The 144,179-nt window shown below is 42.5% G+C and overlaps 3 protein-coding genes across 3 annotated transcripts in view; all 3 read right to left on the reverse strand.

The window, feature by feature from the left end:
- Positions 1–11,970: 11,970 nt before the first annotated feature.
- Opn5 (opsin 5) lies at positions 11,971–61,642 on the reverse strand. The gene is made up of 7 exons (XM_041655195.1): positions 61,513–61,642; positions 57,475–57,594; positions 48,972–49,142; positions 45,198–45,532; positions 35,182–35,423; positions 32,053–32,110; positions 11,971–12,048 (listed from the first exon to the last, which is right to left on the reverse strand). Exons 1-7 carry the CDS (start codon positions 61,640–61,642, stop codon positions 11,971–11,973), a joined length of 1,134 nt encoding a protein of 377 aa, XP_041511129.1.
- Positions 61,643–102,586: 40,944 nt separating this feature from the next.
- Positions 102,587–132,176, reverse strand: Adgrf4 (adhesion G protein-coupled receptor F4). Its single transcript, XM_041656592.1, has 10 exons — positions 131,977–132,176; positions 121,837–121,945; positions 120,931–120,985; positions 117,975–118,126; positions 116,006–116,278; positions 113,054–114,430; positions 109,326–109,367; positions 108,568–108,611; positions 107,459–107,515; positions 102,587–103,211 (listed from the first exon to the last, which is right to left on the reverse strand). The coding sequence occupies exons 2-9, from the start codon at positions 121,921–121,923 to the stop codon at positions 107,503–107,505; spliced, it is 2,043 nt and encodes a 680-aa protein (XP_041512526.1). The 5' UTR covers positions 121,924–121,945; positions 131,977–132,176; the 3' UTR covers positions 102,587–103,211; positions 107,459–107,502.
- A 5,194-nt stretch (positions 132,177–137,370) lies between these two features.
- The window catches only part of Adgrf2 (adhesion G protein-coupled receptor F2), a 21,371-nt gene continuing 14,562 nt past the window's right edge, over positions 137,371–144,179 (reverse strand). The window contains exons 6-9 of the mRNA XM_041655096.1: positions 143,630–143,671; positions 140,873–140,932; positions 138,653–138,729; positions 137,371–137,442 (exon numbers count right to left, since the gene is read on the reverse strand). Of these exons, the coding sequence (XP_041511030.1) occupies positions 138,682–138,729; positions 140,873–140,932; positions 143,630–143,671 (150 nt within the window). The 3' untranslated portion in view covers positions 137,371–137,442; positions 138,653–138,681. The remainder of the gene's footprint in view (positions 137,443–138,652; positions 138,730–140,872; positions 140,933–143,629; positions 143,672–144,179) is intronic.

Here is a 144,179-nt window from a genome sequence, read left to right on the forward strand (position 1 = left end):
TGGTTATCAGTTAATATTAGCTTCCAGGTGAGGGTGGGGCTGTGTCCACTTCCTCTCTAGCACTGGGACTCCATATAGCTTAGACCTGTGCAGGCCCTGTGAATGTTGCCACAGTCACTGTGAGTTCGTCTGTGTGTCAGTCCTATTTTTGTCTAGAAGTCCTTGTTTCCTTGGTGGCCTCCATCTCTACTGGCTCTTATAATCTCTCTGCCTCCTGAGCTCCCTGGGCCCTGAGGGAAGGGATTTCATGGAGTCGTTCTGTCTTAATTAGGGTTTCTATTGCTGTGAAGAGACACCATGACCATGGCAACTCTTTAAAGGAAAACATTGAATTAGAGATGGCTTGCAGGTTGGGAGGTTTAGTTCATTATTTTCATGGTGGGAAGCATGGTGGTGCATAGGCAGACATGGTGCTAGAGAAGGAGCCAAGAGTTCCATCTCTGGATGGGCAGGCAGTCAGAAGAGACGTTGAGATGTTTGAGAATTTAAAATCCCAAAACCTACCCCTTAGGGACAAACCTTCTCCAACAAGGACACACCTCCTAATAGAACCACTCCCTAAAAGTCAAATATTCAAACATATGAGCCTTTGGGGAACATTCCTATTCAAGCCACTATATATCCCATTGAGGACTGAGTATTCCGAGGTCTTTTGCTTTCTGCGTGTTGTTATCCAATTGTGTGTCTCTGTATGGAACAAATACACCTCCTGCAGGAGTAGGCTCTCTAATGATGGCCGACTAAGATACTGTTTTGCGAATATGCAGAATGTCTTCAGCAATCATTTTTATTTCTGTATTACTTTAACAGAACAATAGCATTTCCCCTAAGCTTGTGGTCTATCTAGTCTCAGATTCTTGTCTACCGTAGCAGTGTCTGGCATGGATTTCATCTCACAGAATGGGCCTTAATTACAATCAGGTCGTGTTTGGTCACTCCCAGAACTTATGTGCCCCCTTTGCACCAATGTATCTTGCAGGAAGGTTACAATGACAGACCACAGCGTTTGCAGTTGGGATGGTGCTTACCTTTCTCCTCTGGTAGTATGTGGAGTGCCTTCTAGCACCATAAAGACCAGTCAGTGGGAGTGAAGGCTCTAGGTAGGTGCCCGTTCAGCTTGGTTCAATGAGTTATATATGTATTGTCTTCAGTAATAGAGCCTTACCATAAGTTTGTGGAGAGTAATCAATAGCTTTGGCAATAGCCTGGGTTATAGGGGTTTCCATGAAGCCACTTTGGTCAACAACTTGAGTAGATGTAAGCAATCCTTGGCATAGAGGTTTCCTTTGGTGGTGAGAGATGACTAGTTGGGGCGTTTGCCTCCCCAGTTATTTGGCAATTTCCTTTAATTTTCTTACACATATATTTTAATAAGCTTCTACAGTATTAGTTTTCCATATAACCTCTTAAATCAGCCTTTGTTTTAACTGCTCCTCCCCATATTTTCTCCCTTAGTTCTCACTTCACTCCCCATTTTATCCTCCCCTGCCCCTGTCTATTCCTAACTATCTATGCTATTTCCACTTACTAGGAAGATCTGCCCCCACTCTAGTCCCTTATTTATAACTAACCTCTGGGATTATATAGGGATTGTAGCCATCTTGTTCTAAGAATTAATAGCTAATAGCCAAATATAAGCAAATACATACCATGTTTGTCTTTTTAGATGTGAGTTAACTCACTCAGGATGATTTTTTTAATAGTTCCATTCATTTATCTATGAGTTTCATGATTTCAATTTTTAATGACTGAGTGATGATTCATTATGCAAATGTACCACATTTTCTTTATCCATCCACCCACTGATGGGCATCTAGGCTGTTTCCAATTTGGGATACTATTAATAAAGCAACAATAAATACGGTTGAGCAAATGTCTCTGTAGTAGGATGTACAATCCTTTGGGTATATGTCCAAGAGAGGTATAGATTGATCTTGAGGTAGATCTATTTTCAGTTTCTGGAGGAGCTGCCACACTGATTTTCATAGTGGCTGTACAGGTAAGCATTTCTATCAGCAATAAACACACACCAACTCCTGTCCTAAAAGCTTCTAGTATTTCAATAGTTCATCTCACTTACTTATCCTGAATACACAGTGAATAAAGACCCTTCCTTTTCCTGGTTAAAAAACTGAGGTTTATAGAACTTTTCAAACCTAGGAGAGTAGAGAGCCTGGGCTCACACCACACTCTTGAAGCAAGACTTGTTCTGGAAATGTGAGCCTCTCTATGATACCTATCAAATAAATTTCATCTGTCCACATTCTCTTGATTCAACAGACAGTCAAATTACTTTTCTACACTTCCAGTGTGACTAGAATGATTGAAGGTTTAGTTGAGGGTGTCACGTGGTCTTCGGAATGTGGCTTGCCAGGCGTCGCTCAAAGGGCTGCCACCAAGATGAGGACTGGCTTCTCGCGTACATTTCCTAACACACACTGGAGCCAGTTGGAAAGAAACACCGAAAATTACAGAGAGAAGGGAAATGTCTGTCCTACTTGTAAAAGCATGCCTTCACTGCAATTGCTGTTCCCGTGTTAGGCTTATTGTTATATTCTAAAAGAAAAATTTAGTTCTGATGGGCCATGAATCTTCTGGAGCTCCTGTCTGGAAAGCAATTTTGCTTTCTTAAGCATTTTGATAAGTTAGCTTCGCTGTTCTGCCAGAAGGCCTCTGCTGAAAGCGCCCAGTCATTAGTACAAATCTAAGGAGCTATAAGCCTGTCCTATTTTCAATTGAACCTGACCTTGAAAAAATATTAAATATGACTTGTTTAGAGGGGCGAGGAAGAGAATGACTTCATATTCCTGCCACTCTCAGCTCATCTTAATCAGAGGGATTTTACGCCAACAGGAATTCGGGACGTGAAGAATTGCTAATGGACAGAATCTCAGCGGAGGTGCGTTGCCGCTCTACAGTGATGGAAACACACTACTGTGAATAGACTTTCATGAGACAGCCCTGTCACTGCGTCCGCTGAGAGGAAGTAATTTCCCTGTTACTGGATCTTTATATCTTACCTGGGAGAAAGTGAGAAAAAGCTTGATGTCTTTTCAAGGAAAATGCGACATTGTATATCCCCTGCAACTTGATCTTCAAATTACATGAAATCTAATTTTGCTTCTGCTTTACGATTAAACAAAAGACGGTAGCAATTTTGCTTGCTATGGACAATTTTTTAATATTTATTTATTATATTATGTGTATAGCATTCCTTCCATGTGTGCCTGCAAGCCAGAAGGGGGCGCCAGGTCTCATTATAGATGGCTGTGAACCACCGGGTGGTTGCTGGGAATTGAACTCAGGACCTCTGGAAGAGCAGCAGTCAGTGCTCTTAACCACTGAGCCATCTCTCCAGCCCCTGCTATGGACAATTTTAATTTTTAATTTGATAAGTATTTTTTATTTAGGATTTTTCAAAGGCCTTCAAAATCATCTCCCAACAGTTGAATGTTTCTGGTTGTTGTTTCAGATCCCCCTATTTTTGGTTTATCATCCACTCTCAGAATCACGTATATTTGCTCTGCCACCGAGGCCTATGTTGCAGCATCATTGACTCTCCTTTCTCCACTCTCAGACAATCTGCCCTGGTCTCTGGTCCACTCACATTATTTTAAATGTGTCTCACACTGTCTTAGTCCCTTTGTATTATGATAATACAGAATAATACAGACAGGTTAGTCAGTAAGTTGTTTCATTCATTGATTTTATCTTGAGACAGGTTCTCATGTAGCTAGATTGGCCTCAAATTCACTGTGCAACCAAAAATTTTCTCTGATCCTCTTACCCTCATCTCTCTGTGCTAGAATACATGCTAGAAGGCATGTATCATCATGCCTTCTTTGTGTGGTATTGGGAGTCAAGTCTAGGCTTCATGAGTACTAAACAAGAACTCTCCCAACTGAGCTACATTCTTGGCCATGACTGGTCAATTTATGAAGAACAGGAATTTAGCTTGTCATAGATCTGGAAACTAAGGACCCAGCCAATTCAGCTTTCTGGTAAGGGCTGCTCTCAGCGCCATGATGGTGACACACAACTTAAATCCCATCATTTGGGAGACAGAAGCAAATGGATCTCTGTGAGTTCAAGGCCAGCCTGGTTCACAAATTGAGTTCCAGGTCAGAGAAACCCTGTCTTGAAAAACAACAACAAAATAACAGTTGCTCTCTGTTTGCAAGGGAATACCTTCAAGCTGTGTCCTCCAGAGGAGAAGAGGACTATGTCTTCACATGATGACAGACGAAAAATAAGTCAGTATTTTCCCAGTTCTGGGAGAAGCCTTTTCTACAAAGGATCTAATCCTTTTTATAGGGAGAAGCACTCACAGCCTTATCAGCTTTCAATTTCTTGCCTGTTAATACCATCACTTTGAACAAGCGTCAGTAGCACCTGACTCTCATAAAGAGCACATTTAAACCTTGGCACACATGCCTTTTTCACCATTTCTTTTTTTAATCATTTACTTCCTCCCCTCCTCCCACTTCCCTCCCGCCCCCCCCATGCCCTCCCCCCTACAACCAGACTTAGGAAGGTATGCATCCAAACAAAACAGGATCCCAAAAAGCCAGTACGTGCAGTAGAGACAAATCTCAGTGCCATTATCATTGGCTTCTCAGTCTGCCCCAATTGTCAGCCATATTCAGAGGGTCCAGTTTGATCCCATGCTCATTCAGTCCCGGTCCAGCTTTGATGAGCACCCATTAGCTCAGGCACACTGTCTCAGTGGGTGGACCAACCCCTCATGGTCCTGACTTCCTTGCTCATATTCTCCCTCCTTCTGCTCTTCAACTGGACCTTGAGAGCTCAGGCCAGTGCTCCGATGTGGGTCTCTATCTCCATCTGTTGCCGGACAAAGGTTCTATGGTGATAGTCAAGATAGTCATCAGTCTGACTACAGTACAAAGCCAGTTCGGCATCCTCTCCTCCACTGCCCAGGGTCCTAGCTGGGGTCATCCCCGTGGACTCCTGGGAACCCCTCCAGAGCCAAGCCTCTTGCCAACCCCAACCATTCTCCTGGTATTGATCCATGTGACAGCATTTCTAAGCAGGACATCTGACCTCCCTATATATAGTGGTTTCCTATTACCTGTATGTTCACGTAGAATAGTGGAAAGCACAATGCCTAAGAGGATTCCCACAGAACAAAGCAAGAGGCTGTGGAGAGCAAGTGACAAAGATTCTTCCCATCAAAAAACCCGGAACTATCAGATGGAGCTCACTCACCAACAAACTGAGTCCACTAACCCGGAACTATCAGATGGAGCTCACCGGCAAACTGAGCCCACTAACCCAAACTATCAGATGGAGCTCACCAGCAAACTGAGCCCACTCCCGGGACAGGGAAGCTGACATCTTCTACATAATCCATGCTGCAGTGTGGTGTTTCTATCTTGCACTTGTTTGGGAATGAGACTGTATTGAAGTCACCTGGTTCTTAACCCTCACACCTTCTCGGTAAGATAATGGAAGTCCAGGATGTCCTTTCCAAATCTAACCGGGGACTTATGTCATCCACATCTTCGAACATTTTGACCAGATGAGACTTTAGTCTAACCTTCCCTTATGGGAGTGGAGAGGTAAGAGGGCATCTGTGTGATGCTGCAAGCTTAATATTAGTTGTCAGACAGATGTGACAGAAACTATTTGTCCTCCATCTCTGTTCCCTTATTGATTTAACTCTCTATATTAGCTACATAAAAATGCCCTCTAAATAGAAAAAAAGATTTTTCTTAGTCATCAATGTAATTAGATATTATTATATGATCATGTGACTAAGTTCTGGCAAGAAATTGTGGGGATGCTACATCAAACTTCCAAGGTGTGTCCTTAAGAAGAATGTATTCGATGTCCAATCCTTTTAACCCTTCAGCCTCTGTGGATGTGATAGGAGATTGAAAGTGACAGGAGTTGCTAGTCCAACCATTTTGAACATTAAAAATACTTTTATTTTAGCCATTGAGAACGACTGAGCCGCAAGTGGAAGGATCCAGGGTTTCTGCTGAAAGAGAATACATTGTCCAGATAGCATTAGATCTCTTGGAAGAAAAATTAACTTCTAACCTATTTGGGCTACTTTATTTTTATTATCCAACTTAAATGTTGACATGAACATTAAAAAACATTTGATGATCATATCCATAAACCTGTGATGTTGGTTTCTAATTCAAAATTAAGAATAAGAACATAGGGTGCAGAATGATTATGTCTTTAAAATATCATCTAAACTAGATTCATAAAGTTTTTGTCTATTCTTCCTTCTGACACTGTTGCAATAAATACAAATATTAATCATTATTTGAGCTGTGCTCTAAGAAACTGAGAGTGGTGACAGCAGGCCCAGTGTCTAAACAAAAGCAGGCCTGAAATAATAACTCCTGGATTTTATGTCATTGAACACACTTTCAGGTTTTAGTATCAACTTCATTCTGACACAGTCAAGATGACAATATCTATCTCTGTCTTGACCATAATGCTCAAATTACAACTGCCAGCAAAACACCACAGTCAGTAATTAAGGTATTAATTTCAACATCAGCTTGAAGGTCCTACTGAGCTTCTGGAAAAGAATTATCATGACAACTGTGGACCTTGTGTACAGATAATAATAAGACAGTGACCACCTCGTGTTAGAAAATGTGTGGAGAGGGATGGAAACGGTTGATGGCCTTTTCATTCTGGATTCTTTCATCTTTTAAAAGCTAAACCATGGGAATATACTACCTAGCTCCCAAAAAAATATCATGCTTAAATGACAAGGACATCATTCTGGATTTAACAGAGCCGTAACCACGTTTGGTTGGAAATGCCAAGAGAGTAGGAGGTAGGTATTTTGCCACTCCATGTTCATCCTGAGATCATGCACAGATGGGCAGAGCACCTGCTCTGAGTCAAGACAGTCAACCCAAGCAGATATATATATAAGGAAGACGTTGTTGGAGAAACAATATGGTGTGATAAGAGCACAGGCCCTCGCCAAGGTCCCGACTGAATCTCACTTTTATCTTCTGTGGCTGAGGGATAATAAGGAAATCTATCTCATTCATAGAAGGCCATTCAGGAAAGAATTGGATGAGCATTGAAGATTCTAGTGTATAATAAGAACTCAAGCCGGGCGGCGGTGGCGCACGCCTTTAATCCCAGCACTTGGGAGGCAGAGGCAGGCGGATCTCTGTGAGTTCGAGACCAGCCTGGTCTACAAGAGCTAGTTCCAGGACAGGCTCCAAAACCACAGAGAAACCCTGTCTCGAAAAACCAAAAAAAAAAAAACAGAACTCAATGAGAGGCTGCCAAGGTGGCTCAGCAGGTTGAGACATTTGCATGAAGGACTGACAGCCTGGTTTGGGCACAAGATCACACAACAAGGCAGAGAAGAACCAAGTCCTGAGAATTGTCCTTTGACCTCCACGTGCGTGCTTTATATTTTTAAAATACAACTCAATAGTGACTTAATAGATAGTTCACTGCTCTTGCAGAAGACAAAGGTTTGGTTCTGAAAACCTTTATCTGCTCACAACTTCTTAGAACTCCAGTTCCATATGATCCAATACCCTCTTTCCTCTGCGGGCTCCTGTACTCAGGCAAACACATTTACACAACAATGAAAATAAATAAATATTCCCTGAAAAAGGAAGAGAAGAAATAATATACTAATGAATAATAATCATAAAATACATATTGGGGGCTGGGGAGGTGGCCCAGCAGTTAAGAGCCTGTATTGCTCTAGCAGAGGACCAGAATTCAGCTTCCAGCCCCTATCCTAGGAGGCTCACAAATGGCTGTGTTTCCAGCTATAGATCTGATTCCCCCTTCTGGCCTCCTTGGGCACAGCTCTCATGCACAGACCCAAATGCATACATGTAATTTAGAAAAATAAAGAGAAATACATCTTCTAAAAATCAATTAATGAAAAAAGAAGATATGAATTTGAAAAAAAGCAAGAAAGGGTAATGGGGAGATTCAGAGGGAGGAAAGGGGAGGCGAAAGTGATATAATCTCAAAGGTAAAAGAAAGAATGTTTTTAAAATCAAATAAACAATGAAGAGTAATTCATCCCCCCCCCCTTTTTAAATTGATTTTTATTGAGCGCTACATTTTTCTCTGCTCCCCTCCGGGTCTCTCCCCTCCAATCCTCCCCCAAGGTCCCCATGCTCCCAATTTACTCAGGAGATCTTGTCTTTTTTCATTCCCCTTTTACATATTAATAAGAACTTTAAACTCCGCAGAGCTGATGCCCTCACTGTTAACAAATCAGAAAACAAACCACAGGGTCCCATGTTCAACAAAACCTTTGTATTCTTCCTTGGGTTTTCAGGAAGACTCACATTTTCTGTACATTGTCACAGATGGATTGAGCCACAGGACAGTGCTGGCCAATGAACAGTGGTGGGATTACACCATAAAACACGGCATGAGGTAGCATCACACCATTTGAGGTTCTGCCCTCACTGCGCCCTCTACAGCAGGGATGGTAGACTGGAGACAGGGGTTTCACCAAGTATACTCGAGATCACATGGGGCAAAGTCCCTCTGGGGACACATGGAGTTGTGACACAAGCAAGAAATAAGCTTTCATAGCACCAAACAGCAGAGGTTGGAAGGTGAGGGGGAAGTTTTTGTTTAGTGTTACTGCGTCATCGCAGGACCTTCACTTTGAGGAAAGAGTACGCCTTGTCAATAGTAATATTTTAAAAGGTTTAAAAATGCAGCTGTTGCTCGAACATCTGGATTGACTACTGTGTCTATACTGATCTCATTTCCTCCTTCTCCTGCTCTCCTTGCCGTTCCAGGCCCAAGCACAAACACTCCATAGTATACCCTCTTCTGGCTGCTGCTTTGTGAAATTCTCAACATGGTTTGAAATTGTTCCCGTTATATATTCTTTTCTTATATAATGTATCCTAATGATGGTTTCTCCTCCCTCTACTCCTCCCAGTTCCTCCCCACCTGTCCTCCCATCTGGGTCCACCCCCTTTCTGTCTCTTATTAGAAAAGAAACAGGCTTCTGGGGTATAATAATAAAACATAACAAACTAAAATATAAGATAAAACAAAACCTACATGAGAGTTGGACAAGACAAAAAAAAAAAAACAGAAGGAAAAGAGACCAAGAGAAGGCACAAGAAACAGACTTGCTCATTCACAAACTTGAGATGCCCATGAAAACACCAAACTGGAGTTTACAATACATACACAGGAAAGGACCTGGTGAGGCCCGTGCAGGCCCTGTGCATGCTGCCTCAGTCTCTGTGAGCTCATATGGGTTTTAATCCTATTGATTCCTAGGCCTTTGTTAGCTTGGTGTCCCCTATCTCCTCCGGCTCTTACACCCTGCTTCTGCTTCTCAGTATTCCCTGAACCCTGAGGAAAGGGATACCATGGAGACCTCTCATTCAGGATTGAGTGTTCCACAGTCTCTCTCTTTACACAGTAATCCGCCTGTGGGTCTCTATATGTGTTCCCACCTGCTGGAGGAAGATGGCTGAGGGGGTATAAAAAATTTACATTCTTTATCCTGTTCCACAGGGAATGGAAGACACCAAGAAAACAAGGCCCTCTAAATCAACATAGTCTGTGCACATAGGAACTTGCAGAGACTGAGGCAGAGTGCACAGCACCTGCACAGGTCTGCACCCAGGTGGAATCCTGGAGCTGAAAAAGAAGGGGGGGCACACATACCATTCCTAACCCAAGGCTAGCTCAAATTGAGAACCACTTGCAAATGAAAATCTAGTTTTATCCAAGGGAGTCTCATTGGGAAACAAACCACTCTTAAGTGTAGGCTGCATACCCACGGTAGATGGCCAGTTGGAAACTAATTCATTGGCATTTTTGGAGGTCCCTTGTGTCACAAGGCTTTTCATATTTCTTTAACTTTATCTTATTATTTTTTTAATTTTATTTTTTATTTTCCTTCTCTCATTTTGCCCTTCAGGTCTGTGTGTGTGTGTGTGTGTGTGTGTGTGTGTGTGTGTGTGTGTGTGTGTGTGTTATGGCTTCCAATTTACTTATGGGATTTCTGAGTGCGTGAAAGGGTGGTTCTTGGATTCTCGTGCCTTCTTTTGGTCTCTTTCCCTTCTGCTTGTTTGTCAGTCTAATTTCAGTGTTTTGGCTTTTATCTTATTTTATTATTATCCCTTAGAAACCTGTTTGTTTTCTAATGAGAGAGAGAAAGGGAGTGGATCCAGCTGGGAGGAGAAGACTGAAGGAATTGGAAGTAGCAGAGAGAGAGAAAATCACAATCAAAGTTAAATATAACAAAACTTTTTCCTACTATTTTGTAGTGCTGGAAATCATGTTTAGGACTTTGCGTGTGCCGCATGACTATTCCATCACTGCGCTATACTGTCGGCCCAGCCCCATTTTAAGTTTTAAACACAGTATGCGTTGACATTTTTGATTCTTGCGGTAATGAATTTCATACACTAGTGAAACTCTTTCTTCTCTCTGGCCTACTCCTTGTTACCTCCTATTGCAGATTAGAGATGGAGTCCCTTACAAAGGGACTGGTGACAGTTTAGTCCCCAAATAGCGCTGCTGAGAGGTGATTGGATCACCAGGGGCCTCACATCATCAATAGTTCATATGAGAATAAAATGAGCTATTAGGAGGGTGGCCTGGTTAGAGGAAGGAGCTCACCGTATAGTGTACTGAGGTCATCTAGATGGCCAATAGGAACCTAACTCAGCAGCATCAGTGGAGGCCCCTTGAGGGGCTTTTATTTGTTTTTGTTTGTTTGTTTTTGTTATTTCTATTTTTGAATATTATCTTAGTTTCCATTTTTCTTTTATTACTTTTTCTTCCTTTTTACCCTAAAGATCCTTTACATATATATTACAGCTTCCAGTTTAGTGTTCTTTATGGAACTGTGCAAACAAGTAGGTCTCTGCATCCATAACTGTTTTGTGTGCCTTTCTCTGCTCTCATTTCCTTCTGTTTGTTTGTTTATTTGTTTTATCATATTTTGATGTGTTAGATTTTGTTTTACATTACTATATATGAGGGAAAAGCTATTTTCAATAAAATGGAAAAAAGAATAAGCATAAAATAAGCATAAAAGGAAAAGAAATACTCCCGACCACTGAACACTTTTTCCTAGGTTCTATGCTTTTAGAGAAGTTGACACAAATCACCAAGATGGGCAAATGGAGAATTACCAAATCGTGCAATTCGGCTGGTTCCCTCAACGTAAGGTACCTTTATTTTCATCCTGTGAGAACTGCACAATATTGCTGCCTCTTTAGCTGTAAAATAAACAATGCCAACAAAACAACAATGGTTCCGAATATTGGTGCAATATATTTTCTTTATTTAAAAAAAATGTACTCGGACAGCAGCTGTGGCTTCAAAAGAAAATAATCTTCAACGAACAAAGTTGAAAAGTGCTAATCCATCCTTTCCCAGTACAGTCAACAAACTGCTCTCCAGTTCGGCACACAGCTGGGACAAAACCAAGGAGTCAAAGGCTAAAGCATCTTCTGAATGTTCTCATAGAGAGTACTTACAAGTGCTATATACAGGTTGACTTGACAGAGGATTCTTTTAGAAGCTTCCCAGATAAATGGTCCAGATGCTAACCATCTACAAGAATAAGTGGTTGGTGGTTTCGAGGGCATGTTCACAGTAATTAATGCATCCATAAGCTCTATTAATATCACAATGAAGAGGCAGCTTAGGGGACGATGCACCTTCCCATGGCTGAGGACATGCTTTTCATCTTGGACCACTTTAATCATCTATAAAGACTAAAGAGTGGACACTTCACATGCTATGTACTTGTGATTAAACTTCAATATCAACGCTGCAGTCAACACTGACCATATATTTTCTCAAACTTAAGAACAAATGCAAAGAATACACTACAAGGGGTTTTTTTTTTTCAGCATTTCAAAGAGTATATTGAAGCTGGCCACTTATTTCTGAAGCCCTGAAGGACAGGTGCGGGGTTTCTCGGCCTCAGAACTCAGGTGTCTATTTCTCGTCACAGTCCCCATCATTACTGTGACTCTCTCCATCCATAACATGGGCACTAGTAAATCTGGAACTGCTCTGTTTGAGAGAACAACAACATTTTTGAGGTGTGTACGTCTGCTAATGTCAGGCTGTCTTCAACAGCTCCCCAGTACTATTCACAGATGCAGAATGCTGGAGCTCAGTGGTTCTCAATCCTCCTAAAGTCGCAACCCTTTAACCCACTTCCTCGTGTTGTGGTGACCCCAGCCAGAAAATTATTTCACTACTGCTTCATGGCTGTAATTTTGTCACTGTTATGAATTGTGATGTAGACATCTAATGTGCAAAATATCTGGTATGTGACCCCACAGGGTTACGACTCATAGGTTAAGAACCACTGTTGCGAATGGTCCACAACCCCAACCCATACTCCCTGAAGCCAGCCTTGGACTTGTATGGATTTACCCGTATTTGAGCAATGATCCCTGGAACATAAATGTTTAATGCTTACCTTGGGGCACCTCAGGTAGATGCTAAAGATGAAGCCCAATGGGAATGGGAGAGCTTCAAGAATAGAATCTGAACCTAGCTGAACTTAAAACCAGAATGAACTATGGTGTTGTGCCTCTCTGAAAAATGAGTAAAGACATTCTGCTGCTTTTGAGGTAAATTCAAGGACCACAAGAATATAGCCTATGTGCAGAAAACCTCAGCTATAATGCAATTATTACCACATATCGTTACCAAACACTTAGATGGGAGATGGACCTGTTGTACCCAAGGATACACATGAGGATGTAAAGATACATATATACATGCATGTATTTAAATAGATGAAGGGTGATAGGTAGATGGATGAATATAGATAGACAAATAGATTGTTTCCTTCAATTCTCACATATCTTATGTATCTATGACAGCATTAGCTTATCATTTCACACTTTAGACAATGCAGTACATGTCAAGAAAACCTCACCCCTAAAAAGACTGAAATAAAATAACCTTGGAGTAGTGGAATTACGCCTCCAATGTAATCCATGTTGTAGATGCTAAACCAGCCCTTCTCTGTGCCACACTCACCAGACAGAAGCATAAACATCACCAAGCCCAGGTCCAAATGAAATTCATCTGTTCCATTCACCCCTCCCTTAGCCTCCCACAGAGAGAGAACCATAGACAGCAAGCATACAGGGTTCTGGATCCATTCCACAACTTCTCTTGCTGTTTGCCTAACCCCACGTCCTTGACTTTCTATACTCCAATAGTAGGACTTTTCTTTTGACATCTTTACTTTCCTCATAGATACCTGTTAGATACACTCTGCTGATAAGAGCTAACATATGATTGATGGACCATCATACAGCTTTCTTTGTCAAGCTTGATTAAGGAAATGGGAATGTTACGGGAAGAAGTCTAGTTAGCATCTAGGATCCTGCAAATGTGTTTGTTCTAGAAATATCTTGCAAATATGCTTTTCTTAACACCTTCTGGTGACCTCTCTTAAACTCTACCCCTAAACCTTCAATCTGGATTCTCCTATCCTGGTTCAATCCACTTTGGGTTGTCTTTAAGAGTGAAATGTCTGAAGTGTTTTGGGGATTCCCTGATTTTGTCTGATGTTTTGCCTCTTTAAAGTGTTTTGCTTATCCATGAGTTAAGGTATTCCTTAGACAGATGGATACACATCATTCTTTTCATACCAAGATAATAATGAAGAAGAGTGATGGATTATTTTTACATGAGTAGTATTGTTCCATTGTGCCAATAAAATTGTATTATTAAGAAAATGTTTAAAAATTCTCCCTGATAGTTTTAAGTATCTTTAGCCTCTTTAGAGTGAACTAACACATGTCTGTAATTGGTTTCTTTTTGATATTATAACAACCATAATTATAGAAAAAATAGTTTTCCATCAAAAATTCAATTTGTCACTCAAAATATTTGTAATCTTTATATATTTTATTCTGTTGTGGAATACTACTTTAACTAGGAGAAGATGTTTACTTTTGTTTATGCTGCAAAATAATACTTAAACTATGTAGAGATGTGTTACATTTGTTTATGCTGTATTTGTTTAATTATATAAAGATGTATTGTTGTTTCACCTTGCCTGCCTAAGGCTCCTGGTTGGTCTGATAAAAAGCTGAATGGGCAGAGAGAATAAGTAAGAGGAGGAGTTTATTCTCTAGAGACTGAGAGGAGAATATGAGGAATGAAAACAGGGAGACAACCGGGGCCAGTCAAGCAGCCAATAGCCAGTCACACATGGAGTAGGACATACAGAATGAAAGAAAGGTAAATAACCCCAAGGCAAATCATAGATGAAGAGGAACAGATCAATTTAAGTTATAAGAGCTATTAAGACTGGCATAAGGTAAGGCCGAGTATTCATAATTAATAATAAGTCTCCGTGTCATGATTTGGGGGCTAGCAGTTCAAGAAAAAAACCTGCATTACTCTGGAGTAAATTAGTGGTGATGCTGAATTTGAACATTTAGCACTTCTCAAATCACAAATTTATCCAGAATAATACGGTGATAACGCAGGAAACTTATGAGATAGAGAACTACAGAGTTCATCTCCAAATCAGAGAGAACACCTCCCCTCTCCACCTCACGGTTGGCTTCTCCTTTCAATCTCCCCCCAACAAACTGTAACCTGCATCCTTACACATCCTGGTCTCAACTCAGTGGCCCCAATCTTCCAGTCATGCATTTCCCTTTGGATCAGAAAGAGGATATATTCCCTCTTCCTCTTTTTAGAATTTATTTATGGGAGGAGAAGCTATGGGGAGGGGGCTATATGTGTGAGTGTGGTGTATTAGTATAGCGTTTGTGCGAATGGTGTATGGAGGTTGGTTGCGCACCTCACACCTCTGCATTTGCTCTTGAAAACCAGAGAAGGAATCAGAAGTCTTACCGTATCACTCTTTGCCATTTGAGAGCGGCTCCCCCTTGAACCTAGAGCTAAGCTGGTAGCTATCAAGCCCAACTATCCTCCTGAACACCCCCCCCCAGTACTGGGGTTACAGGTGTGCCTGGATTTTTATAGGTGTTTTATAGGTGTTGGGGATTCTAACTCAAACCCTTATACACGGGCTTCAAAAGCCTTACTGACCAACCCAATTCCTCAGCCCTTTGTCTTCTTAACTATGACGCTGTCACTGCCAACTTTTTCTATCTCTTTACTAAATCCATCTGATGCAAAGATCCACAGTCAAGCACCAGTTGAGCTCCAATACTCTGGTCAAAGAGAGGGAGGAAGGATGCTATGAGCAGAAAGGGGTGGGGTAGGCAGTGTCAAGATCATGATGGGGAAAGCCAGAGAAAGCTGACCCGAGCTCATGGGACTCTTGACAGACAGCTAGGGAACCTGCATGTGACAGACCTAGGCCCTCTGCATGTGGGTGACAGTTGTGTAACTTGGTTTATTTGTGAGGCCCTAGCAGTGGGACCAGGATCTGTCCCAGGCCTATTAGCTGGCTTTTTGAAACCCATTCCCTATGGCGGGATGCATTGCTCAACCTGGATGCAAGGCAGGAGGAACTTGGTCCTACCTCAATGATATGCCAGGCTTCTGCCTCCCCATAGGAGGCCTTACACTTCCTGAGAGTGGACTGGGGAGAGAGCCAATAGAAAAGAAGTTGGGGGAGGAAATGGAAAGAGGACGAAGGGGAAATGGTGGTTGGTATGTAAAATAAAAAATTTGAAATAAAAAATGGGAAAAAATCCATCTGAAGTAGCCCTTGGCATATTCCCCACTTATGCTTTACTCTAAGGTTCCCTCAGTAACATTACTGTAGAACAACAGCCATTGGTGGGGGAATATTTTATGAAACATCTGTTAGCTTCCAGGAGTTCTAGAAGGAAAGCCAGGCCTCGTGGTGTCCTCTCCAGCTCTATTGCTGTCTTGCTGTGCTATTCGTAAGTCGAAGGAGACGGTCCATATGTTAAATTATTTGATCAACAAAAAAAATAATTTAAGGGCTATATCCCAGTTTTCAAATAAGCACACTAAGGCTCACAGCATTATTCTCCTAAGAACTCACTATAGAAGCATAAGAAGCAACTCCCTGACACTGGAGAGCTGACAGCAATATCAGTGCTGCCTGCTGAATTTTGGTGGCACTGTCTTTTTAACAGCAGGCTATAAGTTTACACCCCTCGTAATTATGAAAGTAGATATAATAAGTAAGGAGATCAAGATGCTTCACTCTCTAGCTTTCCTTTTTATCTACCTAGAGACAGTCCCTTTTAATCACCTGCAATGAATGATTGCTTATTACATAATTTTATGGCCCAGATACATGCAACACTAAAGCTAACTGAATTATCCTTGGTAATTATAGCATGTGAAAAAAAAATCACATTTGCTTCCCTTGACCTACTTGAATGAACTGATAGTGCTCATTCTTAGCAGTCGTCTAGCCAAATGTTCCTTATCTCCATGCAAGTGTAGAGCAGCCAGAATAAAAGTCCTGTTTGTGCAAAAGCTCTGCTAAATGTTGGTGCTTAAGTCTCTGTGACCATTATACAACTAACTGTCCTGCTTCCCTTGATGCATTGAACAGAACTGTATAGTATAAGCGTTTGCATAAGTTTGTACTCATTAGATAAAATAACTAACATGTTATCTAGGAGGCAACACTTTGACCTTGAAGAGAGAATGATATGGGTGAGATGTCTCTTCCATGATTCTATTCTGGGCTCTTCATAAACATTATGGGTAAGTTTACTAATGAACCACTGGCAAATTCTGCAGAGGCTATGCCATGATGAGACAAGGACCAGAGTTTACAGAGCACGGCAGGGGTAGGCATCCCAGTGAGCATCAGCGGGTCTCCATAGCCCGGATGAGTAAACAGATGCTATGACCATTCCTACCTCAGCCCCAGGTTTCCTTAAATGCTAATGAAAGCTTGAACTCCTGCCTCTAAAAGATTCTGAGGAAAGCATTCCCAGGAGAACATTTACATCTGTCCAGTGGATCTGGGTAAAGGTGACATCCCCATGTTCTATCCCTCAGCCTTCCCAGTTATATCAACTAGAACAATACAGGTCTGGGGATGCATTCTATTTGTGAAAGCAATATTTACCATGCATCAAAAGAAACTTGTTCTGGACATTAAAGTTTCTAATTCCAGTCCCAAGATGTGCTTGTGACCTTGTGTGAGACCTGCACATTCTCTGCCTTAGTTGCTGACCAGAAAAAAGTCCATCCTTCCTCCCCCTTTCACAAGGCATCGGAAAGTTTAGTTAAGACAGGGAGCTCTAACAAGAGCACACGGTACAATGGAAACTGAAAACATTACTGTTAAACAAAATCCTAGTGGCCCTTACCTGGTGTTTCTTATTGTACCTTGTCACTACAAGGAACCCAAATTATGTCAGAACCACCAAAAGCCCTTCAGGTCACCAGCTGCTGTTATTTGTCCTGTCGCGGGCATTGTGGTGCTTGAAAACTCAGGTTCAGGGAGTGTCACACAGCCCCAGAAAACCCTGCACAATTTCATGTACTATGGAAGCATTTTCTGAGTTTCCATTTCCTCTTCTGAAATGGCATGATATGATGATATGTTCATAGTAAACCCCAATGAACTTGACTACCTAAGTGAGGATTGAATGAAGCAATTAACCCATATAAGAGGATTTAATATTGAATTTAACACACAGTGAGTGTCTTATCAGTGTTAGAAACATTATCTCTTTAAATGTCTTCCCTATGACAAGAGTAGAACCCTCAAGTGAGAAGGATTTCCAGAATCAATTACATTCAGAAGCGGATAAATTCCTATGAGGAGACCATGAATAGGCCCACTCTTCAAAAATGGAGGCCATCTTATCTACGCTTTGCATGACGTGTTTGAAGATTAGAATGCTTTCCTTCTGTGGGAACTGCAGGACTCAGCTGCAGGGGGTTATGTTTTGAGAAATATTGTTCTCAAAAATTGGATCTTCATTATGCTATGTTGTTAAGCTCCTCAAAATCTGAGAAAGAGAGCCAACCTTTGCCAGATTCAGCAGGTGAAGGCACTGGGCTGACAATCTGAGTCCCATCCCAGAGACCTGCTTACAGGAAGGAGAGAACAAACTCTGACCTCCACATGCATGCCATGGCAATGCGCTTCCCTACCTTGAAACACACAAATAAATCAATCTAGTTTAGAAATTATTTTTAAATTTGAGGAGATGAGGAAGGAAAAAATGGATGAATGCATCTAGTGTCTGTTTCTCAAAGTTCATGGCGCTTTGGTTTGTTTCTTCCCTGGGAAATTCCCGTGTCTATTTGTCATCTAGCCAGGCTTATGAAGGAAGAAGGGTTGTATGCAGTTGGCCATTGCTGAGGCTAGGCAATAAATATAAAATATGAATATGAAATATGAACATGAAATATGTCATCACACGGTGTGTCTTCTCTCATGCATGTTTAAGAAGTTCCATGAAAGTCTTAGAAAACCCATTAAATAAACCAGAAAAAATCCATGTGTACATACAGACAGACTGTCGCTTTCTTTAGAGTCTTACATTTTAGTTGTTTATTTTGTGTGCTTTGGGGGCAGGGGATTCACACACGTCCCACGGCATGCAAGTAGAGGGCAGAGGGAAACTTGCCTGAGTCAGTTCTCTCCTTCCACCATGGGGGTCCCGGGACTTAGACTCAGCTGAGCAGTCTTGGTGCAGGGCGCCACTATCCTCTGAGCCATCTCACCAGCCCCAGACGATCTTTTAATATCTACAACAAATCTAAGGAAAATGGCAACTGCCCTGGGGTTTACACGCCTATTGAAGCAAAGGTACATAACTCGCTTCTTTAACAAACTTGGAAATGCAGCTCTTCTCATACTTCAAAACCAGAAGAGGTCACTCATGGTGATAACACTCAAGGCAAGTCCATGTGGGGTATGTGGAGGTACGCAAGCATCACTGCTCATACTCTCAGCCTTTATGGAAAGAAAGACTCTGCATTTTAAACTAGAGCATAAATTGCATCTTTAAATTAGTCTTCTCTTACCTGCCTGCCAGATATCTTCTATGTTCAGTCAAGTCAAATTTTGGCAGGGCTAAATACATGATCAGCCCCCACGCAGTAGTGAACTTGACTTGAAGACCTCTGTCTAGTCTTCACTTTTTAGTGATCGTTTTTTATTATTATTATAATTTTTTCATTTATCTTACATACCAACCACAGTCTAGCCTTCATTTTAACTGTAACGCTCTTTGGGGTTTCCAGCTGCCAGGGCATCCTAAGGAAGTTTCATTTGGACCAGAATGCATTTCACATGCCAAAGTATTAACTCATTGTTAAGAATTCTTTCTCCTACTAAAAGTGAAATCAGCAGACAGTGATCACATTTGGCCTTTTGGACAAATTCTCCCTAAATGCTCTTTCATTTCACATGCCATTGTTTTAAAATGTGCCCCATTCTTTCTAATTGTGAGCAGTTAAGGGACTTACATAGGTGAGTTGTGCACTTTATTGCTTACACTCACTGTGGGGCGTTCACTAACCTGCCTGTCACCGGGTCCTTGCATTAGTCATTTCCCAACTGGCCAGTTTCACGGTCTCCTGCAGGGCCATTCTCATTCATCTTGTTTGTGTTTATAATACCATCAAAATTTATAAGGCACTTGGGTGTGTTCCCACACTCCAAAATCCCTCTTTCCTCTCACCCCAGCCAAGCACAGTGACTTTCTTCTTCACCTAAGAGTTACCTCTAAAATTAAGGTCATCACTTTTGCTCCAATTTATAGGTTAAAAAAAAAAAGCTGTTGTGTTGAGTTGCAGGGATAAAGGCTCTCCAAGCTCACAATAGATAGGCTGAGCTGCTTTGAGAGCAAATGCTTCAGTCTTTAAGGTGGGAGAAGATGTCTTAGGAGGACATTTCTACCTCCATGAAGCCACACTGCATTTCCAGTCACAAAACACATTTTCACTAATCCATGTTCACATCTGCATAGAAGCTAGTCATATTCCAGATGTGGCCTGAAGCTGCCCCAGATAAACACACAGCCCAACACTTTTCAAATGAGCTTTCACAAGACTAGACTGATATAAAAGAGGAAAGAAAGAAAGAAAGAAAGAAAGAAAGAAAGAAAGAAATAAAAGGGAAAAAACTGGGGTTTTTATTCACTAGTCAGGGCTGAGCATTGCTGGCATAGAAGGGTGGGTTTCTAACACTCACTTCCTCTCTCACTGTATTACAATAAAATAATGGGCTTCGATGCTGCTAGGTCATGCCATTTTTTTACACTGTTATTAATTTATTTATCCTAGCAGGATAACTAGGATAAAAGAGGGAAACCAAAAACTTTGCATTTGTAACCTGCCTTCTCAGCAGATACAAAGGATAAGCATTTTGGTTGCGCCTTTATCAATGGGCAAGTTGATTAGCCTCCTTATAGTGAAGCAAAAATTGGGCTTCAGCAAAAGCTCAAAATTAAGCACAGTCCTACATGGCTGATCTATATACCGAAAGGATAAGAACTGTGTGAGATCACTTCGCACAGACAGCTTCTCTCAGAACTCCCCCTTGCCCACAAGATTTCAGACTTTTGTACAGTCTTGTAGACTCTAGTGGACTCTAATCCCAAGGTGCCTTTGATCCTAACCCTTTTAGATTCTTCTGCTGACCACAGGTGCACGCCAGGTCCCTTGTCTCTCTATGCCACTTTCATCCCGCAACATTTCCTTGTCTTCCAATCATTGACCATTCACCCTTCCTGGAGTCAACTACAGATTTGTTTAAAACCTCCTCCCTGGTCACTTGAACTATTGGATGTTCTGATGTGGGAGTAATTTCTTATTAATAAAGAAACTGCCTAGACCCATTTGATAGGCCAACCCTTAGGTAGGCAGAGTAAACAGAACGGAATGCTGGGAGAAAGAAGCTGAGTCAGGGAGTCGCCATGATTTTCCCACTCCAGACAGATGCAGGTTAAGATCATTCCTGGTAAGCCAGCTCGTGGGCTACACAGATTAATAGAAATGGGTTAGATCAATATGTAAAAGCTAGCCAATAAGAAACTGAAACTAATGGGTCAGGCAATGTTTAAAAAAATACAGTTTCCATGTAATTATTTCGAGTAAAGCTAGCCGGGTGGTGGGACACAGCCCGCCGCTCCGTACTACAACAATGTTCTGATACGCCAATGAATCCACTGGGTTCTCCAGCTTCTTTCTGGTCATGCCTCTCTGGGGCCAGTTCTTACCCATCTACCTATGCTCAGAAGTCCAATTTATTCTCTTGGAGTCTGAAGAAGCCAAACTTCCTTCTTGAAAGCAAACTCTCTCCATTCCCGAACACAGTCATTCTTGTCAAAGAATAAGTGCCCTGAAAACCAGATTCAAGTCTTATACTCAATTTTACAAGCCAGTTGCTACTGGAGCCAAGGTGATGTAACTAACCCGGAGCCAAAACTACTTCTGATGAATGCTTCAGCAATGCTTCTTCCAATATGCAATGTTGCTTAAGACTGTGCTGGAGTTAGGACAAGCTCTGGGCTGTTCTCCTGTGCTTAGTCTTTGAACACATATGGGGGACCACTTGCCCCACTTTCAATGACAGTGAACTTGTGGCACTGTGAAGTCTTGGGCTTTCATTTAAACAACAAATGTGTAGGGCGATTTTGGGGGGAAAATTTAGTCAAATAACACTTTCCCATAAAGAGGGCATCTCTATGACAGTGGTTCCTGAACAGGTCTTCATTGGCTCTCTAGTGGACAGTCTTCCCACAGAACAGATTTCTTAATTAAACTGAATTGCCCTGTGCCAGACGCCATCTTGCATTTGCTCAATCAGTTTCATCAACAGGCCATCTCGTGGATCAGATTCTTGACTGCAAATGTGTATAAATCCACATTGCATCCTACTGTTCTGGGCAGAGTTTTGAATCCCGGGGAAATAAGCCTGGCATTTGTTTCCAAGCTGACTGGCAGGTTTCATTAAAGCATGAACAGAAGGGACGCTCTGGGGTGAGCCCATGAGTTGAAATAGGCAAGGTTCGGAATGGCAGGAGAAATTCTACTTCTTGTCAACAACCTAAGCCTGGAGTTTTTAAGTAACAAATAGTGTCCTTTTTTAAATTTATTTATTTATTAAAGATTTCTGTCTCTTCCCCGCCGCCGCCTCCCATTGATGGTGTCCTTTTGATAACCAGGTGTCAACGCAATACCAACACTTGCTCATTTTTACTTCTGAAGTAGTTCTAATTTGTAACGATCCTTCTACAGAACAGGCACCACTCTTTAGGCCTTCATCAGTCTTTACTTGACATAAGTTTCTAAACATAGACTGTATGAGAATTAGATAGGACATTCACTTGAATATAGACACACAGATACCGGTCCATGGACTGTGGAATGGGCCCAGCCTATTCACATGTAAAGTAACCATTGCAGGTAATTCTGATATAGGGCCAGAACAAGGACCAGTGTGTCTATCATCTAAAATGGAAATCTAAAAATAACTTACATGCACTAAAAACTCATGTGTTTCCACGCCAACTAAAAACAATGGAAGCTCTTGGCCTCGGCAGCATGATGTTCAAAGTATTTTGACCCCTTTCCTTGGATACTACCCAACTTGGAAGTACTCTGGAAATACTATTCTATAATATGGGGTTGCTCATCCTCACAAAACTCTCTTGTTTTAAGACTCTCCCAAAGACTATTTCTGAACAACTCTTACCTGAGACTTCCTCTTCCAAGATTATCTCAAGATCCATATCCTCCAGACACCATGTGGTTCAAAAGCAATCCCTTTATATTCTTACAGATCCCTTGGTAATGGCAATCATAGCACCTTTGGTGATGTAATGCAGCCTTCTACTCACTCGTGTTTTGTTCAGCCACACCATGGCCTCTCCACATATAAGAAGCACACACTGTTTTGGGCCTGCCTTCTCTAAAGAAAGCCCTCAATAGACGCTGCCTGCCTGAATTCCTTCTCAACTGTGACTGCAGCCCCATACCACTGATTCCTTATCCTATAAAAGTTAGAGCTCAGTGTATAGGATCTTAAACAGAATGGCAAACTGCTCATTAGGCTCACTTAGTCCTCTAGTGCATTTTTAACTATTGCACAGAGAGGAAATTATTGTCAAGGCTACAGAAGAAGATGTTAAAGCAAGCAAACAAAAAGAAGAAAATCTGAATGCAGAGCAAATCTGTCAACCACAGACCAGAGCACAGGTGATAGAGGCTGACTAAGAGAAGGAAAACCCAGCTCGGCCACGAGCAGACCTTATCACCTCTCTATGCCTTGGTTTTCTGATGGAGAGCAAAGGCTGTCCCCCTGGGTTTTTAAGACAGCAAAGAAGATTTTGGAAAATATTTTATATAAAGTACCAAAGTACAGATTTTGTAAAATCTGAGATAAAGGTTGATGCATTAAAAACATTGTCTCTCAACTATTCCAAAGCGCAAGCATCTATGAACAATGTAAAAATGAATGTTTGTGTGCCAAGACAATTTCATTTCTGAAAACAGGCAGTGAGCCAGATTTGGCCCAAGTGCCATGGTTTGCAGACATCTGCAACAGGCTTAACCACAGCAAGTGATGAACTGGGAGATGCTAATATTTTCCTTGGAGAAATTTTCTACTTGGTGAGCACCATGAGTGTTAACCTTTTATCCAACCTTTAATTGTGTCCCCACCATAATGAGATTGCACCATGCCCATGTGTACTCACTGAAATCAGTATAACATAGGCTGTTATCTGGGGCTCCTTCACTCTTATTTCCCATAATTCTAATCTATATTTGTCACCAGAAGAAAAACCAGTGGGGAATCTGGAAAAGCACAGTTTCACCTATAATTTTAGCCATTTTGCCCCTTAGAAGTTAATCTGAAATTCTCTGTAAGACACTGAAGCAGCAGCCTGGCTGATAAAGATGATTTTCTTCTACTTGGAAATTACTTGTATTGATTGATAAACTGTTAACTAAGAGTCTTGTTAAATGAAACCCAGACAATGAACTGCTCGATGTACTCCATCATCCCCTCCTTTCCCTCTCCTGTCACTTGACTGTGACGGCAAAGAAGAAAGTCTGCAACATTCAGAATTATTTAGGTATTTCTGACCCTCAAGATACAGCAACAATGTGGCTCCAAAGGGAACTTACTGTGCCCTAGCGTGAGACAGTAGACAGATGCCGTGGTTCATGTTGTGCCTGCTAAATTATGGCTATAATAACCACTGCTAGCATGATATCCAGCGAGGGAGGCAAAAACAAGTATTTTAAAAATAAATCTAAAGAATCCATACCTGCCACCTTTGCATATCAGCATTTGTAAGCTAAGTTTTTTCCAGATGTTTTTTTCTGGAACAAGTTGTTGCCCTCCTTTGCCCTCATAGTCACCAACTCTGGGTCCTCCAATGTCTGTCTTCATTGGCAAAGCCTTGACCAATGGCTGATGTGGGAGTGATTTCTTATTAATAAAGAAACTGCCTAGGCCCATTTGATAGGCCAACCCTTAGGTAGGCGGAGAACACAGAACAGAATGCTGGGAGAAAGAAGCTGAATCAGAGAGTCGCCATGATTCTCCTACTCCAGACAGATGCAGGTTAAGATCTTTCCTGGTAAGACTGGTGCTACACAGATTACTAAAAATGGGTTAGGCAAAATATGATAATTACCCCGAAGAGGCTAGAGCTAGTGGGCCAAGCAGTGTTTAAAAGAATACAGTTTCCATGTAATTATTTTGGGTAAAGCTAGCCATGCGGGCAGCCGGGTGCCAGGAACGTAGCCCGCCGCTCCTAATACAACAAATGGCAGCTACTACAACACAACAGGATAGGAAATACTCTTGCCGGCTGGCGCTCGGATGCTGACAAGCACTGCCTTTATTGCTGTGCTTCCTACCATATTTGAACAGCTCCTATGTGCTTTGGCTGCCATAGCTCTTCTCATGAACACCTAGGATCCAGTCCTTTTTCTACAGGTGCCTATCTGGTCTAGTTCCCAGGCTAAGTCAACTGCTGACTTCTAGGTTTCTTCAGGTCCTCCATATTTGGGGAACAGAAAATAGCTTAAAAGATAGGGCTAGGATGTATGCTCATTTTGAAATAAAATCTTTTCTTGTTTGAACAGGTATATTCTTTCGCAAGTGTGCCTGATTCCTTCCCATCCTAAGAGAACAAACTCACAAGCATCTTATACTAAGCCTCAGCCCCAGGCTAGATTATCCTTTGGCTAGTTGAGCAATCCCTCACCAGCAGCAAATGACCATAACACAGGCCCTTGGAGGTATTTGTACAAGTCTCAGGCCTGCTTGTATTTTTAGAGAACGGTGCTAGCTAATCTGCTCTAGGAATGTGGACTGTAACTCACTGCCTTGATAACATTATTCTCCATTCCTAACACTTTAAAATATTTCACCAGCCTATGCTGTCACATAGATTTGTCTCTACACATATAAAATGTCAAAATGCATAGCTCCAGAGCAAATTCTGGGCAGTCTGGGTAAAGCCCCACATGCCTCCTGGCAAACTGGGTTCATTTTTTTCTCCCAGGAGGATTGGACGCTTTGCTCTTTCTCCAACAAGTTAGATTTTGTTCATTTGGAAGTGTGCGTATGTAGGTCAGGGGGGTGCTAGAAGCAAGTGGCACTTTCAAAGTAGGAAACACAAGGAAAGAGTAACTTTGGATATCAAGGAGAAAAACAACCTTGGATAAGTAGATAATCCCCATTAACACAATTGTATATGAAGAAATGCTCACCCATGCAACTCACTCTTCCTTCCCTGGGTCCATGAGGAGGTGACTAGACTCCTCCTGTAGCCCTCCACAAGGGTCTTCACAAAGGTTCTCCTCAGATGCCTGATGCTCTACTGTCCCATTGTCCTAATAAAGCACACTAGAGAAAGGGCTCTGCTCACAGAACACTTGTTCCTGGGATCCAGCAACACTTTTAACACAGCTGAGATGCTCCGGTAAGTTCTGCTCGTCACCATACACAGTGCGAAAAGTCTTAGAACCATACTCTTCTTAAGAGAACCACCAATTTGACCAACACGAATGGGCACCCAGGTTGTCTTAAGTTGCAGATCCTGGATCAGCCAATCGTTCAATGCTGTTTCTCCATTTCTAATCAGCTCTTAGGAAGCATCCAATTCCTGGATATGCAGATGACATTTTGGGTGACAAGAATTTAAGTCACACTCTCATAGAGACTGGTAGGTTAAAATCCTTTCATGGTCCTTCAAAAAACAATCTCTGTTGCTATATTTTGTTGTTGTTTGGAAGTTTTTCATTTGTTTATTTGTTTGTTTCATGTTTACTAGCACAAAACTCACAATTCCCCTGAGTTCTGAGATGACAGACACAACACAGACCCAGTTTTCTCTCTGCTTTAAATACACTCTCCAGATAGGAAGCAGAGGTAAGTGGGAATTTCTGGACTATCTTGAATGCCAAATAAGATTTCTTATTGTTCCTCTGCATGGGCATTTACAGTAGGAAACTGTGTTCTCCACTCAGCAACGTGTTAATGGAACACAGCTCACCACAGTTCTTCTATCAAAGCCAGGCAAGACTGTTCAGTTCCTTTCTCCTTGCTGGAGACTCTTACTGGAATGGACCAAGACACTGGTGATGCACTTCCTGCACCCCAAATGCAACTTATACAGGAAACATCTTCTCCAGTCCAAGACCTAACACTAGCAATGCCCCTGTGGAAGGACTACAGATGGCTGTTTCCACAAAGTCCTGTTATCTTTCACCTTCTCAAGAAGAGTGAGAATCTTCCAGATCTACAGAATCCAGACTCCTCTGGCACAGTTACAAGAGTGTATGTTATTCCTATCAGTCTCATGCAGATCGACTAAGTAGTTCTTCTAATAAAGTCCTTAGACACATCTGTTGATTTTATCCTTTCAAGGAGTCCAAAGATTACGAAGAATCTCGTAGACTTTAATGAATTTAAAACAAACTAGAATGATGTAAGACTTCTGACAACTGAGGACTTGGAGAAATAAGGCCATTTACCCACACATCTGGTGGGTGACATATATTTGATATGACATAAGGCTAATTCCCAAACTGTGCTCTGAACGACTATGCTCTGTTTCCTATGCTCTGTCTCTGTTCTCAAGAAAAAAAATGTATAAATCACAGGATCCCAGATCACACAGTGAGGCTCATTTTATTATATCCTGGGGAAGAAAACTAATTCATGAAGTTCAAACATCAAACTCTGATGGCATCCAGAGGGCCCCATCTAGCAACTACGACAGTTGTGACCATTTGGTAGATGACACAGATATAGATAATATAGACAGAGAGAGAGGTAGATGCTATATAAATATAAAGAGTTGGTTGGCAATTTTCTGATTCTGACACACAATTCCTAAGAGATCGAAAACACATACTCCCCTTCTTCTATATTTCCCAAAATATTCAGTTCACTGTGTGTTGCAAATGTATAATAAAAGCTCTTGACTAGAAGGAATGAGTGGATGCGACATTTACCTAGGTAGAGTCAGCCAACGTTGAAACCAAAACAAAATAGAACCAATGAAATCCTGGTACAAGGTGGAGTGATTTTTCTCTCAGCTATGTCTTATGTGATACATATGAGATATAAACATCATGGTCTGCTTGAGACATGTTCAGTGGAGACCAGAGATAAGGAACAGATATTTAACATAACTGAGAAAAGTCACTTAAGATTCAAATCTTTTCAGTAGAATAATCTCAAAAATGCATTCCACTTATTAACACGACCTGTGTATATACATGTAGAAGGCTGTACAATCTTTAAAAAGCAAAATATCCAAGTTCATAAAGCCACAGTGGTGAGCAAGGGTTTTCTCTAAGTAATACACTTAGACTTTGAGATTTCAGGCTGTTGGTACTAAGAATATGCTTTTGATGCTGTTTTCTTACTGAATTCCCTATAACTTTCAAAGATTTTGCCTTTTGCCACCTTTTCACAAGAAGCATGCAAACCATTTACAATTTTCTTATGTGGAAACAACCGAGGTACCTGTAGACAGATGACTGGGAAAAGATAATGTATTGGAAGTGCTATGCTGTGCACACTAAATATTAATTAGTCATAAATTAAAGTAAAAAGAAAATATTATATCACTGACAATAAACTACCTCTATGTGAAGTATATTACATTTAGTTAAATAATTTAAATAACCCTTCATGCGTGAAAGTTAAAAGAAAAGTTGGCCTGAATGTAGAATAACTAGGGGAGGGAGAGGAAATAAAGAGAGGCAAGATTTTTTTCACTCTGGTTGTATATATATATATATATATATATATATATATATATATATTGGCATATCAGATTGAGCTCCATTCTTATGCATCCTGAATACACATTAATCAAAATTAAAGAGGGATGACCCTTTGGACAATGAGACCTGGCTCCATCACAATAAATACAATTATGAATCCGAAGCTGGTGAATGCTACACACTAGCCTTTTCCTATATACCTTCAGTGGTTGCCCTCTGGCATTCTGATGTGTATAAGACCTACCATCATGCTGACACCTCCTAGCCCTTCCAGATACGTAACAGCACTTGCTGTTGGTTTTCCTCCCTCAAGCTCCTCGACTCTGTCTTTTCTCCTCATTTTCACTCATTTAACGGAAATGTTGCTGTTCATAACATGGTTCACATTGCTATAGATCATCAAAGAGCAGGCTTTTTAAGGAAAAATTATGGAACCAAGTATTATAGTTACCAAGCAAGTTGCAAATAAGTTTAATGTTTAATTCTTAAGAAAACTGCAAGAGCCGGGCGGTGGTAGCGCACTCCTTTAATCCCAGCACTTGGGAGGCAGAGGCAGGCGGATCTCTGTGAGTTCAAGACCAGCCTGGTCTACAAGAGCTAGTTCCAGGACAGACTCCAAAACCACAGAGAAACCCTGTCTCGAAAAACCAAAAAAAAAAAAAAAACTGCATTTGAATGATTATATAGAGCTTTACTATAAAACACATTCCTGCTGCCTTCCTCTGTAAATCATTAAAATGATTTTTGGATTTTACTATGATGCTTGAAATCAAATTTTCAAGTTCATAGGGTATTTAAGCTCTCAGTCTCTTTTCATAGATTTATTTGTTCGTTCTTTTTCTTTTTATTTAAAGTAAATTTAAATGGCTGCCCATAGAAAGAAGGCAATTTAGGACTGGCTGGGCATGGTGACATAGGCCTACAGTTCTAACACAAAAGAGGTGTGAGGTCAATCAAAACCAGCCTTGGATATTTAGTAAGAATCACTACTAATGACAATAGCGATAATAGTGATAATGAATAAACCAGATATCTAGGATTTCACATTCTCCTTTTGACATTCTATTCCATGTTCCCAGGTTACCCATTTGATCCCAATCATTTTATTTCCAAGTACCCTTCAAAGGGCAGACACTGAACCAGTTACTCAGAGTTCAAATAATACGAACAGTCTGTTCAAAGATTTAGATGTTAGTAACACACAGGCACGCACACTAGCAGCCCAAAATGCAGCTGAAACTGAAAACTGAGGAAGTGTTTGGAAACTGCGCAAAGTTTCTTTCCGTAAACCACTGTGAGCTTTGGGACAAGCAACACCAATTCAAGAAGCCTTCCCTGAGAGCCTGATGTATGAAGCCAATTGTCAGTAAGATGTTTCTTCCCGCATTCATCCCCAAGGATCACCTCTCTTTTTCTCAATCAATACTGTAATAATTCTAGTTCCTTCCAGCTCCCAGGGTATCACAGAAACTTATGGAAGCAGGGCACAGAGGATTGAAATCATGTATTTCATATTGGTAGGAGAAATGAAAGCTAGGTTCTTTCCCCAAAGCTCCTAATATTTAAACCCTATTTCCCTCCTCAGTATGCTCATTCTTTTTTGGACATGCTTCTTAAAGCTGTGTTGAAGTCCACAGTTTAGTTAGTTAATAAATGAGACTGTGCACTCTATGTCTGGGCACCCCTGTAAAGGTCAACGTCAGCTTTCACTATCAGGCCACATTAGCGTGAGTGGACTCAACTCTGCAGTCTCTCAACCCGCCCCCCCCCCCATCTGAAATCACCTCCTCAGAACACCTCCTTGACCTTAATCCTGTCAGGCCTTTTGAACTCAGCACTTTTTCTTTATCCACACAGCTTCCCCCAAGCAGATTTCCCAGAGCCATTCTTAACTCTTCCGTCACCATGACATCAACTGCCAAGGACCCCTACTTCTTGAGACATCTGAGAGCTATGTTTGCATTTCCATGGCCACTGCCATCACTTCATCCAGAATCTCACAAATTTTAACTTCTTTACAAAGTCCCTAATAAATGGGAAAATGCACAACCATGACCCGCCATCTTCACTAAGTAATCCGCCTTCTGTAATACCTCTAGACTGGTAGTTCTGGACAGTACAGACATCATGATTTCCCACTCGGCTTGTGCAGAACAATCGGTGACCCCTTCTCCGCTGAGCACCACCAGCACAGTAAGAGAAACTCTTTGTGTGTTAGGAGTGTGTGCTCACTAACAGATAGGGTGCTGAACAGCTTTTTCTCATTCTCTCATCTGCGCTTCACAGCAACCCTTAGAAACGATTAGTTCCTTTCTCCACTTCATGAGCTTACCAAGGGCACAGAGTTAGGGTGCAAACCCAGGCGGTCTGGGTCTGGGCTCTAAACACATTGCCCACTCCATCTGGGTCCCTCACTCTCACGTATCTATAGTTACACATCTGTCTATGAGCTTGCCTCTTCCTTCTAATGACAATTGTGTCCTTGCTCAATCCTGACTTAGTAGCCCTCAGTTCCAGAGAGAGATTCTTACCTTTGTTGCAATCCCACAGCTCCTTTTGTTACATCTACTTAACACCTATCTTAAGCCAACAACAAGCACTAACTCCTCCTTCATTCCTCCTGCAATCCTCAAGGAAAATAGACACAGAGAAGCTGAAGCTATCATACACAAAAGATGGAGCCTTGAGGGAATGCCTGGCACTCTACAAACCTTCAAATGCAAGGAGTAAATAGATCACCAGTGCAAGGGAAAAGCCGCTCATTTCTTGTTTTTCTGCCTAGCAGTTATCAGAAGAGGAGAAACAAGGTGAATGAACAAGGCTATGTTCATAGTAGACTTGGAGGTAGACAGAATGCAGAAGCATAGAGGATACCTGCTTGGGCCTTTCCTAGGTAAGGAGAGAAAATCCAGTGGGCACTGACGAAATGCCTATCTGGATAGTATTTGCATGCCTTATCCTTCACCTTAGCATTTAAAGAACACAACTTGATTTTAAAATCCTTCCTTCTTATTCATTCTTGAGCTTAAAAGGGTGCTTGTGGAGATACAATGAACAATAATAAAAAGAACTAAGGTCACAAAGAGCAAGTAAAGACAAGAAACAGCATTTTCAAACAACACTGACACTGAATCTCTTCCTCAGGTACTGATGCCCTACTCACTGCATAGAATTAGCAAGAACCTAATGAAAACCCAGGAGAATGAAAGTGCTATCAGCAGGAATTAATTTTGTATTCAAATTCAGAGATACAAGAAAACCATTCACGGTTTTCAAACAGAGCTGATTTCCCTTGAGGACTCCTTCCCATTATTCCTGGCACAGAGTTCGACCCTCAGCCAGCAGAGAAGAGAAGAACTGTGAGAATCTAGTGCCTACCAAGTAACCATGGCCCCCCACTGTCTCAGTGACCTGCTGCCTAGGGGAACCCCAGGCACAGCATCCCTGGCCTTCCACTAAAAAATGATGATGAAGAAGATGATGATGACTGATGAGGACAATGATAAAGAAGATGTCATGATGACATAAGTAAAACAATACCCTAATGAATAAAACTTGTAAACATTTTTTTTCTTAATATCTTAGGCAAATCCTATTTGGCACGGGATAGGTTTGGCATAAGGAAAAGAGAGTATCAGGGATTTCCTTCCTAGCGTTCAGGAAGTCCTAGCCTAGTTTCCCTTTGCAGTTTCCCAACAAACCCTGGCTTCAAGAAAAAGAGGGGAAATATACAAAATATAAAAATATAATATAAAGACAAGAGTGGAGCCACGACTGAATGTGAAGACCAGTGGAAAGGCAAGTGTGTGAATAGTGTGTCCATGAGTGTTGCTGTGTCCGTCTTCATACCTCTTGATGGATCTCCAGCACGGCAGAAGACTTCCTGGCTGCGGTTACAGCGTGCAGCCTAGAACAGAGGAGAGACAAGGAAATGCATCCAGAGACATCCATCCACGCACTCTTACGTATGCTATCACGTCAGCTTAGCTACCATCACTACCTGTTCGGAGAAGCCTTGTGTAGTAGAGCATAGGTGTTCTCTAGATATATTGTATACATCTATTAAATTTTTTAAAGTTAAAAAAAACTGTATCAAGTGGTAGAAAAACAAGCAAAAACTTGTGGAAAAAAACTATGCACGTAAAGTTTCAGCTTAAATGAGAAGAAAGCTAAAAATCCAGGATATTCGAAATGAAAAAGAAATCTCTTCAGCAAAGCCTTCTACATCCAGAGCGTTTCTTTGCACAAACTCCCTGTGTTGTGAAAGCAGTGATTCATCATGCTCATTCATTTGAACCTGCAGAGGCAACCTGTAAACTCACTTGAAGGGTAAGAGCCATCCCAGAATTTGAGGTATTGGCTGCCCTTGGGCTAATGTACAAGAAGTGTGAAAGACTTTTGTCCTTTACAGCATAGCCCACTGAGTCTGTTGCTTTCTGCCCATGTGACTGAAGTCTCTTTCTCTATCATCAGCCGAAAACAACCTCGTAGGTCTCCAAGGAGGCTGAGGCAAAGAACTGTAACTCTGCCCGCCATTGCAGGCATTTTCCTTTCTCTGCCTCTCTTCCATCAGCTTTCAAAGAGGGCTGTGATGAGAATCACCTGGGAGAGAGATCCAGGCAATTGGCTGAAACTCAGGCCCAGCCTGGGCCGATCTCAGCTGGTGGAGTTCTCAGAGTTCCTGAGGTAACAATCACACCGCCAGCCACAAAAGACTCTATCTCAGCAGCCAAGCGAGGACTGCAGTGCCTTTTCAAACTGGAAACTTCTCTAATGTTTGGAATTCTGGGGTCTTTTTTGTTTGCTATGTGGCTCACTACCTTCTGCCAAACTTCAGGGAAGTCGACAGTGGAAAGTTCAGCATTACTTTTCTAGGACTTTTAAAATTAACTCAAAATTTCTTTTCACAAACTCATATTCTACACAGTAGCTTTTCTGTTGGAATTCAATTTTTCAAAACACATTTCAGATCTCAGAAACAGAAGGAGCAAAAATATCATCTGCTAATCCCATTTCAGTTCACTGACTTGGTCTGAACCACGGAATCACTTCACGTCACCCTAGGAGCCTCTTACCAACAGCAAAGATAAACAGGCACTACTTAATTCTCTCTATTTAAAAGAGAAACTTTGAGGGCTGCCTTCCACCCTTCTGTGATCCTCTGGAGCAGACACTTCTAAAACCGACAGTTCAACACCTCTCCAAAATGGCTCCTGAGAAGGCGCTCCAGCCTGTGGAATCCAAGGTCTCCCCAATGCTTCAGCCCTGACGCTGGCTTCCCCAGTAGAAGAAGGAATGTCAGGGACATAAAACACTCTCAATCACCTTCAGAAAAGCAGTCACTGCATTCTGCATAAATGTTTCATGAGGACAACTAAACCGAGCTATCTCTTGCCTGACTGGGTTTTCTAAACGCTCATGCCCCAAAGTCACTTTCTGTCCCTCTTTCCCTTGCTGAGTGTTGAATATTTATGTGCTGCTCACACTTGTGAGTACATGTGCAAATCACAGTCCAAGGCAAACTTCTGAACTGGGTGAGAAGCGCTTCCAGCCACCTCTGTCACGTTGTCGTTTTTGAGTAAAGAAGTGTCCCGCTACTTTCTCCCAAAATTCTCTGTGAAAATTATTCCATCTACCTGCATCCACAATAAAGAATCAATAGTTGGTAAGGTAAAAGCTTTATAACTTCCTAAAGATATAGATGTTAGCATTTGGACTTAATCATTCGTTTCCAAAGAGAAGACATCAACTATCAACACTCTGACAGGCCACCCACATTTGTCACGCAGGCCTTTCCCATACACCCTTTGGTTCAGTCACTACAACTTCCTGTTGTCAGCTCATCCCAGTCTTTGGCTCTAAGCAACTAATGTACCCCTCAGAAGTTGGACTATTGAAAGCTACTGTCTTAAAGACTAAGTTTCCATCCCAAATTATAGATCTGATCCCTTTGGCAGAGCAACAATGGCAATATTGTCACTAATTTATAAATTTTTATGATTATTTTTATTTGACCATGTACTTAGAGGGTAAAAACAAATTAAAGTTCAAAATGTGGTAAAGCAGAGTATCAGAAGGTAGAATTCCATGTCTTCCTGGTGGTCTATCTCTAATACCCCCCTGTTAAAGAGAAGAAATGTTGAAGAATACATGTCCCCAGGTAATAACTCAAGAGGATCAGAGACCCTGAAGTCTCCCCTGCTTCCTCAGTCTAGACAATGACTTGATATGCATTTTCCATTTTTTACTCAAAGACAGGGTCTGCATAGACACAGAAGACGACCCCGCCCCACAATCCTCGCTATCTCTGTACTCACTTAATATTGGACCTCTAGGGAAAATAGTTGTGGACTTTGAAGGTCTCTTGTACTCTGTGCAGCAGAAACAGCATAGATGAAAAAGACCAGTGTTTAAGGGACAATTCCTACCCTGCTGCCTGTGTAAAGGTGAGTGGCTTCCCAGGCTTAACCTTACTTGAACCCATGTCTTAATGTAACACAGAGAAAGACTAGAACATACCCGAAAGAGCCTGACAGAGAAAACAAAGAGAGGGGAATGGGTTATCTATCATCCTTCTCCCACACTTCTGCCTCAGGCCCTTGATTTTCCCTAAGAGTGTTGATGCCCCAGACAACAGTGGCCAGTAATCTATCACAAGTATTTATGGTTGGGTCAATGCCACATAGAACACTCCTGCACTGATATGGATTTAATCCCCTCAAAAGAAAGTTCACAATCACTGATACAGTGATTACTCCAAAATGCACAGGATCAAAACCTAGAATGCCTCTTGATACCTGTCCGTTATCCAGCCCATATACATCTGATGACTTGGGTTCAGAAATTTTGATGATCTGAGAACAAAATCCTCCTAACCCAGCTCCTCGGGAACTTAGTTCCTCCCCAAGTGTCAGCTTAAAGTGCCATAGCTTTTTAAGACAAAGAAAATACAATTCATCTCCAACTACTGAAGTTTACCTAAAGTCTTCCAAAGATTTCTTCTTCGTTGCTCTCAAACCACCGGTCTGGCAGCAGGCAAATCTGTAATCAATGACCTGGTAGATGATCGGATTGTACATCGCTGCAGACTTGGCAAGGAGAGTGGGCACCACAGAGAGCTGTATGGGAATGGAGTCTGGCCTTCCAAAAGCAGACCACACGGAGACCACTGCATAGGGAATCCAGGCAATCAGGAAGCCAGCACAAATCAGCATTGCCACCTGACACAGGGAAAATGAGAGACAGTGGGATCAAGAGAATTCATAAACAATCCAAAGTGTTGTGACAGGCCTAAAGGAGGGGCAAGTCCTTCGTCCCAAAAAAAGTCTCGTTTTGATCACAGAGATTGCGTTCCATTGACTTCTGAGAAGTTGGCACAATCCTTATCCCATTTGCCACATCCTGTCTACTCTCCACTTTAAAATTCCAATGCCCTCAAAAAGACCCAAAATATAACCCTATAATAGTGTCAGATTCTGCCTACATTGGGGCAAGAGATCATAATAAAATGATACCAGTTCTCCTGAGCTTGCCAGAGTCCTCAACCCACGTTCTCTTGCAGACCTAACAGAAAATAAGTCCATCTTGATGAACTCTTAAATCATCTCCACTGGCCTCGGGAAACTGAGAAGTGTTGTCCTAATTTAAAATTCTAATTTGCACTTTCTTCAGAGATTTTCACTAAATGTTGACTCTTCTGGTTCAAGTTTTTCACAAGTTAAGAGGCTTGGATCACAGAAGTTTCCCAGATATAAAAGACAAAAAGAGGTTGCGGAGCTTCAGCCAAAGCAACATAGAAAGTTTTCTCTCATGAAATTAAAATAATCTCTTAATATTTTCAGACCACAGAATAATTGGAAATACAGTTTAAAACACCCTCATAAGTTTTCACCTTGCCAAACTCAGTCCTTTTAGGTATAACCCTAACTAGTACCCTACAGCTGCTGATCCTAATAGGTATCTTAGTTCAGGGGAGCAAACAGTTTTGGCAAACGCTTTGGACAAGACCCTAAACATGCCCCAGTTCCTGAGTGGTCTTCTAGAGTATAAATAATAGCAGAGCACAGCTGGATATGGTTTTGGTGTCAGCACGGAGGAGAACAAGTTTGTTTCTTATTGGAATAAGTAAGAGCTTCATGGAGTATGTTGTACAGCCTCTGCACTTGGGCAAGGTGAAGGGATAGCAGCAAGAGAAGCTGCAGGGAAGGCACCCCATGTATGAGTGGAATCTGTCCATGTACAAATGAGAGAGCCACAGAGATATGGACAAGCTGCTCAGGGAGGTAAGGCTAGGAGCAGAGAGAATACATGTGTGTTCAGGGTTTTGTAAAAACATATTGCTGAGTTCTCTCTTACTGCCATGTGCTCTGTAGCTTGCAGAGGTTTATGAACAGAAACATGGAAGATTAGCCCACATGAAGAAATTGCCTGGAGAAAACAGCGAATAGACAGACCACTATCCATTCAGCCAACAAGTAGTATTGAGAGTCTGTTTCGTGTACAGGACACAGGAAGGACAAGCAGACACATCCCTGCCCACCTAGAATTTCCACTCTAACCAGATTAGTTTAGACAAATGTCAAACAGAAATAAAAAGGTTTTCAGTGAGACTACTAACCCTAGGAAATGAAGTCCAGGGTCGTTTTTTTTTTATTTTATTTTATTTTAAGTGGCCTATTTCGGAACCTATGTAAAAGAGAGCATCACTAACTTCTAAATGTCCTTACGCTGTTGTTCTTCCAGTGAGCTAAATAATAAAGCTGAACCTAAATCAGCACTTGAGCGTGCTTTTCCTTTCGTTGGTCTGCATTCATTTTAATTTTCCTGCTGTATCTTCAGCTTTAGAATTCTTGGCATCTCTCTCCCTAGCTTCGTGAAGTTGACATAACAGGTAGAGCATCACTCAAACCTGACTAATAGTCGTGCTAAACCCACTGACTACAGAGACAGGAATGAGAGATCTAGCTTTCCTCACTTTTCCTTGAGAGCTTCCTCAGAACTTGGGAAGATGAAAGAACGGTATGAACAAGGGTGTCGTTGTGTCTTCCTCCCATCATTTGACCTAAAAAGACAACAACCGTTCCTGATATCCTGGTCATGATGTGCTCCGAAGAGGTGTGAGACCTAGCATGCTGTACAAACATGTTAAATTACGTATAGATGCTCTTTTTTTTAAGTGGCACAGCTGGGTGCTATTCTCCGTAATAAAGCTTGTGTTTGTGTGTCTTCTATGAGCACACACATATGCATGTGCATTTCCATGTGAATTAGTAGGAGCCTGACTGTTATACACAGGGAATGATCCAAAACTTGTCTGTCTGTGACCTAAAGAGCGGCATGAGTGTGAGATGTGTTGCCATGGAAACCTACCTTTGCAAGATATGTAAGAACGAAGCATGAGGCTGAGTTTAGGGATAGGACACTTGCTTAGCAAGTGTTCCATCTCCATCCCCAGAAACACACACACACACACACGAGAGAGAGAGAGAGAGCGAGAGAGAGAGAGAGAGACAGACAGACAGATTGGAAAATATATTCTAAATTCTGGGGTTGCAGAATTTAGAATATTTCACTCAAGAATTTCAAGGCTCAGGAGGCTCAAGAGACAGAGACAGGGTCACGGGTCAAAGAGAGCAGCCTGTGCTTCCAAAGAACTCAAGTTCAGTTCCCAGCGCTCACAACCACTCGACAGTCCAGCTCCAGAGAATCCAGAGCCTCCTGTGGCCACGGGAGGTACCTGTGCTCACCTGCGCATATCCGCACACAGATATACACACATACACATGATTTAAAAATAATAAATCTTCAAAAAAGGAATTTCAAGACTCATCTTCAACACTAATGGCAGGCAAGAAACTTCTCCGCAATACTCAGTTTGTTCGACTCTACAGAGAACGAGAATCCCCAATAGATGAACCAAAGGAGCCAGGACTTGATCGAAAGCCCTGCAATAATGCTTCAGCTATTAAGCTGAATCTTTTTCTCTTCCATGTCCAACACTTCTAGCCCGGTCTGACTAACACACACCCTCTATTTCTCTTTCTGAGCTCGCTTTTCCATCATCCCACAGAAACCTACCCAGAAGTCCTTTCTCTCTGATTTAGTGTGACTTTTGTTTCTAAAGAGTGGATGCCCCAAGGTTCCCAGTAAGGCCCCTTTTTTCCTAAAAACACTAGCTACAATAATAAAGCTTGTGTTAGCAGCTGTAAAGCCCCATCTTTGGTTCTAGGGTGAGTCACAGGGTGATCTTACGCCATCTTGAAAGCCATTGTCTGTACCACTGCCAAAGCCATTGACAAAAAACAGGTTAGCACAAATCCCATCCTATTTTCTACTTTTATGGGAATTCAGTAGGAACAGGGAAGGTTTTTAACATTCGTGCTATGTTTTCTTTTCTTAAAAGATGCAGAAGACTTGGATACACTGTGTTGTTTTGTTTTGTTAACACAGCCAGTTAAGTACTGTGGGGCTTCTGGCTTCAGAATAAAACACTATCATTAGAATCAAGTCTAAAACAAAAAGAAGGGGCGAAGGTGAGAGGTGTGGAAAGAAAAGCACATGTGCGTGGGTGAAAAGTCAAAGCCAGGCACATCCATTTCCGTTGACCTCGTTTTAAATTATATTGCACAGAATGTCAATCATTCAGGTAGTAAATCTGGGCCAGCGAAATAAGTCCCAGAGTAAAGGTGCTTGCCACCAAGCCAGACAACCTGGGTTTGATCCCAGAAACTCAAGTGGGAGAAGGAGAGAAGCCATTCCTGAAAGCTGTCTTTTGACATCCATTCATGCAATGTGACAAACATGGGCACAAACACACCAAAGGGAAAAGAAACTAAATTAATTAATGTTTAGGCTTCTATCTATCATGCACTTTCTGAAACCTTCGTGACATTTTCTCAGTCCAATTGGACTGGGCTTCAACTTTTCCTGAGTTCATTCCTTATTTTACCCAATTCAATCTCACTCCAGCTTCCCGACATTTACTCCCCAGGTATCCCCAGTACCCCTCGCTCTTCCTAGGCTGTTTATTTTTTAATGACTTCATCCCCATCGCCGTTTCTTGGTTCACTGACAAAGCACTAAAAGCTCTGGTTCTTAAATTAGAACAGTTTTGTGGGAGGCAATTCACAGAATTCATGTTTAGCTTGTACAAAAGAATCACACATCTGCAGCTCGGTTCATTTTAAATAAGTCTTGCTGCAAAAGACCCAAGGACGCCAGTATTCCCCAGCTCTGGTTCAGGGTGGCAGCAAGTATTACCAAGTAATGGTGCCCACATATGTTCAGTTCTACTAAGTTAACTAACTAGTTAACATTGTCTTAAGATGAGGGGCTGAGCTTAAAGATTTAAAGCTATCCATGATTCTGAATTATCAGAGCAGGCAACAGTTCTAAGGAGGGTGGCTCCCTCCTCTTGGTGTGAGGGACATGGTAGAAGGATGCGGGGTCTTTGGCTGTGAGATACTGTGTCTCTCCATGGTCCCAATCCTATTTAGCTCCACTGTCTCTCAGAAGAACAAAACTCTGCTGCTCTATGCACAGCCATTTCAGGAGTCCAGTTCCTCCCACCAAGCTCCTCTGCCCAGATCTGAGTCAGGCTCAGCTGCACGTGTCCTTGAATAATGAAATCAATGGGCGGAGGCTATAGGATTGATGTGAAAGGAAAAGCATGAAGGAAGGAAAGGAGACAGAACGAACCCTCCATCCATGTTTGAGTTACATCACCAAGAAAGTGATAGCAATGTGAATTTGATGGCTGAGGTGAAATCAGTGTGCCAAGAGAAAGGTAGTAGAGGGTCCTGCCCACTGCCGGACACTGTGTAATTGACCTATGTATGGGATGGATGAAAAGACCGAGATATATTATCATAGATATATTAGCAAGTACATAGATCTGCTCACAACTAATTAAAATTAGATTAAAAGACAGTAATGCCATTTCTGGGACAGCTGCCTTCCATGTGTGAGTATGCCTGTCACTAAGTGATACTACCAAAATGCAGAAAAGTAAAAGGCCAGTACGGAGGCATGCCAGTGACCCTAGCACTCAGGAGGCAGAGGCAGGAGGATGACCATGAGTTCAAGGCCAATATTTTTTCAGAATGAGTTCCAGGACAGCCTATACTATAGAGTATATTATTGAAGAAAAAAGTAGAAAGTATAAAGGGTGAAGGGAAGGGGAAGAAATAAGTAGGAAGATGGGGACCCTGACTGCGGCCATAGCTTTTTGTACCTCAGTTCCCTCGCACACGTGTAAAACCAAGAGAAAGGATCCCTGGGCTCTCAGGCCATCTTCTAAGGGCTCAGGTCATCCAACAACCTAACATGTCTGCTTTGAGCTCCTTTTGTTTACCCACAGAGTGACAGCTGAGGTCAACTGTCTCACACCCTCTTCCACAAACTTGCAAAGAAACTTTTCTGGAGTCTTTGGGGGGGCCTGCCATCTGTTAGCCCTGGCTGCAATCCAGGCAGAAAATATGAGCTCATGCTTAAGAAAAAAAAATTCCACACTTTCCAGCTGCAATTTTTTCAAACCTTAAAAATACCGCTACTCTAAAAACAAGCAAAACCCAAGACCGAAAGAGAGGAGGCAAATTAGGTCGCTCCTCCTCCTGCTCATCTGTGTTTGGGAGTTTAAGTCTATAACTGAAGATGATGCCCCCAGACTAAGCCATGGCCTGACCTAATGAACACGAGATAGTTTGTAAGGGCCTGATCAACAGAGGAAGGGACATGGTGGAGATGTGGTCGTTATAGGTGAACCAAGCTCCTTAGATGGGACACTGTTGCCAACAGGAAAACAAACAGCTACAGGACCCAACTAGAATTACTTCGACAACTGCAACAGGCCTTGAAATGAGCCAAAATGTATAACCAAATGGGCAGAATCTCAGTGTTTTGAAGTTAATGACAATGCCATTGGACTTGCCGTTCCTTCTCTCTCTGTCCCACACCTGTACACAGATGTGAAAAGCTAAGGCCTTATATGTTGCATGGTTTGCCCGAGATGGGTCAGACTGGAGTCTGGGTTGTAGGTTATAGCACTGAGTTCTGCTGAGTGGAGTAGAAATTATCAAAAGGTGTAGATCTGGGCAGGAACCTGGCCCTGAGACTCAGGAAGGGATGGCACTCAGGCCCCGGCCAACGAGTGGTTCTGATTAGAACACACCACCTTGGATGAGGGAAACTCTGGCCCTGGGTGTGCCGTTACCACAACCTGATGCACATGAGAATGGCGGGTGACAGGAGTATAGCTGTTGGCTTTTTCTACACTTCTGACTCACATAGGTAGCTCTCACGCTTGCTCTTCCAAAACAATTAAAAATGTTGGTGATTTCTCAGAACAGGATTCAAATACTGATGACCAAAAATCAATAAGAAATGTTAACAGTGTCTATCCTCTTGTGGGACAAGTGGGAATATTGGAAATAACAAGGACTTTGAAATTCTTTTTTTTATTATTATGTCTCTCTGGCCTAGTTTTTCTTTCCTTCAGCAAATAGTTACTAAGCACTTAGCATGCTAGAGGCAATGTGCTGGGTTCTGGGGACAGGAAGTGTTGGAAGGATGTGGTTTCCCTGTAGGTCCTATTGACTGGTAGTAAAGAAGGGCATCGAACACACACCACAAGAGGAGTTTACAATTGCAAATTAATTAAAAATTTGACAATTCCCATGAAGTAATCATAGTAGTTCAGTAAAACATTCAGACAGGAAGACCTTAATTCCATTTTTAAAACCTTTTTCTGAGAAGTGGCCTGTAACCTTGGGAAAGCTAAAGAGAACAAAGAGAAAGAACTAATTGGTTTTAAATAGAGCAAGTGCTTCTACTAACAGCCCTTGGCATCACGTAGGGAGTCCTCTGAACCCGATACCTTACTGATCAATGGGTTAATCAAGGAAACAAGCCACCTGAGAAAAACTGAATTCATAGCTAGAGTTTTGGTTTTGTTCTGTTTTTTTCTCAAGAAAAGGGAAAGAATGTAGTGAAAAGTCCCAAAGAAAGAGATGCTCAAGCCAGAAGTCAAAGAACCACTTCACAGTTAGCAAGGTAATTAGGTCGCCTTCATGATGTATTCAATGGAGGCACCATGGTTACCATCTAGCAAGTGCCAGAGTGCAGAATGCAGACCCTAACAGATTGCAATGCATGTCTGTACCTCATTCATCCTTCTACAAAGACAGAGAGATAAATGTTCGGCTCAGTGTGACAGGTGCCACTAAAGGAAACATGCCAAATGTCCTGGTGCCCTACAGTAGGGAACTTAAACTCTCTAGGACAGTTGAGGAGGAGTGTTTAATAATAGCGAAAGGGATGGAAAGAGAAATCCAGAGTCTGGATTAACTACAGGTCTGGATAGAATAGCTGATCAGTGTACCTTAAAGAACAAATCCGGGGTGCCAAGGTATTTGGCACAATAATGTTTGAAAAATTCGTGTGTCCTTTCTAACATTATGTCCAGTCACAGCACTGCCCCCCTTATTAGAGGAGCTACAAGAGGTTCAATGCACTGGGCGAATAATTTTATCAGAAGAAATATTTGCCCCATGCAACAACTAAGCATTCATTTTTAGGTATCTCAGTATCAAAATAGAATTTTAAGTTAGTTAAGCATGATAGAGTATGGCTATAATTCTAGTACCTGGGATGTGGAGACAGAAGGATTGCGAGTTCAAGGCCAGCCTCAGCTACATGGTGACGTTAAAGGCAACCTGGGCTACATGAGATAGTGAAGAAGAAAAAAAGGAAGGGAGGGAGGGAGGGAAGGAAGGAAGAGGGAAGGAAGAAAGGAAGGAAACTTGAAACCCACATGAAGGTAAAAAATAGTTGAGAATAAAGGCTTTTCATTTTTTTACAGTGAAAAACCATTGAGTGTCCACAGCCAGGGGCCTAAGTGATGCTGAGAATGCACAAGAAAGTACACACTAGTTTTCCACCCCAATAGATGAAATGTCTGTAGTCCAAAGACAAGAAAGGACCTAGAAAGGGTGAGAACAAGTCCTGAACTGGCCTTTCTGAGCTGAGTGCCACAGATCAGAGCTGCAGAGAAAAGCCACAGGGCCCTTTGCATGTGTGAGGAGGTACAAACCGAAAACACATGCCTTCCTCATCAAGGTCTTAGCCACGTCCAAAGTGTCCACTGTATGGGTTGCAGAGGAGAGGGAAGCAGAATTGAGACACTGCTTACAGAGGCCTTGGGATTAGGATAAAGAACATGCAGTGTGCTACAGAGGAAGAACAGAAGGAATTAGATACCTCAACAGAGTCAGGACAATGAACAGCAAAAACCTGGCTGGATCTCCAACCAACTGGGACCGTGACACTTTAAAGACCTCTGATAGGCAGCTCTGAGTAGAGTCGGAGAGAGCCTGTGCTACTGAACTTACCCTTATTGGCCAATAATAAACCGTGCTTCAGAAAGTCGAATGTATTTAGAAAGGTGAGGTTAAGTTGAGCCACAGAACCAGAGAGTGCAAACAGATTGTGCATTGTGTAAACAATACGCATATGTTTAGACAAATACACCCTCTACTTCCATTTGTAGTATGTGGGAGTCGGAAAAACCATCAACAAAAAAATAATTAGAGAAGCTACCAGGCTTGTAGACAGATGCCATTTCAAGTTTTCTAGATGAAATCAGACCAAAAGAGGACAGATCAAGATAACAACCCAGCTAGAACTACTTAAATAAATTTATTTTGACGATAAAATCTTGGCCGGCAGCCTTGAAGTTACACACTTCTAGATCATCGTGGCGAGTGGGAGCTCTGAATTAGTGAGAAGCTGAGCAGTCCTGAGCAGGAGCTGAAGGAAGGGAAAGACAGATAAGGGCCCTGGGAGCTTCTTCTTCTTCTTCCTTCAGTAGAAATGTGTTGGAATTGGTGTCAGTGTATAACGGATATCAGGGAGGTTCAATGCTTTTCTTTCTAGGTTTATTTTTATTTTATGTGTGTGGGTGTTTGCCTTCATGTCTGCTCAGCTTGAGCATGTATGGTGCCTGAGGAGGCAGAAGAGGGTGTCCGGTGAGTTGTAGGCTGCCGTGTGGGTCCTGGAGGCCAAACCTGGTTCCCCTGAAGAAACGGTGCTCCTAACTGCTGAGCCGTCCCTCCAGACCCAGGTGATACTATTCTTGTTACACAGTGAGAAAATGGACTCAAAGGAGCTGGGTGTTAAAGCACAAAAATGGACTCAACAAATTGTTTTTACTCATTTGTCAATGGGTGTGTGCATTTGTGTGTGTGTGTGTGTGTGTGTGTGTGTGTGTGTGTGTGTGTGTATCTCTGTGTGTGACAATAATCATCAAGGAATGGAAGGCTATCAACTTGAGAGTGACAGGGGATATGAGAGGATTGGAGGGAAGGGACATGGTAGAGACTGGAGGAAAAAGAGAAAGGGAAATAATATAATTATATATTTTATTTATATGTAAAAAATTAACCAATCCATGAATTAAATCTAAAGAGAAACTAGGTGTCTCGTGCCAGGTTACAAAGGGGAATGGGTAGGATGGAATCCAAACCCTCATCCGTTGTCAAATTCCACATTCTTTCCCTTTACTACCACATGTAAAGAGCCACCAGCTGCATCCTCTCACCTTTACCATAATATCCAACCATTTCAGAAGCAATCTGATAAGCTTCTCCAGCAGACAGTGTGGATGGTAGGAAGTCCTTAAAATGCCCACCAGAGTCCAGCAAAATGGTATGAGCTCTAAAGTATCTTATGTCATGATTTCTATAAATGTATCTAGGTAGGTAGGTAGGTAGGTAGGTAGGTAGGTAGGTGGGTGGGTAGGTAGATGATCGATAGAGATAGATAGATAGATAGATAGATAGATAGATAGATAGACAGACAGACAGACAGACAGACAGACAGACAGAGACACGTATAGAGAAGACAATCAATAGGGATTCTAGGTTTTCCTGGTCCCAGCCGTCCCCATGCCTCTCACCCTCTGACCTTTGACTTCCCATCTGTAAAGTGATTGCAGTTACCTTGGTCAGCTTCACCTCCAGCACATGGCTGCTATGAATCCGACTGTCGAAATGAGCTACCTCTTTGGACGACGACTTCACCTTGGCAATGATCTTCACATACGAGAAGACAATCACAGCCGTTGGGAGCAGGAGGCAGAAGAAGAGGATGCTCAGGATGAACACCTGGCCCCCACCTGAAGCCTGGGCCAGCCACCAATCCAGAGTGCACGAGGTTCCGAAGGGTTCGGGTGCATAGTCCCCCAGGCCCACCAAGGGCATGGTGGTCCAGAAGGAGGCGTATGCCCAGATGACTGCCAGGCAGATGTAAGCATGTTTTCTCTTCAGCCAGACCCCTGGAGGTGGAAAAAAAAGCATTACCACACAGAACCTGCCCGACACCCGTGTACCTCCCCTGGACATGTCAAATTCCATCTCCAAAGATTCATTCCACTGAATTCTGGGAGACGTGGACAGATAATTGAAGCCTGGGGGAGAGCGAAGTCAAGGGAGGGAAAGTTCCAGAGCTGGAGCCTTTGTCCAGGAGGATGCAATTTGAAGAGAACTCACAGGGACAGTTTTCTCTAGGCACCTAGGAGCTTCCGGAGGGAGAAGTGACACAGAGGGAGGGGGAAGCGGGCAGCCAAAGGAGGAAAGGACGCTGAAGACAATGGAGGAGCTTGGGAAGACGGCTTGAGAGTATGTCAGGAAGTGGTCCAAGAAGTGAAAGGAGCATCCTTCCCAGGAGGTGAGAAATCATAAAGGATTGGCTGTGTCTTTCAAACACCCTTATTCCTAAAACCTTCTGTGTGTCTGTACCCCTTGTTTACGTAAAAACTGGCTGCGTGGGGTTGGTGGGTCCTGACCCTGTGTTGTGGCATGGAGGAGGGTGACTATGCTTAGAAATTCATGCAGTTTCTTTTTCCATGTTATTCACGGGACAGTCAAGCACACACAGCCGTGGTGGGAGAACAGCAGACAATCTGATTAGGCACACATGCTGCAAAGGTAACTCTGAAAAAAACATCTTCAAGAAGGTTGTGGGGGCAAAGCTCCGTGTAAGGATACTAGTTTCTTAACCAAAAGGGAATTCCAAGAGGAAGAAATGCTGCCGTAATTTAACATAAGTCGTTAAAAAGAAGTAGTGAAGGACCAGCGATCATATTCCAAAGTTCAACACAGCCACCAAAGCCAGATTAGCATCAGTCACCATGGAAGTGTTCTCTGGCCCTCCCTTGTCACACTGGAAGGAGGGCCAGGGGGTGGCTCCTTGCTGCCTTGGGGGCACAGTAGCAGGGGAGAAATACAGAAACACGTGGAGCAAAGCTAAATGATCCCTTCCACACGCACTCAAGTCTGCTTCTGCTCTGAGCGAGAGAGATGTGAGTCCCTAAGACCACAGTTCTTCGGAGGGTAGTGTCTCATGTCACCTTTCTGAAGGCCCACCGCCCTGAACAGCAAGGGAAGTTGTGCTGATGCAGAGCTTATGGGTTTGTTGTTGGTTTCTTTGTTTTCTTGTTCGCTTTGTGCCTGAGTCTCTAGCCCAGGCTGTTCTCAAACTGGCTGTGGAGCTGAGGATGTCCTTGGACTTCTGATCCTCCTGCCTCCTTCTCCCAAGAACTGGAATTACAAGTGTATGTTCTCACTGTGCCTAGTATATACGGTGCTGGGGGTAGAACCCGGGCACTGTGCATGCCAGGCCAGCACTCTGCCAACTGAGCTGTCTCCCCAGTCTTTGCTTAAAGGTTTTGATGAAGTTTAAAGCAAATGAAATAATGTCGGCTTTGCAAGATATACACATGAACATGAACATCTACTCCTGTGTGCGTGTGTCTTGTCACTAAGAAAAACATAGAACCAATTGTTGCTATGCTCAGTTGTCTGCGTTTGCTCGAATACATGCCATTACACACCACGAAGTACACAACTTCCTCAAGCCCAACCCGAGAAGGGTAGCGGTCGGGTAGCCACAAAGGTTTGTCAGCCCTTGATCATCCACGATAACGCATCAAACACCGGCAGAGACCATGAACATATACTCATAAGGATGTGCGGAGGCATACGGATAAAGCATTGAGAGTGGGGGTTACTTAGTGAGGTGCTTTGATACTTACGTTCCAGTATGGAGAAAGGCTGTCAAGTACAGGAAGGAGGAGATTAGTAGATGGGTCTGTGTTGCTCCAGCAGTCAGAACTAGGACCAATGGGTGGAGGTTACTGGGAGGCAGTTTCGTCTCAATATAAGGAATAACATTGTAACAATGAGAGCAGACCAATCAGAGAATGGGCTGCCTTGTGCAAGAGTAAGCTCCCCGTCACTGGTCACTGGAATTGTGCAAGAGGCCAAACGGTCATCTCTCGGGGATAACTGTTTGCAACATTACATGGTGGGAAGGTCTGACGTCCCCAAGTGACTTTTAAAATTCCAGTATGCTAGAGAACACTGTGTGGAGGGTCCAATAGGGAATCAGATCAAATGGTGAGACATCACTGAGGGTCAGCCTTAGAGGAGTCTAGGTAGTATACACGTTTCTCATCCAGTTCCTGCCCTGCCATGATTCTGGTGATGGATAGCATCCTGTCTTTAGTTGATAGCAAGTTTAAACTCAAGATGACATTTTAAAACAGAGATCAAGGTTTAGTCTCCTCAAGTACTGCCAGGAAATTGAACTTTCTATCTTCTTGTCTATAAAATCTATGATTTTATTAAAACTTAAGAGTTTGTTGTGCTAAAAAAAAAGATTATAGTAAGAGTTAGACTCTGATGTCCTCCAAACTGCCTAGTTTTACATTTTAACCTTATTGGAAATTTTGACTTGGGCTGTTTCTGCTGGAAGCTTCAGGTGTTGATAAAAAGAGATTCAAATTGTAATGGTAAAGACATTTACAACACCATTCTCCTGCCATAGCCTCCCTTAGAGTCTCGGCACTATAAACTGTTTAGGAACCAAAGAAACCTTTCCTTTCCACATCTGTTTGCTGACTGTACTCTGGCCTCTGGCCTTGGCCACTCTACCTAACCGGTTGTCAGTCCAAACAGTTTTACGCGAAGGGAATCAGAACCACTTTCTGAGTAGGTCTGATTCTCAATATTAAAAATAAGAGCCCCAAAATTTTCTCCTTCTTGTTCAGAAAATTCCCAGAAATCCCCATACTGAAGGTACTAAAACTTGAATTAGTACGACAGTCTAATCTTGAAAACACAGAGCTCTGAAGACTCCATTATGGCTGCCTCACCAGCTCCCTTATTAGCTACTCCTCTACCTACCAATACCAGGACAGATCAGCAGAGCGGCATCTCAGTGTGTGTGTCCTTTCAGATAGGGACATCTGTGTGGCTCTCTAAACCTGGAGAACATTCTGGAACTCCCCGTCTCTGAAAATACGGGAGTCTGAGTCCTAAAGGAGAGTCGCAGACAGCCTTCCTTATAATTGCGAAGCTAAATAGGTCATCAGCTAAATACCCCAGACCTGATCATGCTCATGCATTTTTTTTATCTTTTTGCTTTTGTTTCTTGTATGGGGAAATGTGGTAGGCATTTCCATACTTTATACAAAAGAACTGAGATATGTAAAAGCTATAGGCATTATTATAAAAGTAGTACTAAAGGAAACATACATTGATACCCATCAAATAAAAATATAGAGTAAGACAAGGGAGGCTATGAATTGTAGAAGTATTCTTGGTCACTGAAGTTATTAATAATAAATTTATTTACTGTGCAAAGTGTATACAGCTCTAACACTCAAACCATCTAACTTTCACTATCGGGGAACAAGGAACCTTCCAACTTACCGTAAGATAGATAGCAGATCTTCAAATACCGGTCCAGGCTAACAGCAGTCATGGTAATAAGGCTTCCACAGCCAAAGAAAAATCCGGCCCATCCATACCAGCGGCAGCCAAACCAGCCAAACACCCAGCGGTGGCAGAAGCAAGAGATGATGGTGAACGGCTTGCCTACAACTAGAATACCAAGCGGGTGTCAGAGGAAGTTCATCATTGAAACCTCTCCACTTGTTCAGCTGACTAAGCTGTCCCTTCCTCCCCACAGACAATTTCAAGGTGTGAGTATGTGCATACACACACACACACACACACACACACACACTTCACAGAACTGATAGATTAATAAGATTCTGACAGGCCCACCACAACTCAACGATAAAACCCTGTTGTTGAAGACACAACAGGTCTTGATCACGGACACAAAGTGATCAACTTGGAACTGGGCTGAAAGTTTTCTCCACACTGGGTAGTCTTCACAGTGCTTGAAGGTGCCATGAAGTCGGCAGGGAGACAATTGTTTTTAGCAGTCTTGCTCAGCTGTAGATGATATGATACTATGAGTCTACTGTGCAGTAATGAATAATGTCACAACTGTTATAGGAGTTACCAATTGTTTTCTGATTCACTTTGAAGCCTGCTTCAATAGGAGAGTTTACATCTGAAACTGTAAACTCAATAAACAAGCTGATTGCTTAGGAAGTCTTGGACAATGCGAAGAAGCTACTGCTGTTGTCCTGCTAGAGAGGCATGATACACCTTCTAAATAACTGCTTCTGCCCGTAGACTATAATGTCACTGTCAGTGCCAGCCGAACCAATGTCATTTTGCAGTTAACAGTAGTGACTTCAGGGACAACTGGCAAAAGCACTGAGAATAAATGAGTGCTGAATGTTGGGCTGTCACCTCTTTCTCTCTCTCTTTCTCTCTCTCTCTCCCTCTCAGAACAAGACAGAGCAGAAAGAATATAAGAGTCGCAGGAAGGGATGGGGAGTGGTATGAAATGCTGACATCGTGACAAACCTGTCACACTACTGAGCTCACAGCGCATGTGACTACCTGTACAAGAGCTGGACTAGACTATACCAGGCCTATCAACACCCTCTTATAGAAGGAAGGGAAGGGGCTCTCCTTAAAGATGATAGTTCCTTAGTAGTTGCTGAGGAAGGGAAAGGGACGTCCTTCGGTGGTGTGCCCTGGCAGGGCGCCCGTGCTTCTGTAAGCAATCCTAATGAAAGTCACTGAAACACACACACAAAAGACATGGAAGTAGATGAGAGGCTAAAAGGGACGGGATACGGGACTAGAAAGAAAGACACGGGAATGAGAGAGGGTAACGGGAAAGTGAATATTGTAAAAGTGTATTACGTTCATGTATGAAAGTCTCACATTATTTTAAGATGTGCTAATAAAATCTTTTGAAAACACCTTTCAACTATTTTCCATAAACTATTTTTTCATGAATCAAGTTTGAAATAACTCTGAAAAGTTTTCATTCCTTCCCAATGGCCAAAGGACTTATTAAAAAATTCTTTATTACTTTTCTTACTATCATAACTGTTGCAGACTCCACCTCAAGGATCATAAGAGATGGGACTGCAGAGGGCCATGACGTCAACATGGTCACTTTTAATTTTTTATTAAGGTGGTTAATTTAAAAGCTGAGCAAGAAGGACACTCTATTTACCCTGAAATATTTTAGAGAAAATTTCTCATAAAGCAAAATTTTTCTAAATTAGTTTCCCTTCTTGATTGCCTAAGACTTCATTGTTTTTCTCCCATCCAAAATTAGACTCTCAAGCTTGAGTGTTCAACAAGTGCCTGCAAGAGCAAGCATCCTACAGTGACTTCAGGTGTCCGTTCAATGCACCAACCTTATTGGCAGACTTATAACATGGCCTCTGAAACAGCCATACCCAGCAAGTCAAACAATAGCCCAACAAATGATACCTACCAGTCTTTGATGATGAAAATTCAAGATGTTTACAAACTTCCAGTTCAGAAAATATTTGCGCCCAAATATATTGACTATGGACCCCTGCTGCTGTGACCAGCTACTCCACAAATTGTGAAGTATGCCTCATCTAAGTAGGGGGAAAAACTCAAATAAGACTCCTTTGCCTAGTCTTGAGACTTTTTCTCCTGTTGAATTTTCTTGTCCAACCTTAGTATAAGGGCTTTTGCCTTGTCTTGTGTTTTGCTTTGTCATATTTGGCTGTTGTCTCTTGGTGGCCTGCTGTTATCTAAAAGCAGGTAGAAAGGGAGTGGATCTTGAGGAAAGGGGAGGTATGAGGGAGCTCAAGGGAGAGGCAACTACAGTCAGGAAGTGTTGTGTGAGAAAATAATCTATTATCAGAATAAAAAAGACAATAACACTTAGATTTAGAAATTTTAAATGGAAGGAATTCTAAACTGTGTGTAATACACTGGCTTTCCAAGGCTTCCAATAACTCCACTGTGTAGTTTCATGAATAACAAAGAATGAGAGATTTGAATTCACTTGATTTCTATTTATTGTGTTATGTCAAAGATTTATGCAATGTCACAGATTTACAGAATAATGTTAACTAGAAGTAATCTATTTTTTTCCTTTGTGCAACATCAAAGATTTACAGGATACTGTTAAATGGAAGTAATCATAGTAGGCATCCATGTATTGACAAATTTTAAAACAAATATTTGTAATGGTTTTTGTTGGTGTTGTAACTCAGTTGTTGGAGTATTTGCCTGTTGTACATAATGTTCACAGCATACAAATCAGACATTGTGACATCCCTGTAACTGTAGCACTCAGGAAGTAAAGTTAGAGGATTAGAAGTTCAAGAAGTTAAACTCTACTACATAGTGAGTTCACTGCCATCCTGAGCCATATGAGACCCTGACTCAGAAGAAAAGAAGGAAGGAAAGAAGAAAGGAAGGAAGGAAGGAAGGAAGGAAGGAAGGAAGGAAGGAAGTCTTAAATCTTTCATTATTAAATGCTTTCAAATCAAATGACTTCCTTTGTCATACTAGTTTGTTAAGAATTGTTAACCAGAAATACATCTTGTTTTATTAAAAGCTTTACAATTTCACTTCCCATGAAATTTTATGCACTGATTGTTAGTTTTCTGTTCTCGTTGAAACTTTTGGTACAATCGCTCCTGCAGTGTGAGAGTGAACATGGTTTCTAACACCAGATATAACTTCTTACACTCAGACTTAAGCCCTGAAAAGGAGGACTTGGGAGAGGAAAGGGGGAGGTTATCTCTGGGTATGGTGGTTTTAATAGTTATGGCCCCCACAGACTCATGTGTTTAAAGGCTTGGCCCATAAGGAGTAGCCCTATTAGGAGGTGTGGCCTTGTTGGAGTATGTGTGACCTTGTTGGAGGAAGTGTGTCACTGTGGAGGCAGACTTTGAGATGTCATATGCCCAAGCCACACCTAGTGTGACAGTTCACTTCCTGTTGCCTACGAATCAAGACGCAGAACTCTCAGCTCTTCTTCAGCACCATGTCCACCTGCACACTGCCTTGTCCCACCAGGATGATGATGGACTAAACCTCTGAAACTGTAAGCCAGCCCCAATTTAATATTTTCCTTTATAAAAGTTGATGTAGAAAGGTCATCTGTCTATGTGTACTTTCATTGGTAAATAAAGAAACTGCCCTGGCCTTTTGATAGGCTAGCCCTTAGGTAGGTGGAGGAGACTGAACAGAATTCTGGGAGGAAGAAAGCAGAGTTAGGCAGACACCATGCCTCTACTAATTATACAGTAGTATAGCAACATGTGACCTACCCGGTTGAGAAAGGTACCGAGCCATATGGCTAGCATAGATAAGAATAATGGGTTAATATAAGCTATAAGAACTAATATAAGCTATAAGAACTAATGATGGGCCAATCAGTTTATAATTAATACAGACTCTCTGTGTGATTTTCTTTGGGGCTTGCCAGCTATGGGGTACTGGATGGCACAGAAACCCCAATGAGCAGGCCCCTCATTGTTACAAAAAGTAGTCATGGTCATGATGTCTCTTAGCGGTAATAGAAACCCTGAGATAATGGAAAAAGCCCTATTTTGAGAAACCATGAGCGTTACATACTTTGAATACAGAACTGGAGACTGAAAGACCACAGAGGTGTTAGCCTCAAACATATTTTCTCCATTTTGAATTTATTTACTATGTGTGTGTGTATATACCTATGTATATGTATGTATATGATTAACTGATTAGATAGATAGATAGATAGATAGATTAGATAGGTAGACAGACAGACAGATATTCATTTTACTATTCTCTGTAGTTCTTATCAATGAATACAAAACAGGAATTCAGATATCTCCAGGGAAACAAAAGGATTCAAGGGCATGAAAAATAGGAAGTCTTGGGATTGGAAGGAACTTTACCACTACGGCAATTTTCAAATGTTCTTCCCTCAGGCTCCTGTGATAGCACACATATGTCTGTGCACGTATGCATGGATGTGTGCAAGGATGCACCATCTGTGCATGAATGACTGTGTGCATGAGGGGAGACTGAACAAGGAGGGCCTGACCTCTTTTCAATCAGGAAAAAAATATCTTCTTATTTATGGCTATTTTATAACATCATTTGATGTTTGAAATTGTTTAGGAACACAAAGGGACTAATTAGGAAGGGAAGCACCAGGAATGGGTGAGGGTGAGGGGAAGAAGGAGAGGAGGTATAGGAAGGAGAATCAATGAAAAATTCAAAGACAATCCTACAAGAAAACTCGTTATTTTAGATACTATTTCTAAAAACAAACTAACAAAAATTGTTCAGCAATCACTTCCTTAAGCTCTTTCATTTCCATGTTCTCTTGCAATTTTTCCTTCTCTGTTCATTCTTTGTCTCCCTTGATTGTTGAGTTATCACACATTCAAATATGAGAAAGACATTTTAGTAAATGTAAAGTTCAAACACATGATAGCTATTGTCAATACAAGGGTCAATGTGTTTACAACAAGGCCCAGCAAGCAGGGAGGACACATGACAGAATGATAAATAGGAATTAGTGGGGTGAAGAAAAGTAGTGTTCAGAGACAGACAGGAATCGGTGTTTTACATAGGGAGAGTCGGAATCAGTGAACAGAAGTCTTCTGGCAGAGAAGACAGTGGACTCCAAACTTGTGGAGAACCCCTTGTGTGGCGACCAAAACAGCAGAAAAGACAAACACTGATCTACAGACCAAAACTAGTATAGGTGCTAGATCTCCATCCAGAATAGAGTTTTTATTTGGCTTGGTGTGTGTGTGTGTGTGTGTGTGTGTGTGTGTGTGTTGATTGGTTGATTTTTGAGACAGGACCTCATGTAGCCCAACCTAGGCTCAAATGTATTCTGTAGCTAAAGATACAGGATAACCTTGAAATCCTGATCCTCTTCTCTTCACTTCCCAAGTCCTAGACTCTGAGCACAGCCTGGAGTGGAGGAAGCCTTTGATGTGTCTTGTTGGAAAGGTCATCTACAACGAGAATCTCTTCATAGGTCTATCTGTATGTATGTGTCTGCCTGAGTGTCTGTCTGTCTGTCTCTCCCACAGAGCAGAACGCTCCTCAGCCTGGCTGCTGTTAGAAACACCACAGCTGTTGTTTACATGGCATTTTGCTTTGCCTTTACTATCAATGTCCAGGATTTCAAACCCCTAGCTCAGCTGATACCCTAGGTCTGGAGGGAACTCAGGCAGCGGTTTCCTCTCTCGGCCTCTCCACCTCACGCTTCTGCATGTTCTCTAGTAAGAGCCTTTTGTGCCCAAAACAATGGGCATTAAGTTGCATATATGCAGCGTGTCTGATTCTAGAATGTGCTTCTCCAGTGCTTAGAATGGAAAGCAGCTGGGTAAAGAAAAGAACATTTCTTGGGATGTATTGGAAGAAAGTATATTACAGACAGTCGCCATGACCTAGATTAATCAGAGAAAATTTAAGTGGAAGAAAACACCTTCTGCTGGATTCCTGTAAGAGCATTTAAGGCGGAAGGAAGGATGCCGTTTCTGTGAACTCAGAACAGACAGGCAAGGCTGAGAATAGTTTCAATGTATCAGACCAATTAAGAGTGTGTTTTAATTCAAGCCCAATCCACGTCAGCCTTCAGCAACAGTCAGGTATTACTCACAGGTGAAGGATGTTGCTGAAATGGCAGAGTTCACTAGAACAGACATTTTACACTCAGAACTAGAAAGGAGCCTTACGTGAGCGGATGGAGAAACACCAGACCATTCCTGCTGCTCTAGCGCCATCGCGTGGCCACAGACAAAATGACAGGCACTTTGCAGCCTCACAAAACTCAGGGTTCACAGAGAAAGGGGTTTGGTAATGTATTCTTCTTCTGTTGAATATACACATTATCACGTAAAAACAAACACGTCAAACACTTCACTAAGAGCATGAGACCACCATCAGGTTAACAGATATTTGAATCCCAATAAAGGTTAGGGTACAGCTAGGCAACTCTGGAACTCTATAGAAGGGATGACAAGGGGACACATGCAGAATTACTCTTTCTTAAATGAATCACAGATACTTTCTGCTGAGTTATCTGAAAAGTCTAAGAAGCAGGGAAAAATCCAGTTTTCAACTTTTTCCACATAGAAACTTGCCTAGAAATGCATGAATATGCATACATGGGGTGATGGATTCTGTATCTCTGTGTGTCTGTGTGTGTGGTGTGTGTGCAGGGACACACATTTGTTTAGGCATGTGTGCACACCAAATGTCAATGTTGGTGTCTTCCTCTGCCACCTTATTTGGGGGACCAGGATCTTTCAGAAGCTGGAGTCGAAGCTCCTGGGTGTTCCTGTCTCCAGTTCCCGATGCTGGGGTTATGGCTCTGCCATAGCCGTGGATGCTGAGAATCCAAACTCAGGACTTCAGGCTTGTATAGCAAACACTTCACCCTCTAAGTCCCTCAACCACTAGAAGTAAACTCCCGATAGGCGAACTTTTAAATACCTCACCCACCAGTAATAATGTTTGTGCAGCCAGCTTTAAGGACCATGGAAGCAGAAGCTTGTGACCAGTCCTTAAGTTACAGTTAAGATCACTGCTGGCCCAGTAGTTTTCCTCTCCTCTCACAGTGACCTGTCGCTGTCTTTGGCTGGTGTTTTCCCTTCAAGATACTGTCCTCTTACAGTTTTCCCTAAGAGTGGGAAAGTAGTCATGAAGTGTAAAGCGGTGGACTGCTAGATAGCGAGTCTGTAGTCCAGTGCACTCTGGGATATGTATGGTATCGTGTGTTGTTCAAAATGTTATCCTTAACACTTAGCACGCCTGGGGCACGGCAAGAACACAACAACGGGCTTGGGAAATGACTCCATGTGTAGAGTGCTTGTCATATAAGCGTGAAGAGCAGAGTTCAGATCCTCAGGACCCATGTAAACACACTGGGTGGTCAGCCCATTTGAGGCAAGGATAATGAATTCCCTAAGGCAAACTGGCTAGCTAGAGAAGCAAATTGGAGAGTTATGAGTCCAAGTGAGAAACTCAGCCTCAGTGCCAAAGGTAGGGAAGGATTGAGGAAAACACTGACGTCAACTTCTGGCCTACAAACACACACACACACACACACACACACACACACAAACATCTGCCCGTCCACACACATATGAATATGCTTGCACGCACACATACACATGAATGTGTAACCTTACAAATCTGCTCATATATGTAAAAATGCAAATACACACAAATATATTTGCAGAGAAAAAATAAATAAGGAAGAAAGAAAATATTCAACATCAACAACAAAAATGTAGGCATAGTGCCATGTGACCATGACTCTAACACTCAGGTGGAAGACAAAAGGATGAAGGGTAAGTCCCTCCTCATCTACACAGCACTTCAAGGGACAGCCTAGGTTACAAGAGACCTTTCCTCAAAAGGAAGAGGGCATAAAGAAAAAAATGAGGAAGGAAGGAATAAAAGAATTTTTTGCTTTTATTTTTATACAATATATTTGTTGATGTTTCCCCCTAACTCCTCCCAGAACCTTACTACATCCCCCCAACTTCCTGTTCTCTCTCTAAAAAGAAACAAGTAAACAAAAGACAGACAGAAAGACAGGAATAAAGACAGAAAGAAATAAGGGAAGGAGAGAGAGAGAGGGGAAAGAAGGAAGATGAAAATCAAACAAAAAAAAAACAATTTAAAAAAATGCCAAAATGCGAAGCCCACCAAAAACCATGGAGTTTCTTTTTGCACTGGCTAACTACTCGTGGTTGAAGGGCACTCCACGGAAGAAAATTGTGGGTTTTTTTCCTTTCCCACCTGATATCAGTTTAAAAAAAAATAGCTTCAGAAGAGGGGCCAGGTTGAGAGCAAGAAGTAGAAGAGGCCCCAGGCCTGACCAAAAATAATAGATGTTAAACAATCTCTTTAGCAGACATTTTATTAGCTGTCTGCAAAGACTGCAAATCTGCTTTGGGAAGAGTGTGAGAAGAGTGGGCTATGAGCCAGTGAGTGATTTAGACTGATGTTTTAAACCCACAAAGAAGGAGCAGTGTGGCAGTGTTACCTGATATCCCCAGATCACAGACTGCTAAATTGATAGTCATTATTTCAGCAGGTCTCAGTTTCTTCTTGCGTCTAGAAGACATATAAAGGACATACCCATTTCCGAATGCCGAGAGAATCCCTACAAAGAAAAACAAAATTTCCCATCATTAGAATGAGGGTCAGCACTCCCTTGCATATAACACATTTCTCAATTTCAAAAATGGACACCACAGATTCAGAGGGTAATGAGAGGCCTCTAAATAAAAAATCTAAATTAAGAAGATGAAATAAAAGGCATGAATTGTGAGTGACAGGCAAGGGATGGGTTGCCTCCGAAGGAATAGGAGTCAGGGATTGCAGGACTGAACTTACCCAGACAACGGAACGGCTAACTCCCCGGTTAGGCTCAGGAGGATGTGGGGATCCCAATGGTCAGTTCTTGTACTGGCCCCCAGGGTAGAGTGTTTTCCTTAGCCATTTTTATAAAGTATTGGCTTTGTAAGATCCCCTTTCTTAGAGAAGTGGGATCAACCCCTTAACTGTTTATAAGTCCTGAAGGTAAAGTCAACCCAAGGGGGTGACTTCTGTGCCACTGTGAGCTCCCAAAGGAGCGCCAGCATGTGGGAAAGGTGTGGTCAGAGGTGGCTGTTGTGAACCCCTGGCAAGGGAGGGGTCATCTCTTGGACACAAGCCCCAGGACTTAGACTCCTGAGGTGGTATCTGGAAGTCGGGATGCCTTCAGCTACCGCTGGACTAGGTGTCGAGGGTAAGTGTGTGACAGCTGACAACATGGGCACTCCCCCTCCCACCAAGGGGAGAGAAAGTGACCCTCAACCCACCAGACCTAACAACAACAACAACATACATGTGTTCCCAAGTTTGAATACTCTCTTATTAACGACAAGTTGGTTTGGGTAGCAAAATGAAACTGTTCCAAAGTTCTTACAAACCCAGTTAAAATCCAAAAACACAAAAAAGACCCATTATCTACTGACTGTATTTAAGAAAAGAATACACCTACTTCCATAGCTTAACATGTAGAGTAGATTTCCTCAGGAATTCTTGCTTCATAGTGTGGCTGTGTATAAATGAGAGTCTGGTACAGCTGCCTTCAGTAGTAAGGAATAAGGAAAGCATTAAAGGAGAGGCCCAGAGTTGTCTACTTTAATTTCTATTTTAATTTCTCCACCACAATTCATTTGGGGGCAAGGAAAAAAATGTGTGTCTCTGCTGATGGCATGAAACCACCAGGACCTGCCTGCATTGTGCTTCTAGGAGATGCTGACTCTCTGGAGTCACAGATGCTTAATGGTCCATGAAAGCCTCTTTAGCTTTCTTAAAGCAAAAGGGACGAAAAATTGAAGAAATTGTATAGTCCTAAAGCAAGGCAGATCAAAGGCAACGCCTGTCTCCTAATAAGAAACCATCTAGCAAGGCACACTGGGAAAGGAAAATACAAAAATGGAGCTCTAGAACAATAAAATAAATTCCATCCATTTCATATCCAAAAAAGAGTAAAAAATAATTAAGTATTCACACACAGTCAATTTAAAAGGCTTGTCTCACACTCTTTCACCTGCCCGCATCTCTTGAGAATATTTCTTACTGTGTTTCCTTACACTTTTACTTAACCCTATTTCATAGGGTTTTTTACCCAGTGCCCATCGTGATTTAAAAAATAAAGAATTCTATTAAGTGCCATGTTCCATTGTTTCCACAAGCAACCTTGTCTGCAAATGAACTTTAAGAGAAACTGATCTATTTTTAACACTAAGGAAAACAAGATCAAGACAATGGAGACTATGAGCCAGTCGTTTTTTGGATCCTCAAAATCCTGTATCCTTTGCAGACAAGAAGGATGAGGAGCCTTCCTCTCCAGGATGTCAATCAGGCAGGTGTTAATGTGGAAGAGTGGGGAGTGGAAAATGGGTCTCGCGTTTATTTCTCACGCATGCCAGACTTGCGCTTCTATTTCCATTCTTCAGTTTCCCCTAGATTCCTAGTATTTAACAAGAATGTTGCCCTGTCTGCTTTGGCACCTTAAAAAGGACCTACACATGTGACGATCAGACATGGAGCCAAGTCAAAGACATGGGTCTAGAAAGAGTCCCAGGCCCTCCATTGTCATCCAAACCTACCCTTCTCCCCTCATCCCAGATGATTGTCTGGGACTTCAATTTCCCTCCCTGATTTACCTGACACTCCCTCTGCTTGGGGGATTCTTCATTCAACATCTAATTTCTAAGCTCGACTCAAGAATTTAAATCTGACTTTGATTCCCTTGAACCTAACATGCATAAAGTGAGAACGTCTCTCATCGTCCCACCGATGCTATTGGTCTCTCCTGCTAAAAATCCTTCAACTTAGAAAGAATGGGCTAATAGTTCTCCCGCTGCTACACTGCCGAGAGCCATTTCTCTGGCTGAAGATACTATTTTCAAATCATCCCTTGCAACTGACTGGGTTTATGAAGTGCTTGCTCGTCTGCCTTTTCCAATCACTGAGTTTAATAAAATCGTGATGTGATGTGGACTTACTCTGAGGGAGTCTGTATTCCAGCAAAGGGCTTTTAGTTACTGCTCTGTTCCCAGCCATTTATGGGTAGCAAAGAGTAGGTACTTTATATATTTGTGTTTGAAAGGACAAATTTAAATTAAATGAAAAGTAGCCAAATGCTCACAGTAAGTACAAGGACCCTGGGAATTATTTGGCAATAGAGCACTTCTTTTTTAATATCACGAATTCTTTCCGCCTCAAGCACTGACCATAGAGGGATCTTGAGAACTTTCTAATGGGTTTTTCTAATTTCAGGAATTACATGAAATTCTTCGCCAGTCATAGACAGATGAGAAAAGGGAGAGGAGAGGGGAGGGAGGGATAGTGGAAGGAACAGAGAGAGGAGAGAGAAAGAGAGGTTGATAAACCAGGCTTGAACCAACACCTGAAAATATTAAAGGCATATAAACCTAAAGATGGAAGCTCACCACATGCCCAAACTTAATGTAGCAATTTTAAATTAAATAAATGTTGTAAATATTTGTTTTAAAAAAAACAGGGTATCACTATGCAATTCTGGCTGGCCTGGAACTGTTCTATATAGACCAGATTGGCATCAACCTCACAGAGATCTGCCTGCCTGTGCTTCCCAGATGCTGGCATTAAAGATATGTGCCACCATGCCCAGCCAAATGTTATAAAACTTTATTTTCTGCATTAGTACAATCCAATATAAATATAATGTAAATCAGGAAGAAGAGCTACACATACACTTTAATTTTTTCTGGTAGCCACATTAAGCAACATAAAAACACACAAACAAATTAGTTTTGACAATTTAATATTTAATCTAATCCAGGAATTATGAGTTCAACAGGTACTTTATGTTTCAAATATTTGTGCATTATTTTCCCAGTACTAAGCCTCCAATAGGAGGCATGAATTTTCATTACAATATGCTCATTTGAAAGATAACTGTTTGTGTGCCCAGGAGCCACGGGGGTTGCTGGATGATAATACAGTCTAACATCAGACAGAAGCAACCCTGTGGGAGTTATACACCAAAATCTTTTCACCCTAGATTTGTTTCCACTGATCATCAATGTAATTTTTGTCTTAGCAGCGTCGATAAGGTGCAACATCTAAGGCAGTGTCTACTGTCAATGCTGTCCGGGGCCACAGTTTCCTGGGTTGTGAGAAGAAGAATCTGGAACACTTGGCCAGCAAATGGTCTAAGGGCCATTCTTTCAGGACAGAAATATATTCATTATCACTCTTTTAATATTCACAAAGCAAAGATACTAGTTGAGCAACCAAAATGAAACAATCTCTAGATAAAGAATTCACTGTGAAAGTTCTTTGGATTATCAGTGGAATATTTATCCCTAATGACAGTAACAGTTGTTTTTATGAAACCTTGATTGACTGCCGTTATGCCTACCCACCTTTCCCCACCTCCACCAATCCCCATGTAAGTATCAGAACTGTTTGTGCAAAATCAGCCCAGCCCTGTGACTTCTCTCAATGCAGCCTCTGACACAGAAACGTTATGGAAGCTTACCTATGATTGTTAGGTAAAAGCCAGCCACTAAATCCGCTTCCCAGGAAAGTTTGGAAGCAAAGGGGTCCTCATCTCGAAGATAGTGTGGCAGGCGCTCGTCCTGGGGTGGGGCAGTTTGGTTTAAGGCCATGCTGTCCGCACACCACCGGGGTCTGTAAAGCAAATCAGCAGAGATCTCAACAGATGGAACAGTAAGTCCCTTTGGATCCGCTCACAGACGCTCTGCTTCCTGTACAACAAAAGGTGCACTCCGGGGGCCCCATGGGGGATTAGTGCCCAGGGAGAAAAAGTTCAGCGCCTTTCTTTAATGACGTAAATGCACCAACACTCGGTTGTTCAATTTGCAGTCTGGGCAAGGCTGCATCTTCTCCTCAGGCTTCCTCTGAGCCTTTTCACACCTCCGAAGACTAGCTTGTCCTATCGCTCTTTTGCAAACTTTATAAAGCCCTGAACTAAGAAAAGCCACTGTGTGAAATGCGGGCACGGTGTACACTGTCTGGTTTGTCCAGCGTCTGAGATAGCCCTATCTTCTCCACTCCCTACAGGGTCGGTGAGCTGCAGAATTCTGCTAAGCGGAAAAAACGGGCATTCAGTGCAAAGGAACCTAGGCGCTTCTCTAAATGAAGCTAAGAGGTCAGAGATTGACAGGGTTAACCTGAAAGTTGAGGCTGTTCATGAATGGCTCAGAGATGTGCCCACCTCCATCCACAGCTAAGCGGTTGATGGCTGCTAAGAGAAGGAAAGTCAGTCTTCTTTGGGGATGTGGCCACATGGTCTAGCAGGTTGCCCTGCACCCAACACAAATTAGACTCAGTGTGTTATTTTTAAAAAAGTGGAATCAAGAGGTGGGGGTGATCTGGCAAGAGTTGGAGTGGAATTGAAAGAATTATATATGTACATGAAATTCTCAAAGAATAAATGTAAAAAAAACGTATTAAAAAATTAATGGCTGGAATGCTGGTTCAGTAGTTAAGCACACACAGTACACTTATAGGGAACCCAAGTTTGGTTCCCAGAACTCCGATTCAGTAACTCAGAGTCACCTGTGTCTCAGCTCCAGGAAGATCTGGTACCTCTGACCATGGGCATTAGCACTTACACACACACACACGCACAGATACACGCACACAATCACACACATTCATTCACACAGAGGCAATAATGCACACACACATACTTACACACATACATGCACAAAATCATACATTCATTCACACAAAGATTCACATGCAGAAACATTAACACACACATACATGCATACACATACACACACACACACACACACACACAAAGACATGTTTATGTACCTACACATACATACATACATTCAGACATACAGAGTCACAATCACACATATTTGGGTGATGGGGAACTCCTTTAGCCAATGGCCTTTGAGAGGTTAAACAGGTTGGGTGTGGCCTTGGGCACCAAAATGGTACACAGTGGCTTGCCCTCTGTGTGTGTGTGTGTGTGTGTGTGTGTGTGTGTGTGTGTGTGTGTGTCTCGCCTGGATGCTGTTCGGTTCCTGTTTTCTGGTCATACAGAGGGAGGACTAGGATCTATGAGTCCCCCTTAAATAAAGAACCCCTTATTTTACTTGATTCTCAGTTAGTGTGGGATTAATTTGTTTGCGTTCTCCTTCATATGGGTGTGCACATACACACACTCACACAGAGACACACACACTCGTACATATCCACATACACACGATCACACATTTAAGAATGAAATAAATCACAGGAAAAAAACTATGCCTGTTTAGAAAAGAACTGGGTTTAACTAAGAGACACAAAGTTCAGCCTTAGGAAGCTTTAGATTTTCCTAAAACAGAGAGCAGCTATCCAGGCACTCTCATTCAACCGCAGGATAAGACTCTGAGCAACGAGGACTCCCTCCAAAACACATAGAATTGTGTGTTATTTCTTCTGAATTTTGATTTTGAAAGGTTTGCCAAGAAAACCTGTAAGTGGCACTCAGAAACCTTAAGTCCCACGCTGCCCTCCCTGGAAAGGAGGGGTTGGCGCCTCTGGGAGGTGACCCACACTCTGAGATAAGGACAGTGGGGTGGGGAGTTCTTACTTCCTGGTATATAAAGGAGGGGTTGGCACCTCTGGGAAGTGACCCACACTCTGAGATAAGGACAGTGGGGCGGTGGGGGGGGGTCTTACTTCCTGGTATATAAAGGAGGGGTTGGCACCTCTGGGAAGTGACCCACACTCTGAGATAGGGACAGTGGGGCAGTGGGGGATTTCTTACTTCCTGGTATATAAAGAGGAGAAATGCATCTTCCAAGGGTTCGCTTCAGAGCTAGCTCATTTCACACTGAGCCAGTATGTGTCACTGCTCTGCCCTCTGAGACAGTAGACAGCTAATGTCAGCCTCACAGAGGGCGACCAGCAATCAGGAGATGTCACAGGGTATTTTCGGTTTCTGCAGAAGGACAGATCCAAACTCTTTCTGACAGACAGTTTACAGCCCACACAGGGCTTTTCCGTGAGAACTGGCATGTGACAGACGTACTGAAGTTTGAGGACACTCTATTTGTTAATATCCGTTCCCCTTCCCTCCAGTAGCTACAGAGGGCTGGACCGGAAACCCTGGCTGCCAGGTCCACTCCATCTCCAGCCCTGACCAAGCCGAAGGTTTTCCTCTTATCTGTCAAGCTCCTGACTGCCCTCTCTCTGGTAAAGCCTTTCCGCACAAGCTCCCAGGCCCTCTGCTGTCCAGTCCCTTAGATTCAGACACATAAGATGCAGGCTGTAAGATCTGGCACTCACCCTCCCATCTTAAGCACATCCTTAAATACTGATCTAAGGCAACTTGTGGAAAAACCACATCTGACGTATCTCTCACGCTCACAATCAATGAGATAGTGGATTTTTATTTTCTGTTGGCCATTTTCCCCAATGTGTGTGATTGCCATGGTTACACTGCACTCTTGCTTGTGTGGGGCATACACGTGGAAGCCTGAGGCTGATGTTAACAACCGTACACAATCTTTCTTACATTGTTGTCAATCAAACCTAGAGCATGCATGGATCACTCTTGCTAGTCCATCCCTCTGTGTCCCTGTCTCTTGCTAGTCCATCCCTCTGTGTCCCCATCTCTGCCTCCCAAGGCTGCAGTTCCACCATACCCACCTGATATTTTCTGTGTATTTCTGCTGAAATATGCAAACTCTGGTCTTCACACATGTAGGGTGTGTTAATTTAGGTGCTAAGCCAATCCCTTAGCCCTAACCAATAAATTTACAAACAAATTATACACCTAGAGGCCAGAAGCCCTATCCAATTTTTACACACCAGGGTACTTACTTTTACCCAAACTTACAAATATTTGATTATTCACATTAGCATAAGCCTTTTAGCAATAAAATATACTCTACTGCTCCCACTGCATAGCCAGTAATTGTTTGACCATAAATAAGGCCACCCAAGGCTTTCTCATAACAGTTCCCACACACACAAAGTCAGAATCACCTCCCACTCCTAATCATACACACAAATTTTAAATAGCTCTTGAGTCTTATAATACATGTGACACTATAGATATATCTTCTATCATCTGTGGATCCATATTAGAAAGTAAGTGATAACTCAAGGCATAGCCAGGCCCAAGTCCTCATGTCTAAGCAGAAGGTACTTGTAAAATGGCTTGGTGGCAGATACGGGAAAGGATATTTTACAAGGTCAAGCGAACACACACAAGTTAGTACTCAGGAAAAGAGCATAACCCGTCCAGTTTTGCTGAAGGGCAAACTGCCTAAAAATATAAAAATGTTACATGAGACATTTTCCTCTGGCTCTCTAAATTTTTTATAGTTTAAAAATAAGAAATAACAAAGGTCCTAGGTAGTGTGGACAGTGTGCACACATAAACACTGTGCACAAATTTCTGGCCTCCGATTGTCTTGCCCGTGACCTACTCTGGCTCCATGAACTTTTGGCTCTGTGTGTGTATGTGTGTGTTCCATGTGTGTGTCCCTGTGTGTTGTCCGTGTGTGTCTGTGTGTGTTTATGAATGTGTGTGAGTGTCTGTGTGTGTGTGTGTGATGAGAAAAATTCCTTCTGGTGAAAAATTCCTATCTGAGAACATGAGATTCAAAATTCCTATCTGAGAACATGAGATTCAATCCATCAGCACCTGTGAAAATTTTGCCCTAAGGAGCCTGTGAAGCTAATGACAGACACCTACCATTGAGACAAGAGACATGATACAGGTTATGTAGTCATGGATGAGGGAATTGTAAATAATGCTATGGAAGTCTAAACAACGAAGCCCATTAAAGAAAGATGATCAGTCAAACTTGAAATAGCCAAGCCAGGAGCAGAATTTGCTGAGTGCTTAGCCTGATTCAGATGTCACGTTGCTGGTCTGTACAGGTCTTTTAAGTGAGGCCTACTTTTTCCTTTTATCTAGACAACAAAAAAATCAAGGTCATCATTACATAAACTCCAAAAATTCAAGCCCAACCTAGCAGGTCAGAAGCGATCACCTTTTCCTTTCCCCAACCCCAGTGAGTCAGCCAGTATGGGTCAGGATTGCACAGGACCTAGCTTAGTAAAGACCTGGGAGAATGCAGCTCGGCTTGAACTCCTTGAACTCCTACTCTGTCTCCTCTCCCCTCCTACTTCAATCTGGGTCTTCCCCTATTGCGCCATCACAGTGGAATCTAACTCTTACCATTAAAAAGTGAGCTGGAAAATTCTATTGTCATAGTAACAGAGGAAATGCTATTACAACTTAGGAGAAAATGTTATGTACCAATAAATATTTTAAATGAAGAAAAACATAGGGAAACAATAGAGGAATTCATGCTTCAAGGACTAGAATTGATTCACATTTTATACACATATATTGGTATACACATATATTTTGTATATATATAAACATATACACATGCATGTAGCATAGTTATGATATGCAGCTTACATTATATGCAGCTTACAAATTTATCATATGCAGCTTTTCATTTCATTTGATGAGGAAGGTTCTTAATGATACCCATAATTCTCAGATAACTGCCAATAGTATGTCACTTTTTTGAGAGATTGATTGTGCAAATTTTAACATAAGATCTGTTAGTGGTTATTTTAGAAAAACATTCAAACCATCAATTTATTCATTCATATAAGTATTTATTTACTATACATGATACACAGGCCCCTACTGAGTATGTGGTACCTTTTGGGATCTGAAATTGAAGAATTTTATTGCTCTTGTTTTGATTTGGATTTTCTGCATGGAACCTTCGGAGAGTCTGAAATTTTACCACCCCGGCAGCTGTTCCCAGCTGTGCTTTCTCTGAAGTCATCACTGCCCTGGGTGGGCATCAATCAGAAGTCCAGATCCCACATGACATGGCCAGGACTTCCTCCCTAGAAATTATGTCTTTTCTTGCTCCCCGAGTGTACTATAAACATAGCAAGCTTAAGCCGGGGCTTAGTAATGCTTTTCTTCTGTGTGAGCCACTATGGATATTTCAGAAATGTGCCCAATAATGTCAATACGGTCCTGATTTGTCATTGATCAAATCTGATGCTCTTAAAAAGTTGGGATTATTCTGACATCCATTATTACGATGTAGTATGTTCCTACTATAAAATGAAACTAGCCAGAGATCATGGCCACATATGAAGTAGAAATCAAGAAACAAAATAGTTTTGGAACACAGATCCCAGAAGCCAGGGTAAGATTTATCTTTAGAGACTGCTAATGAGTTCTTTGCCTTCTCAACCAGCAAAATGCTCAGCGCCATGAAGAAAAAAACTAGAGATTGCCTGAGGGTGCATGTCACACACACACACACACACACACACACACACACACACACACACACTTCCAGTTATGTGTGTGTGATCCAATATGATCTTAGGCAATAAAACAAAAGAACAGCACTTATCTTTAACCTACTTAAGTAAATATATAGGAGGACACATGGAGCACATGGAAGCAAGGGAGCAGGAGTAAAAGGGGAGATAAAGGGATAGAAAAGACATAAACGCTTTTGTGCATAACCGAGCGAGCAACAGAGAAATCAATAAACTCAATATCTTCCAAGCCGTGTGAGAAATAGAGCAGTGTTATCTGCCGAGAATAACAACCTTTGTGTCAATTTATTTTCAACAATTTCAGCTTGAAGCAAAAAGAAAATTGTAAGTGACAGAAGGATCCACTTGAATATTTCTAGATTGCCACTATTGTCTTAAGCTGTCTTGTCTCATGAAGCCAGTGTTTGTTTCATCCACCTTCTCCTCTGAAATTCTAAGCAGCAAGTTTCAAATCAGTTTAAGCCCACACTGCCTTCAACCTACCTCTTCTAAACAAATTTCACCAGGTACACATCTTACATAACAATTATTAGTGTAATTTTTGTCTTCAATAACTTTTACTCCAAGGATGAGAAGGACGTGTAGTCACAAAGCCGGGTAGTGTTGCCCATTCTCCATCTCTGTCCTAGGACTTTGCACACATCCAAGAGCCCCTCCTGGGAAAGCAGAAAAACACAACCCTCTGCACCCAACAATGACAATTCTTGGCCTATGACTATCCCAAGAGCACACAGAACACTGTAAAGCCCCAAAATGGAGGAGAGATCTCTGAATCCTTGTCCACATCATCATGGAACTCAGAACCCAAGATCCTTACCTACACCCTGACTTCCGTCTTACCACAGCCATCTCATCTACTCCCCCACCCTCAAATCACATGAAAAAAAAACTCAAAAGGAGAAAAGAACTTTGAGAAGGGCGCCAGGAATCCCGCAGCTTACTCCCCAAAGCCAAATATTGCAGCTCTGAGCTCACAGGTCTGTGCAGATCATGAACTACGATTCACAGCCCCAGAACAACTACACCTAGTGGCAATCAACAGGAAACACTCGGAACTGATAATAATGGTCAGCGTGAACCATATGTGGACCTTTCAACAATAGAATGTATTCATTCCCTCTCAAAAATGAATCCATAGCAAGGTTTAAAAGAAGTGCAAAGAGGAACATACAGGCTAAACACATATTTGTCAGTGAAGCAGGGTATTTCAGAAAAAAAATCTGAAATGATCTGAAAGGCTATTTTTTAGATGCCATTTGTAAGCATTATTTGATAGCTATGGACCAAAACTCAACAGGAAAAATAAATAAGTAACTTCTTCGATTACACATCAGTATTTAGAAAGAGGGCTCTGATCAGTTTCTACGTGGTTCCTTGTTCTCACAATACTTAAAAAAGAAGAAGAAGAAACAAAAATAAAGAAGAGGAGGGAAGAAGGGCACCCATCCCTATGCCACCCCCATCAAATCTCCTTGCCCCATGAATCACACCTGGGTAAACCCTCCCACTGACCGTTCAAACCCAAGCTCGATTTTGGACAGTAGATATTAGAATGTGTCCTTCCTAAATTATTTGAACCCTTTGTTGAAACTCACCGTGGGTTGAAGGGCCAAAACCAGAAGTGTCCTTCCTGGACTTCTAGCTGGATCTCTTCAGATCGGCCACGTCTTTTTATTGGTTCTTTCCAAAGCAACACTCCGGTTGCTTTGCACCTCCGCGGATGTTAAATATTATTGAATATAAGGTACTCATTTTCTCGACGTCGCCGTTCTCCCCACCCCTTGACTGAAAGGACCAATCATATCCTTGGTCCACACACACACACACACACTCGCTCATATTATTGAATTATGAGCAGAGATGCAATTTTTGGAAGCTTAATTTATCAGTGATTAAAAAACAGCAGCAGCTACTTGGCCCTTCTATTGATCAAAAGAGGGGAGACGAACGCTGTCTGCAGCCTGTCCTTTAAACACCATATACTTGCTCTTGGCTCTTCGGATGCTAACGCCTTCGCTTAATCTTTTAAATAACTAAATATTAAACCTTAAATTCTTTCTTGCAGGATTTATCTTCCGAGGCTATCCTTTTCGATCAGGTTAGATTCTCCTCAGCTACCTAATAGAATTGCCAGAGCAGGCTACTAAAATAAGAAAAGGAAAGTGTGTAGATAACTTTGAGAACAAAGGGTTAAGACTTAGTCAAGCCCACCTTAGTGGTGTGTCGGGACTGAAAACAAAGTTTAGTTCCTTTACAGAAAGCGTCCTCAGTTCCTGGTTTGGAAAGGAGACTTCCCTGTGAGTGGCACTGGGGCATGGTGATTTACAGACCTTGTTCCCTCTGCTCCAGAGCAGTGAGGTGATAAAGTCGGCTGTTACTGTCACCCTTTCTGGATAAGAACATCACAGCTCCAAAGAACTCTGCTAGTCGGCTAAGGCTGTAGTTAACCAAAAAAGCCCATTTTATCAGATCCAGAAAGGTTACCAAGCTCATAAAGGTCAAGCTATGTGGTGCCTAGTAGTTTCTCATTACAGGTTTCCTGGCAAAAATCAAGGACTAAACCCTTAAGAGCTTTATAGTTTGAATATGAAATGGCCCTGGGGATTGTGTATGTGAATGCCTGGTCCCCAGCTGGTGGCACTGCTCTGGGAAATTGGGGGCTCCTATGAGCATAGCTTCCAGTCCCTCTATTGCTGTGCCTTTCTGATGAGCTGCAGCCCGGAAACCTTGAGTCCAAAGAGATCCTTCCTAGTCTACGTTCCTTACACCATGTATTTTGTCCATTGACCAGAAATGTGATGGATACATGTAGCGTTGTTTTAAATAATATTTTATGAAGAAAAGGAGCATTATTTTTCTATCAGAGAAAAAACTATTACATGACAATGAACATAATTTTTTTGGAGAAATCTCCTGAGAGATGAGAATCTTTCAGTCTAGGCCTCTGAAGAAATGTTCCTAGATATTTCTGCATAAACACAGTTTTAAATAGCCTAACCAACCAAGACGAAACTTGTGCTTCTTATATGATAAGATCCCATTGTTTTGAAAGGTTGTCAAAATATTTTTAAACTGTAATCTAAAAGACTGTCACAGTCACTATGGAAATCAGTGTGGAGGTTCCTCAAGAAGCTAGAAACAGATTTACCAAACAACCCATCTGTCCCATTCTGTATACATAGTCCAAGGGCTCCATAGCCTACTGCAGAAATACTTGAGCATCTTGGCCAGTCCCTGATCTGTTCACAATGACTAGGAGACAGAATTAGCGAATGTGCCCATCAGCAAACAGACGCATAATGGAAAAATGGCACATCTACACAACGTAATACTGAGCAAAAGGACACAAACACAATATAAAAGGAAGAAAATTCATGTGTTAGTGACCTAAAATTCCATCCTAAGGATTTAAGGTGCAAAACGAGCAATATAAACAGAAGAAATGGCATGCTGAACGTAAAAACTACAAGGCAACAAAATAAAAACATAAAGTCAACAATGAAAAATCCACAGCATTACAAATGGCCCTTGCAGTGTTTCCTGGACAATGGACTGAAGAGGTAGCTGGTTTGGTAGAGCACCTCCCGGAGCTCATACTGGGTTCGAACTCCATCAGTCATGGAGTACACCATGTGCAATGTCACACTCTGTAAGCCTAGTTCTTAGAAGGCGGGATCAGGAAGGCCAGAAGTTCAAGGTCATCCTCAGCTACACAGGGACTGGAGGCCAGTCTGGGAAACGCTCAGTTCTTAGAAATGAATGTGCATAAGCACTGGCAAATCCCCGGAGGAGTGAGAATGAAGGCTGTGCACCTTCCCACATACCAAAGTGCCCCAGCTACAACTACTATATGTCATTTGTGACAGCCTGGTGTCGTCTGGATAATTATCACAAATTCAATGAAAGACACAACATGGAAAAACAGAGGTTAGATCCATACATTAGCAACCGTCAATAAAATTCTACATACTCTAAAAGAGTGAGGATGAATTTCTCAGTGGGCAGCATAAAGACTACACATCACCTTGTGGGAAGATTGACTCTCCTTCCTCAAAGCACTGGTTTTTTGTTTGTGTTTGTTTGTTTGTTTCTGGTTTTTACCCAGTGCCTAGCTAGGGCGATAGTTTTAAAAACAATAGTGATGCTGGTAGTAATAACTAGTATTTAAATGGCTACTAAATGCTGAATCTATACTAATGCATACATGTGTACACATGATAGTGTATAGATTATATAGATACAAAGATTGTATTTGCATAGACATGTTCATTATCTTGTAAGTATAAATAAAGAGACCTCTGCATCCTCAACACCAAAATCCATAAGGGTTATTTTATCCTATATTAAGTAGGCAAAAAAGTCAAGCACTGTTATATTTTAATTTTTCAAAAGTGGCTTTTATGCACCCAAGAGACTAGAAGTATACCTCAGTTATAGGGCACTTGTGTAGCCTGGCCTGCATTCCATCCTCAACACTAAAAATATATACCAATTTTTGCTTTATTTATTTACAGGAGCACACAGCATAGAGGTTTTAAACTTTTTTAAGAAAAAATTTTGGATTTTACATGAAATTTAATTTTTTTAAAAAATGGATATTTTTAAAAGAACAGCTTTTAAAATATTTAAATGTATAAGACTATGGGGCATTCTAAGTTTATAAAATGTTTTATATTATTAATATATGATCTTAAAAATAAATAAATAAATAAAGAGGTTAAAAATTAGTGCCACAGCTATGAGCACCAAATACTAAACACCAGAAACTGGGATGTTCCTATTTTATGATACAGCAATAAAATAACTAAGCAGTCTGGCATAGGACTTGGAGTAGCAAGTTCTCAACCTATGGCAATCAAAAGATCCATTCACAGGGGTAGCCTAGGGCCATCTGCATGCAGATGTTTGCATTGCAATGTATAATGGTGGCAGCAAAATTCCAGTTGTGAAATAGCAATGAGAATGATTTTAAGGTTGTCACCACAACAAGAGGTAGGGGATCATCACAACAAGGGGAACTGTATTGAAGGGTCACAGCATTAGGAAGAGAGAAATCTACCTCTTCAGCAGAGAGTTGGAAAAGAAAGAGCTCACAGGCTGGAAGTGGAAGGAAGGTCCGATTGCCTTGGGGGAAGGGAAGGGGAGTTGGTGGGGCTTGTCTCTTAAAGGGACAGGACAGATCATTACACTCCCATCTCTTTTTTATAATAAAAAGGCAGGAAGTTAGTCATGGGTTAAAGAAATTGGGACAGTGGATTCTCAAGCCTCCTTACTGCTTATTTGTGGGCATTGTCTTGGGAGGGGGAACCTGAGAAATCTGCGTGCTGGTCACATCCTGGGGTAGCTGGTCTCTTTCCTCCTGTCTGGTGTTTGTGATATGGAAATGTCTGTTGTCTCTTATACCTATTTAAGGTGTTGGCAGAACAGAGAACGAAGTTAAGTTTAAGAAGAGAAATTTTTTTAGGACCAAGGAATTGAGACAAATGTATCTGACCTGTTTAGGGTGAATTCTTTAATTCTGCTCCCTAGAACTCACAAGAATGTTTTGGGTTTGTGAAAACATAAGTTTTAAAGAGCAACATATTTATAAAAGAATAACTGTGGCAGATATTTTTGCATAATGAAAAGTATCTTTAAAACTATGAAAGGCAGCATGAGAGAGAATTTTGTTAACTTGTAGCTTATTAGAGTTTGTTTGGTGAGGCTGTCCTTTTAAATGACAATACCTCTCAGCTGTCAAACTAAATCAGAGATCTTTGAAAAGGGTAAAATTTTATTTCAGTTATTGATTAAAAAACAACAGAGAACTTACTTGGTTGGCACCTAGAGTTACTCCTCAGGGTCCTCCATAGTAGCTGAGGGTTGTATTTGCCTTTTGCTGTTTAGCGCAGGACCTGCCAGGCTTCAGAAGATCCTGTGGGCTGAGAAATCTGTAGGAAGACAAGCCCACCTTGACCTGAGCAGCTAGGCTGTTGATTCCAGTGATTCTGTCCACATCTGGAGATCTTCAGATTAGATGAAAGGCAGTTTTTCCAAGTGGTCAGCACTTGGCAGTTGAAGTAAGAATGGATGTTGTTTTGTGCCCCCTTTGTCTTCTGTCTTCTTTGGAGGAAGTAGAGTGCTGCTGCTAAGAGCCAACCTGTCTCTTTTTGTTATGGAAAGTCTTTTAATAATTAAACATTTAAATGCTATATTCCCCAGATCTCTGAGCAGCTGGGGGCTGTTTATCAGATATAGATGAGTTATAACTACAGTACAGAATCTGCCTGGAGAGCTGGGTCCGAGCTTGACTGTACTGGCTCTTAATAGGTAAGATTTACAGTTGTAAAAGACAGAAAGAAGAAAAAACTGTTTGCAGTAGAAGGTTAATGGCAGAACTGACAATAGTAGAGAACAGCTTAATATATTTTAAAGCAGGGTTGGACTAAATATAGCATATTTTTTAAAAGACTTAAAAGTACATACCAATTTAAAACATAAAACTTATTGCTTTGTCAGTCTGGAATGAGATATAATGGGCAGACAATTATAACATTTAACAGTAAACATAGGTGTTTAAGTTACATGTATGCACACACACACAGTGAACAAGAATTGGGTGAAGTGGATGCTCTTGGTGGGCCCTGTCAAAGGCATGCCACTGTGTAAAACACACATGTAACAGAGTCAGCACTGGGAACCAGGCAGGGAATACCTCAGTTAAAATGGTGGTAAGGCCACCTGACCTCAGTCAAAATGGCAGCAGTCATGTGTTGTATGGAAAAGCCATGTTTTTTGAGCCATGGGAGTTTTAAACATATTAACAAGAAAGACCTAGAAGCGTGATCCACGCTGCGGCCCCACAAGCCATGGTGGGAAGCAAAGGCTGGAATTGAAACCAGCTGCCTCGCAGATTGAACTATCTTGTCATTTCCGCAGGACCAGCGGCAGCAGTGGCAAGGACAGTTTGAGAAAAGGCGGAGCCGCTGGACACCAGCAGAGCATTCACAGGCAGGGCTGATAGTTTGAGGGTTTATACCATAGCTGAAAATGTGAAAACCCACGAAAACAGCGACACCACAGGGCCTGTAGAAGGATGTCTCCTCTCTACAGGTTGGGATGTTAATGAAGCCTGACTGGTCTGGGTCTGGATGACTCAGAAGCCAGAGGCTAGAGTCCACTCTGAATGGTCTCTCATGGCAGGGACCACTTACAAGTGGTCCAAATAAAAAGAGGAAAAAAAAAATCCGAGTGACTCCAGGCCCCAAAGCGAATGCACCACACAGTTTGTGTAGTGCTAGTGAGGGAGGACCACCCTGGGCTGTCTGATCATGTTTTGAGCTATGGAAAGCAACCATAGATAAATGTCAGCAAAGGGCTCAACCGTAGCCGTGAAGGCTGTAATTGGGGACAATACCGTTAAGCTGACTGGAAGGGGAATACTCACCACCGAAGCTGCTGGTGTACATAGATATCGGTGTTCAGGAAGATAGAATGTGGAGCTGTTGTAAAGAAACCTGGTTCAAGAGCCCAGGGTTCCATGTGTTGAGAGAGAGAGAGAGAGAGAGAGAGAGAGAGAGAGAGAGAGAGAGAGAGAGGGAAGTGGAGAGAGAAATTTACCTCTTCAGGAGACACACAGAAAAGAGAGCTTGCAGGCTGGAAGCAGAAGGAAGATCAGCTTGCCTCAGCAGAAAAAGAGAGGGAGTGGGTGGGGCTTGTCTCTTAAAGGGACAGGACAGGCCATGACACTATATTTATGAGTTCAAGTTTTATTTTGATACTAAAGGAGCAACAATTCAGAAATTGTTGTTTAAGGCTCAAATTTAACAGAGATAAAGCTGTACAAAAAAAGCTTATTGTAAACTGTTAAAGGTAATCAAGATATGCAAATTAATAGTCAGCCACCTCATCAAGGGTCAAATTCTTTAATGTATTCAGAACTGTACTTGTAGTGATGCCGAATGATAATGTGATTGAGTATAGAAAAAAAGATGCTTTATTTTTCTTCCTGTATGTTTTCAAAGTCAAGCCTAAAGCAAGTAACGAAAAAGAAAGTTTGTTTAGCTCAGATATGCTTAAGAGATTTTGGTCCTCAGGCTCTTCAGAGATCTGTTGAATATGGTCTTTAAAATATTTAAGCTTACTAAGACAGATCCCAGCTCCTAACAGTGACCCCAAAATCTCCACAAAAATGACAAAGCATGATGACTCCCTCTGGATACTGGTAACATTAACCACTGGGTACATTGTCCCCATGCTTCACCCACTGCCAGGACTCTGCCCAACTGTGACCAAGCAGGACACTGGAGAGCTGATTCACCCACCTGCCTAGACAAAGTAAGATCAGTCCCCCTCAAGTTCCTCCACCATAGGAAATGCCTCTCAGGTCTCCTGAACCTGGTGTCCAAAGAGTGATACTGCCCTGGTACCTCTGACTCAGATGATGCCATGGAGACCACGAGAGTCTGGGACAACCATGTAAGTAATGGGTAAATCTCTGTCATTTTAACGGATACATAGGTTATTTGAATTATACTTCCTGATATAATTTACCCTTTTCAGATCTCTGACAGCATTGATGGCTAGGCCAACTATATTGTCAGTTTAACAGCAGGAGGCAAACAGATCCTCCCCACAAGGCCTCAGCCACCTTGTTAGTACATTTCACATCTAAAAATTAAGCAAAGCTTTTTCTACATCTACTAGGTCTTCTGTTGAGAAAACGCAGACAGGTTTGATTTGCTAACAGACTTCATATGAAAGGACAAATCAAGTGCAAACTTGCTTGGGAAGGATTGTTCTCCATAACAGTTCCTCACATCTCTGGTAAATGATCAGATGGAAAGAAAAAGGTTTCAAGCCTATGAAAGTTTCGAGGATCTAAGAAAGTGATGTATGAAGATCTGAAGATATGAAAGCTTGAATAAACTTGAAAACTGAGAAAATGATTTAAGGTTTATAAATTTAAGTCGTAAAGGTATAAAACTGCGGCTTCAGATATGTGAAAAACTGGGAAATGCTTCAGATTGCTTTCCCCTTTCATGCTATTGTTATACAAAGATTTCAAAAGTTCAGAGTTTTAACATTGATCAGCGGAGTTCTGATAAGCAGGCAGAGCACTGACTGCTTACTGTTTAGTCACAGCTTAAGAGTTTAAACTTCCTTTGGTTGACTTCTAAGTATAGACTTGAAGGTCATTCTCCTTGAGCAAAAGCATCTCTGTCCAGTCTATCTATCTGACTCTCTGGACAGAGGGAAAATGTACATGCTTTTTAACCCAAAGCCATAGGTTTTGCTAGGACCAAAAGGTGTGAGTCTACTCCAGCTGTTTTACACTGTGGATTTCAGCACAGATTACAAACAATGGTGATAAATAATTGCTAATATATCTCAAATGTTTATTTCTTTGCAAATAAAAGTTTCATGTAAACTTCAGGGAATCAAGGGAATCAGAAGACTTGGATCCACCTGTCACAGGTTAAAGGGACTCCAGAGAAGTACAGCTTATGTTTCCCCCATGTATCTATTGTGAGGATGGGATCTCTCTTTCCCATGGTCTTGGGTCTCCTTCTTTTCTGCAGTTAATAGGACTTTGAGCCTGAAATTCCCAAATGTGAGATCTTTCTTTACGTTTCTAAACTTTAAATTATGTCCCTAGTCTATTTCTGTCTCAGCAGATTTCCACTTGGCTGACAGACACCATCCAGGAAACAGCTGCTGAGTGCAAGCTGCTCCAGATGACTGCAAGCCCTGGAACTGCTGGAAGCTGATGCGAACCAGTCCAACCTATGTGATTGCTCCCTGTCTCTTCAGACAGGTCAGCTAATCAGATGCTTCTGGTGAATGCCCCACTGCTGGAATCCTCTCCTAACTTTTGGCTAGTATTCTAACCTTTCTGGGCCCTGACAGTGGCACCCTAATTTCAGCAGGAAGTGGTTACAGAAGAGAGTATGCCATGCCTTGTCCATCAACATGCTAGAATGTTAGATCAAAAGGAAACTCCCTGGCATAGGGGTCTAAATGGCTACCACAGTGCCTATTGGCATACCAGTAAGATACCTGTTTTTAAAAAAATAGACCCGGATCTATCAACAAGGAGGTACATTAGCAGAAATAACTCTACAATATGATAGCATACTAGACCTGCTATAGGTAAAGTAGAAAGGTTATTACATAGTTTTAAAAGAAAATTGATGTTTCTATACAAACCACTCAGGAATCATTAGAAATATTCTGGCTGTACTTTATAAAAGAAGTTTTTTTTAAAAAGGGGGGGACCTGATATGAAATAAATGACTGGTACCCATTCTCATTTTCAGGCTCCTCCTAGATAGTAACTCTGATGTCACCCATTGCAGGGCCTTTGACCCTTCTGTTTCTTCTAACTACGGTTGGCTCTTGCATCATTACTGCCTTAACTAGATAAGTCACCTCTGTGTACCACTAAAATGATTGTTGGTAGATCCCAATATAAACAGATACCCATCACATAATCAAGGATTTGACTCAGGATACCATGCAAGGGGGAAAACATGAGACCAAAACAGGAAGAACATCAGGATATATACTCGCCCCTGACGGAAACTGACTAGAAATATAATGTCTTTGTGGGTTTCTTTTTTTTTTTTTTTTTTTTTTTTTCGAGACAGGGTTTCTCCGTAGCTTTTGGTTCCTGTCCTGGAACTAGCTCTTGTAGACCAGGCTGGCCTCGAACTCACAGAGATCCGCCTGCCTCTGCCTCCCGAGTGCTGGGATTAAAGGCGTGCGCCACCACCGCCCGGCTTGTGGGTTTCTTTTTAAGCCTCTGAAAAATGTGACTCCTGAACATTCTCTGGGAACCCAAGGATGCTCCTGGTCAGAGCCAATTCTCCTGACCTGTATTTTGCTTTAAATTTGGCTCAAAATTGTGGTAGCGGTCTTATTCTCCACCAGTAAGGTTAACACTAACCCTCTAAAACTGTAAGCAAGCCCACAATTAAGTGTTTCCTGACTTGGGATTCCCCTCTGTATGCTGTGAATATCATTGGTTAATAAAGGAACTGCTGTGGGAGTATAGCAGAGCTATAGGGGAACAGAGCTATAGGGGAAAACTAAACTGAATGCTGGGAGAAAAGAGGCAGAGTCAGAGAGAAGTCATGTAGCCCTTCTAGAGACAGATGCTGGAAACTTGCCAGTAGGTCACAAGCCTCATGGTAAAATATAAAATAATGGAGATGGGTTAATTCTAGATGTAAGAGCTAGCTAGCAATATGCTTAAGTAATTGGCCAACACTGTTTTAAATAATAGTTTTTGTGTGACTATTTCTGGGTAAGTGGCCAGGAACCAACAAGCGGCCTCTCTCTCCCCTACAGTTTTCTTTTATAAAGAGTTGCCTAGGTCGTGGTGCCTCTTCACAGCAATAGAGAACTAACTAATATAAATCCATTATTACCAAATGATTATTTTTTCATAGAGTAAATTTACCAAAGTTTCTAGAAGGGAATCCTGGAACTGTGTGTCACACTAAAAACAAGATCATTTTAGACATTTGCTCACAATTATCTTTTGATGACAGTTCATTTAAAGCAAGGCCACAGATCTCTTTCACATTGACTCCTCTGGTAGCTTACCGGTACATATTCTTCTTTTTAAACTCAAATATAAGTAAATGTATTGAAAGGATGATGGACTTAGCCATATTACACTTTCTTTTTCTCTAGCAATCACTACAAACTGCATAGAAAAATTTTACTATGGTTTGCCAAACCACCATATTCCCTATTGCAGGAGATAGATGATTCATAAATTCAATCAAAAGTGGGTGAATGAACAATGGACCTGTAGGTAGACAGAAAAGCATCATCAGGCTTGGAGACCGTTGAGAATGGAACCTCTTTTCACAGGTAGCTTTGGCCCTTACCTCCTATTTCCCTAGTAACCCTAGAAAGGGAGGGGGAATCACAGTTTCCCCCTTAAGATTTAAGTGATTGTATAAAACTGTGGAAGTGTCAAGGCTTTCTGAAGCTCCTTAAGAGAAAGCTACTTTCTTGTAGTGTCAAAAGAATGGGATCTCTGGATTCACACATGAAATTCTGTCCCACTCCAAAAAGGAGAACATTACGTACTATTGTCCCCTCCCTTCAGAGTTAATCCAGCTGCTGCTCATCATCTAGTCAGACCACCCTCATGGGAAACCTGATTCCACTGAATACATTCTGGGGAGCAGGGAGGAATAGTTATCCCCTTAAAGAGACAATGTGTTTCTTATTCACAAGAGCCCTTCCCTTGGTGCAGCCACTTCCAGAACTTCTGCCATGCCACGCTGCTAAGACTGCCAACTTTTCTAACTCGGAAGAGACTGTGGCCCTTCCTCTTTCTCCTTTTCCTCTTTCTTTTGGATTCTGGCAAGAAGCTTAACACTCAGGTCTTCTTTCACTCTTTCTCAGAAGCCTTCTTCCTGTTATAACAAGGAAAATGCAGGTCAGAGCGGAAGGCTAAACACAGAAGGCTCTTAGAAAAGGAAGCTGACATCAAGTTACCCTTGAGTTAGCTTTATTAGGAGAGAGAGCCTGTGGCAATGGAAAGGGTGGCATAGTTGGTCATTAAACTAGACTGTAACTTCATAAGAGAGATAGCCTGGGGTGGGGGGTATAAAGAGTTTCCCTGGAAAGAGAGACACTTCACTAGGAGAAACAGCGTCAATTACAAGAGTAAGAGAGACAGCTCTCATGTACAACATGATGGGGGATGAAAAAGAAAGAGCCTCAGAGAACTCCCCAAAAAACAAAGACAAAGAAATAGCTGATGTTTATGGCTTTCATACAGGGTGAGGGGACATTTCTTAGCACATGATTTATGTATCAAGAGGCCAGGTTCTAGCTAGGACCATACATTTATCTTATATCTATGAGAAGAAAGGACTGGGCTCATGTTTTCCCTGTAAGATCTGCGTGCTCTAACACACATTGGAGACCTGCCAGCTGCAGGGGAGGTGGCCTGTTTTCGGGGAGAGGAAAGCAGGTATTGGTGATTTAATGTCCCATATAGTCATCCAGCTGTTTGCCAACTTCCATTATTAAGCACACTTGTTTTCTTCACAGAGGTGTGGCTATCTCTTTCCCCTGCACCATTCCCTTTTCCCAGAAGCTGCTGAGAATAACACCTGGTGTGCCCTGAAATTTCTCCCAAATTCTACAAAGAAAAAAATTATCCTCATGCTTCCTTCCAAACCTGTTTCTATTTTCCCTTGCTAACAAGACTAAGAACTCAGAAGGGAGTCATGGTTTCCCTGGTAACAAAGCCATCAAAAACAGAATAGTGCAGGCTGGTAATAAATATTTATAAATATTATTAATATATGCATTAGGTAAAAGCACTTGTTGCCAAGGCTGATAGCCTAGTTCAATCCCAGAACTTGCATGGTGGCAGGAGAGAATGGACTTCTGCATGTTGTCCTCTGGCCTCCACGTGTGCACTATGGTGTGTGCCCAGATACATTCATGCACATCCATGTTCACACATACATGAATACACAAAAAGTAAATAAATATGCAGCAAAAGTACCTTTAAAACTTTCTAAAACATTTATGGTATAATATATAATGTTTATCATATTATAATATATAATAATAGCTCTGGGGATGCTAGGAACCCGAATAAATATCCATAGAAGAAAGCATCTCAAAAAGTCAATTTGAGGAGGTCAAATTATGGGTGATTTTTTCTCCTGTTCTCTTTCTCCAAAATGTCCAATATGTCTCCATTGGTGAAGCTACTTAGAGAAGCTACTTAGAATGAAATGAATGAGCACCAAAATGAAGAATGTTCTCAATTGAGGCTGTGCACCAAATCGCAGATGCCTTTGAGCCACATTTACACCCCACACCCCAAATTCTTCACATCTCACCATGCAAATCCCCTGATGTGTGCACCCACTCTTCTGCCGGTGTTTCGCCTTTGTCCTGGTGCTTTGATTCTGTTGACTGTTTCTAGATCCCCTTCATCCCTTCTCTCAGTCTAATACAGAATGATGGTTTCATTTGTTCAAACAGCCTCGGCCCCTTATGCTAGGCAGGAGGTTAGCTCTGGGAAGGATGATAACACCCCTGCAAAAGAGAAAAAAAAAATACTAGGTGGTACTAGGTGGTGATGGTCCATTCTAGCACCCGGTCACCTCAAGGCAGCCTCAGAGAGTTCCCCACCACGGCAGTCTTTGAAGGTTGGTTACCTTTTCTCCGAGAAAGCTTTTCTGTTTTAGTATCTCTAAACCTTTCTACATATTCTTGCATATCTATTTATAACAGACTGAATTCTGGGTAAAATGGGCTCGCAAGGGGAACACATCCCTTTCTCAGACATGCCCATCCTAGATGAAGGTATGGGGCAGGGGGAGGGGTATTGTAACATAAAAAGAGGGTTAGGTACCTGTGTCTGCTCAGCCCCAGTGTCTGCTTGCTTCCTTGTTCATTCAATTTAAACTGTTGACAGCTTTATCTGCTACCACTTCCTGCCTAAGTTATCCTCCTTCAGGAGCAGAAAACCCCAGGCAGACACCAGAGAGAGGAAAATTATGATGCAGCTCTTCCCACCTTCCTTGCTTCACCCAAGCATTCCATGAATTCAGCCCTCGGCTTAGCTTCATTTGAGGAACAGGCTCAGAGTTTCATTTGAGAAGCAGACTTTAAGTCTGAAAATTTTTTAGTGACTGTTTTCAGGAGTCTTCTGGAAGCCCCCGGCCAAGCTCAAAATGAAAACATAAACAGGGTATCCCTGTTTAACCTCAAGTTGCTAAGGCGGTTGAACAGTTGAAGAAGCTGCAGAATTCACAAGAAGCAGCGGGAAAGCAGAGCGAGTTAGCAGAGAAAGACTGGAAAAGCCCAGCCGTACGCCACGAGAAAGGACTAGGGCCGGGTACAGAGGGACTCACTACGTCTAACGGTGACCTGTGGCTCCTTGAAATACTAAAACTCCTCTCTGAGTTGCTAGTGAGACATGTGGTACATGAAGTTGTATGTGGAACTACATGTAAGAACATGCTTTTGAAATGAGCCTATTGTGGCCAAAGAGTGGATTTTTAATTTTCAGATATAGCAACAACTAACTCAACTTAAAATTTAAAATACAACCTTAAGTGTCTTTTGGCCATTTGAACTTCTTCTGTTGAGAATTCTCTGTTCAGCTCAGTGCCCCATTTTATAATTGGGTTGATTAGATTTTTACGGTCTAGTTTTTTGAGTTCTTTATATATTTTGGAGATCAGACCTTTGTCAGTTGCAGGGTTGGTGAAGATCTTCTCCCAGTCAGTGGGTTGCCTTTTTGTCTTAGTGACAGTGTCCTTTGCTTTACAGAAGCTTCTCAGTCTCAGGGGGTCCCATTTATTCAATGTTGCCCTTAATGTCTGTGCTGCTGGGGTTATATGTAGGAAGTGGTCTCCTGTGCCCATGTGTTGTAGAGTACTTCCCACTTTCTCTTCTATCAGGTTCAGTGTGTTCGGACTGATATTGAGGTCTTTAATCCATTTGGACTTGAGTTTTGTGCATGGCAATAGATATGGATCTATTTTCATTCTTCTACAGATTGACATCCAGTTATGCCAGCACAATTTGCTGAAGATGCTCATTTTCAACTTCCTTAGTGATCAGGGAAATGCAAATCAAGACAACTTTAAGATACCATCTTACACCTGTCAGAATGGCTAAAATCAAAAACACCAAGGATAGCCTTTGCTGGAGAGGTTGTGGAGTAAGGAGTACACTCATCCATTGCTGGTGGGAATGCAAACTTGTGCAACCACTTTGGAAAGCAGTGTGGCGGTTTCTCAGGAAATTCGGGATCAACCTACCCCTGGACCCAGCAATACCACTCTTGGGAATATACCCAAGAGATGCCCTATCATATGACAAGAGCATTTGTTCAACTATGTTCATAGCAGTATTATTTGTAATAGCCAGAACCTGGAAACAACCGAGATGCCCTTCAATGGAAGAATGGATGAAGAAAGTGTGGAATATATACACATTAGAGTACTACGCTGCGGTAAAAAACAATGACTTCTCGAATTTTGCATGCAAATGGATGGAAATAGAAAACACTATCCTGAGTGAGGTAAGCCAGACCCAAAAAGAGAAACATGGGATGTACTCACTCATAATTGGCTTCTAGCCATTAATAAAGGACATTGAGCCTATAATTCATGATCCTAGAGAAACTAAATAAGAAGGAGAACACAAAGAAAAACATATAGGCATCCTCCTGAATACTAACCTTCATCAGGCAATGAAAGGAGACAGAGACAGAGACCCACATTGGAGCACCAGACCTAAATCCCAAGGTCCAAATCAGGAGCAGAAGGAGAGAGAGCGTGAGCAAGGAACTCAGGACCGCGAGGGGTGGACCCACATACTGAGACAATGGGGATTATATATCGGGAACTCACCAAGGCCAGATGGACTAAGTCTGAATAAGCATGGGATAAAACTGGACTCGCTGAACATAGCAGACAATGAGGGCTGCTGAGAAGTCAAGAACAATGGCACTGGGTTTTGATCCTACTGCAAGTACTGGCTCTGTGGGAGCCTAGGCAGTTTGGATGCTCACCTTACTAGACCTGGAAAAAGGTGGGAGGTCCTTGGACTTCCCACAGGGCAGGGAACCCTCACTGATCTTTGGGCTGATGAGGGAGGGGGACTTGGTTGGGGGAGGGGGAGGGAAATGGGAGGCCGTGGCAGGGAGGAGGCAGAAATCTTTAATAAATTAATTAATTAATTTAAAAATAAATAAATAAATAAAATTTAAAATGCATATTATAAAATCATTTTTGTTAACGAAAATTGTATTGTTTTTTCACTTTTACCACTCCATTTATAGATGTTGTGCATGTACCAAAATATCACTACATTAACTACTTGCCATTTTTATGTTTTTATGATTTTAAAGCAATAAAATACGATAAAATTTATTGCTATATTGCAGTAAACATCACAGGTGTCTGCATAATTTCTAGGATTATAGACACAGGTAACATCAACCTACCACATGCCATGAGACTGGTTGACTGACATTGCTCTGTTTTCTACAAAGCAAAGCAACATTTTATGCGTTTATCTCTATATTTAACGGAGCCAGCAAGAATTACTGTGACAACTAGAGTGTCTGAGGAATTAACTAAAATACTTAATTACAATGTGATTAAATTGTCCTTCAATTTGAACAGTAAGTAAAGTAAGTTTTGTAAACGGAAAATGAAGGTACGTTAGGGACATTATGAGACAGCTTTTCCAAGCAAAGGAAAAAGGGGTATTCCCAATTCCTAGTTGGTGGTGACTTGGCTTTCCTATGGCAGATGAAAGCAGAAAAGGGGGTGGGGGGACTCCCATATATCTAGTTAAAGGGAGAACTAGAGAGATACATTCAGTGAGATGCTTGGTTGTGATGAGCCACAAAGAAAAAGGTCCACGGACCACCCAAACTCAGAGCTGAACTCTTCAAATAAACAATCGTTAAAGGAATCTTTTCTTGTAACTTTGTCCAGCTATGAAACCAGCTTGGATTTAAATTGAAAAATGAAAATCCATTTTAAATAGAGATGTGAAAACATTAATTGCAAGTTTAGATATAGAAGTTTTGTTAGAGGCTGGAGAGATAACTGAGGAGTTTAAAGCACTGGGCTCTCTTCCTGAGTCCTGAGTTCAATTCCCAGCCCCCACATGGTGGTTCAAAACCATTTATAACAGTATACTCATGCAGCCCGCTGCCCTCTTCTGGTGTGCAGACATAAACGCAGAGAAAGCACCCATATACATAAAAAACATTCATGGTACATGCCTTTCATCTTAGAGGCAGAGGCCATCCAAGGACAGCCAAAATCTACACAGTGAATTCCAGGGCAGCCATAACATTTAGTGAGACCCTTTCGGAAAAGAAAGTGGAAGAGGAGGAAAGAAGAAAGGAAGAATTAGAAAATTTTGAGGAAAGTCAAATGGTCACCATACCATTGACGATTGACTAGGGATCCCAGGATTTTTTTAAATATCTTAATTAACTTTCCATGAACACTATGACTCTGTATTGTTTCAAAGAACTTCCTAAATAAAAAAGAAATGATCTTTCACAGCTGAAAACGTTGGGCTTGGGGTGTGCCTTTTGGTTATCTTTAACTGCCAAAGAGTAATTTAGCATATGATTGCAACAAAGGGTATTTCAGTTATTTTAGATCAAAACTTCAGATTTACTGGAATTTTAAACAAGAATCATGTTTTTCTCATGACTTTATTATAGCATGTGAGACTTATTGAAAATACTTGTGCTTTTTTATTTCTGAAACTATTTTATTTCTGAAATGGTTTTTGTTTCTGAAAAGTCTTGATTGGTGAAAATCAGCCAATCAATATATATGAGTTCTGAAAGACACATAATGACTTCAGGACAGAAGGTAGAAACTATTGAGGCAGCTTATGGCAGGGACACTACCCCTGTGGCCCCTAACTCCCCAAAAAGTCACAGTTTCGGAAGTGTTTTGCTGGAGGCAAGAATGTTAGAAAGAGTTCTGGCTCCTAGATCTTTATTATCCCTTCTCTGGAAAGTGTACCTTTGACTGCATGTATCTTGTGTAGGACAATTCTGTATTGTGTCAATTATGTTTTAAATAAACGCTGATTTGTCAGTAGCCAGGCAGGAATTATAGGTGGGAAAATCAGACAGGAAGTAGAGGCAGGTCAAAGAGAATAGGAGAATTCTGGGAAGGAGGAAGCCCATTCCTCCACAGTCCTGCCCAGACACAGAAGAAAAAAGATGTGACCTGCCCCACTGAAAAAGGTACTGAGCCATGTGGCTAACATAGATAAGAATAATGGGTTAATATAAGTTATAGGAGTTAACAAGAAGCCTGAGCTAATGGGCCAATCAGTTTATAACTTATGGAGACCTCTATGTGATTTTCTTTGGGACCTAACGACTGTGGGAACTGAGCAGGACAGGAACCCCAACAAGCAGGCCCTCATGTTATATGTATCTGTGTGACACTCCTCTCCAGAACCTGATCCTCCTGGGATTTTGAAAGAGGCCCTCGGCATTTCACCAATTTCAGCCCATTTCCCAGGCAACCTTAGTGCCCTTTTTGGGGGAGTAATGTTACAAGAGCCCAAATGGCCATCACTGATGATGGACCCCTCCTTTCTGGAATCTACCTCTGGTGCTGTGTAAAGACATGACCATCCCATCTTTTCTAAAGATTAAGACATTGCAACAGCTATTCCCTTCCTTAAGGGTTAATTCACCTGGGACTGTCAGTCTCCTAGTGTGAGAGTAAAAGTTATGCTTTAATTACTGTGCATAAGAGACCCATAAAACAAAAATACCCTGCCCTAGGACATATAGTCCTGAAATGCTGAAGGCTAATATTTATGCAAGATAACAAGCCACATGTTTTGTCCCTCTAAACAAGTTTGCTTGACCCCATTGCACTGGATGTTTTGATCAAATGTAAGTGGGAACTACACAGGTAGGAAGTACGTCAGGATATATGTTTGCCTCTGATTAGACCAAGTGGAAAATATGTAGCCTTATGGGTATCTGTATATGATGGATATATTTTAAAGTATCTGCAAAATTTGACTTCTTGCCATTTTCTGAGAACTCTGCAATGGACCTGGCCAAAGTCTGTCATCCTGACCAGTATTTAATTAAAGCTTGCTTCAAATTTGACTCAAAATGGTGATAGTGATGTTATTCTTGCCCACTGGGATTAACACTAGTTAAGAGACCACCCCATAGGAAGGCTGCCATGCTAGGATACGGGAGGAATAATTTCCTCCTTAATGACATCACGTGCTTTCCTTGCCAGAAGCCCCACTCTCTAAGTCTGTTGCAGAGTTTCTGTCATGCAGCAGCACAGAGCCTCTTCGTTTTCCAGTTCTTGTCTTTTCTTCTTGCCATCTCTTTCCTAAGCAAGCTTTTCCTAGCACATTGAATGTCCTCACTCTTTCTCTGAAGCCTCAACTCCACCCTCTTTCCACCCCTTTTCATAACTGGCCTGCCCTACTATTTTTCTCTGACACTTCCTGCTGAGTATCTTTTTGAGTTTCTTTATCAACAAGACTAAAACCCCAATGATAGGACACTGCCCTAGTCAGGATGGCCAGCTCTGTGATGAAACCTAGATCAAAGCACCCTGGGGAGGCGAGGGCTTAACTGGATTACACCTCCACATCCCTGTGCATCCCTGAAGGGAGTCAGGACAGGGATTCAAACAGGGCAGGAACTTGAAGGAAGAAGCAGAGGCCATGGAGGGGAGCTACTTACTAGCTTGCTCTACATTCTGCTTTTTTATAGAACCCCAGGACCACCTGCCCAAGGATGGTACCAGAAAAAGAACTTTTCATCACTTAAATGCAATTTCTCTACTTTCTAGACCCTCTCTCATCAACCACTAATTAAGAAAATGCCCATGCCAAGCAGTAGTGGTATATGCCTTTAATCCCAGAAATCAGGAAACATAGATAGGTGAATCTCTTAGTACAAGACCAGCCTGGTCTACAGAGTGAGTTCCAGGGCAACCAGGATTTCACTGAGAAACCCTATCTCGCAAAGCAAAAGCAAAACAACAACAACAAATACCTTACAGGCTTGCCTACAGTCCAATATTATCGAAGCATGCTCTCATTTGAGGCTCCCTCCTCTCCCGTGACTCTAGCTTATATCAAGTTGACATAAAACTAGTCAGCAAAGACACCAACTTCCCTAGCCCATGACAGGGCACCCCAAAATTTCCAATAACACTAATTTATAAAATAAAGAAACAAAAGACAAGGAACCCTGATTGTCTAGAACTGTTTTAATATTCATTGGTTGAGTTGCAGGTGAAGTTTCACTAGTATTTACTATACTGCTAACTTCAATGTTAAGTGTCTTGAACCAAAAGGAATGCCTGTCAAATACCCAATAATGCAACCTAAAATCCCAGTATACTGGCTTGACTCATGCCTCTTCACTTGTGTCCCACTACACATAAACAACTTTGATCTTCAAGCTACAAAGAAAAGGCTCATCATAATCAACTTAGATATGTGAATTTGTGTTGACCTTGACATTTTTATAGTACAAATCAATAATAATGATTTTCACAAATTCTCTAACTTGACGTGAAATACGGGTTTTTAACAATAATGGAATGCTATGTAAATTGTTTTCAACACGACAAAAAATGTATTAATGTTTTATTAATAGTCATAAACATCAAGATGCTTTTTAGCCTCCGTGGTTTCCTTTGAAACTGCATTTAAGAGTTCCCAGCTGTCACAATGATTAGATGTATTTAATCTGGACAGATATGGTTTGGAAAAATCATGGCCACTTCTTTTCAAAAAGCAGATTGGTCCTAACACAGCTAAGTTCCTCTCATCCACATGGCTGGCGTGTTCTTGTGAACTATGCAAATGCATGCAGTAGGGTGAACAGCGAGCATGATCAAGTTGACTTAACTGGCACACATCACACACCCTACTCTGCCTGCAGAATAAAAATTTTTCATGTGTACTTTGTGCATTTACCAGAGTTTATTATATAGTGATTCTTAAAGCAGCTTAAGTAATTTTCAACGATGGGAATTACCAAAGGTGCATCCTAAATTGCATGAGGTTGTTTACTGTATAGTCACAATAATGGGAGAAATTAGAAGCACTAGAAATACTCAATGCCAATAGAATACTCAAGCATACAAAAATGCATCAGCTAGCTTTGTCTCATGTAATCATTGTAATAGCAAGTATAAAAATCACAAATCTACATAGAAATAATAGCACAGAAAAACATAGCACCCAAATAATTTATAAATCTGAACATTTAAAAGCAACACTACTTGAAAAGTGATAAATTAGCAACTTTTTTCCTTAGAAAGAAACTTAAAAAGTATTTAATTTTTTATTTTATTTATTTATTCATGTTTGTGTGTGTGTGTGCGTGTGTACTCACTAAAATGCAATACTAGGAGTTTTTATAAAATACTCTTTAGCCTGACTATTACAGTTAATAAACATTTTTTTTACCTCCAGAATAGTAGAAAGAAATTGCATTTTTGTCTGTTTTTTCTCCATTTTTAAAATATAATAAGGTAAAATCTAATTTTAGAGGGGAGAAAATGAGCTGCTCAGCTCGTTTGTTCGGGTTCAATACAGGAAGAAATAGGATGAGAAATAAAACATTATAGACACTCGGTGTCGCATTTGCACGCTTGGATCTTATTTTGTTTGGACCAAGAATGTGTGAATATTGTCTACCTATTGGCAGATTTAGAGATACTGTGCTCTCAACATCCCTAGTAGCCTCAACTTTTAATTGGATGCTAAAAAAAAATCACTTGCAGTCATCGGAAAATTCAATATTATAAGTAAAACGATAATAAGCAAGAAGTCTTCAGAAAGCAATATTTACTTAAAGAAAGAAGACTAAATTGGTTCACCAGGGAGAGGAAAGTGAATTACCTTCCTCAGAGCACTATGCTCTCAATAAATGTGTTTCAAGACAGAAATAGCAGGCAAAATCACAGAGCAACTTTGTCTGTCTGGCTGGCTGTCTTTCTCTATAAAGTGGCACAGCTTCAGGAAGGTCAAGAAAAAAAAAAACCCTGCCGGGCGGTGGTGGCACACGCCTGTAATCCCAGCACTTGGGAGGCAGAGACAGGTGGATCTCTGTGAGTTCAAGGCCAGCCTGGTCTACCAAGGGAGTTCCAGGACAGGCTCCAAAGCTACAGAGAAACCCTGTCTCGAAAAACCAAAAAAAAAAAAAAAAGAAAAAAAAACCCTCCATTTTGTTCATTGGAGCTTACTGTTTGTTTAAACATCTGTCATGGCTTTTACTTTTGCTAACTGGTATTTTGTTGCCTTTGAAAGCTGCCCTGTCTTTTAGGAGTCAGCACGATCATCTGCAAAAACACCGCTCTCAAACTGAAGCTTAAAATGATGCTGACTAGTGTATCTGTAACACAGTCTGTGAGGTTTAGCTCAGCACAACACACCATGTGAGGTCTATCTCAGCACAACACACCCTGTGAGGTCTAGCTCAGCACAACACAACCTGTGAGGTCTAGCTCAGCATAAACACAACCTGTGAGGTCTAGCTCAGCACAACATTCCCTGTGAGGTCTATCTCAGCATAACACAACCTGTGAAGTCTATCTCAGCACAACACTCCCTGTGAGGTCTAGCTCAGCATGACACAACCTGTCAGGTCTAGCTCAGTACCTTCCTGCCCAGGTCCTAGGGCAACTTCCTATGGAATGACAGGCAGTGTGGGTTATGAGCTCATGAGAACAATTTTGGTGTGGTAATGGCTGTCATCTTTATCTTGCTTTGACTCCTTTGCTTTCCACTCACAAAAGTGGGAGGCTTGACTGAAAGCCATGGAGAGGGCCGGCCTGCACTGGCCTCACTCCTGACACTGCATATTTTCCACTCACTGTCCCTTGCTCTCAGGGTTTGGGATTTAGGTAAAAGGGCAAACATCAGCTGGAGCCCTGTGAACTGTCAGCCACCACGGGTAGACTTACGGACCTGGAAATTACAGGCAAATGAGTCAGCAAAGCATGGAACACTACTCTGCTTGTAAGCACATCATAGAGCAAAGTAAATCAAGTGTCCATGAGATCGGAGGGGGAGTAGAGAAAATAACCATTGCTGTTGACTTAGAGTCAGGAAATGATTATTGGAAATGGGTGTTGCCATAAATGGTGGAGAGGTTACACAAGTGCCACCCGAGTGCTCTGTGAACAATCTCAGCTTGTACTAGTCCAGGAACAATGTGGGGAGCAAGGGCAGTCCGGTGTCAGGATCAGTGCTCCCTGCATGACGAAAGCATAATTGAACAATTCCGAGTCTTCTCTTTGCTAGAATCATGCAGTTACTCACCCTGAAAATGCTGTGCTGTGTAACCAAGGTATCTATTCACATGATTTCTCAGTCTTTCACAGAATACAGAAGAAAGGACGTATCTTTATGAAGTTTCACTCCATTCTTTTTAAATGTCTTTCTAATTTTTGATTGTGTATAAATTGAGGGGGTTATACACACGTGTGTGTAGGTGCCTGCAGAGGAGGCCATCTGATCCCCTGGAGCTGTAGTTATGAAAGGTTGTAAACCATCTGCATGGGTCTATCGGGACCAAATTCAGGTGCTCTGCAGCAAAGCAACACAACTGCTGAGTCATTGCCAGCTTCTCAAGCCTTTCTTTAGGACCTCGGATCAACAACTATTTGAACAAACCCTGTATTAGTTTGTTTTGTGGTTTTTGTTTTTTTTTTTTTTGTGATAAAACACTAAGTAAAACCAGTGTGGGGAGGAAAGCATTTATTTCGGCTTATACTTTACAGTGTGTCATCAAGGGAAGTCAAGGAAGGAACTCAAGCAGGAATCTGGAGGCATAAACTGAAGCAGAGTCTGTGGAGGAATATTATGGAATATTACTTTAACTAGGCAAAGATGTGTTACGTTTTTTTTATGCTGCATTTGTTTAACTATGTAAAGAGGTATTGCTGTTTCACCTTGCCTACCTAAGGCACCTGATTGGTCTAATAAAAAGGTGAATGGCCAATAGCTAGCCAGTAAAGGGATAGGTGGGGCTGGTGGACAGAGAGAATAAGTAGGAGAAAGAGAGAGAGAATGAGAGACGGGAGAAAAAGAGGGAGACTCCCAGGTCCAATCAGGCAGGCAGTCACCAACCAGCAGGACACAGAGTAAGACATACAGAATGAAAGAAAGGGAAAAATCCCTGAGACAAAACAGAAAAAGAAAAGCAAAATGAATCAAGCTATAAGAGCTAGTGGGACAAGCAGAAGATAAGGCAGAACAATCATAACTAATATTAAGACTCCATGTCTTGATTTGGGAGCTGGTTGGCGGCCCAAAAGAAAGTATGCAACAGAGAAAAACTGAGTACTGGTTTGCTCCCTCTGGCTTGCTCAACCATCTTTCATACACATTGTAGATCTACATTCCTGGAGATGGCATCAGCACAGTAGGCTAGACCCTCCTAAAGCAATTAAAAACAAAAAATGCCTCACAGACAATCTGATCTGGGCAATTCCTCAGTTCCCTTTTCCCAAGTGACCCTGGGTTTGTCAAGTTTACAGCTAACGCTAACTAACTATGACATCGTTGTGTGGCATTAAACCTGGGAAGTATCTTACTAACCTAAGATACGGAATCAAGAAGAGACTAAAGTACAGGCACCACCAAGTCCAACTTGGTGAGCCAATGAGTTGTCCTGGGGGTTACTTATAGGAGCAGCAATGACTTAAAGACAGCTGCATCACTAAAACTTACCCACCATTGATAACAGCTCACGAAAGCTGACATCCTGACACACACTGCACACTGCAGGCTGCTCACTGGGAGGAAGCATGCCCTTTGCAGCCAGCTCAGTTGGTCTGATGCTCTTCCAGGAAGCTTGGCTTATCTCTTTCTCCCACACCAGCTCATCTTATCTAAGAGTATCTCTCAGCCATCTTTACTGGAGGGAAGGACCTAGTGAATCTGGTCAACTTCAGGAACTCCCTGAAGGTATTTTGAGTTGTTTATTTCCTGAGCTTAACAAAAGTTCCTATAAATGTTTTAAGCTCCCCTTAAATGCGTGTATGCTTCTCCTTATGAAGCAGGCAGTTATCAAGCTTAACATGTGGTCCATTAGATATTAAATACACTTTTTATATACTTCTGACTCCATACCAATAAACTAGAAATAAAAGTTTGCTTGTGACTAATGTATAAGATGTTTGTGAAGAGCAAGTGAAATAATACTAATAAAGTCATTGTCAGAGCTAAAGAAGATTATACAATAACATTTTGATCACACTGTGGCTAACTCAGGGTATCTATAATCAATATCTGCTAGATTCTGGAATAACTGATGCCTTGTAAGTTGTCTAACTGCTCGCTGTTAATTGTCATTTCGTAGGTCGCAATGCCATGCTTTGGTGAGTTCTTGTGTTTTTAGGACATGGAATACAGTTCTTTTAAAAGTAAAGCATAGTAGTTGTCAGGGTTGGGTGTTAAATATGCAGGACTAAAATGTACATGGATTTATGCCTATGTACATGTAGGAAATTCCACATACATGCACACCCTTTATTGTTATTGGCCAATGTTAAGAAATTGAGCCATTCTCTCCCTTTTTAAATTTCATTATTTGTCTTAGAAAATTTTGTTCATTTATACATTGTGTCTTAGTCATATCTACCCCCAACTTCCCCATCCCCCTACTCCTCCAGGACTTCCCATTACATGTTCCTCTCAATTTCTTGTCCTCTTATAATTTTTTGATTAATTTATTTACTTTTAACCCACTGAGTATTCTCTGCTTTAAAAATTATTTTTTATATTTTCGGTTTATTTTCTATGTATTAGTGTTCTGCCTACATGTGTGTGTGTGTGTGCACCGCAAAGTGCATGAGGCCCACAGAGGTCAAAAGAAGGCATTGGATCCCCTAGAACTGGAGTTACAGTTGTTTGTCAGTTACCATGGTGGTTCTAGAACCAAACCTGTGTCCTCTGCAACAGCAACAAGTGCTCCAAGTCACTGAGCCATCTCTGAATCCCCATCATCTCCCCTTTTAAAGAATTAGTATGTGATTATAAGTATTGCCGTAAATCTTAAGTAACCTGTTGCATACTCTTGTCAAGGAAAACGCTCTGACTTGGTGATGTGTCTTCTGCCCCCAGTCACCTAATTCAGCCCTGTCATGTGTTCCCTTTCTCTGACCCACGAACAAGATACAGGACTCAGTTCTGAGAAGAGAGGCTATGAGAAAAACGAGGCGGCGCCTGTCCTTGGGGTAGTTTTATTTACAAGTTCTGACTCATTTGGATTCAGGTAAGTCAGGGTTTAAATTAGACAGTCTCTGCTGGGCAAGTTATACTGATCCAAAAATGGAACAGGGCAAAAGGAGATGTGACGGCCACATACACTGATTCATCGTGGCCACAATTAGACTTTCTCCATCACCTGCCAAGTGTCGACAGTCCTGGGCGGGGATCTGCACGGCCTCTCTCATAGACTTCGTTGGCTTCTGGTAATCTTCCTCAGTTACTGAACATTATTGATCCCGTTTCCACACACCGCGGTGTGATCGGCCTCTCCTCAAGCGTCCCCATGGACACCAGAGAGCAACTTGACCTGTTCAATAAGTGGAGTTGATTCCTGCTAATATATTCTCTCTGCTAGTTGGAGAGTTAGACACCACCAACTGAGGTGACTTATAATTTGTTCTTAAAATAGGACAAATGAATTTAGATGACCTACCCCTATGGGTCTATATCATTGACAATCAGTCAGCAGTCTAATTGGTATCAAAAGGGATTGTGGGACAGAGAAAGACTTACACACAAGAGAAAACTAGGCCAAAGGGCTCTGGAGTCATTGAATCTAAATCCTTCAACTATCCCTTGCTAGGTATTAGAAATTGCCAACAAAAACAGAAATGCATAGCACAAACATTCAGCCCTCTGTGTATTCCAAATATAAATGCATTAAAAAAATCTATCATTGTGGGACATTAGTGGTCCTGCTTATGGTATATACATAATCTCCATTTAAAAATAAAATTTAAAATTCAAAATGCCTACAGGAAAATAGCACATTAAAATAAATCCGTCTTATGATCTCACTTCCTAATATGTTATGAGAGTTAAATTCTCCTATATCAAAAGAAGATAAATTTCAACATCTTCCGTCATCCAGCCTTTGTCCTTTGGACTGCCATTGTCTTCATATTAAATACTTTCCACTGTTTTCTCACTGAGTCTGCTCCAAGGGCACAGGCTACACCTAGAGTTCTGCAAGTAGTGGGTACCCAAGAACACCTATTGGTGAGAAAGGGCTCCAGAGTCTGCTGTGCTAGGTGCCTGTAATATTTCTCATGATGCCAGGTGGTTGGTGGTGCATGTCGTTAATCCCAGCACTTGGGAGGCAGAAGTAGGTGGATCTCTGGGAGTTTGAGACCAGCCTGGTCTACAAGAACTAGTTCCAGGATAGGCTCCAAAGCTACAGTGAAACCCTGTCATGAAAAAACAAACAAAAAATTTATTTCTCATGACAATGATATAAAAGTGTGTCCGCTTTTTTGCAAGGTATCAACAGTTTGATATTTTCCCTCCCTCTATGGTATTGTAACAGAGTTCCTATTTAAATTCTGCCCTTCTGTGTTCTGGGAGCAGACAATACCTTCAGACATCATTGTTCGAGGAAGAAGCACAATTGGTACTATGCCTGCATCTACAGAAATCTTCAAAAGACGTCAGTAAAAGAAACAGGGTAAAAGGGACATGCTTGGGTTAAGCTTCACCCTCCTGTGCAGTGAGAAAGAACTTGCATCATCAGGCTATAAACACACCTTCCCTTGACAAGAACACCCCATTCCCCGCATTCCGATTCCAAAACTGCTGGCCCAAAACACATCTCTCACCTCGGAGGGAGTAAAAGTCAGTTTATTCTAATCCAAAAGTGAGTGACCATGGCCCAGCTTCAGGTTGGCCCAAATGAAAGATTCCCACAGTTCATGCATTCTTACATCTCCTTTCTAATCCTTTCTTGACATTTATACTACGCTGGCTAACATGTCATAGTAAATCCTGTGTATGTCCCCATTATGTCCTAATCTCTCTAGCTTTAAAAATGACAAGCTCTATAAAGATCCAATTCATCATATTCCCCTTCATTCTCTTTAAATAAACATGTGCCACAAAATCAAGCAGCCCCTTTAGGTTACCCAGTAGTCACAAAGTACCCCAGTCTTCAAAAGGAGCACCCTAAGTCTCATTTGTAATCTTGGCTACTTAAAAGACTGAAACAAGCTGGGCGGTGGTGATGCACACCTTTAGTCCCAGCACTTGGGAGGCAGAGACAGGAGGATCTCTGAGTGTGGGGCCAGCCTGGTCTACAGAGGGAGTTCCAAGACAGCCAGGGCTACACAGAGAGACCCTATCTCAAAAAACAACATTCCTCTTCCCCACCAAAAGAATAAAAGATAGCTCTTCACCTTAATTTTATTCTCTGGTTCCGTATTTCTTCCCCAAACTTGCCTTAACCAATGAGCTTTTATTCTCTTTTTTTTTTTTTAGGACAACAGAAGCTACCAGTAGCAAACTTCTAGAGACTGCCCGTTACCACAGCCCGCCCACCAGCACCAGTCAGTGTCTTTGACTTTCTACCTATTGCCATAGCTGGGGAAGTCTGAAGTCACCTGAGAACTGTCAGTGCTAGCTCAGAGCTCTGAGGAGCTAAATGCTCATGGGTCTTACTAATCTTTCCCAATTGCAAGAAGCTTGAAGAGCTTGGAAAGAACACTTGATTACCATGTGGTGATACCAAAGATTTTACTCTTAGTCTTAGAGACAACAGATCAGAAAGAAAGAAAGAAAGAAAGAAAGAGAGAGAGAGAGAGAGGAAGGGAAGGAAAGGGAGGAAGGAAGGAAGGAAGGAAGGAAGGAAGGAAGGAAGGAAGAATTTACAGCATTTACAATTGATCATGGGCCAGAACTTCAATCACAGTAATATGACCAACTGACTTAATAATTTACAAAAGCCACAAACCAGCAAAACATTGCCTCCTATAGATGATACCACTGAACATACATTGCACTGAAGCCTGAAGCTATATCTGGCATGTATTTGTGTGTGTGTGTGTGTGTGTGTGTGTGTGTGTGTGTGTGCGCGCGTTTGCATTTTTCTTTCTGATTTGTTAATTTCATGTGGGTCAAAGGAACAAAACAGGTCCAAGGGGAGAGCTCAACTGGTAAAGGCGCTTGCTGCTGAGGCTGACTGAATCCCCAAGTTCCTCAGACAGAGTTGAGGGAAGAAAAAAAAAAACCCAGCAAATTGTCCTCTGACCCCTACAAGTGCTTCATGACATATACATGACCCTTGAGACATGTATACACATGCACACAAACTAAGTAACTGTAATAAGATAAAAAAGAAATAAATTATAATATCAATTTTATTTTGTAGGAAATAAATATCAGCCTCCACCTCCCTCCCCCAAAATGGTCATGTCTTCTTCCCAGAAATTGTGAATAAGTTTCTCTCCTGGAAAGGGAGACTGTTTTATCAGATGCAATTAAAGATTCTGGTATGGGGCAATTGTTCTGTGTGATCTGGGCTGGCCTTGTGTAATCACAGGGATCCTTTAAGGAGGAAGAGGAGGCAGAAAAAATGAGACAGTAAAAAAATTTGCCTACAGAAGAAGTCATGACTGAGTGTAGGACACACTCAGAACATGTTGGCACTTGAAAATGGTGAACCAACTACAATGACCTTGGGTGGACTCTGTAAGGCAGAAAAGGGAGGAAAATGGGTTCCCCGGCAGCCTCTTCAGAGATGCTCAGATTTGCTGACCCCTTGATCCGTTCAATGATACGATACTCAGATAGAGCCTCTAAGTATTTTTAAAATAACAAATTTGTCGTGTTCTAACCTACTTAACTTACGGCAATCTATCATAAAGGGACGAAGCTGCTCACATACCTCCTACCCGCTGCCACATGGAGTAAAGCTTCTTGCTGATAAACCTGAGAACCTGATATACATCTCAGGGATCCACAATGGGGGAAGGAGAGAATCAGCTCCTGAAAATTCTCTTCCAACACACACACACACACATAAACACACACATGCACATACACATACATACACACATACAAAGTAAATATGTTTTCTAAGACATTAATAATAGAAAGCTAAATGCCAATATTCATCTCTCTTGGCCTCCTGACTGCAGATGAAATGTGACCAAATTAGCTTCCTGCTCCTGTTCTAATGACGGCCCCCCAAGACTGTCTGCACCCTCAAACTCTGATCCAAAACAGACCCTTCTGCAAGTTGCTCTTGTCAGGTACGTAGTCACAGCAGTGAAAGAAAATTAGTAAAACACTAGAGAGTGGAATTTACCCCCGTAGTGTGCTGTTCCGTGATGGATTCACTAGCCAGTGCTAGGGTCCTGACTGTTCTTGCTTACCGTCTTAAGACAGATCCTGTGCATAAGACTAATATCCTGTGACCAAGCCAGAACACAAGAAGACTACTTAGAGACCACACCCCTATCCTTGTTAGCTCTTACTCTTGGGCCTAATGAAATTCCTTATATAGAAATCACCAATTTCCTTTCTCTAGTTCCCCTGTCAGAACTGGAGATATACATCAAATACATTTCAGCATGTGCACAACCTAGCATCCAATCCCCAGCAATGAAAAGGGAGAGAGAGAGAGAGAGAGAGAGAGAGAGAGAGAGAGAGAGAGAGAGACTGCCATCTCACTTGCTATGCAAAGCCAACACATCTAAAGGAAGAAGAGCACCCTCTCCCCTCATCTGCATTCAAACAAGGATGGGGAAAGATAACCCTACTGAAACGTCCTGCCTGTGCCATACACAGGAGCAGGCATTTCCAGAACCATCATCTTCTTCTCTTTCCACACTCCAATAAGGCATTTGAATATTCATTTTTGAGAAGAATAAAACAGTAGACACAGTAGATCAGTTAACTTGCCCAAGTCACCCACTAGAGGCTTGACATACTCATGTATATGTCTCCGATCCTGGCTTCTTTTCCATTGGCTCATGCTGTTTAATTGACACCTACCCTCCCCAAATTCCCTGGCCCCAGAAGCTAAGGGGTTCAGTGCACTCCTTGCCTTCCATACCCCATTAATGCACTGCCTTAAGACACCTTTGTATGTAGAGTAGGGTGACACCATTCTGTACACACCTGATCATCTCCTGATTAAGGAGTTTCAATATTCTTTGTTAGTCTATCATCTACAATCTGTGCTTTGACAAATCATCATATCCTGCCCAGAGACGTGAAATCCGAACAGGTCTTTCCCCAACGAAGCTGTAGGACGTGAGCAGGGTGTGAGCACCACACCCTGATTGCATCATTCAGGGGAGCTATCCATTTGGTCTGGTGTTCTGAGTCTGTGCAAACCAGTTCCCCACTCCCTGGGCAGATCGCTATGCTATCTCTTGAAGAGTTGCTTGGGAAATCAAACATTGAGTAAAAGTTGTGCCCTATATCCAGTGTTTGTGTTGCAAACCTTCAACCACACCTCTTAAAGAAAAAACTATATATACAGACGGGAGATGATGACATATTCCCCAGTCAGAGTAGGTTGGTTAAATGGATTTGGTTTTAAAGAGTTGGAACGGAACCACATCCAGTCCACCTGTACACAAAGAAAACAATTGCCAGGAAAGAGAAACTCCTGGGAGGAGGGCTGGGTTGATCAGGGATAAGATACCTGAAGCTCCTGCGTAGATGCTAGAGTCAGAGCAGGATTCAAAAGTCTGTGCAGCGTGCTCCCGACCAATGTCCCCTTTAGTCCATGCTATTGGACCCTCCACATTTTTCTGCTTGCTTATGTACTAGTCAGGGTTCTCTAGAGGAATAGTACTTGGAGAATGAAGGTCCAAAACCCCAATAGTTCTGTCCCTGAGGCTGATGTCTCAGCTGGTCTTGAGTATATTCCAGAATCCCAAAGAAGTAGGCTCTAATGCCAGCGAAGCAATGGAACTGCCAATTGTAATAAAACAAGCTTTCTTCTTTGGGTCCTTTCTACAGGTTGCCAGCAAGTTATGCCACGGACTGAAGGTGAATTATCCCACCTCAAAATAATAATAATAATAATAATAATAATAATAATAATAATAATAATAATAAATCATCTAGGTTAAAATTGGGTCTTCCCACTTCATATTATTTAATTAAGGAAAAGTGCCTCACAGGTGTGCCCAGCCGGTTGGGTTTTAGTTCATTCCAGGTGTCCTCATGCCTCCAGGCTCACTCAGTACCTGTGGTTCCCCTCAACTCTTCTCACCCCACCCCTACCCTAAACTTGTTCAGCTCATGAGCTTCCCTTCTCCCAGCTTCTTATTCCTCCTATACGCATGCCATTTTGGCCATCTTCTCTCTTGGCTCCATCGTGACCCCCTCTCTATTTCCCCTTCCGATCCTCCTCTCTTGTTATCCCTCTACCCTCCTCTCATGGCCTAGTTTACTCTGTTGCCATGTTTACCTTACTACCTTCACTCCCTGCTCTGAACTCTTCCGGATGCCTCTGGATGTACTCTCCCCCATCTCTACAATAGAAACCTTCCCTTCAAACCACGCCTTGGGTGGTCATTTCCTCAGTTTGTACACCCAGCACCTGCTTAAAAGAAGGCATGGCGACGAAGAAGAGAGAAAGCTTTTGGAAAAAAAGGTCTGAGAAAGGTTCCATATTCAGCAATGGAGGACAGCAGGCAGCTTATGTGAAAGGGGTGGGGCTTTAGAGAAAGTGTGGGAGTCAGGAAAACTGACAGACTTTTGACCAATATTAGATAGAAAAAGAGATAGGAACACACATGCATGTACATTATAATTTATACATATAGTTATAAATTAAAATGCATCACATGTATCATGCACATATATACGCATGAAAGCAAATGAATACCTATATACACATATACATATACAACATTTGCATAGTCTTAGAAACATAAGCATATACATTTGCAATTTATACTATACACATACATGTGCATTCACATACATATACCTACACATAAACATACTTATGCACATACACACAGGCATGTATATACCACATACACATATGCATACATACAAATGCACACGCATACACAGGTGTATATACACATGCATATGTACACATATTTGTACATATACGTACACAAAGATGCACAAATGGACATACCATATAAACGTACAAATATACATATATAGACAGAAGCACGCACATACAGATGAACACATACACACACACACACACACACACACAAATTTTAATTGCCTAGAAGCTCCTTCAGTTCATCCCAAACTCTACGCCACCCCACTCATTCCGGGTGGTGCTGCTTTGTGTCAGTGTCGATGACCTTACTTCACAATAGTGGCAACCATTAGCAGCTGCTCTCCAAAACAAACTCCAGATCAACTACAAAAGAAAGGGCCATATTTACTGTGGGATTTATGTACCAAGTAAGTCTACTAAAGTAAAGTCATTTAAACAAATTTGGCCTGAAATTACATAATTACCTGGATTTCTATATTGAAAGAAATAAAAGTTGTTTCCATGGCAGTAGGAGTGAGGAGTCAGGAAACGTCAATCAATAAATTGACATTCAGGAAACATTACAAATATAGGCATTAAACACGTACCTCACTGAAGACCTTTTAAAAGTACCTTTTATTTTTTAATTTTGTGTGTGCCAGTGTGTGTGCATGTATATGTGTGTGCATGCATGCTTGTGTGTATGTGCGTGTGCTTGTGTGCATGCATGTGCATGTGTGTTTGTGTGTATGAGTATGTGTGTGCATGTGGGGGGTGGTGTGCACGCATATGTGTGCATGCGTGTGTGTGCACGTGTATGTGTGTGTACTCTCACATGTGGAGTCAGAGAACACCTTGCTGGAGTTGGCCCTCTCCTTCCCCCATGTAGATTCTGGAAACCAAACGCAGGTAATCAAGCTTGGTGACAAGTGTCTTTATCCATTAACTATCTCTCCAGCCTCCTTCAAAGAATGTTTTAACAATACCAGAAGGGAATGATTTATCATTCTATAATAACCTTTGGTGTGAAACCAGTTTTGTTTCTAAACCAAATCTAAAGTTTTGACTGTAATCCTGCAGAGATAGTTACTGTTAGATCCAAAGAAGCTCCCAAAATGGCAGTGCTGGTGACAATGTCATAGACCTCCCTTAAACCAACCTTAAAAAACCTCCCCTAAATCTGTCAACTTCCTAGTTCCCGGTCATCTCAAAAGCCTGTATCACCTCAAGGACACTGCTATCATATAAAATCTAATTGTTTTTCTACCATTTTGCTCCTCTCACTGACCCCCCCCCACAAGAGACAGCCTTGGTAATTTGATCCTTAATAACCTTTCTCTTTAACCAAGGAGAGGTTGAGTTCGGTAGTTTTCACTTACAGTTACTAAGTATTTTGTAATACAAAAAACAAGATGACCAAATGACCCACACATAGGGCCATCTCTAGTCCTAATGATGTCTTCAGTCTGAAGGCCGGTCCAGAGGGCTGCCATTTACCAAACCATTGCAAAGCTGCAATATCAGCCTTCCCAGACTTAACCCATGAGCTGAGAAGACTACCCCGCTGATATCCATGAATATTGTGTTCTCACTGGAAAAGCCCTTCTTGAGTGAGAACGCACACGAACAGGTTAGGGAAAGTAAATGTATCTTATTTTTATTTCTAAAAATAATAACCCAAATTTTCTTTATTTACAGTTGTTTAAAAAGAAACAGTCATAAACACATCCACTTATCAATAGTAAGAACCGTGTCTGTCTCACAGAAGAAGAAGCGAAGGTCCTACAAGCCAGGTTGTCTAACTCAAGGATTAAAATAATAAGCACACAGAACAGCCACCCAATGTTCTTTTCCTATTTGGGGGAAACTGAACATGAACAAACTGCAGAGTAGATACACTATCCTTCACATTTGACCTTTAACCCTGCCACCGACACTGGATCTGACCTGAATCCTCCAGAACCCCAGGATTCCCTCAGTGCAAGTTTTTCTGGGTCCAGGGCAACAGAGAAGCTTGGGGGATGAAAGCAGACAATCCGCAGGCAGCTGTGGGCTCACCAAGGAGACCACTCAAGGCTTTGCAGATGGAGGGTGACTCTTGACCACGTGAACAAATACCAGTCTTTGTCCAATCAGAGCCAACAGGCCAGTCTTTGGAAAATCCCGCTCCTCCACTGTGAGCCTCAGCTGGTTTCCAACTGAGGTAATGCTCCTGGCTGGAAGAGGATGTCGCTTTATTCCAGCTATGGTTTTTTTGTTCTTCCTTCTCTTGGAGCCTTTCTCCATCCCAGCATGCAAGGCATCTCCGAGAAATAAGCCATCTGGACAAGAAGATGGAGCACTTTTTGGTACATAGAATGATAGCTGGCATTTCTAAAAACTTAATTTGATTCAGGGCAGAGGTTCTCAACCTGTGGGTCGCGACCCCTTAGGGTAAAAAATCAGATGTTTACATTACAATTCATAACGGAAGCAAAATTACAGTTATTAAGTAGCAGCGACATAATTTTATGGTTGGAGGGGTCACTACAAGATGAGGAACTGTATTAAAGGGTCGCAACCATAGGAAAGTTGAGAACCACTGCACTAGGTGAATTATTTTGTTTATCCTGAAACCATCCTGGAAAAAAATGTGCTATTATATCTATACCATGATTAACAGAGGAGGAAATGAGATCGACTTGCCCGTATATCTCACAGCAGCAAGGCTGCTCCCTGCCTGTGTTGTCCTGATTCCTGGATCATAAAATGAACTAAGAACCCACGTTGCTCTTCCCAGTCCCCAGTTAGTCTTTAGAAGGACTCTAGGGATCTGAACTCACATTTGCATCGTTTTCTTCTATTTTTTGCTCATGAATCTTATTTCCATAGGGAAATGAACCCTGGCTCCTTTTAGGAGCGCTTGGGGCTTAAGCAAACTGCCACGGAGGAACTCTCCCTAAGGTCAGAGGATCACTGTGTTTCAAGGCCTGCTGCAGGTGTGAACAGCAGGGGGCACTGTGCAGCTCTGGCCTCCATAAGAATAAGGTTCACCTCTGTGTCTTCTCTGACGAGATCTGCCATTCAGAATCCACCCCTGAACCAAATTACCCTGCAGTTCAGGTCTCTGCAGTCCTTCCTCACCACGGGCCTCAGGGACAGAGCTGCTGCCATTCTGTATGTAGCCCCAATCTTGACCTGAGATCACTGGGTGGGATAAAGGCAGCCTCCATGACCTAAGTGCCCCTCTCTCATCCCAAATCCAGTCCTAACGTCTGACTACCGGAGCTCGACTACTGTTTAGTCTATGACCCAGCATGCCGGTTAAGAGCAACCAATACTGCCTTTTCTGCATGGCTTCACCATGACTGGTCTACACTCCTACCTTGTACACACCAAAAAACAACCAGAATCTTACTGTGGTTGGGACTCTCTTTGTTGAAAGACACTCCCACCTGACATCCCCCACTTCCTCCCTCTCGCCCCTATGCCACCAAATCTCCTTTCCGGACTTCAAATTTTCACCTACTGTGACTTTCCTGTCCCTCTACACGAATGCTTGCTTATTTGGTCCCTTTTTCTGCCACGACACCAACTGCTATTCCAGAGTCTTTTTAATACCATGTATGTATAGGTGTAAATTCACGGCCCAATGATTGAGAAAACTCAATAGGGAGAGAGACGCCCGCAGAGCACATGCCAAAAAGATTCAAAACTCGGCTCATCATCTACCTTTTAAGTCCAAAAATAGAACTGAAAATCAAATAACAACAGAGAGCGGCCTTTGCTGACAGTACACTCCCAACTTCCCAGTTTGGGTGCAGGACAGACGTAAGCCCTGCTGAACATAGCAGACAATGAGGACTGCTGAGAAGTCAAGAACAATGGCACTGGGTTTTGATCCTACTGCACGTACTGGCTTTGTGGGAGCCTAGGCAGTTTGGATGCTCACCTAACTAGACCTGGAAGGAGGTGGGTGGTCCTTGGACTTCCCCCAGTGCAGGGAACCCTGACTGCTCTTCGGGCTGATGAGGGAGGGGGACTTGATTGGGGGAGGGGAAGGGAAATGGGAAGCAGTGGCGGGGAGGAGGCAGAAATCTTTAATAAATAAATAAATGGCCTCCATAAGCCTATAGGGAGTGGCACTATTAGGAGGTATGGCCTTTTTTGGAGTAGATGTGGCTTTGTTGAAGGAAGGAGATGTATCACTAGGTGGACTTCGAGGTCTCAGATGCTTAAGCCATGCCCAATGTGGTAGTCACTTCCTGCTTCCTGCAGATCTGGGTGCAGAACTCTCAGCTTCTTCTCCAGCACCAGGTCTGCCTGCATGCTGCCTTGCTTCCTGCCATGCTGACAACAGACTAAACCTCTGAACTGTGAGTCCCAGTTAAATGTTTTCCTTTGTAAGAGTTGCCATGGTAACGGTGTTTCTTCACAGCAATAAAACCCTCAGACGGTGCGGGATGGTTTTAACTAGGTGTGTCAGGTCTCCACACAGCCTAGAATCGGATCACCTGGGAAGGGAGGCTTAATGCAGTATTATCTAGCTCAGATGGGCCTGTGGGCAAATCTACAAGACTTTGCCTTGATTGTTGATTTATATATGAATACTCAGCCCACTGTGGACTGCCCATTCTGTAGGCACGTGAGCCTGGAGAGCAAAAAGGGGAGAAAGCTAGCACAGAGCAAGCAAGCATCCATGTTTTTGTCTCTCTGCTCTTGACTGTGGATATGAGGTTTGAAACTCCTACCTTACTTCCTCAAAATAATGAACTCTAACCTAAACCAATAAATGACTTCTCCCCTACATTGTGTTCTTTTTGTTTTGTTTGTTTTGTTTTGTTTTTGGAGCCTGTCCTGTAGTTCAGGCTTGTAGTTCAGGCTGGTCTCGAACTCACAGAGATCCGCCTGCCTCTGCCTCCCGAGTGCTGGGATTAAAGGCGTGCGCCACCACCCACCGCCCGGCTCCTAAACTGTGTTAGTATATTTTCTCAAGGCAACAGAAGTTAAACTAGACCAAATGACATGACAGCATCGTCCGTCTTTTGCTTCCCAGCACTCCATGCCTGTTAGTCTGCAGAGATGACTTTTTCCCTTCAGCCTTTTCTCTCTCCCTTTTCCTGGGACCCTGTGTCCAGGTCCCACACCAGTACATCAAGTCTGTAGGATTTGTAATGCCAGAAACTTTACGAGATTTCTTCTAATTCACAGTATTTTTGTTTCCTCCACTAAATTGCTTCAAACCCCTGCCTGAGCCATACGTCAAAAAGAAAAGAAAAAAAAACACATAAAAGAAGACATGGCCAGGTGATGGAATACAGTCACACTCAGCTATGTACATGTGGAAGGGCCATGGTACCTTCTCCAAGAAGAGGTCTGATACGAGCCTGTGTATCCTCTACGTGCTATTACTTAGTGGCCGTTTCTGACTGCTGTTTTGTGACTTAATCACTTCCTTGTGACTGCCTAATTTGTCCGCCCCTCCCCCAATTTCACTTGTATAGAAATAAATCTCAGGGGTCAACTGTGAATAAGCAGGTAACTGCCACATGGACACTCATACCCTCTTAGGAATGATTCTAGGCCCAGCTTCACTGGGGAGAGGCACGTCTGCCCATTGCTTTGCGACTTTAATCAATCAATGCTTTTGTCTGGGCAGCAGAGTTTCTATTAGTGCCAAAATCAATTCACAAGAAGGAACTAAGTCCTTCTTGAGCAATGAACAGCAATGAATGCAGAGACTAGCAGCTCCCAAGAAGCAGAAAACAAGCAACAGTAGCGGGCTCAACTCTCAAGAGACATGGACACCACCATCTCTAAGGCTTGGGATGCACTGTGGAAGATGGGGGGGGGGAGATCTGCAAGATGCCATTCTCTGCAGTCTAGATGTCTCTAGAGGCCATCGCAATCATCAGCTCATGATAACTGTAGATGCTTACACTTGGAGAGGCCCTATCCACAGTCAGTCATGGAAAGGTGAGGGACTAATGATGCCCCACCCTTTGCCTCTGGACTGCTGGTTAGTAATAGATTCTGGAAGGGAGGGAATCACGGTCTTCTATTGTGTGATCACTGCTGAGCCCAGCAGGCTCCATCAGCTCCAAACCCATGGTCATAGTCAGCCCTAGTTGAACTTGGCGGGTCAGAAGACAAAGCAAATAGACCTGAACATGAGACAGAATTTTGTGGGGACAAATGAAGATGGGCGGAAGGATAGGAAGGAAGTAGGTGGCAGCGGTCAGAATTCATTGATGACAAGTATGAAACTATCACAGAACAGATTTACTAATAAAGAAAATAAAAAGGTTAGAGGGGAAATAAGATGTGTGAGCTTGGCAAATGGCTCAGCGCACCATCTATGAGCACAAACGAGGTCACAGCATCTCCTCGCCAAGGCCATATGGTTGAGGTCTGGTCATAGAAACTCAGCTGCCACTGTCCCTGTGCTCACTTTTGTGCTGGGCGGTAGAGAAGTACCCCTCTTCTGATAGTCCTGCTGTCTGTTCTATTCCCTCTCATCTAAGACATGCTCACGAGGGCTTCAGCGGCGCCTGGAAGTACAGTTTCTACCTGAGTGTTCAATACTTACATTTTAGTCTCAGCGACTCAGTACTTTGGATCCATTGACTGGAGTTAACGATGCCTTCTAAATTGGGTGAAAATAACAGAGTTGTCAATGAGCGATGATACTGTCAAAACTATGCATACTTATAGATTAACGTGCGGGCTGCCTAAAGATAACAGTGTGAGAATGAAGCCCCAGAGAAATATCCAAATTGATATAGCCATAAAGAATAGAATTACTGCATTTTACTGAATGCAATATTAAGGGTGACTTCATTGTCGTTGTTTTGTTTTTTTACATAAAGTTGGTTAAGACACAGTATATTAATTGGCTAGGTGGTATATGTTTAACTTAAGAGATGTTAAATAATGGTAAAGAAAATTTCTGTCTTAAAATTAATGAACTGTGATACTAAAAGTCACACTTGGAAGCATCCGTAGATAGTGTGTCTCAATGCATCTAGAAAGATTGTTTCTAAAGCTCAGAGGAAGAATATACTGGTTGAACAAATAAATTTTAGCAGATTCAGAAAATTTGGCACTCGGTCAAATTTTCTTTTTTTTTTTTTTTTGGTTTTTTCGAGACAGGGTTTCTCTGTGGTTTTGGAGCCTGTCCTGGAACTAGCTCTTGTAGACCAGGCTGGTCTCGTCAAATTTTCAAAGACAGATTGCCAACTCCAAAGTCTTCGTTACAGTCAGTACATATACAGTTACTCTAGTCCATGGAAGTGTGGTCTACTGGAAAGAGTCCCACACCTGGAGGGTGGGCAGGCTTTGGTTGGCATTTCCTCCTGGCAATGATTCTACTTCTAATAAGATGGGTGATCTTGCACACAACTCTCAGCTACACTCCTCACCGGTAAAATGAGTGGGTTAAACTTTCTCATTTCCTAGCTCCCACTTTTTATAAACCACTGGTCCGGGGTTAATCTCAATGGCCTCATGCCAAGCTAAAAATGTACACACATGCAAAATTCCCCTGAAAGGTATCTTCTGATTCTCTCTGTCTTTGTAAAATGAGAAAGAAAAAAGAGTAATTTTGCTAACAAATTCTGAGTTCTGGACTATGGCACCCATCTCTGCATGCATGAGGACACTGACCCATCAGTCTGTCACTGGAAGGAGGAACCTTACCTCTGCTGCTCTCGACTTCCCCTCATCCTCAGAGCATCCCTTATCTGAAAAGCAATGACAGTCAGTGATTCATAGGCGTCAGGGGAAGCAGCGGCATTCCAAAGTCCAGACACATGTTCTAGAACTTTTATACCAGGGAGTCCGACCAGAGCAACATTAGGTGGTTCAGCCGTGCACCCAGAAAGCTTTGGGATAAAAGTTGAAGTGTGATATTAACAACAACAGAACTATTTTCAAATTGTAGCCATGGTTTCTGTTCTTTTTCCCAACAATATCCTCATGCAATCTCTGCTCCTCATGGCAATAAGCAAGCAGAGAGAGTAGAACATTCTCGTCTTCCTTCCTCATAGTTGCTGCCACGGAGTAGACAGAACAGAATGCTGGGAAGAAGGAAATGGGGCAGACGCAATAGCTCTCCTCTCCAAGATGGATGCAGGTTAGAATCTTCCCGAGAAGCTACCACCTCGTGGTGCTACACACATTAATAGAAATGGGTTAATCAAGATATGAGCGTTATCCAAGAAGAGGCTAGATATAATGGGCCAGGCAGTGTTTAAATGAATACAATTTGTGTGTTGTTATTTCAGGTGTAAAGCTAGCCATGCTGGAGCCGGGCGGGACGAAAAGCAGGCCCGCTCCCTATTTCCCTGAGCTGTACTCATTCAGCAACCCTAGACTCCGGTTAAAACTATTTCACCCTCCTGATTCCCTCGGCCACAGGAAATTATCTGGCAATGAATGAAACAAATTCAAATTACCTTGTAATCCATAATTGTGCCGAACACCAGGATGAAAAAGCCCTGTAGTAAAATTCAACAAAATCATTAAGGAAAACTTTCTGAGCAGCATCCTGGTGTTATTTTAATCTTACTCTTCTGACCCCTGAACAGTGCCTGGACATTAGAAATCCATTTCCACTGACGCAGATGGACATGCATTGGCAGAGCCTGGCATGGTGGTACAGATCTGTATTCCTAACTCTTGGGAGGCAGAGGAAGGAGGATCTCTAGTTCAAGGCCAACTATATGTATAATGAGTTCTAGACAAGCCTGAGTAGCTTAGCAAGACCCATTTCTAAGATAAATAAAATAAAATGGGCCAGCAAGGTGACACAGAAGGTAAATGCACTTGCCACAAAGGCTCAAGACTGGAGTTTGACCCCTAGAATCCAAGTGGTGGGATTAGAGAAAATAACCCTGGTATGTTGAGCTCTCACTCCACATACAGGATATACATGTGTGCGCACAGATACAAATGAACAGGGGTGGAAGAATAATACATATTTTAAATTAATGAAATAAACATTGATGGGTCTTTTTTTTTAATCTACCTTCTTCCCTGGCAATGAGGATCAGCCTCATGAACTTGTGCACATGGGTTATTGATGCCTATTGAATGTCCAATGATGTAAAAAGAGTTTTCAACCTTACTGTATTGTTTGAATGAGAAGCGTCCTCCATCAGCTCATGTGTTTGAACACCTAGTCTCCACCTGCTGATGCTGTTGTGAGATAATGTGGAACTTTTTGTGTGTGAGACCTAATGTACAGATGTATGGCAGGAAGTGAGAAGTCTGTAGCCAAACCAGGTTCCAGCCTGAGCTTTCTTCTTCCTCAGCCACATAAGATGGCACAAGCTCTTGACATCAAGACCTAAGCCACAGCTCCCATACTACCACCCCACACCCGCTACCACGAAACTAAGAACTGAAATAGATGCCTTCTTTTCTTGAGTTTCTTGGGTCTGGCGTCTTATGACAGTGACAAGAACAATTCCTAAAATGTGGATTCAGTCCCATAATTTCATCTCAAGTATTAAATTGTTGAGTCGTTCTCAGGATGACAGGTATACATGACATGGAATCTGGTCATTCAAAAAATCACAACCAGAGAAGCAGAGAACTAATCTTTAAAGAAATGAAACTTGTGTCCTGTTTTGAATTGGGGTAAACATTTTGTGAATAATCAACCATGGACTCTGAGATGGTAGAATTTTTTAGCAAAAGTAAATGAAAACTACAAAGACCTGGAAGCTGGGAGAACCTTTTCTCAGACAGTTTTGCTGCAAAGAAAACCTGATCAGGTGACAATGAAATATTAAATGTAAGTCACAGGGAATTCTAGCTAAGAAAAGAGAATTTAGCAAAACCAAAGGTGTTTTTAGCATTATCTATGAATAAAAGAGAAATATAAGTGTTCTGAAGAGAAAATACAGATAAACTATTCCTAAGGTTTAATTAAGTCACAAAGAAAAAAGATGAGGGAAGGAACTGCAGTTCCATGGTAACTACTGGTATAGCTTGTATGGGGCCTGGGTTTGGTTCCCAGCACCAGAAAGAAAAGAGGGGGACAGTGAAGGAGGGAGGTGAAGAGAACAGGGGAGGGGGAAGGAAAGGAATAGAGAGAGGGGAGGGGAGAGGGAAGAGGGGAGAAGAGGGGAAGAAAGGAAGAGAGGAGAGGAAGGGAGGGGAGAAGAGAGAAAAGGGGAGGGGAGAAAAGAAGATAGGAAAGGAGAGCAGAGAGGAAAGAGAGGAGAGGAGGGAAGAAGAGAGGAGAGGCAGGGAGGAGAAGGGAGGGAAGGGAAGGGGAGGGGAGGAGAAGAGGGGATAGGAGGGGAGGGGAAGGGAGGGGAGGGGAGGGGAGGGGAGGGAAGTTATTAGTTACTAATTTCCAGAGTGGGAAAATTAGCCACAGATGATGGCTCACACCTGAATCCCATCACTCAGGAGGCTGAGGCAGGAGAATCACTACGAGTTTAAGGCAAGCCAGGCCTAAAAAGTAAGACCTCTCAAAAATAAAACAGAATGGGGATTCAGAAAGAATACTCAGCAGTTAGGAGCTCTTGTTGCTCTTGCAGAGGACTTGTGCACCCACATGATAGCTCACAACCATTTGTAACTCCAACCCAGGGGATTGTATGCCCACTTCCGACCTCCTTGGGCACTGTATGCACATAACATAAAGATATGCATGCAGACAAAATATCCAGGTGTATAAAATAAAATAAGGAAGAAACTTTTAACTTAAGGCAATCACGATTTTTGAGTTCAAGAAAACAAAGGCTGAAGTCTGTGTTTCCTCTTTACGACCACATAACTATTTAAGAAAATGTGTAAGATACACGAGCGGCCGCAGCTGGCGAGTCTGTAAAGTCTGTACCTGGTTGGCTCCTTGGGCCATGCCTGACAAGCCAACAGGAAGGCTGTTTTGTTGGACAGTTACAGCATTTAGAGTGAAAGTGGGAAACTTTCCCCAGACCGGAAATCTTTGCCCTTTGCCAGCCTTCCCCTCTGCTGCAACCTCTCAAATGTGCCATCACAGCTCAGCGTCGGCTACAAGAAAATTATGAGAAAAAACAGGCATGGCTGTGTGCCAGTAAAACCCTATTTACACAAACAGGCAGAAGCCTGAGTTTTCCAAGTCCTGATTAAAAGTGTAATTAAGACTATCAGCCCGCCAAGTTTTCTATGACTCATAGGTAGGGAATGCAATCTGATTAAATGATAGGGTCCCCGAAAGGCAAGCTTAGAACAAGAGGGACCATCTTGTCAGAGCGTGTGTGGGGGAAAATACAACAGAGATCATTCCAATCCAAATCCATATCTCGCCAGGTGAGAAAAGTTGAGATCTGGAAAAAAATGGCCTTCCCAAGATCAGATAACATAGGACTATATCTAGATATAAATAGTAACTAACTTTTATTCCACAAGAAATGGAAAGAAAGAATTATAAGAATTTCTAACTGGTCAACTTCCAACGTGAAGGACCTCTCTCTGGGCTACAGAAAATGTCTATTTTGCTGAGTTCCCTGGAGAAGGACGGCATTACGCCTATTTTGATCAAGGAGCAACCTTTGACATCCATGACCAAAGGACAGTCATCAATGTGAGAAGACTAGTTGTGGACATGATAGGAAAGACTCAGAGTAAGTGAGAGAGAAAGAAGGACAGGCCCCTCCCACCAGCCTGGTCAACTGACCCCAACATTATCGGTGGTCAAGCATATCAAATCACACCTATAACCTCAGCACACGGGAGCCTGAGACAGGCAGACAGCTACAAGTTTTAGGTCACACTGGCTACAGAGTGAGATCTTATCTCAAAAACAATCCTTTTTTAAAAGACGGGGGGAAAGGTACCAAGTGAGGTGACTCAGCAAGTGAAGACTCTTGCCACCAAGCCTGACCTGAGTTCAATCTCCAGGTTCTGCACGGTGAGGAAAAAGAAGTGACTCCTATAAGCTGTCCTCTGACCTCCACATATGTTCTGTGGCATGCATATGGCTCCCCACATACATGGACAGAGTGTGCACACAATAAATAGTTACTTTAAGTAGGAAAACATGCCAATCTAGGTGGGATATGCTATGCTTAGACACCCCTGGAATATAGAAAGAACACTTGGTATCCTTTAACAGTAAATAAATCACAGCCCCCATGCCTTGATGTCTAGCCAGAAACACAAAGCAAATCTGCCTTATTGAACTTACCTGGAAAGCATTGAGCAAGGCAAAGATTATATGAAATACCAGATGTGTGCCTTCTAGCAAGGTTGCTAGACCAAAACCCCAGGTCAGTCCCAGCAGCGGGGTGAGGATGGCAACATTTTTGCTGATCCTGAAAACTATGGCCATATCCTGAGATTTTGAACTGCCCATCAAAGGCCTCTGAGTATTGATAGCAACTGCCAGAACCACAAGGAGATTCACAGCAACAATGGCCAAGGCTGGGATGGCAAACGCAAAAAGGGCTTTAGTTTTGTTCCAATTAAGCCAACAGGCATCGTCTCTGATGTAACCTTCCCTGGGCCCAGTGACAGTAACTGTAATGACAGCAATCACCAGAGGACACCCATAGCCAACGAGAAAGCCTATGGCCATCATACGAGACTTCATTATCCGGCGGAAAACAACCAAGATTCCATAGACTATGAGCAGCGCTTTGAAGAGCATCCAGAAGAACAGGGACAGGAAGAAGAAGTGACTGAAAAATGTCACAGCCACACACCACTTGTGGTCCTCCCGAACATATCCATTGGAGCCAATGATGAACCACACGTTCGCAGTCAGGAGGGACACTGCAATGTTCACGATGCACACATGGCGCATGTAGGATATCTCGGTCACAACCACCCGGGACCAAACCACAGCTTCGATGACCAGGCAGAGCGCCAAGCTAAAGATGGAGACGCTGAGCCCAACGAAAGTGATATAGTTCAGAACCTTGTCCCTTACAGGTTTGGATGACATGAGAATGGAGAAAGACATCACTGTTCTGTTGCATTTACAATGGCAGTTCACGGCGCCTCCGGTATCTGACACCATTTTACATGGGCTCTCGTCCCACTGCCTTTTCTCAGAATGCCAGCCAACACACCGGCTGCTGGCGCTCTGGGATTTATTGATCTTATCAAAGGTGAGTATGATTTCTTTCAGATTTTCTGGCAAAACCAGTGACAAGATCAGACCATTTACAGGCTTTGGGAGATTGACATTTGGCCCATGGGCTTCTTTCAGAATGGCCCCCAACGTTGGAAAAGCTATGCCGATGGCTTGGGAGACGTTGGACGGCAGCTCACGTAGTGCTTGCCTGGGAATTTCTATCAGTACTAGGGCATCTTCTGTGTCATCGGTCACAGGCATGGAGAGGTTGAAACTGTTCTCAGAGCTGTTGCGATAGATGTGGGCACCTTTCGTCTGAATGAAGAGTTCATTGACAATGCTCTCAGATTCACCGTGGATTTGGAGTTTCTTGGCGAAGGAGTTCACTGACTCCAACAAATCTGAGCTGGCATTTTTATTAGGAATGAAAGCCCAATTTGAAATGGCAGTCTTGTTAAGGATGTGGTTGGCCATTTTTCCATAGTTCTGCAAAGGAAACAGGCCTGTTAGTGTAAAAGAGTTAGTTTCTAAAACCCAAAACTTTGGCAGATCTAATTATTTCATCTCGTCTGATACTGGCCTCTTCAAATTCACTGTGCACTGTGATTGTGCATGACGAATGCTAATGGAAGAAAATTCAAAGGATATAAACAATATTATTTTAGTATTAAAAATAGAGATACTCTCAGCAGTTGGTCTGGCTAGTTTTATGTCAACTTGACACAAGCTAGAATCATAATCTAAAAGTAGGAAACCTCAGTTGGAAAATATGCTTCAATAGATCCAACCGTAGAACATTTTCTTAGTTAGTGATTGATGCGCGAGAGCCCAGCCCATTGTGGGTGATGCCATTCCTGAGCTGATAGTCGTGGGTTCTATAAGAAAGCAGGCTGAGCAAGCCACGGGAAGCAAACCATTAGACAGTACCCCTCCCTGGCCTCTGCATCAGCTCCTGCCTCCAGATTCCTGCCCTACTTGAGTTCCTGCCTTGACTTCCTTCAAATGATGGCCTATGATATGGAAGCAGTATAAGCTAAATAAACTTTTTCCTCTCCAATTGATTTGTGGTCACAGTGTTTCATCACAGGAATAGAAAGCCTAAGTAAGACTGTAGGAACTGACCCAAAATCAGTTTTCAGCACCCATATGGCAGCTCACAGCCATCTGTGACATCAGTTCCAGTTCTGGCCTCAGAAGGCATCAAACATACATTGTATATATACATACATGCAAGCGAAACACTCAAACACATAAAAATAAATCTTTTGAAAAATATATATGATATATGCATATATATCATATATTATACATGTTTATCTAAACATTATTATTGCATCTGAGGAAGATCCTCGCAGTACAGAATATAGAACTCAAGTTCCATTAAATGTAAAAAATTGTTTTTGGAAGGAAGTATATGTGAATTCCATGATAGGTTTGAGAAATATTATATATATATATATCACATCCCTATATCCCTCCCTTTAATGATAAATACCAGTGCTTGTGAACACAATAGAATCCCTGAGAAGATGACCAGGTCTTGCTGGAATTGACCTCAGCTAGGAGACTGTTTTCTCAACATCCATGAAAGCCTGGGTCCCCTTCCCAACACAGCAAAGACTAGATGGAGTGATGTTCATCTGAAATCCCAGGCGGAGGGATGTGGAGGCAGGAGAATCAGAAGTGCAAGGTCAGGCTTAGCTGTAGAGGAAGTTTGAAGCTAGCCTGGGCTCCATGAGACCGTATCTCAAAACCAGAAACCAAAAGACCCATCCTAAGGGAAAACGTTTGACTTTGTTTAACACACTGATACTAACTACTGTTGCAACTCCCTTCTAAAAATGCAGAATCAAACAACGTGATCTCCTAGGGTAGACTTCGTGTAGGCCGTCACTATGCGTTCACAGCCTAACTTTTTTATAAAGAAGAATGTGTTAACACAGAAAGCTGAACAGAAATGTCTGCTGCTGGAAAGAACACTTGAAACTGTTAAAAATAGCAAGATTTGATTTTTAAAAAAAAAGTGCGTCTCGTGTTTAATGAAATTAATTTCTTGAGTACCTTCATTTTCTCGTGAGTCACATTCCCATGTTGTCCGTCCAAAGTCTGCAAGCCTGTGGAGATGTTTTTTAATAACTCTACCACAAATGCGATATTTCCAGACGTAACTTTGGAGGACTTCACAGGGTCGACTATGCAGACGTAGTCCTCGGGGCAGTACTTGTGGATTCCTTGAAAGACATCCCCAATATGGTGCTGTGCCTTGCTGTCCACTAAGTTCATGGGGAAAAGGGAAGACGATGCCATGGAAAGGCTAGCTGCAGGATTTGCACCCTGTGGGGAAAAAAAATGAGAAGCCAACATGCATTAGCTGAAAGGAACTAAACCACAACAATCTCTGTGGGGAAAACAGATAGACAAGGTGGCCCTGGAAAGAGCTCGCTTGCTCAGAATAATTTAAGGCAGTCACGGGAGCCCTGGCTGCCACCAAAATTCCCACAGAGCAGACTAGTGAACCTTTCTGGAATTTGCTTTCAGAATAATGGTTTGAACTGCAGTGTGTTGTTGTAAGTATGCATGTGTGTTCATGTGTGTGCATGTCACAGCATGGAGGATGCCCTCACCTGTACATGCACATATAACAGTTAACATTGGTGTCCTCCTCAATCAGCCTCTCCACTTAAGTATTTTGTAGGATTTATTTTATTTTTAATTATTTAGGATTTGTTTTACTTTTAATTATATATGCCTATATGTGTCTTATGTGCAGGTATGTGCACGTGAGTACAGGTGCCTGGGAGGCCGAAAGAGGCTATGGGCTTTCTCTGGAGCTAGACTTACAGATAGCTCTAGTCCATTCAACCTGGGTGCTGGGAACCAAAGCCTGGGCTTCTGGATTGGCAGGAGGATTTCTCAGCACCTCCGGATCTCTATCTCATGGAGCTCACTGTTTTGGCTAGACCAGCTAAATGGCAAGCACCAGGGTCCTGACCAGCATGGGGCCTATAGGCACATGGGGCAGTTCCATAGATGCTGGGTTCTGAACTCATGTCCTTGTGTTTACCGGCACGGCAAGAACTCATCCTCCCCAGTCCTTCAAGATTTATAACAAGACATATTCTACAGAAATGGAGGGGAGAAAGATCCAGGTGGAATGTCAAAGGAGAATTGATTGGGAAGGGTTAGCTATTCAAATGCCACATACTAAAGAATCACAATTTTTTAAAAAAATGTGAATTGTTCCAAGTATATGTTAGTTGACCATTTCCTGTTGTTTTTTACGTATATTCCCTCAGAAAGTGACTCTGAATAAGCAAGCACGTTTGCTCTCTTACACCTGTCACCGGAGTTCCAGGGACGTCACCAGAACCCCTGGGCTAGAAAGGCAACAACCATCCACAATTCCTCTATAAGGAAATACAAAAGTGTGGAGATGCGTGTCCTTCGGTGGGGTTGGAGGGAAACAGAGAGAAGTGGGTACTCGATAGAAGTATATAAGACAGATTCTTATTGTAATTGAGACATGTAGGAACCATTGAATCCTTATTCCTGCTAGACTCTCTCTGTTTTAGTTAAAGGAATTAAAGCATTAGAAAAGAATTAATTTAATTCAAGACATATTCAGTTGATTAATTAGCAGAAGGGGCATACAAATTCACCCATAAAGCTAAGATATTTTACTGTGCTACTGCAGGGCCCATCGTTTGCATGTAGTTTAAGTAACTTTTACTGGATTTATTTAACCTTTCATTTCCAAAGTTAGAGTTGGCACAGTCTCTCTTGCTCAGCTGGACTTCTCGCCCAATCTTGGAACTGATCTTCAGGAGGAAGACTGAGAGAGTGAGGAGAGACGTAAGTACATCAGTGCCTGGGTAAGGAAAGACGGCCGTGATGCAAGCCTCGGGCAGCTGTCCCCAAGTCCAAGCCTGAGACTTACTGCCATTTAGAAGAGACAAGAATGGAAGTGCCGCCTTCCACCCCCCACCCCAGGAGAGTTAGCTCCTGTCACTAGGAGTGTACCCAGCATCACCTGAAACAGGGAGTCCACAGAGAGGCTTGTGCATGTTTCCGTTGTTTTCTGCCATTTGCCTTGACTACATGTGAATACTATTTCTCCGTGGAAATAGGGATCACAGTTCTGGCTACAGTTGGAAGTCGAGCTGCAATTTCCACTGCATTTATCTAAAAACAGGAAGAGGGGGAAGGGAGGGAGGGAGGGAGGGAGGGAGGGAGGGAGGGAGGGAAAGAAAAAACAAAAAACAGCAAGTTAGAGACCAAATTACCATTTCCACACTGACAAATGCATCTAGTTCATTCTGGGATTCTGTGAACAGCTCGCCAAGGAGATGACATTGAACTGCATTCTCAGCAATAAGAAAAAGCTGCATAGTTGCTGGTGAAGCTATTGTCCAGGAAGAGTGAGCAGAAGACAGAAAAGGAGTCCTGGGGGTATTCAGAAATCCCTGGTGAGAACCCCTGAGGAAGAGAAAACAGGGGGGAACCCAGGAGCCTTAAAGACTCTTGTATAGTGTATTTGAGTTTGGTCTCTAGCTATTGCACTGTTTGGGCAAGGTTATGGAACTTTTAGGATGCCAAGTGTTGCTGGAGGAATTATGTCCCTAAAGACAGGCACTGAGAGTGTACAGCCTCACCCACTTCTAGTTTGCCCTCTCTGGTTGAAAATGTGACCTCCCAGCTCCCTGCTCTGGCTGCCTGCTGCCGTGCCTCCACCAGTTATGGACTCTCCTTCTGGAACTCTCTCTTCCTGAAGTTGCCTTTGGTCACGGTGTCTTATCACAGCAACCAAAGATAAAGGATACAAACGCCGAGTAGAAACCTTAATTGTATCTGTGGTTGACAGATACTTGGCAGGTGAGGAGAACAAGAGTCAGTGAGCCTTTCTATGCAGAGCTATACACACAGAGTTGGTGGCTACAGTACGGGAAATGCACATAACCTTTACATCATTGGAGGTGCAGTCACTTGTCATTACTCACTGGGGTTACTTTCTATATGGTCACCATGAATGCTGAATTATCAAGCACTAATCTCCTGTTCCCAGAGGGATATAAGGTGAAATTCCTGGGAATTTCTGTTCATAATATTCACAGCAACTGATGAGATATTCTCAACAACAGTGGTCTTCCTTTGTGTATACTTTGTGTGTACTAGTCTTTAATATGCATTGCTAATATGTATTGTTGATTCATTAAGTTGAGCTCACAGTACCCAGCACTCAGTGCACAGTGTTCTTACTCAAGCCTGAACAGTGCCAACCTAACACATACATTTTCTCCATCACAGTCTTCTTTGAGCTAAAAATAATACACAGCAGTCCAGCATTCTTGTTAGAGGATCACTTGAAAAAGAAAAATCACCATCATCAAGTCCCAAAACACAAAATGATGTTTTGCGGTGAGTTGGTGGTGGTGGTGGTGATGTTTTGTTTTGTTTGTTCATTTTGGCTTTGGTTTTTTGTTTATTTGTTTTTGACACTTCATGTCCAGAACAGATTGGACTGTGTTCATGTCTGTGAGAGATTATCTTCAATTTTTTAAAATAACTTATTTATTTTTATTTTATATTCATTGGTGTTTTGCCTGCATGTATGTCTGTGTAAGGATGTTGGATCCTGGCATTATAGTTGTGAGCTGCTCTGTAGATGCAGGGAATTGAACCCAGGTCCTCTGGAAGAGCAGTCTGTGCTCTCAACCACTGAACCATCGCTCCAGCACCCGAGAAATTATCTTGATTGATGATGGATGTGGGAAAGGTTGGCATGTTGTGGGCAGCACCAGGTAGCCTGTGCTGTTTAAGAAAACTAGATGAAGCCGGGCAGTGGTGGCGCACGCCTTTAATCCCAGCACTCAGGAGGCAGAGGCAGGCGGATCTTTGGGAGTTCGAGGCCAGCCTGGTCTACAAGAGCTAGATCCAGGACCGGCACCAAAGCTACAGAGAAACCCTGTCTCGAAACCCCCCCCCAAAAAAAAGAAAAGAAAAAGAAAACTAGATGAGGGTGAGCGGTAAGCAAGGCTGAAAGCCGTTATCCTCCATGGATGGTTCCTGCTTTAGCTCCTACTCGAGTTCATGCCATGACTCCTTTCAGTGGACTGTCTCAAAACCAAAAGCAAAAGAGGAAAAGAGGAGGGAAAGAAAAAGTGTTGAGAGATATTGCAGTGTTGAAATCAGCAAAAATGAGGTAATAATTTGCAGCAAATGAAGGGTACCACCATGGTTATAAACTGGATAGCTCTAGGTACAGTTCCACTCCTAGCCAAAGGAAGTAAGGGTTTGTATTTTTTTCCTTGGCATCTATCCAGGATACTTACTTTGGCTAATTCATTAACTAGAATAGTACTGAATTTCTCCACCCACTGGTTGGTGATGCCATGGTGTTGCTGCAGATATACCATGGAGAAGCATCTTGCACAACTGCTAGCTTCCTTTCTGCCCTCTTTCCCTATCCAACATCACATTGCATTAATATGTGTGTCCCTGGCCTGAAACCTGACTGCGACCTGAAATGTCTGGGTGAAGTCACATGATGCTAAGATGTTAGTAACGCTAATGTTCTCATTCCTCCACTCCAGGAGGATGGCCAGTCTTACCACCACCAAACCGCCTTGCTTTGCTTTACCAGAACCCAGAGCACAAGAGTGCTGCTGCCCACATTTAAGAATCCTGAATATACCTTTGGAGGAAAGAAGAACAGTGTCCTCTTGGCCTGTTCGAAGTTTAACAAACTTATTTCCCTGTTAACTGAAAATGGACATCAGTCTTCTCTTCTAAAGCATGTGTGATTTTGTGTCAACTCGCCTGATTAGTTACATAAGAAACCAACCATAAGACAATATATCAATGCTGAGAAACACAGAGAATCATGGGAGGTAAGCCTGAGGTCTGAAGATGCTTCCACCATCCACCTCCTTTTCCCTTTTTGCCCCATCTCTAAATGAATGAAAACTATATTTTACAGCATTACATACCTTGTGTCCGACTAAACTTATGCTTCCATAGAGGTGTTTGAAAGTCATCTTTATCCTGAAAAAAAATTCAAAAACAATTACCGTTTGATGTTTTCTTTCAATTTAACTTAGAGGATCCATGTTAATGGATAGAGTACAAGCTCTCAAGACTAGGGTGGCCACCGTGGCAGACTCGAGAGATGGTTCTGAGGGAACTCACTGGAGAAGACACAAGTCAGGGCACACTACTGTCTGAGAGCTCACCTTGAAGGTCACCTGAGCTCTGAAGGTCAAGTTAATGGATGGGGTGGATCTCTTGTAGCTTTAAGGACCCAGAGAGAACACAGAAATGGCTATTATACCATCAATCTAGTCTCTGCCTGTACTGACTCTCCAGATGGAATACAGCTAAGGAGAAACCCCAGGTACTCTAAATCCATCCTTAGTAGGATGAAAAGAACAGAAAGTTCACTGGGTCGCAATAAGTGAATCACAAACTTTGTATTCACGTAAAGGATTGGAAGTATCACTTTAAAGTATAAAAATTGATATGATAAAGATATATGACAAAGAAATTAAGACTCTGTAAAGCAAAACAACTCCCAGAGCCAGCAAAACCTCAGTAAGATCTGAATCTAATTTGCTCTGCTGCAGTTTACGCCTTTCCTGTCTCGGCAGCTGTACACAATCTCTGCGGCTTGCAAAGTGACTGCCACCCCCAGCTGCTGCCTCCTGGGCTGTTGTTCCCTGCAGCCTCCTCACTTTTGTTGTGGTTGTTCCCTCCCTTTGAAAATTACCACCGATAAGAGTAAAGCTATGATCATGCAAAATTGTATTTTAATTGGTGTGTTACTTATCAGCTACCTAAGACATCTAAGGGAACTGAGGGATTTCTTGTAGGATCACACAGGAAGAGAACAAACTTACTTTTCTGTGAATCTTGGGTTTATAGAGAGAACATTCCGTGGTCAGAAAAAACAGTACAGAGCAGACGATGGTCACCTGGGCCTTCATTTTCACACATGGGGATTTTACCCTGAAACAGAAAGCAAGGAGGTGGGGTCAGCTGGAGGTGATGACGTCACCTGGCTACCTAGTGCACAGCAGGGTGAACTCTTAGTGTGTGTACCAGACAGAGCCACCTTGGTGTGGCTAGAGCCACGGGGAAGAAGGGACTCAACTGAGAAAACGACCTCCTCCCATTGGCCTACGGACTTCTCTGTGGGCATTTTCTTGATTAGTGATTGATATAAGAGGTCCCGGTCCTCTATGAGTAGCTCCACCCCTGAGCAGATCCTGGGTTGTATAAAAAAGACTGAGTAAATCACCAGGAGCAATTCCAGAAATCAGCGTCCCTGCATGGCCCCTGCTTCAGTTCCTATTCCTGCCTTTTATTCCTGCCTGGGCTCCTCTTCTTGATGGACTGTGTTTGGGATGTGAAAGGCAGAATAAACCCTTTACTCCTCAGGTTCCTTTTAGTCAGGATATTCACCACAACAATCAAAAGCCCACCAGGTCACACACCAAACAGCATTCCTTAGGAGAGGACTCTAATACCTATTTTCAATCTAGTTAAAGTGCAAAAAAAAAAAAATTAAGAATTTTTCTCATCATTGATCTTTCTACTGAAGAAGACGATGGAAGCATCCAGAAAGATACATATTCAGCAAAACTCCAGTCCCGTAAATTTCTTGAAAGCAATATTTATCAAATTTTCTAGAGAGCCTGGGAAGATGGTTCAGTCACATCTGTGGTCTTTACCACTAGGAAGGCAAAGACTAAGAGAGCCTTGGGGCTCACTGGCCAGCCAGGCCAGCCAGTTCTGGGTTAGTGAGGAGACCCTGCCTCAAAAATACAGTGCAAAGTGACAGAAGAAGGAATATCATCCACTGGGCAACATATGTGCGTACATTCATGCGCACGCACACACACATGCATGTGCACACACAGGTACATGCACACACGCACACATACACACATACACACATGCACACATGCCCATGCACACACAGGTACGTGCACACAAGCACACATACACACATGCACACATGCCCACACACATGCCTGTGCACACACAGGTACATGCACACACACACACATGCACACGGTGGGGTGGGGGGGACAACAACCCAACTGCTCTGCACCAAGACTCTAGTCACTTCCGGAGAACCAACTGGAGGTAAACTTATGTGCAACCTTGTCTGCTACTAGGTCAAGTGCCGAGACTTCCTCTAGTAGATGGACCAACAACTGTGCACAGAGACAGGAGGCCCTGGAGAGTAATTACCTCTTCCATGGCCATGTCTGCATTTCCTGCCCTTTCCCTTAACAATCTTTCAAAATCATATCCCCAAAAAGGTATCACCACAGCACTTCATGTGGGATAGGAGCAATTCAGACCCCTCACTTTAAAAAACTTTTCCTTATAATTTTTCTCTTTTGGGTGCAGACACAGAGGAGCAAAAATAGCTTGCATTTTGGAGATAGCGCTAGGTCTCAGGTTCCTGTCTACTATTGATTAACTGGCCTTACCTAGCCTGTTTTCCCATCCATCTCTTTAGAGGTAGATACATCCTGACAACCAGCATGTATCAGGTGGCTCTTATTCGCCAGAAATTGCATCAGATGGGAGAGAGTAAAAATAAAGAGACTAGCTGTACTGGTTACTTTTCTGTTGCTATAATGAAATACAATGACCAAGGCAACAGAAGAAGGAGTTTATTTTGGCTTATGGTTTCGTAAGGATACAAAACCATTATGGCAGAGGGGTGTGGTGACAAGCAGCAGGCATTGGGACAGGAACAGGAAGCTGAGAGCTCACATCTCAATTGCAAGCATGAAGCTGGAGCAAGAAAGTCCAGAGGGGAGTGGAAGGGGAAAGGGGATAAAGAAGAAAATATGGAAAGACTGCAAAAATTAAGGGTCATTTAGGGGGAAGTATGGAAACTTAACACAGTACAAGTTTCCTAAAATATGTACATATACATCTCTAAATGAAATCACCCAATAATGGGGGAGACAGGGCCCCAAACTTGACATCCCTTGTCAGCAAATGAAGCTTCTGGTACTGGGACTGGGTTATATCTAACTGAGTTGTTGGCCAAAAGGGTCCCATGGGGATTCTCAAGCAATCAGGCTGTTTCCAAGACTATAGGTTTCTCTCTACAAACTCACAGCAAGGCCCAGTGTCGAAGAAATCACTACACAACTCGTTGAATACGGAGAAGTAAAACTGGTGCCTACATAAGGCCTCCACCTCTATCTGCCAGTGTCTTTAGTACAGGAAGGCGTTCTGCACACTATTAAAAGAGAAACGTAAACACCAACCCAGTCACAAACCCTTGGATCTACATGATGTCCTGCCTGCAAGATACGCTAAAGCAATAGTGGTGCAAAGTTTGTGGGAGTAACCAACCAATATCTGACTCTGATTTGACTGAAGACTCACTCCACGAGATGGAACCCGTATGTGACCACTGCTTGCATGACCAAGAACCTGAGACTATAAACCCAGGATCTACGGTAAAACCAAATACTACTGCTCTATAATAATAATAATGATAATGACTCCTAATGACATTCAGCTACACTCATAGATCAGTGCCTTGCTCAGCCGTCATCAGACACTTCCTCCTACAGCAGATGGGGGCAAATACAGAAACACATAACCAGATGTTGTACAGAGAGTGAGAGACCTAGAGCTCTCACCCCTAAAGAAAATTTTCCAACAAATCCCTTCCCTCAGGGATCCAGGGGATGCAAGAGGAGACAGAAAAACTGTAAGAGCTGGAGGTAATGAAGGACACACACAAAAAAAAAAATCCAAATCCTCTAAATCAACATGATCAAAGATCATCTGAACTCACAGAGACAGAGGCAGCATGCAGAGGGCCTGCAAGACTCTACACCGGTAGGTACTCATGTCTTCCGGTTTAGTGTTTTTGTTGGGTTCCTGAGTATGCAAACAAGTGGGTCTTTGGTCACATGCCTGCTCTTGGACTTTCTTCCTTCTGATTGCCTGGTCCAGTTCCAATGTCTTAGTTTTCGTTTTATCTTATTGTATTTTATATTATTTTTGTACCTTGGAATCCTGTTTCTTTTCTAACGAGAGACAGAAAAGAGATGGATCCAGATGCAAGAGGAGGTGAGGAGGAACTGGGAGGACTTGAGGGAAGAGAACGAGAAAGTATGATATATTATGTAAGAAATATATATTTCAATAAAAGGGAAACATTAGGAAGAAATAAAAAGTCTGAGCAGGAAAACAGAAGCAGGAGACCAATGACCGAGGAGTGGCAATGACTTTGCAAGGACACCAGGATTGTGTGTACAGAATTTATGATCTTCCCATGTGAGTGGGAAGAGGCCCCAGTGTCTAATTATTCCAAGGTTGTGCTGAGCAATGCCACAGAAGACATTGTGATGGTTAGTTAACCATCACAAAACAAAATACCAGAAGAACCTGTGTAAGTCATCTTAAAGTGCCCACACATTTCACAGACACACCTGACTTTCAAATTTTGTTACCACGACACAACAGAAAACAGTACCTTATGAGTCAGTTTGCATGTACAAATACAGATATGCCTACAGGTTTCTACATACAAAACTGAAAGAAACGTAAATTTTGCCTTAAACATTTTATTATGGAAACCTTTCTCCCACACACGTACACACTCCACCAGATACCGATACTCCCAGTATTTTCATCTTGTGTGCTACTTTAGTTCACCTGGTATCTTCTCGGTACTGGTTAGGACCCAGTATATCAAACTCACAAGCCTCTAGTGCACTCTCTCCTGTCAGTTAAAAAAACAGACAGTCACTACAAGGTTGACCGCCATTGTCCTTTCCCTGCCATCTTCAACCCTTCCTCTGTACTCTTCTTCATGATTATTATGAGATCTCCCTCTCGAGGTATACGTGTTAGAGAAAAAAGATACTCATACTCAGGACCAAGGACCAAATATGTAGAACAAATTCTGAAGATTAAACAAAGTCTCCTCCATGAGAAAAGAGAATGAGAAATGTATGAATAGATAAAATGCCTAGAGGTGTTTGTAACCAATAACAACTGTCCCATGGTGCAAGACCAGGGCTACTTTCCTGGCACCATTTTTAGGATAAGAATTTTGTTTCAAGCTAACCAAGGTTGTCAGGCATGCTGATGTACACTGGTGTTTCCGGTATACGGGCTGCTGAAGCAGGAAGTTTGTGAGTTGGAAGCCATTCTGGCCTACACAGGAAGTTCCTGTCAAAGGAGGAAAGGAAGGAGGCAGAGAGGGAGAAAGAAAGGAAGAGAGGGAGAAAGAAAGAGACGGGAAAAGACTAAATAGAGGGAGAAGAAGGAGAAAGAGGGAGAAAGGGAAGAAAGGGGGCAGGAGAGAGAGAAAGAGACTGAGGGGGGAAGGGAGACAGAGGAAGGGTGGCCAACTTGCTGGAAGACACTCAGTGATGTGAGATGACTTAGGGAACACCCAGCAGCAGGACTTCTGCATTCACAGAGCTCTTGAGAGTGTCTGGGGGCAACAGATCCAGCAGTCACAAATCTCCAAGCTCTTTAAGAAGCTCTGTGGGGTAAAGAAACAAGTTCTATATTCCTACCAGCCAAAAAAAAAAAAATGTAGCCAGCAGAATATGTGTGTGTATGTGTGTGTGTGTGTGTGTGTGTGTGCACATGTGTGTGTGTGTGTGCACGTGTGCATGGGTGTGGGTGTGGGTGTGTGTGGCCATAATCAAAATGGTAAGAAACAAAGATGAACTCAGCACAATTAGCTGGACAGTTTCGAGCATTTGTGCTATTGAGCTAGGTGATGATGTGTCACTTGGCGTGATAATTATATGTTAAGTTTTTTTCAGTTCCATCAAATATCGGGGGAGAATTTGAAAGCTGCTAGCCAATAGGAGTCATGGCATTCTGAGTTTTGCCTTCTCTAGTTGGCATGTACAGATTATATAGATGATTTCAGGTTGGTATCAACGGGGTTGGTTTTAGTTCTTGTAAGAAAGCATTGAACAGAAACCGTCACTCTCGAACTCGGATGTGACCAAGGATAAGAGCTGGTATGCTCCATAAAACAGCGAATAAGTTTTAAGAATGGGAATTAAAAATATTTTAAAAAGAAGAAGCAGTGTCCAACCAGAGGACAGTGTTTTAAGTCACGGGTGAAGGAAATGCTTATATTTTTGATTTATACCCTCTTAGATTTACTATTGATAAATGTTTAAAGTGAATTAAGGACTGGTGAGTTGGCGTGGCATATAGAGACCTTCTTAGCAGTCCTGATGACCAGAGCTGGATCTCAGAGCCCATTTAAAGAGAGGAAAGAGAGAACCGTCTCCACACCGTTGTCTCTGACCTCACATGCACGCTGCGACATGGTCCTGCACAGGCATGCACTATAAATAAATGCAGGACAACTTACACTTATAAAGGATTTTACATTTTGCATGACTCCAAACTGTTTCTACAAATGCATTAAATGAAGTCCCTCTCGGGTCCTTAGCACCATCTTCTATGTAGCATATTATCTCTTAATAAGGTAGAAAAAACCCTAAATGCCACATTAAAGGCAACAGAAAGGTGTAAGCCATCCAAAAGAGCAAAACACGTATGAACAAAGCGCAGCTCTCAGACATGAGCCTCACCTAGGCTGTCTCATGTGGCTGGACAGTTTAGTGGTTCTCGGCGAAGACGAGTGTCAGGCCTTATGCTATGTAAACACTAAGTATCACCGCACATATATGACGCTCAGCTCTGTTCTGTAGCATATTCAGCTTGGTGACAAGGTTGTGTGCATCCTTAATATTCATTGCCACAAACCATGGGTCTGTCAGCAGAGAAGCTCCCAGTAGGAAGATGGTTCACAGGTTTCTTAAATCAGGAACCTAATTCGGGGTTAGGTGTGTGATTGCATGCTAAACCTACCCACTCAGCTTAGAAGAGGCCTTCGCTTCGATCCCCAGCATGTGATGGGGAGGGGGAGATAGAGAAAGAGAGGGAGAGAGAGGGGGAAGAGGAGGGGGGAGTACCCTGTGGGAGAAGACAGAATAAGCAGGGTACCACAGTAGTGCATATGCTTATCTGGGACAGTTTCCTGTTACCCACCAATTCTCTTCTCAACCATTTGCTGCAATGGGCACCAGAAATAAAAGAAAGAAAATAAACAAAAGAAAATTTTGGCCACAAGGGCATGTATCTCCACTGGCTTCGCTTTTCTATGAATTTGAGAGCTCTGTCTGTTTTCCTCTGGTAGGCAGTGTGGGTTTCATGAGCATTGAATGCTCTAAACTGGCATTCTGTGGCATCTTTGGTTCCCATTATATCAACTCAACCTAGGGAGCAAAATATACTATGCCAGACTCCCTCTTGCCTTCAACACATATAGAGGTACACACATACACGTGCACAAGGTGAAATCGTTTTCAGAAACAGTTGTTTCATCCAGATTTTAACAAAATATCCAAAAAAATGCCTCAGGGACTGAGGAGAGGTTGAGTAGATGGAGCAGAAGTTAAGAGCGCTGACTGCTCTTTCAGAAGACTCAGGTTCAATTCCCAGCACCCACACGGCAGCTCATAACCTTCTGTAGGTCGGGTCCCAGGGACCCTCTTCTGGTCTCTGCAGATACTATACACACATGGTGCACAGACTTACATGCAAGCGAAACACCTATACATGCTCTTTTAAAACACCTTGAGGGGGCTACCCACATGGTTCAAGAGAGGAGAGGCCTTACTGCTTTTTCAAAGAATCTCGGTTCAGTTCCCAGGATCCAGGCCAGATGGTTCACAGCTGTAATTGCAGCTCTAAGAGACCTGTCTCTGTGGACACCCGCACTCACATATACATAGTCACATACAGGCATACACATAATTAGAAACAAAGATAAATGATTTTAAATGCCTTGAGGAATAGAAAATTGCTATCACGTGAGAAGCATGCTATCTTAGAGGAAAACAAGCTGCGATATCTGGGTTCGGACCCAGGGTGTATTAGTTGAGCATCTCGCCAATGCCCATCCCTATGTTGGTATGTTCACAGGAGGCACTTGCATCTCTCATGCCAAAGCTCTGGAAAAACACAAGAAGGAAGGGCAGAATCAGAAATGAACATTGAGGAATAAACAAAACACCAAAGACCTTTAGTTTGAGGTCATCGGCAGCAATGACGTCAATAGCGAGTCACTTGTCATTCGCGAAGAACCTCTCTCCGGTTTCTCTACCAGCCCACCAGCGAGGGCAGACCCACACCTTATTCGCCAAGAGAACAGAACAAGGTACTAATTTCAGCAATAAAAGCAGCCAAGCCACCTAGCATGGCAGTTTCTCAGGTCCTATAAAAGTAATTGAAGCACAGTCCAGGTCTCTCCTTTCCCCGGAGCAGCTTGCCTCTCCTACACCCTGATAAAAGCGTGAATTACCCTCTGCCATCCACTTTCACCTCTCACACAATAATAAACAGCAATTCTAAGCTGCCAAATACAGCCAGGCTCCCTGTTGTAACCTGGTGATTACAGAGAGAAAATCACATGGGCTGGACTCAAAGGCTTAAGGGGGAAATACAACTAAATCCACTAGCGGGCCCGGAGTGGAGTATCTAAGTAACTACCCCTCCCAACCAAGTTACTGTCCTGGACATCTCAGACACCCCTGCAGAAGAGTTCTGACCACAGTGGGTCGAGAGAAGCTGAGAGAAAGCAGGCCAAACTAAGGAGAAAAGACAATCCTGTTAGTCAAGAGGTGGACATCTCCCCTTTCTCTGTCCTCGGCCAACTCAGCATCCACTCAGAGTGGGAAACTCTTGCTGAAGATATGAACGAGGGAGCAAATGACCCTGCAGATTGAATGCGCAAATGAAGATCCTAGCCCAGCATCTGAAGGTTTGGCTCTAAGATCCTGAGGAAACGCTTCTGTCCTCAAGAAGCACATGGGTGAGCAGGCAGATGCCCCTTGGTAGACTCCTTCAGACACCAAAATCTCTACATATCGGTCTTTTCCAGAAAAATGGTCAGGCATTTGCACAAACCGTCTCCTGCATGTTACACCATCTCAAATGCTGTGTAGGTAGTTGTTCCTCCGAGTGACTTAGGAAATAAGAGTGACCGACCCATCTGTGTGTGCTCGGTTCCAACACAGGATCCTCCCTGCGATTAAAGAAGTGGGCATGAGGCACGCAGACACAGAAGGCGCCGGCACTGAAAACTTCTGATAGTTTTGGAACCTGCTGACTCTGTGGAATTGTTCTCCCTCTCATCAGGCCTCCGTTTTGTTGTACCATCTGGGCTCTGGTTTAAAAAAAAATGTTTATAAAGTTTCATGTCGGAAGAGATCTGGAAGGGAGAAGGGAGGGGGAAGAAAAGAGTGAAAGAAGGGAGGAGAAGGAGAAAAGAGAGGGCAAGGGAAGGGAGGGAGGAAGGGAGGCAGGATGAGGTCACAGTGGCGTTGGCTGCACTGTGTCTCTGTGCTATCTCCATTTTAAGTCAGGAATTACAAAGCGCTGGACAAATCGGGAGGTCTGTATGTTCCTGAACACTGCCTCCTATTTGCTCCATCTTCCTTGCACGTACAACTGAGTTTCTGAGTGAGTTGTAATTGAAAATGATAACCGGTCTTTCTGGGCCCTGGATCTCACCGTTGCCACTGACTAGTGGAGCTCGTCGCTGCAGGGTGACTCACGCTCGCCGAGGCATTCCGCACCCGTCTCAACATGCCTGCAAAGGGCTAGCATCGGGATCCCAAAGAAAAGAAGAAAAGGTCCGTCCAAGAACTGGAAAGTAGACAGTGGTAAAGGATGACTGGCATGTGAACTCAGCCTTGTTGGTTATCTTCCTACTCCAGCAATGTGCACAGAGCGAGAGGGAGGCACATTCTCTCTGTCTGTTAACCTTGTAGACAGCAACTGGCTTCATAGTGCTTGACAGATCCTACTGTCTTGTGGGAATGACTAATTCAGAAAGGTTAACTGGGGGATAAGGAACTTAAGAGTGAGAGGGGTGTGTGTGTGTGTGGTGTGTGTGTGGTGTGTGCGTGCACATAAATATGCATGTGTGTTGCTCTCCTAAGCCTGATTCCATAACCATATATTCCTATTCTTGGTTGTGTAACTAGAACTTTCACTATAACATCAGATGGCTAAATGACTCGTTTATCTTTTGACATCAATCACAGAATCTACAGACTTGTCTTTAAGAGACAAAAGAAAACACTACTGGTTCTCTTTTGCCTTGGGTGAGATACAGAGCCTTGGTGGAAAGAGAACTACAGAGAACTACCAGAAATAAAACCAGACCCATCTCTTTTTGGCTATTTTAGATGGCGTCCATCCACCACTTTGTAGCTAGATATAAATTCTGACATCTCTTAAGAAGCACAAAATTTCAGAGTTGGAAGGCATCTTCATCTCTCGGACTATCTCTGCTATTTAAATAATTATAGAGCCATTATTGGGGCTGGAAATTTCTCTGTGCTGTGAAGGATGCTCACCGGAGTGCTGACACTAATCATGTAGACAACAATACAACACCCAATAAAGCGAGAGCCCTAAGCTCCTGAAGCTTCCCTCTGAGTCCAGGGCACAGACCTTCTAGAAACCCACACTGACCACTCAGAATAGGGGGAAGGGGGGACACTGTAGGAAGGGTTTCCAGCAGTCACAGTAGGTAGGGCTTTCCTTTACATTGCCATTAAGACAATTTGTCAGGTTCACGGAAAGAAGAAACTAGAAGTTTAATGCTTTGCGTTCCACCTTAAGGGACTTGAAATTTATCTGGCACGGAGACAGTGCAGAGGCCAGGAGTCTAATTGGCTGGCAAGACACTTTGCAGTTTTACTCCAAGGAATGAGCAAATCAAGGCTGACAGATGACTCCTCGGAGAAAAACAAATACAAAACAGACACTCCAACTTTGAGCTGGCCAAATTCAAAAGCATTAGCGAGGGAACACTGCGGAATCGAGCCTTCTGGAAAACACCATCCCAGATGACACATTTTCCCCTGTTATGGAACCGAAAGAGCAAACAACCAACTCTTTATGGGAAAGGGGTGATAGCACAGGCCAGTACTCACGCGTCCAGGAAGAAGTCTAGCAGCCCAGAGACCGACAGTCACCTGGTAGGGAAGTCAGCACTGCACTGCCCACCATGGTGCCCGACAGTCACATGTCCACACCAGACCGCTTCAGCACCCATCAGTGACAGGGACCCATCTCATCTTTTGAAAAGGTAGTCCTGGAGGCCCAAGTGAGAAGCAACTGCCGGTAGTGAGAAGCCAATCTGGTCACTGCAAGCCAGCCCACAACCTCGAGGCTTGTGTGAGGCTGTGATTCACCCCCACAGTGAATCTGTCAAGCACGCCTAGGAGAAATTACAGGTTTCTCTTGTCTGAAGCGAATCCATTGAAGTGAGTCACTTGTTTGTCCTTCAGTTCTTCATCTTTATCTCAGATGATCACATGGGAGTCTGGGTTGCATCGTCCCTGTTGCAATTAAAACCAGGGTGACAACATGCGAGGTTGTACCACTATTGTTTATGGTTTCAAAAGACTATTATTGTATTTTAACTCTACCTATGAATTTGGAGATAAACTGACCGAGAAAGTGACCAGGAAATTATAAGCTAGTCTCTACCTTGGCGCCAGAAAGATTTATGATTTATGGTTCTTTCTTTCTTTTTTATTTCACTAAGTGTGTGTGTGTGTGTGTGTGTGTGTGTGTGTGTATGCACATGGTTGCCATGGCACATGTCAAAGTCAAGGACAACTTGCAGGAATCACGAGGCCCAGGAATCAAACTCAGGTCGTCAGGCTTGGTGGCAATTTGCCTTTCCCCACCGAACTCTCTTGCCGGCCCTACCTCCTTGGTCTTTTCTTTGTAAGGAATAAGATGAGAAGTTCTTTTGTGGATATCCACACTCATCGGTAATGCCGTGCCAGAAGGCAGTCTCCACGTGTAGAAAGCTTCTCCTGACCCAGCTTCCAGCTGACCAACCAGTCTGGATGAGTGGCCTCAGCAGCAGAGCCCCACATATGCTAATGCTGATGTCTCCTGTGTATAAGCCTTCTTTCCCCAGGTGCTGCAATCCCCTGCTTAGAAGTCATAAGAGCGCGACATAAAAGAGAGATAAGTGAGGGGCCGTTGTGTTCCACAACTTACAGCAGTGCAGGTCAAGGAGGCAACGTTTGTAGAACTGGGTCAGCTCTAAGTAGGTCACTCATTAAGTACTGGGTCGTTTGTGATGCGGAAAAGAGAAACACCATCTCAAGTGGCTGTGTCATCAAAGGACTTTATTGAACATGCATATTTACTGAACATACTCTGTGCCTAAGACACTTGGTTGCCCTAGCAGCACGCAGAGGAAAGTTACAAAGTGGTTATCAAATATGTCAGCCTCTTCCTAAAGATTCGCAGCCTTATCTGGGAAAGAAAACAGAGAGAAAAAAGACCAAACCAAACAAACTCTCTAGCACAGAAACTGCTAACGAACAGTGAACCGCCCAAATGATAAATATTATAGGAAAGTATGTGGGGGTACCAGTCAGGGAAGAACCCTCAGAGAAGGCAGAAAGGAAAGCCAGGCTTGGAAACACCACAGAATGAGTAGAGTCCCACGGTAGACAAACTTGTTTCTCAGGAGTGGAACTATGCATTAGGATCAGGCAGCACTAGGTAACAGACTCGTTCCATGAGCCTCAGTGGGTTTTGCTGGCTCGTAACCCTAATGTTACACAGAAAAAGTCAAATGCTTCATTGTTTTATTTAGAAGTCAATTAACTTGCTCCCATGAGGGTTATCTTCATGCCAGAGGCCATGGTTGTGTTTACGTGTGTGTGTGTGTGTGTGTGTGTGTGTGTGTGTGTGTGTGTGTGTGTTTATATGCATGTGCATGTATTCACAGGCACTGTAATAAAATTAACATTTTAATGAGCAATTATTATTTCCAAACACTTATAAATACTTTACTGTTTAGAATCACTACACTAGTCCTAGGAGGTAGCCTCACTTAGAAATGAGAAGACAAAATTCGAAAGGATTTAAGTGACTTTCCAAGGAGGGCCACAAGACTGCTTCAGAGCAAGGTCTCCTTGAACCACCTGACCATACCGCATCTTCGCGAGATGGAGACGCGTACTACCAGTGTCTCTCTGGAGGGTCGGTGTAGTCCCATGATATCTTTCAAGGAGAGAAGGCACGTTCTTGAGGAAATTCCCCAGGAATGCCAGAGTGGTTCTCTTAGCATCCACTGGCCTTTCTTGGTTAGTGATATCACCGCCCTGTCGCAGAGTGTCTGCACCTGAGCTGAGTGCTTCCCAGTCAGATGCACCTGCTCAATGTGTAATACAAACAAGACATGGTTCCCTCCCTCGCCCCCAGGGCTCGGAGTTCTCTTCTTGACATGGACAATACTTAGTCTTTTCCAAGTTTTGTGCACTTTAGCGTTCTTCCACCCATCTAGTTACATGAGACTTCATCTTGACTTCACGACATTGACCGTGAGCAAGTTAGTTCATGATGCTGGGGTACCTGCACTGAGGAAAACCCAGCTCTGTGTCTCCCCATCTTTTTTATCTAAAGAGATCCAGGGATATGCTAGAGAGTAGCTGACTAGACCACCTCTGATTCATGGAAAGGAGGAGAGCTACTCCCCCACAGAGTAAGCCTTGCTTTCTCATGTGTGTTTTGTTTGGGTTTAGTTGGATTTTTGCTGGGGTTTTTTTGTAGTTTTGTTTGTTGTTCTGTTTTCATTTTGTGTGGGGGTATTTATTTTATCAGACAAGATCTTACTCTTTAGCTTTAGTTCACCTAGAATTCACCATGTAAACCAAAATGAACTCAGAGCATCTCTCTATGTCTCTGCCTCCCAGGTGCTGGAATTGCAGGAGTACCCACCATGTAACAGAACATCAATAATACTGGCCTCTACATAGGACAACGTGGGCATCTGTCTAGGTCCCTTTTTCTTCAGCCTTTGCTTTTCTTCTGGGACTGCCACCTGTAGGCTTGCTTCAGAGAGGCCTTCTAGCCTAGGTGTTTTACACCTAGACATCTAGGTGACGTCTGCTTTGAATATTGAATGTGTTTACATGCAGCTAGGAAAATGAGCATCACAGGGCTTGACATATGATATTTTCTCTCCCCCATCCAGGTTTCAGCAGCCTCTCATGTCTGAAGGTGGAAACAAAAAGCCCCTCAGAGGCCCCATGCTCTGGGACAGAAAGTAGTTTAGTGATATTTCATTTGTATTTTAACAAATAAAGCTTGCCTGAAGATCAGAAAATAAAACAGCCCCACTGGTCAGGCTTACAGACCAGGCAGTGGTGACACACACTTTCAGTCCCAGTAGCCACACTACTTCACCAGAGAAGTGGGGCAGTAGTAGTGCTTGCCTTTAATCCCAGCACTAAAGAGGAATACAAGACAGGAGGAGATATGTCTCAATCAGTCTCATTCTGAGGATGTGTGGAGGCAGTATTGCTTTTTCAGTCTGAGTATTTCTTAGCTGCTTTGCTTTTCTGATCTTCAGGTTCAACCCCAATATCTAACTCTGGGTTTTTTTTTTTAATTTGTGCTACACTTTGCACTCAATGTGAGGCTTGAACCCACAACCCTGAGATAAAGAGTCTCATGCTCTACCGACTGAGCTAAAATTTAAGTTAAAAGATAATGTTACTTTGGAGAAAAGGTCTTGCTTTTGTTTCCACAGGAAATGAGAGGCTATAGATTCATTCTGGATTAAGAAAAATAAGGTTTGGGCTGGAGAGATGGCTCAGTGGTTAAGAGCATTGCCTGCTCTTCCAAAGGTCCTGAGTTCAATTCCCAGCAACCACATGATGGCTCACAACCATCTGTAATGAGTTCTGGTGCCCTCTTCTGGCCTGAAGACATACACACAGACAGAATATTGTATACATAATAAATAAGTAAATATCTTTGGGCCGGGCAGTGGTGGCGCACGCCTTCAATCCCAGCACTTGGGAGGCAGAGGCAGGCGGATCTCTGTGAGTTCGAAACCAGCCTGGTCTACAAGAGCTAGTTCCAGGACAGGCTCCAAAACCACAGAGAAACCCTGTCTCGAAAAACCATAAAAAGACAAAAGAAAAATAAGGTTTGATCAAGGAAGATCCCCTGAAAAATCTCCAAAGGGAACTGATGGCCCAGATAATCCAATGTTTCAGAGCACCTCTGTTGCAGTTCCCTCTGAGTTCTACATCCAGAACAATCTCAAGACTGCTAGCTAAGATGATCCAATCTCACGGAATACTTCAGAATGCTCCAGTCAGGACTTGACCATAATCTTAAATTTTCTTTGGGTCCCTATAAGATTATCAGCACTCCCAGTTAGCCAGAAGTAGCCTAGAAAACTATGCCCACATTCCCAATAAATGGATTATGGATGTTTGTCTTTGTTTAGAGTGTTGGTTACAAGTTGTTATGGATAATGATCAGGAAAAAAAGCTAAACAAAGGAAATTAGATTCAGAGTCTTGTTTTGAAAAGAGAAAAAGGAGGAATACTGTGGGACAATATTTTTGTATACTGTAAAGATTTGTCACTCATATTGATTTAATAAATTGCTGATTGACCAGTAGCCAGGCAGGAAGTATAAGCAGGGCAACCAGACTAGGAGAATTCTGTTAAGAGGAAAGGAGAGATGCAGTCACAAGCCAGGCACAGAGGAAGCAAGATGAGAATGCCTTACTGAGAAAAGGTACCAAGCCACGTGGCTAAACATCGATAAGAATTATGGGTTGATTTAAGTTGTAAGAGCTAGTTAATAATAATCCTGATCTAATAGGCCAAACAATTTATAGATTATATAAGCCTCTATGTGTTTATTTGGTACTAAATGGCTGCAGAACCAGATGTGACAGAATCTTCTGCCTACAAAGTGAAGCCCTGGAAACCAACAGAGTTGGCCCAGGTTAGCAGAGCCGTGACTCACAATTCCAGTTTTCCACCGCATCTTAAAACAGACATCATGTCCAATTCCAACATTCTACAGTTTTCTCTTGGTTCACTGTCCAAGAAGTTGCATTCAGACCCCAGCCAAACTTGACCATCTAATTGGTTTGATTTTGAAAAAGTAGAACATACTGGCAGGAGGCGCCCTTCTCCACAGAGCCATCTGGGAGCTACTTAGAGTCAGTCCGACTGCTGGAGACTATTCTTGAGAACTCTCCTTTAGAATCCAACACATTGCATCCTAGGCCACCTTTGCTGAGAAAAGCCGAGCTTTCTCCCTGATGATAAATATGATTCAGCAGTGTGGAGGTGGAGGCACCAGTGAGACACTGTTGTTGATACCCACTTTGTCTTCTTGTCCCTTGCGGATGCTTAGTGTGTCGTATGTAGATTTGCAGTTGGTGGGCCAGACATGTTTAGAAGCACAGAACAGCTTTGACAGGAGGGGCCTTCCACGTGTCACCCCCTCCTCCATCAGCTCTGCAGGGTAGAGGCTTCCGTCAAAGTACGCAGTGGCAAGAGGACAGGGATGAAGTACATGCTTCCTCAGGCACTGCCAGTCCAGGAATGAGCAACCTTGTCAAGAAGAGAAAATCACAGCTTACACATACAAGTTGCAAGATGTGAATGCTTTGCACAGTGACCAGCTGCCCGATGGACAGTCTCTTCCTAGAAAGCTCTTTGGGACCAAGGAAATTGTCCTCCTCTATTCCCTGCAGGTGCTGAGTTGTAAGCCTGGCCTTTCAGTAACATGAACCACTTCATTTTGGAAATAGGGTGAGACAAGATCTCAGGTAGCACAGAACATCCTCAAACCTTTTATGTAATTGAGGATGATGTCATAGTCGTGATCCTCCTGCCTCCACCTCCCAGGTGCTGGGATTACAGAGGCATGTGTTACACACAACTGAACCCATGTCCTTTGAACTATAACTCCTCTCAGCAGTACTATTTCTTTCTACAAGGCCTTGGACCACTGTCAAGGCCACGAAGGCTGCTGGAGCCTGGATGGGTTGGAGTAGGATATGGGAGACTTTCTTTACATACCACAGTGCCTCTCTCTGTATCTCCCTGTTTCTCTGCATTCTGTGAGTCGTGGTCTGTGTGTATATCACCCTCTCTGAGTCAGTCTGCATTTCTCTGAGTTCCCTATATACCCCTCAATCTCTCAGCAGACACTTCCCATCTCTGTGCGTCTTCCCGTGGAGGTGAGTACTTCAGTATATTTATATGTGCTCCAGTATGCTTGTGTGTTTGTCTCTGTCTTCTACACTGTTGTTCTGAAGCCTGTACACGTCTACAGCTAGTTGGCCATCCTCCAAACCTGAGTTACCGTGTCCCTCTCTGTGACCCTGAATTAATTCCTCCTGTGGCTCCTTTCTCTAACTCTAGTTCCCTATGATTGTCCAGCGACTACATCACTACCCTGAGGAGTCTCCCCCATATTGTCAGTCATAATTTCTTGACCTTTTAACACTAAAAAAAGAAAAAGGACCACCGTATATTGATGATGCAAGATGCCCTAGGAGTGGAAAACAAGAAATGGAGAAGAGAGAGCCAGAAAGAGAGGAGATCCCTACTCAACCCCTTAAGCATATCCAGGCCAGGTCAGGAGCCTTCTCAGATATGCTTTATTGTCTTATGGGACAAAAAGTCAGTAACCTAAGAATTTAAAATTGTGCCTTGTTAAGACAGGAATCAAGAGAATTTATTTCGAATTATAATCAAAGAAATGCCATAAACACGAAGCATGCTTAGTGACTAGACTCTCTTGCTGTATACTCACCTCCCATGGTAGGGATGCATGCTGCTCTGTTAGCTTGGCCCTTTGGTGGGATGACAAGAGAATTCAGAAGAAAGATCCTGGTGAAGACAAAATATTGCATTTATCGGTACCAATCAGTCTGTACTTATCACGGTGATTCTGGGCACACAGAGAACCTGAGGCATGGGAAAATATTTTACCCTTTCATATCACCTCCTCCTTTCCTCTTCATATTAAAACTAACAACCTAGCAACAGGCTTGCCCAAGGAGTCCCGCTCCACCATAACTGGCACCAAGAGAATTCCGAAAGAGGGGGAGAAAGACAAGAAAGAGGAGGAGGAGCAGAAGGAGGAGCAGGAGGAAGAGAGGAGAAAAAAGAGAGGAGGAAGGGAAAGGAGGGTAGAGGAGAAGAGAGAAAAGAGGGAGGAAGAGGAGAAGGGATAGAGAGGGGGAGAGGAAAGGAACCTGGTGTCCTGCCTCAGTTTCTTAACAGCTTTTCTACTGATGATCCTCAACATCAAAGTTCCCCTATACCTTTTGTGTATGTTTTAGACATGTGTGGTCTAAAAAAGCAAGACATTTAAACATTGGCAGATCTGTGGCTACATGAGCGTAGGCTAGTTCATCTTGTCAGCTACAAAATGAACACAGTAACATATGGTGTCTTGGGTGTTGGGGAACTGGGACTGGTCCTGTCCAGGTAGGTGCCTTAAAGGGTGACATAAATCTGGACTGTAGAAGATTGCTACCAAGGATTAGTGGCCTTCAAAGCAGAACGCTAAATGGATGGTAGCCCTGCTTCTGTACTTGGGCAAGGGTGGTAAAGCTAATGACAGGCAATGGCCTAGAGCTGCCGAGCAGAATGAAGGAAGAAATGCAAGATGAAAGGTAAATATATGTTGTACTTAGACCAGAGGCTTTTAACCCTGACCGCACGCTAGAATCACTGCAGAGCTTAAAGTAAATGCATAGGCTCAAGCCTTGAGAGTTTCTGCTTTAATTTTTGAGTGAGGCCTGAGTTGTGGTTTGGTGTAGGTTCTTTATTTATTTATTTGTTTGCTTTTGATTTTTAAGTTCCCAAGATATTTCTTAGATACGGCCAACATCAAAAACCACTGACTTGGACCATCAACAATAATGAAGGGCTAGGTGTCTTTCTGACTTACATAAAAACCAGAGAGATAGAGAAAATGACTGTTTGTCTTAGGCCTCAATGGCCAGAATATCCCTATGGTGGCCTGAATAGATCATTCTAAAAACACATGAGGAAAGGACGAAGGCTACTATTTTAGAAGGGATTTGAAATAATCAGGCCAAGTTCGAGAAGAGAGCCTTTGGTGGTTTGAATGAGAATGGCCCCTATAAGCTCATATGTTTGAATACTTGGTCACCGGGGAGTGGCACTCTTTGACAGGATTAGGGGGTGCAGCCTTGTTGGAGGACATGTCTGCTCTCAGTAAGTTTGCCCCCTTTTATAGATGGGAGAGAACATAAAGAAATCAGTAATCTCCCAGGAAGGACTAAGAAGTTGACCAAAGTTTGGCTAAAATTAAAGAAAAAGAGGAGAGAGAGAGAGAGAGAGAGAGAGAGAGAGAGGAATAGCAGGTGACAAATCAAAGCCACAGATTCCCTTCTGTTGTTGGCGTGTTGCTGAGGTCAAGCCTGAGTCCCTTTTGCTAACATGCAAACATTGTCAGTTCTTCCCTCACCCAGAACAGCCTAGCATCACAATGAAGTTTATAAATTACAGAAAGAGAGGGTAAGGTAAAGGCATATCACAGTCCAGTCCCCCAACAATGCCTGGAGCACCTCCGCCACATCCACATCCCTGAACTGGCCCTGTGCCTATGCCATTCTGGTAACCATGGCAACTGCTTCCTTGCTAATCAAGCTCCTGGGAAGTCATTTGTATTGGGTTTCAGCGTGTGCATCCCTTGAATTTTCACACTGTGCCCATGACCACCTGAGCAGTATCAGAGAGAACCAGCAGGCTGTCGCGGGAGCCCGAGATTCTTCATCTCCTTTCATGGCTCCTTGTAGTCACCTGCTTCCTGTTTCACACCCACAACACCTGCCACCTTGTCACCCCTCTTTACACATCTAAACTGGCTTTTGCCTTCATATTCAGACATCATACTCCATAAAGATTCTGAACAGCTCAAAGAGGGACCCACCCAGAAAAACTCTACACCGAAGGGTTTACACCATTCCCTTGCCAAATGAAAACACAAAGGGTTTACCTCTGATGCTCTGGAGACCCATTTGGCAGACATTACTCGACTCTTTAAGGCTTCTCTTATCTGGAAATTTAACAAAACGGGTTAGCAATTGAATGTTTACAAGAAGTTAGCGGTGTGCTTGGATGTGACTAACACTGTGACAAGGACACATGTGGCTAGCTGGGTCCTTTCGGTGGGTCAGTAACAAGTGGAGTGAGCTAGAGAAAATCCAGGAGACGAGGAGGGGCAGAGAGGGAAAGCTTCTCTGGCAGGCATGGGTCCCTGGTCTTAAACATGAACCCAGTGGCTATGAGGCAAGTTTGCGCAAGCTCAGGGATGCTAATTACAGCTTTGGCATTATTTTTTGAACCGTTAAAGTGGTTCATCACATCCCACATCGCATCTCATTTGGAATTATTCAAAACTTCTATAAAGGAGGGGGGAAAGTACCACACAAGGTCATCAGTGGGTCCAGACTCAGGAAATCATAACAATAGTGATGACTTTATAACTTTACGGTGTTTCTCACGTCTGCCATCCCATTTTAGGAAGAAAATAATCCTCAGACCTAGATACTGTTGTCCCCACTATACTGCTGAGGAAGCTGAAACTCCAAGATCAAATGACATCCAAACTGAGCCAGCTGCACAGATCCAGATCCAGTCTGGGATTCATGTCCATCCACTGTAGACCTTCCTGCCTCCCTCCCCAACCCTTTCCTTTTTCCTTCCTTTCTCCCTTCTGCCATAGAAAATGCTGCTTTCTGAGGCCCTACATATATTGTCTCCACACTAAGGCCCGTGAAAGCCCTCCAGCTCAGGGAGACTTCATCGCTCCCTGTGAAGATGTAAACTCTTTGCTGCAAGTTTGTAAGGGAGGGAGGGGCTCCTGGCATCCAGGGGGATCTTCAAGGCCATTTTGGCACTTCTATTGGCATTTCTACTCTGACCCTTTTAAAAATTTTGTATTTCATAATTGCACAATATTCGCTTCATATAATTGCATGCTGTGCACATTAATAGTAAGTGAATTTTGAAAAATACGCTCAGTTTTCAACTGCTGGTGGGGTTTCCAGGACTCCTCATGCACATCCCTTTGCATCCCTTAGTCGCGTCGGGCCCTATGACACTTCCTGTATTTGTCTTTTACATTTCAATTTTAATGAAGAGATTCTGATCTTAACAGAGACTGCATAGCTTGTAATTCTTTGCACCTAACTCTGGCACACAGAGAAAAGTTGCTGCCATTATTTGACTCTGTGGGTTAGTTATGGCATCAGGTTAGTGGACACACAACCCCAGCCACTATGACTGTGGAGTACTGTAAATGTTTCCTGTGTCTTTGCACCTATAAAGTTGCTTTACACTTTCTCGTTTAAATCTGGGACTCACAAGCACTATGGAGCAAGACCAGTATTGAGACATTCCTTGTGAAGGTGGGCGAGGGTTGCCTCAAAACAAGCCCGTTATAAGCTGAGAATATCTTAAGTCAGAATTGGTGTACCTGTCTACTGAACACCACAGCTTTGTGGCACTGTAGAGTGTTGACTGTTTCCCATAGTAAGCTCATGGCTGCCTCAGAGCTGTGGCTTGCTCCCACTGCCAGTCTGGTGAGAGTGTCTGTGCTACATGACATTAGCCAGGAAGGGAGCTCGGTTCAAGTGGTGTCTCCTCTCAATCAGTACCATTTTGCACAATGATAAACTCAAAGGCTTATGAGTTGGAACGTTGTAAGCCTGAGGCCATCTACATACAGAAATTCCAAGGATAAGTGTGTGTCACTGCTGAGTGACTTCCAGAGTGATGCAGCATGTTGGTAAGGCAATGAGAGGACTTTTAAAAAAAAAAAATTCTGTTCACAAATCTTTGATGGTAATTTCAATAACATCAATATTTTCAAAGCGTGATACCCTAAAGTGGACACGGGTGTTTTGCTTCCAGTTTTGTTCTGGTGTTGATCCTTTTTCATTTTTCCCTTAACTTTTTACTTTGTAGTCGTGGCTCATTTGCCTGTGTGAATGGATCTGCACCGTGTGTGTGCACTGCCCCCAGAGGCCAGAAGGAGGCATCAGAGGCCCTGGAACTGGAGTGATGTGTGAGCCACCAAGTGAGTGCTCGAACTGAACCACTTGGCATCCCTCATTGAGCAGTCCTGTATTCCTGGCACACGTCCTTCCAATCCGAGAGATATCCTCCCAAAATAAGACTGTGAGATTTAACTAAAAATTCCATTGCTGCCATTAGAAATCAAAGCAGGACCTTGAGGAAACTGTTTCTTCACCCTGTGTCTCTCTTTTCTCATCTCAAAGAGAGAATAGAAACTCCTCGATTGTTTTGAGGTTTAGAGCTACTGTAATGAAATGTGCTCCTCAGAAGAGATTGAAGGACGATGATAAGAATCACCTGCATTAAAAGAACCCTGATGGGGCTGGAGGGATGGCTCAGTGGTTAAGGGCACTGGCTGCTTTCAGAGCACCAAGGTTCAATTCCCAGCACCTACGTAACAATTGACAACCTTCTGTAACTCTAGTTCCAGGAAATCCAACACCTTCTGGGCTATGCAGACACTATAACACTTGGTGCACAGACATCATTTCAGGCAAATACTCGTATACATAAACATAAATAAAATCTCAGAACATTTTTTAAATGATGCTCTGTTTCAGGGGGCTGCACAGAGATGCCTGAGGTCAAAGTTCAATAAGTGTTCTTCACAAGTCAGCAGATTTCAGGTCAAGTATGCAACCCAGGAAAACCAAGGATGGCTCACACACAATACCTTTGGATCCAGGATTGTTCCAAACATGAGGATGAAGAAGCCCTTTAAAAGAGGGAGAGGGAAGAAGATGCATTACAATACAATGATGATGGTAAGAGTACCAAACACGACATTCGTCACATCATTGTTACAAGAGCTTTATTCCGCTCATCCCTAATCTTAGGCCGCAATGTCTACCCACTGGTTCAACAGATATTGCCTGAAACAAGAACAACAAACCTGTTACTCAACAAAGAGTACCACTGTTGACACAGAATAAGGCCCCTGCTTCATGTTAGGATCTTAGGAACTTCATGTTGAACATCATGAAAATTCTTTTCATTCAACAGGAGCTGTTCCCCTCAAGATATAAGTACTCAAGAAAGATGTAGAGAAGATGCAAGGCAGTGTAGGCTTCTGGCCTCTGAGCAGCAGCTAATAAAACACACTTGCACAGCACAAGGAAAAGTAAGCATAGTTGGCTGCCCATAACCCTCTCACATCACGCATGCAGAGGAAGACCACATCCTCCACAGCTATGATCCATCTGTGGTTATGTCTTTCTGTTTTC

Source organism: Microtus oregoni, unplaced genomic scaffold, assembly GCF_018167655.1.
Source record: "Microtus oregoni isolate MIOR12 unplaced genomic scaffold, Mior012 000007F_ref0000211, whole genome shotgun sequence".
Lineage (NCBI taxonomy): Eukaryota > Metazoa > Chordata > Mammalia > Rodentia > Cricetidae > Microtus > Microtus oregoni.

What these genes read in the sequence shown, in the direction of transcription:
- Opn5 (XM_041655195.1), bottom strand. Translation starts at nt 61,642, where the DNA reads ATGGCCTTAAACCAAACTGCCCCACCCCAGGACGAGCGCCTGCCACAC. An exon ending in GATCTGCTATCTATCTTACG is followed by an intron (nt 45,533 to 48,971) that starts GTAAGTTGGAAG and finishes TTCCACCTCCAG; the next exon opens with GGGTCTGGCTGAAGAGAAAA. An exon ending in AAATCTTTGGAAGACTTTAG is followed by an intron (nt 32,111 to 35,181) that starts GTAAACTTCAGT and finishes CCTCTGTTCTAG; the next exon opens with GCTGCACGCTGTAACCGCAG.
- Adgrf4 (XM_041656592.1), bottom strand. Translation starts at nt 121,923, where the DNA reads ATGAAGGCCCAGGTGACCATCGTCTGCTCTGTACTGTTTTTTCTGACC. An exon ending in CTGTGGACTCCCTGTTTCAG is followed by an intron (nt 116,279 to 117,974) that starts GTGATGCTGGGT and finishes TTTTCCCCACAG; the next exon opens with GGTGCAAATCCTGCAGCTAG. An exon ending in CCTTGCTCAATGCTTTCCAG is followed by an intron (nt 109,368 to 113,053) that starts GTAAGTTCAATA and finishes ATTTTACTACAG; the next exon opens with GGCTTTTTCATCCTGGTGTT.